This window comes from Salvelinus alpinus, chromosome 12, assembly GCF_045679555.1.
Source record: "Salvelinus alpinus chromosome 12, SLU_Salpinus.1, whole genome shotgun sequence".
NCBI lineage: Eukaryota > Metazoa > Chordata > Actinopteri > Salmoniformes > Salmonidae > Salvelinus > Salvelinus alpinus.
In genome coordinates this window covers 33,253,654-33,374,492 of record NC_092097.1, presented here as the reverse complement: position 1 = coordinate 33,374,492, position 120,839 = coordinate 33,253,654, and the positions used below count along the sequence as shown (strand labels likewise).

The 120,839-nt window shown below is 43.2% G+C and overlaps 1 protein-coding gene across 5 annotated transcripts; it reads right to left on the bottom strand.

Moving 5' to 3' along the window:
* Window positions 1–4,075: 4,075 nt before the first annotated feature.
* LOC139535924 (nck-associated protein 5-like) lies at window positions 4,076–119,435 on the bottom strand. 5 transcript variants are annotated; one of them, XM_071335889.1, is made up of 16 exons: window positions 119,214–119,435; window positions 94,463–94,659; window positions 59,077–59,146; window positions 48,970–49,008; window positions 48,819–48,840; window positions 38,866–39,000; window positions 26,437–26,505; window positions 26,214–26,252; window positions 25,951–26,070; window positions 21,047–21,151; window positions 12,352–15,608; window positions 11,926–12,094; window positions 11,736–11,814; window positions 11,346–11,633; window positions 10,953–11,086; window positions 4,076–7,296 (listed from the first exon to the last, which is right to left on the bottom strand). In XM_071335889.1, the coding sequence occupies exons 6-16, from the start codon at window positions 38,992–38,994 to the stop codon at window positions 7,051–7,053; spliced, it is 4,635 nt and encodes a 1,544-aa protein (XP_071191990.1). In that variant the 5' UTR covers window positions 38,995–39,000; window positions 48,819–48,840; window positions 48,970–49,008; window positions 59,077–59,146; window positions 94,463–94,659; window positions 119,214–119,435; the 3' UTR covers window positions 4,076–7,050. The 5 variants fall into 5 exon arrangements, with proteins under 5 accessions (XP_071191990.1, XP_071191987.1, XP_071191988.1 ...); XM_071335886.1 differs by having other exon boundaries at window positions 48,819–49,008; XM_071335887.1 differs by having other exon boundaries at window positions 11,926–12,067; window positions 48,819–49,008.
* Window positions 119,436–120,839: the final 1,404 nt, after the last annotated feature.

Below are 120,839 nucleotides of genomic sequence, written 5' to 3'. Positions count from 1 at the left end.
TACAATAGCTGTAGAATCAGCAGAGGCATTAAGGGCAGTTAGAGGGACATACATTAGGTTACTTACATTGTGTCTACCAATGCCCCTGGTATAATCTACATTTGCTAAAGCATTATGATGACTCAGCGACACAATAGTAGGGATTAACTGAGCTGGGCTTGGGTCATCGATAAGTCATTGTCTCAACGCAGCCTTAATGCTGTGAAAGGATCCAGGAACCCAAATGATTTGGGTGGATGCCATCTTCCTTATAAAACGTGTTTTGTTTCCAAAAGGTATAGAAATTGTCAACAAAAGTTACACCCATTTAGCTGCAATAATCATGTAGCCAGTTGTGAAGAGAAAGAATCCTGCTAAAGCGTTCAATACCACGATTCAGAGAGGGCACAAGGCCAGATATGATGGGTCTTTTATTAGTGTCTAGCAGAGTCAGTCAACTCTTTGATATCCAGTTTCAACTGTTCAGAGCGGCCCTTCATAATGTCATTAAAACCCACATAGACTACAATAGAATCAATGTCCATGTCCTGGCGCAGTACATTCGGGAGCAGCTTAGTAATGTCATTTACTCCAGCTCCGGGATAGGACATTGTTTTTGCACTAGGAGCAGTCACATTTCTTACCATGGAGCTGCCCAAAATCATGGCAGGCGAGAAGGACAAGGAAATCCGCCCACTCCAACTCTTCACAGGATGGTGCAGGTCTCCGACAGATGGAGAAGCCCCGCTCAATCCAGAGAAGGGAGGGAAGGTTGCCGACGTAGACTTCAAAATCGTAGGGGAAGGAGTACGAGTAGGCACAGCGGCCGCAGACACAGGTACACGCAGCGACAAAGGTTCAGGAAGATCAGGCTCCAGGGCGGCGAAACTATTAGTTGTTTATATCCGCTCCGGGCCTCTCGTTGGGAGTGTAGACTGCTTTGCGGGAGGCCACTGTCTTTGGCTTCCACTGTCTACGTAGGCTGGCAACCTGCGTGATCAAGGAAGCCACCTCAAGCCTCTAATCCTCGGCAAGCAAACAATTGCCGCATTGGAACTCTGTGATCCAGTTTGTCCCGAAACAAAGCGTAGTAGATACAGCTCCTACAGCGCTGGAACCGTTCATTTACTTCTCCAGACGAAGAGGGCTCCATTGGAAAACTAATCTAGGAAACACTTTGTTGGCTTAATGGCAAACATTAGCTGCTTAGCTAGGCTAGCAGCTCTTTCAAGCAGATTTGAACCTGTCAGTTAAGCGGGATTCCGGGACAAGAAATAGCAGTCCTAGCTGGTAAAAGCTAACCGCGTTGCAGAATCCATGCAAAAACAAGTAATGTATTTATGTTTAACAAAGATTGGTTATATTTTAGTTAAAATAACAAACCAAGTGTTTCCAGCATACAGTGTTCAGCTGCAGTTCAGGATTTGTCAAAGGTTTCTTCCCAAAATAATTTGTGATTCGGCCTTGCGCGCGGACTAGCCTATAGCCTGGGTTCTGTTCACTGTGAGAAGGAGAGTGCGAAGATAAGAAGGATCTGAGTTTAACTTTGGTAGCTGGCTACTACTATAATTGATTTGATTAAAAACAATATGTTTCTTGCCCATTATGTAATTATCAGTTATTGACTTCACGTTGTGGTGTTGAAACTTGAAGCAGCAGCTGCGGCACAATCAATCAGAAATGGACAGCTCCTTTCAATCATCTTCATTTGAATTAGACTTTACTAACAACAAAAGGGCTTTGTGTTGGAGCCTATTTCTACTATTTAAGAAATAAGAGGTTGGCCTACCTGTTTGACAGACAAAATTAGGCTATTAGCTACTATAGCCATGGATTTGTCGGTCAATTCCTCCACCCACCATGCACTCTTTAAAAAGCCTACATCTGTCAGTGAAGGGCTGTTTAAACCAAGATTGGAATTGAGGGGGTATGAGAAGGCCTAACTTTAATTAAAGAAAATGGCAAAAAGCACAGACCTACCCCTTGTTATTTCAAGATTTTGAAGAAAATAAAACGAACAGCGCTTTGGTCCACGATGCTTTATGCTAGAAACAAGCTGTAAAACATCCAGGAAAGACGTGACTGCAGAGGCTGAGCTACAACCTTCTATAGCCGAAGGAGACAAAAAATAGACTTTGCTCGGGAAGTAATCTAATTCTGTCACGATCAATTGATTAAGCTATTCACTTTCTGTACAATAGATGTTTAAACCCAGACAGCTTTTAGGGAAACACCTTCTCTTGTTGGGTTAAACCACAGAAGAAGAGTAGCCAGCAATTAAAGCTTAAAATTTTCTGCAATCGGTAGGCCTACTCTGACTAGGGTGGAAAGTTAGGCCTATTTTTGAAAGTTCCATGCTCAGACTTCTAATGACGTCTCAGATTAAATGATTTGCAAACAGGGAGTTTCGTTGCAGTCAAGACACACTGATTTGGCATTGGAGAAATATGATAAGATGAACACATAGGCCTAATTTGTGTGATATTAAAAAAGATTCTGCTAATATGTAAAATTGCATTGAAATGTTTCTCTGACCTGCAAATATGCTACTACGATAGATTCATGCAACATTTTTACTATAAAGGAGATCTTTCCACCCCTACTCTTGTCCACGGTGATCTGCGAACCCACAATCTTCTGGCCCGTAGCCTTGTGCGCTATCAATATTCCTGCGTTACCATGTAATGCTTACAGGAACAGTTTCTAAAACTGCATATCTAAGGCTCTGGTCTGTCCAAGAAGTGAGGGTAAACATGTCTACTATCCACGTGGTTTTAAGTATTATGTTTTTTCAAGCATTCAGGGAGGGTTTGGGTCAAATATATTATGTTGAAGGAGACCCATCCATTTTCATTTCAGAGAGGTCCGATTTTGTCCATGTAACCCTTATATAAATAACGTTCACTCCCTTAGCTTCATGTCCACATCCCAGTTTAAACCTAAATTGGGTTGCAAAGCTACCAGTAATTTACCAAATGTATCAAATATTCTGTAATTTTGGTAATAAATAAAAAATGTTGTATTATTAATTACTTGTAATTTTGGTAATCTATGTCAATCTATGATAATTTTGGTAATTTAAACTTGAATAATTTATGTGTCCATATTGTCCATGAGTGTCTGGTGAATAGACCATATGGTTCAAGAGAAAATAGCTTAATTAATGAAAAAAAAGCATCTAATCAACAATGGCATTCTTTTCTATTAACTCTGCAACTATTCCAACGATTGACTTTTCTCACAATTGCCATTAGTTTGGAGCGAAAACATTTACAAAGATATTGACAGTCCTAATAAATAACTGTAAAAAAGTATATCAAGGACATTTCATTCTGAAACACTCATTAAAACACCACTGGTATTCACAAAGTTGATGGTTTGTATTTAGGATAATGTAAAATCATCTTATTTGATTATTTAATATATTTTACATGGGATAAGGCCACACATTAGACACCTGTGATTATCTGAAGTACCCCAAAAGACCACTAGATGTCATCTGATAAAATACAATAAAAAGTAAAAAAATTAAAATGGTAGTTTACCTGTAAAATGTCCAGTAATATACCCTCCCTCTGAAAGAAACCCTAGCTTCATGTCTACACCCGGTTCAACACAAACCCTAGCCTTAACACAACCCTAGCTTCACGTCCACAACCTGGTTTAACACAAACTCTAGCCTCAACCCTAATTTGGCATAACCCTAACTCTAATCCAGAGTATTGCATTTGCAGACTACTGAAACAGCAAGAGAGTCTTGTTTGTTTCAAAATCATAGCATGCTCTGATGTTTCATCGATATTGCGAGCTTTTAGAAAGAGGCGTTCAATCAAGAGCCTTGAATGAATAAATTAAGAATGGCAAGCGAGCTCAGAGAGATTTTTATTTGTTGGGTTCTTGCATTTTTTTTTTGAGACATAAATTAACAATCATCATAATTTTGTTTTTACAACCTTGATAAAATAGATTACGGTTTATGGCTTTATTTAAGTTCTAGTGTGAATGGTATATACATAACTTGAAATACTATTTACAAAATCAATCAAAGTAATAAAATGAGAATACCCCAGGAAACAGAACACCAAACACAGACCTCTCATGGGAAAAAAATAACTTTAATTAAATAAGAGTATAGTACAAAAATAATGGGTATCAGAATAAAAACGTCTATAACAACAATGTCAACGACATCAATAACAAAAAGTTCATTGATTATGATTTGCCCTCAAAAATAAATAAATAAATACAACAAATAGATCGAGCTGCAACAACCTCTTTGAATGAAGTGAGATAAATGAGTCCATAAAGCAAACATATTAAGTAAAGATTTCACCTCGACGCCACTCCATCCTGGTCAGCATTGCTATAGTTAAGGTGTATGGTGTTGCTAAGACCCATGTTTGACTGACAGAGAGGGAGTCCATAAAGGCTTCCCTGCAGATAGATGACGTGTGTTATCATGGTGTTAACATGTAGCTACCTATGGATCTCCCAGTTACTTCCAATGGAATCTGGTGGAATGAAAAATGCTACCATCTGAAGTACTGTAGTTGGTTAGTTATTATTTAGTTGTATATGTTTTGGCCGCAATGTAGAACACAGTAATCCAAGACAAAATGATTGTGTGTTAAATATGTCCCATGGAAACATTTTTATTATGAGATGATTGTTAAAGATTATGGGCTTCGTGTCACACACTTGTTTTCATTTAGCCATGATTCAGATGGGGTCGAAAGGGTGGAATGGCAGCAGATATTCTGGAAGACAACCTCTTCAACTGAAATCTATCTGTTCTCACAGAGAAGTGTATATACAGTAACAGTCAGATATCCATTTCCATGGTATAACACAGTAGTTCTTTTGTTAACCCCGGGGGGGGGGGGCTGAAGGACAAGCAATGTTCAAAGTGGGATTATGAAAAAATGTAAACTCGAGAAAAGTCTAATCCATGTCAGTTTGGAAAGATCACATGCTTCTGAAAGCACAGAGTTTGGAAGCACAAGGATGTCTTATCCCTGAAGAAGTTTGTGGGGAGTTATGAAGCGGATGGAACTACTTATGAGGACATAATCAAGTACATGGGCTGGGAGGGAGGGAGGAGTCCATGTCCTTCTTAGTGTCTCTTGGTGCTGTTCTGAAGTGGGCGTTTAAACAAGGGGTGCATTCCAAATGGAAGCACATTTCCTATATAGCGCACTACTTTTAACCAGAGTAGTGCACTTTAGGAAATACATTTAAATACAGCACTTCTCCATTAGGATAAACTCTGATTTTTACGAATGCTAAATGTGTTTAGAAACAATACTCTTCCTCCTGCAACAAATATCTGTAAGCCTACCAAAACACTTGTGTGTACATCATGGTGTAGCATCTGCAGTACAGCAATGGTGATGGAACAATGATCCGTCTTTAACATTCCTATAGCACAGACATTTTGTCTTTCTTAATTGTACAACAGTAAATTGATTGAATGCGTGTCTGTCTGTGCCTGTTAAAGGCAAACATTGGCCCATATTGCAGAAGTAAGCAACTACTCTATGTTCAGTGGGGCTGGATCGTTACTTCTTCACAAGGAAGGCCTACATCCATCTTTTTGCTTTAGTGGAGCGTTTTAGACAAAGTAGAGTTATCGGTTCAATCGTTTCTGGCAGGAACCTGTGCCAAACAAGATTTTTGGAAGGGTGCGTTATAGAGCAGTGGACTAAACAGCCGACAATGCGCCTTTTAAAGGCATTTTCCCCAGACATTCACATAGATCGCATTCATGGTAAACACCGTGCATGTCAGGTTAAGCACAAATTACCTTTAAAAAGTCTGTTAAAGTACGCTGTTCTTTAACGCGTCTTGAATTGAATCCTGGCTCATGTATACCAACTCAGTTTATAGTATATAAAAGGTGGATGGATCGTGTTACTTATTTACTCTTTCAGCTTGTCAAACTATTTTGAGTATTAAATAGCAGCTCAGTTTAGAACTTCATTGTTAATGGCGCAGTCACAGGCTGCCTATATAATGCTGTTATAATGGCATTATTCCTGACAAATGTTTCACTATGTAAAACAGTCTGACAATGGATCAAACACATGTAAAACATTTGACTCTTGGTTGAGATTCTTCGCATTTCATTGTCCATAACACATACACTACTAGGTAATGTCTGGTCATAAGTGTAATATAATGGCTGTTGTCATGATCTGCCACTATCTGTTACGTCACACGTGTTACAGTAGGTTGTGAAACAGTACACTATATGGCAGCTTCAGAGAAAGTGTGAAGTTCTTTTCTCCTGTCAGATGCTCATTGACATGGTCATAGCTAATGTGGAGACCCTGCATTAAGTCTCACTCACATACACACATCCTTCCATTCATACCCACACTTTTTTATTTAACATAAAATTACATGATATATAACATGTAACAAAGCACAACAGTTAAAAAAAGAACATAACTGAAAACAGGGAAGTCTATTATAGTCGATCCCCACATTGCGACATATTTAGTGGGCAGTAAAATGTGGTTGTTTTCTGGCATTAATGGCTGGCCAGTTTTCCATGACTGAAACATGTCCACATCCAGGACAGACTTGAAAAACCCCTGATACCAGCCACTTCTTGGGGCCGACTTCAGGAGCCTGGTTAAATTATTTAACAACAATTCTTCAGATTATCCAGACCATGGTGATCGTGTGGCTGTCTCGAACGAGGTGCTATTTTCCCATGTATCTCATCAGTGTGTACATTTGAGTTGAGCTGGTCTGTCATCAGATGCTTGTTGTTTGGAGAACAACAGTGCCCAATTCTCAGTCTAGTTCCACAAATGGTGTGTGTGTGTGTGAACATCAGTCAACCTGAGGGTGAGTTTTCCAGCAGTACTAATCAAATCTCAGCAAAGTAGACAGGGTCAGCAGAGAGAGCGGTGTGTGTGGAAGAGGGAAGGAGGTACTTCAACTTGGTCTGCCTTATGGGCTGGGCCACCATCACAAGGAGGGATGGACGTGCATCATTAACCGTAGTTTAAAGGGTGTCGGTTGGTCTATCTCTCCCTCTGCTCCCCCATCTGTCCCTGGGTCCTAGCCCTGGCTGCCACAGGAGGACAGGCTGTCGTAGAGGGAGTCACTGAGGGATTCAGGCGTCTCTCTCAGGGACTGGAGGTCCTCTGGTCTCTCCTTCACCAGCTCCAGCCCTCCGTCCTTCCCCACCTCCGAGGCGCTGGGCGTCCGCCCCTTACCCCGCCGGCTGAGCCCTGTCTGGAGTGGCAGGGGGAGGCTGCCTGGGTCAGTGGCCAGGGGGCGCTGGGGGGCACACTGTTTCAAACTCTTGGGGGAGAGGAAAGGTGGGCACATGAAGAAGGGGGAGGGTGGAGGGGAACAGGGGAGGATATGGATGGTAGGGAGGGACAGGGGGACAGAATTATGCTATAGTTAGTTATTTTAGGACAACGTGAGATTTAACAGGTTCTAGGGCAACACGTGCACCGTTGCATTAATATCTGTGACTTCAAGAAATGCTTTTGTCATGTGAAGGAAAATGTTATGTTTGTGCTTTCCTAAAAACCAATTTGACTGGGTTCATGCAAGTGATTGATTGATCATGCCTGGGAGAAATCCTCACTATCAGTATAATGCAATTTGGCAGTATGCCCAGAACATTGTTTTGAGAACCGAAAGGGGTGTCTCTGTTTCAAGGTCTCAGCTTGGAGAGAAGAAGCCTCGTATTGGGGTATTGGTTGGTCACATGCATGAACCAAATGTTAATGAATAATAAATGATGAATGATAAATAAGCTAAATCATGCAAATATAACTTGTCTGTGTAAGCAGTATAAGAGAACTAACGGGAGTGCCCCAGGGGAGCTTCTGACAGACGTGTACTACTTGGTGCATTAACTTTGTTGGAACCTCTCCAGCTTTCTGATAATAAAGAATGATTCATTTAATATTGACTTCAGGTGTCCCTGGTGGTAATTTCTGCGACAGTCAGTAACCATGCTTCCATTCAACCATTTTTATGCGAGTAAAGTACCTGTCGGATAAAAAAAACTCACGACAGGCCTAATGGAAACAGACGTTGTTGGTAAACTTTCCTAAATGTCAACAAAACTATACTGAACAAAATATAAATGGAACATGCATCAATTTCAACAATTTTACTGAGTTACAGTTCATATAAGGAATTCAGTCAACTCCTCAGTTTCATCAGCTGTCCGGGTGGCTGTGCTCATGTGGAGGTCCATGGTTACAAGTGGTCTGCGGTTTTGAGGCAGATTGAACGTAATGCCAAATTCTCTAATACAACGTTGGAGGCGGCTTACAGTAGAGAAATTAACATTAAATTCTCTGGCAACAGCTCTGGTGGACATTCCTGCAGTCAACATACCAATTGCATGCTCCTTCAAAACTTGAGACATCTGTGGCATTGTGTTGTGTGACAAACTACACATTTTAGAGTGGCCTTTTATTGTTCCCAGCACAAGGTGCATGTGTGTAATGATCATGCTGTTATATCAGCTTCTTGTTATGCCACACCTGTCAGGTGGATGGATTATCTTGGCAAAGGAGAAATGCTCACTAACAGGGATGTAAACAAATTTGTGCACAAAATTTGAGAAATGTTTTTTGTGCGTATGGAACATTTCTAGGATATTTTATTCCACCTCATGAAACATGGGACCTACACTTTACATGTTGCGTTTATATTTTTGTTCAGTATAAATACATTTAACAAGGGTGGATCATTTTTTTGTCTGTGAAATAGATAATGTGACAAATGGTAGTGAAAACAGATTTTTTGGGATAGAATATTGTTGATTTTGCAAATGTTGATATAACAACCATCATATCGTGAGTAATTTGCAGTCATGCAATGCTTTTTTGTGTGGTCCTCTCACTACGACATGGAAAAGCATGCACAGTTTATTAGGCTACGGATTAAATAAGTTCTGATGAATTTCACAGGGTGGTGAATGTGCATGGGGATAAGTTTGATGTTCGAAGGTCTTAACCCTTTACACTCGTTAGAATTGGTCTATATGGATAGGGCTAAATTGAAATGTTTCTTATAGAAGAAATATGAAATGCATAACCATGTTAGCAATTGAAAGGGACAGTTTGGAGATAATGGGAAAATTATTAGATCAAAGGTAAGAATACAACAGTTCACTTGTCAAGACTGAATCCAAACATTACACTATTGATTTTATATTAATTTTACTTTTACTGTACTTTGCCCCATTTGTTTATAAATACTCTTGATACATTCAGTAGCATGATAAGACTATTCCTGGAAAATGTGGGTTAGGTCCAACATAAGACAAAAAATGTCAAGGGTTTGAGTGAGAGGACTAACTGGCGTCTCCAAGTGGCCACACCTCTCCAAAGTGTGCAATTTCAATGCACTTTTATGACTCAAAGAAGTCTTCAACTATAAAAGGTACTTTTTATTTTAGCTCTCCTAGTGGTGCCGTTAAGGATCTAGAGCAAGCACACTTAATTTTGAAGACAACCCTGCATCCCCGCCATCACACAATTACTGTTGTTGTTTACCCAATCCAGAAACAGTCCATTATAAATAGCAATCTGGGTCAGGTGAGCATGATTTGAAAGGTTGTTCTATTTCCAACATGACTAGCGAAGTTATAAAACATGATCTTACAGTGTTAGGCTTCACAAGGCAGTTCAGAGAAACAGATGGTAATGTTGGTGGGCATAGAAAGGAGTCATGAGTGCATTCAGGTTCGTGTGCTGCAGCAGATTCTCTTCCACAATAAACACATTAGCTCATTGTGTTCAGAACAACCCAGGGTATGACGCCATGTCATCTTGTAACTGTACATCAGACATAGTGATCAGAAACATTTGACACTGTATAAGTATAGGAGTTTTATGATTTGGAAGTGCACATTTGGACTCACGGGTCTTTGGCTTGCTTGTATGTATCTTTCAAAATACATTGAGTCATCTTAATTAACATTTCCCGCACACAGACATTTTTGTGTTGTTGCAAAAGTTGCCCAATTACCGGGAGGGATGGGGGCAACTTGTTGTCGCTCGCGGTGCTCAAGTTCACAACTGCTGCCAGGAAAAACCCATACAGCGCTGTGAAGTGCAGAGCCAGAGCTCTGATGTCATGTATAGCATGTTACTGTACAGCCACCACATTCCAATTTAGGTGCTTATTAGTGCCCAAATCTGCCATTGTAAAGGGTTAATTTGTATGCTGGTGACATGATGATCAGTGCTTAGCTGCTAATTGACTAATTAAAATGATCTAGCTTTTATTCATAATCTCATCATGTACCCTCTACACTGTATCAATGAGCTGTTTGCTAGAGTACCTGTGCCAAGTGGGCACATCTGCTGTTTTCGCAGGACTTTTTAAACACATAAATAAACTGAAGTTATTCGGTAAATTAAAAGTTATACAAGTTATACTTAAGTGCACTACGTCATTACGCACAGCTCTTCATTCGTAACAAGCCAGTTTGATGGAAACACTGCTGCTGTTAAAATGCACATATTTCTTTGTGCACTCTTTCCCCTCAATAAACTTAATTTCTCAAAAAAAGGGAGAACTTGGCGTTAAAAGCTGTGGACTTTCTGTGCATTTCAGTTCCAGTCTGGCATTAACGCAGCCCATTCAAAGGGAGAGAGTCAAAAACAAGTTAGTCAAAACCCCTTCTCCCTCTCGTTTTCACAGCAACGCCCCCATACCCGAGAAAAGGCAGGAGGAGCTCTCACTCACTCACAATGCTAATGGGACTCTGGTGCTGACAAGGGATGACAACTGACAGGCGACAGTGATCAAGGCCCTAGCTGTCTTTCTATCAGCCTTATCTCTTAAAATATGAATAAAGAGTGATACTTTCATCATTTGCACTTAGATGAAAAAGATGTTACATGTCAGCACAGAGTAAATGGATGTGGTCTTCTTCGAAAGTTCTCATTAGAATGGAGATGACTCTCTGACTCACTCACCCTTCTGGATGGGGTCCCCAGGTCTCCCTGCACATCCAGGTAAACATCAGTGGCTCCCGCAGAGCCTTTCAGATTGGGAAAGGTCCAGTTCTTGGTGAGGGGATTTTGCATATGAGCTCCGTAGGCATCTATATCTACATAAGAGCAAATGAAATTCAAAATGGAAAAAAAGAGTACCTCAGGTGTTTTGTTGAAGGTTTAAGCTTGTGTGTATAGTTGGTTCAGTTTTAATGAGCCTCAAAATATTGGTTTTGCAGGATTTATCATTATATTAAAACAACTGAAAATATGAACTTTCGCCATATTTAAACAATTTGTTTGTAAAATGTCAGCATTGAAATGGTCTACATGGGAACACAACAAGTCCTATGGTAATACAAAGTCCAAGCTTACCCTCGTGGATTGTACTGGACAGGTGCATGTTGGTACCTTTTCCCTCCAGCCCTGAGTCATACAGGACAAACGGGTTGACTTCATCCAGAGATGACAGCTCTTTCTCCAGTGTATGGGCTTTACGCGGAACCTTCATCATGGCCCCATGTTTCCCCTGTGAGCAAGAAAACCCTTGCTCTCCCTGTGGCTTCCCCTTAGGGATGCTCTTCCCTGCCATGCTACTGGCGTAGTCTGGCATGTGGAACGTGCCAATGCCACTGTCGAGGGTGCGCATGGAGGCCCCAGAACCTAATCAGTAAGGAAGGAACAATCAAGTAAGACTAGAGTCAGAGCTACTCAAGGAAAATAGACGACTGGCATTATTATGACTCAGCATCATGCTACTTTCACCTGTAAAATGCTGAGAACTAATGGACTCTGCCAAGCTCTCTTCTGATGTGACCTCATCCTTGCCGATCATAACTGAACCCTGAAACAGCAAGGGTCAATGACAATCATATATTTCACTGACACTACATGTGTAGTTTATTAATCTTTCTATAGTGTATCAGAGGAATACGACAGAGAGAGAAGAGTTTACCTGGGCCATCTCGTCCCTGCTCTTGGTGTGGCTGATCCCGTTCCTCTGGTGACTGAAGTTGGGTCGCGACCTCTTAGAGTCAAAGGAGAGGCGTCTGTGTGTCATTCCAAAGGTGGTAGGTATAGCTCCCCTTTCTTCCACCCTGTTTCCAGAACAAGACGTCGAGGGACTTAAGAAGGAAGACGTTACAACAAACTCATAGGGGAACTAGCTTTTGACTTAAACTCCATTTACAAATCAAATTTGATCAGATATAAAATCATACGAGAAAGAGTTTACCCTCTGGCCAAGTTTTATAATTATCTTATGATCACAAATTTAGTACACTGACAGCCCCAGTCTAATATATCCTACACAGGGTTTGGATGTATGTAATTAATTCTCAGGTAAATGATGAGGTTATTTAGGAATACATATCATTATTACCTGTTGAGGAGCTGCTGCATGAAGTTCTCTGCGGTCATTCCTCTGTACATGAGTGACAGTTGGCCCTGGGTCTGGTCCATCACCACCTCACAAGAGTGGCCTCTGCCAGAGAGGTCCATCCCGACCCTGTTCACATATGCCCGCTCCTCTTCCAGCGCCTTCCGCAGGTCCTCTGCCTTCTCCATCAGCTTGGAGATGTTCAGGCTCTCCACCACCTTCTGGGGACCACCTGTCTTAGGGTCCTTAGCCCCTCCGCCAGAGGCAGACGATGACGAAAGAGATGAGGATATGTTGATCTTGAACTTGGACACTTCCGGTTTGCGGTTGAGGGCGGGGAGCTTGCTCTTTCTCAGGCCGAACCAGCTGGCGATGCCATTGGAGGCCTTCTGCTTTGGCTCGGCCACCTGGCCCCGGTCCTGCTCCTGCAGCTTCAGCATGTTTTCCTTGATGCCACGCATTACCTTCTGCTCAATGGCAGACTGGAGCACGGGTGGGCCAGACGAGTACGGCTTTTTGTCCTCTTTTGCGATAGCTTCAGTAGATGGCCGTGGTGGCAGAGGGGGAGGCGGGAAGCTCTCTGCATGGCCAAAGGTCTTCTTCTTGCCGTCCGGGAGCTTGGTTTTGTCTTCCGGCCGATGTGGGTTTCTGTGAGCCAGGGCACGGTCCTCAGGAATGGGTTTGACCCCTCTGGGATAAGAGGAAGCTTGACCTACCTTTGAAGGGGACTTTGACGGGACTTTAGTGGGGCTGTTTTGTGGGCTGGGGGCAGTTTTACTGTGGTGGCTCTGGGTGATGGGGCATTTCCCATAGCTGCGAATCACTGGAGGAGTCTCTGTGTTGGAGGATGATGTGCCCATCTTGATCTTTGGACCCTCTGCTTTTGCTAAATATATCCTGGGAGAAAACGGTGTCTCCTGCTCGCCTTTGGGTATCAATGATGGGGTGGCTGAGGATTTGGTGCCCGATTCATGTATTGGACCTATCACCCTAGTGTGACTGCCGAGGCTGGTTTTGGGGTAGGGCTTCCCTTCCAGGGAATCAGTGGATTTCTGATTTCTGTGCTGCTCTGCTCCAGTTCTCTCACCTTGCCTTTCAGCGGTCTTGCTTTTCTCAATATTGTTGGTGGGGGGTTTACCTAGGTTACTTTGTGCATCCTTCTTGTCCACGGACTGTGCACCTACTGGCAGATCTTCTGTGCTCTTCATTTTCCCCAAAGCAGCCAGGCGCTCTTTGAAGGGCTGGTGACTGGACTCACTCTGGGGAGTCTTGCCCTGCACCAGTCTCTTGGGGTCACCTCGCCTGGCTGAACACTGGGTTGGCTGGGCAGGTTCACAGTTCTGTTGGCTGGGCTCCAGAGCTGCACGGTGCTCCTGATGCCTGTCTCTCATGCTGGAGTAGCTGGGGTGACTACTGTGTGCTTTTTTTTTACTGACGGCGGAGGAGGACGAGGAGGGGAGGCTGAAGTGTTGGTTTGGCTTGTGCCAGACGGGGCTTTCTGAGTCAGTGTCCTGGTCAGAGAAGTCCTGGTCAGCCGTCCCTGGGGACGAGTCAGGGTGCTGTGAAGACGGGGGGCTGAGGAGGTTCTCATCTTGCTGACACTGCTTCTCTACAGGACCCTCGGGTTGGGGGTAAGGGAGGTATTGGGACGTCTTAAGATCCTCCAGGAACTGGGGCGTCCCATCTGAGGGGCAGACATTCTCATATTGTGGTACCTTCTGAGAGCCCCTTTGTGCATGAGAGGAGGGGGGTGCCTTTGTGCTGACGCTGGGTTTGGGCACAAAGTGGCTGCTGAAAGCAATCTCCTTGGCCATGGGAGGGGTGTCCACAATGTCCTCTGATTTGGGTGGGGAGGTGGGGGCGGAGTGCGTGGCAGGGTAGGGGTCTGTTTTGGAGGAGGATGAGGATGGCTGCTTCTCCCTCTCTGTGGTGGTGGCTTTGCGGGTCAGGATGGGAGAGTGGTACACCTCATAGTTGTTGTTGTTCCTGCAGGGGATCTTGGAGCTGCGGGTGAGCTGGGGACTTAGACGGAGGGGGTTGCCTGGTTGTGCCTGGTTGATCCCCGGAGGGATCTTCAGGAACTTGAGCAGCCGGGACGGGGAGGAGATAGGGGAGGGCTTGACTTCACTCAGACCTGAGGAGGGAGAGGTGGGGCTGAGTGCAAGCTTGCTCTTCCCAGAGGGAGGCAGGGCCTGAGCTGAGCTGTTCCTCTCAGGCACTAGGGCTGGAGAGTAAGATTCCACCGCCACCTTCTTGGAGACAGACGTTTCATTGGAGAAGTAGAGCCCGTTGCAGATCTGATCACTCACTTCCTGCTCCTTGAGATATCCTGGTTCAGTCTCAACATGGTCTGTGTGTGAGGTAGAAGAGTGCAGGCTGTTGTTCACATTGTGTGCCGCTGCCTCTACTTCCAGGTAGCAGCACTCTTCCGGACTGTCCTCGTTCTGGCTCTGCGACGTTGCCATGACAGCCTTTATGTGCTTTATATCCTCACTGTGAGAGGGCTGTACCTTGCCGGACGGCTGCTTGTCTGTGTGTTTTTGTAACTTCCTGGGCTCCTGCCCTAGCATCCCGTTGAGGTTGGCTTGGATTAGCAAGGAGAGGAAAGGATCAGAAGAACCCAGACCTTCTGGAGTGCGCTCTAGAAAGTCCAAAGCTGTTTTGTGCATGTAGCACTGGTTTGTGCTGTCAGCAGAGAGGAGGTGGGAAAGAGCCGCTGCCTGGGGAGGGCTTGTGCTCTGTGCCAATGCCCCCTGGTCCTCTGCACAGGCCTGCCTGTTAAGGATCTCCACTCTGGCCTGGTGTGAGGCACCGTGGCCCTGGGCACACTTCAGCAGGCTGTCCAGGCTGCTCTTCTGGGAGAGTATGTGGCAGGACTGACAGCCCCCGTGTTGTTGTTGCTGATGCTGGGCATGGTCCTCTTGGAGAGCCCCTTCTCCATTGGCATAATCGTGAATGTCTGAGTCAGAGCTGGAGTGGCGGCAGCGTGACGATGGGTGTGCCACCGAGCGCTGTGGGGCAGGTAACGCCTCAGAGGACATCAGGGATATCTGGTCTCTCTCCATGGAGACCAGCGCCTGGCCCAGGTCATGGTGGGGGGACAGGCAGGAGGAGGGGTGGAACTTGAGTGGGTCTGACTCCTCCAGCTTGCGCAGGACCTCTAGGATGTGTGCTTTCTTCTTGAAAAACGGAGACAGGGCCTCCATGGAGGTGGCCCGGGCCGATGCGGCTGACCCGTTCTGTGTGCGGTCCCCATTGCTCTGCATAAACAAGGATATCAGGATGGAACTTTGCTACATCTTCATCAAACAACAAACTAAGAACAACACTTCACGTTAAGTACAGTTGCAATCTGAAGAAGTGCACAATGCCTCCAACATATAACACATTGCATGCACAGTGCACCAGGAGTTATATGCATTGATTTCATGCGGACACTCGATTGTGGAGGTTCCTTTTTACTCTGTTTTTTCTTGGATAAGTAATTACTTTTTGAGAGGGCCTGCAACTCATGTTTCAAGTGAATGTACTTGATTCAAGTTAACAGTCCAAGTCACCAATGACTGTCACAGCAACAGAGGACATCCTGAGAATTCTGAGCACCCTAGTCCTGACAGGGGGAGGAATAAATGAACGACAGATTGGGAAGGAGAGAAGAGTGGATAGGCGACAAAAGCTACTTTGGTTACACATGGCCTGCCAACCTTAGGAAGCTGTCTTTATCTTTAATTAAAATGCAATTCTGTAATCAGTGAGAAAATGTATTCTGCTCTCTTCCGCCCTCCTCATTACCTCTTCCTGAAAGGTAGCAATTAGAGGTCGACACAGGAGTGAAAATTATTTCCCCCCCGTACTATCCTAATCCCGCAACAGTACCCTAACCATGGAACTTTACAGTCCCGCCCTGATAAAAATCGCTCCCATCCTGTGCAGAAATCAGAAATAACTTCTTCCATTAGCTGCTTGGCTGTCTTCACTCTGAGTGTGAGTAGCCACCCAGCTAGCACATAACATTCAGAGAACCATATGTTTCTTAGAGCTTGGTGAAAGTGTGGTTGTCATATGGTTATTCTACATACAACCTTCCCACAACTTTCTGGGAATGGTGCAAGATAGTGGCTTTGGAACATTCAGCACATTTAATGAACCTTACAAAAAAAAAAAAATATACTTTATTTTCTTGTCATTTCATTACTTTAACAGAACGATTCCTAAAAGCATGGTTACATTTCATTCACATTTAGGTAATGCTCTATGAACATTCTCTAACTGGTTTGGCATTGGGAATGTTCTCAAATTTTTCCAAGAATGTTAACAAACAACGTTCTTCTGTGGGAATTTCAGTACTTCGAGAACATTAAGAAAATGTTCCATAAAAACCACAAGAAAACCTTTAACGTTCAGAGAATGTTCTAAGAATGTTATTTAAAAACATATACATTCCATTCTCAGCATCAACAAAACTCCATCCTCTATCTTGTTAAGTGTGTTGGCTGTGCCCACTAATTGGAAACACCTGATCTTAATGAGTGCTTGTTTCCTTTGAAATGGTATTGGTAAAAAAAACATGGCGCAGAGGACTAATTCCATGGATAGAGAACAGAAGATTACTTTTTCACATTGGGTGTTGCATATATTTGTTTATTAAATAAATGAAAAAAAGTATCACATTTTTGTGTTATTTGATCACTCAGGTTCCCTTTATCTAACATTAGATTTTGGTTGAAGATCTGATAACATTCAGTGTCAAAAATATATATATGAAAAAAAGAAAATCAGAAAGGGGACAAATGCTTTTTCAGGGCACTGTATATACAATCTGGATGGGAGCTGCACCTGGATCAGTGGAGCTAGGGGGAGTTGGGAGCAGTGCAGAGCTTAGCTGAGGATGTGGGGAGCTGAACTGTATTGGATTCAGTCAGTCAATAAATGTATCTACCCATGGTTCATTAAGACCAGAGACAAGGGGCTTCTGCATTACATTAGCTGGTTATCCAAAGCTCTGGAGAGAAGAAATAGCATTTGGATTGAGATAAAGCTAAATAACACTTTTTCAGCTCCCATTATCCCTGTGAGAGCCTTTATATTCTAAAGCAGCATTTCAACCGTGGACTTTGCAGGTTAGTGTTAATGGGTTCACTAAAGGTGTAAATGTTATCATTAACCTAAAATCTCCCCCTCACTACATTCTTGTGTAACACCCCAGGGATATATGAAGGGTATACAAAATGCAATCTGAAGACTATGGGATGATGGCTAGGTTGCTTTGAGACTTGGGGCCAGAGAGAAACCAAGGAGGTCTGATGGAAATAAAGGGAGCGAAAGAAAGGAGTGCATAGGTTGAGTGTTTGTTCAGAGGGAAACAAAAATCTATATTCAATTTGACACCTCTGTCCCTGCCTGACAATGAAAAACCAATCAGTTTCCCTCAGTGTTGAAATGACTGGTTCTCCCCCTTTCCTTTCTTCCACTTGTTTCTCAGTCATTTGTCAGCAGGAGTCTAGTGCTGCTCATCGGGCAGTGATTACAGCAGCCTATTTTGAGAACATTAGAGGGGCTCGTGAGAGCCGTTGGGGGTACTTAGGTGAGCGTAGGGGAAAAACAGGTGGAACTTTCACAGCAGAAAATTGAATGGTGGCGCTAGAACATTGAGCAAGCCAAGCCCCTTTAAATTATATTGATTTGTGGTTCAATTGATACTGGGAATGGGAATTCCGGACTTGGGTGACTGGGGGACCTCCTTGGAACATACGAGTATGAAAATCAACATTGTGATTACTAACAGCAGGGGTCCAAAGCTGGTGAAGCAGAGGTAAACCAAATATGACTTTGCTGAGCTGCATAAGGTGGCACAGAGGGCTGACTGACATTGTGACAGTCTCCTATGTGATAGTGGAATGGGGTTTACGATTGGCTTTGAGATCTGGGTTAAGGGTCACAGTCATAGAGATCCTATAATTCATATACTTATAAGTCGCTCTGGATAAGAGCGTCTGCTAAATGACTTAAATGTAAATGTAAATATACAGTGGGGAGAACAAGTATTTGAGACACTGCCGATTTTGCAGGTTTTCCTACTTACAAAGCATGTAGAGGTCTGTAATTTCTATCATAGGTACACTTCAACTGTGAGAGACGGAATCTAAAACAAAAATCCTGAAAATCACATTGTATGATTTTTAAGTAATTAATTTGCATTTTATTGCATGACATAAGTATTTGATACATCAGAAAAGCATAACTTAATATTTGGTACAGAAACCTTTGTTTGCAATTACAGAGATCATACGTTTCCTGTAGTTCTTGACTAGGTTTGCACACACTGCAGCAGGGATTTTGGCCCACTCCTCCATACAGACCTTCTCCAGATCCTTCAGGTTTCGGGGCTGTCGCTGGGCAATACGGACTTTCAGCTCCCTCCAAAGATGTTCTATTGGGTTCAGGTCTGGAGACTGGCTAGGCCACTCCAGGACCTTGAGATGCTTCTTACGGAGCCACTCCTTAGTTGCCCTGGCTGTGTGTTTCGGGTCGTTGTCATGCTGGAAGACCCAGCCACGGCCCATCTTCAATGCTCTTACTGAGGGAAGGAGGTTGTTGGCCAAGATCTCGCGATACATGGCCCCATCCTTCCTCCCCTCCATACGGTGCAGTCGTCCTGTCCCCTTTGCAGAAAAGCATCCCCAAAGAATGATGTTTCCACCTCCATGCTTCACGGTTGGGATGGTGTTCTTGGGGTTGTACTCATCCTTCTTCTTCCAAACACGGCGAGTGGAGTTTAGACCAAAAAGCTCTATTTTTGTCTCATCAGACCACATGACCTTCTCCCATTCCTCCTCTGGATCATCCAGATGGTCATTGGCAAACTTCAGACGGGCCTGGACATGCGCTGGCTTGAGCAGGGGGACCTTGCGTGCGCTGCAGGATTTTAATCCATGACGGCGTAGTGTGTTACTAATGGTTTTCTTTGAGACTGTGGTCCCAGCTCTCTTCAGGTCATTGACCAGGTCCTGCCGTGTAATTCTGGGCTGATCCCTCACCTTCCGCATGATCATTGATGCCCCACGAGGTGAGATCTTGCATGGAGCCCCAGACCGAGGGTGATTGACCGTCATCTTGAACTTCTTCCATTTTCTAATAATTGCGCCAACAGTTATTGCCTTCTCACCAAGCTGCTTGCCTATTGTCCTGTAGCCCATCCCAGCCTTGTGCAGGTCTACAATTTTATACATTTACATTACATTTAAGTCATTTAGCAGACGCTCTTATCCAGAGCGACTTACAAATTGGTGCATTCACCTTATGATATCCAGTGGAACAACCACTTTACAATAGTGCATCTAACTCTTTTAAGGGGGGGGGGGGGTTAGAAGGATTACTTTATCCTATCCTAGGTATTCCTTAAAGAGGTGGGGTTTCAGGTGTCTCCGGAAGGTGGTGATTGACTCCGCTGACCTGGCGTCGTGAGGGAGTTTGTTCCACCATTGGGGTGCCAGAGCAGCGAACAGTTTTGACTGGGCTGAGCGGGAACTGTACTTCCTCAGAGGTAGGGAGGCGAGCAGGCCAGAGGTGGATGAACGCAGTGCCCTTGTTTGGGTGTAGGGCCTGATCAGAGCCTGAAGGTACGGGGGTGCCGTTCCCCTCACAGCTCCGTAGGCAAGCACCATGGTCTTGTAGCGGATGCGAGCTTCAACTGGAAGCCAGTGGAGAGAGCGGAGGAGCGGGGTGACGTGAGAGAACTTGGGAAAGTTGAACACCAGACGGGCTGCGGCGTTCTGGATGAGTTGTAGGGGTTTAATGGCACAGGCAGGGAGCCCAGCCAACAGCGAGTTGCAGTAATTTATCCCTGATGTCCTTACACAGCTCTCTGGTCTTGGCCATTGTGGAGAGGTCTCTTTGATTGAGTGTGTGGACAGGTGTCTTTTATACAGGTAACAAGTTCAAACAGGTGCAGTTAATACAGGTAATGAGTGGAGAACAGGAGGGCTTCTTAAAGAAAAACTAACAGGTCTGTGAGAGCCGGAATTCTTACTGGTTGGTAGGTGATCAAATACTTATGTCATGCAATAAAATGGCAGTGTAAAATCGGCAGTGTATCAAATACTTGTTCTCCCCACTGTATGTGTTATACACTGAGTATACAAATACACTGAGTATACAAAACATTAAGAACTGACCAGAACTGACCAGGTGAATCCAGGTGAAAGCCATGATCCCTTATTGATGTCACTTGTTAAATCCACTTCAATCAGTGTAGAGGAAGGGGAGCACAGGTTAAAGAAAGATTTGTAAGCCTTGACAATTGAGACATGGATTGTGTATGTGTGCCATTCAGATGGTGTTTTAAAAATATTTAAGTGCCTTTGATCAAAGTATGGTAATAGGTGCCAGGTGCACCGGTTTGTGACAAGAACTGTAATGCTGCTGGGTTTTTCACACTCAACAGTTTCCCGTGTGGATCAAGAATGGTCCACTACCCAAAGGACATCCAGCCAACTTGACCCAACTGTGGGAAGCGTTGGAGCCAACATGGGCCAGCATCCCTGTGGGGGGTGCAACTCAATATTAGGAAGGTGTTCTTGTTCCTAATGTTTGGTATACTCAGTGTATATATATATCCTACATATATACATTTGTAATTCAATGATCACAGTGAAGTTTTAGTTGGGGGTTAAGGTTTGTGTGTGGGCTAGCTGCTCACCTTGAGTCCCCCCTGGTTTTTGGACACCAGCAATTTGTCACTGTCCATGGTCAGGGGCTCTGTGCTGGGCTCTGTGCTGTGCTCTGAGACAGACACCAACTGCAACTGTAACGGGAGAGAACAGAGAAAGAAGAATGTCAGTAACGGCACCATATCGACTATTGTCATTCTTTGCACCCTCTCCTGATTTCCTTTAACCTGCTTCCTAATAGACAGAGAAAATGGCATTACCGGAGCGGGCCAGCCTCTTTTCATTCCTATCCTAGCGCTGAGTAATTAAATTGCTTCGGCATTGAGATGGCATCAGGTTTTCTTATAATATTCATCACAAAGAAAGGTGATGGCGGGGGAAGAGGCATTCACTCCGCATGTGAGGGGAGAAGGTTTTTTCCCCTCACAGGTAAGAGAGGCAAAGAAAGCGACTGAAGAATACAGAAAAATGGAGGCATTGGGAAGAAGGGGGTTGGGGGAGTTGGGGACAGTTTCCATTTACAGTAATAGAATGTGCCACTTTGCCCTCCTGTGAATTACAAGGCTATTTATTTTAGATGAAATGCTGTATTGATATTTCTGCAGCAGATGGCTTCTCTCTCTCTCCTGTCCCCTCTACCGTGGAGTGGGTGAAATACTAATAGAAGAGAGAGAGGGAGTTGGTGTAAACAAACAGAGGTGAAAAAAAGAGAGGGAAGGAAAGGGATAGAGATGTGGTGCGGGAGAGAGACGTGCCAAGTGTCATACACTTCAAAGAAGAAGAAAAATGATGACCAAGGTCACTGAACATCTTTATCAAAGACAAGATGATCTCTGCATCTGTTCTTTTGAAGCCAAATTCACGGAAACTTCAGAGTCGTTGTATAGTCATCTTTAAGCTCCCGAGTGGCGCAGCGGTCTAAGGCACTGCATCTCAGTTCTAGAGGCATCACTACAGACCCTGGTTCGGTCCCTGGCTGTATAACAACCGCCCGTGATAGGGAGTCCAATAGGGCGGGGTACAATTGGTCCAGCGTCGTCTGGGTTAGGGGAGGGTTTGGCCGAGGTAGGCCATCATTGTAAAATAAGAATTTGTTATTAATTGACTTGCCAAGTTAAATAAAAATCTCAGCAGGGGATTCTAAAACCCTGTAGCGGGTTTGTCCTTGGTTTATTTCAACAAGGCCAAAATGGACAGAGTAAGAGCTCCAAGGAGCTTTCAGGCTCTAAGCTCTAGTCTATTTTACAATTGATATTAGATATCAGTTTAGGTTAATAAATCCAAAGAACACCAAGGCATCATAGTCCTCGCTGTAATATTTCAATCTCACATCTGACTATATCAACACAGAAGAGATCACTACACGCTATGGAGGATATGCGATAGAATTCTAAAACTAGCCTTCACATTACAGTTCCACATTTCACCTTGACAACAACCACCTAAGCAACAACAGTAATGAGATCAGCAGGACAGAGATGCGGGAGAACTTCTCATCTCCCTACCAAATGAAAGCAGATTACCTCAGAAACACCGTTCTTATTAAGTAGTAAACAGAAACAGGATGACACATAGGACATACTTTGATCGTGGTCTGAATATAATCATAATGAACAGGAGACAAGCAAGGCAGAAAAGAGGTTCTCCCTCTCCCCCAGTGGTTTAGATAAGCATATCACACACACACAGGCAAAAATGAGTCTCTCCAATTTGATGGGATAGACATTATTTTCTCTGTGGGCATTCTGATGTGAGGAATGATAGAAAAAAACATTCATATCCAAATTCTCATTAACAGCCCAAAATGATCCGAGAGCCAACGGACAGACTTAAATCCCTTCTTTGGTCACACTTTCAACACCAGTCTGTCAGTACTAATTTTTATTTATTATATTTTTATTTCACATTTATTTAACCAGGTAGGCTAGTTGAGAACAAGTTCTCATTTAAAACTGCGACCTGGCCAAGATAAAGCAAAGCAGTGCGTCAAAAAAAACATACAGTCAATAGTACAAAAGAAAAAGTCTATATACAGTTGAAGTCGGAGGTTTACATACACCTTAGCCAAATACATTTAAACTCAGTTTTTCACAATTCCTGACATTTAATCCTAATAAAAATTCCCTGCCTTAGGTCAGTTAGGATCACCACTATATTTGAAGAATGTGAAATGTCAGAATAATAGCAGAGAGAACTATTTATTTAATATTTGATTTATTTCATCACATTCCCAGTGGGTCAGAAGTTTACATACACTCAATTAGTATTTGGTAGCATTGGCTTTAAATTGTTTAACTTGGGTCAAACGTGTCGGGTAAGCTTCCACAAGCTTCCCACAATAAGTTGGGTGAATTTTGGCCCATTCCTTCCGACAGAGCTGGTGTAACTGAGTCAGGTTTGTAGGCCTCCTTGCACGCACACGCTTTTTCAGTCCTGCCCACAAATTGTCTATAGGATTGAGGTCAATCAATCAATCGTATTTATAATGCCCTTCTTACATCAGCTGATGTTACAAAGTGCTGTACAGAAACTCAGCCTAAAATCCCCAAACAGCAAGCAATGCAGGTGTAGAAGCACGGTGGCTAGGAAAAACTCCCTAGAAAAGGCCAGAACCTAGGAAGAAACCTAGAGAGGAACCAGGCTATGAGGTCAGGCTATGAGTCAATACCTTGACTTTGTTGTCCTTAAGCCATTTTGCCACAACTTTGGAAGTATGCTTGGGGTCATTGTCCATTTGGAAGACCAATTTTCGACCAAGCTTTAACTTCCTGACTGATGTCTTGAGATGTTGCTTCAATATATCCACATAATTGTCTTTCCTCATGATGCCATCTATTTTGTGAAGTGCACCAGTCCCTCTTGCAGCAAAGCACCCCCACAACATGATGCTGCCACCCCCGTGCTTCACGTTTGGGATGGTGTTCTTTGGCTTGCAAGCCTGCCCCTTTATCCTCCAAACATAACGATGGTCGTTATGGACAAACAGTTCTATTTTTGTTTCATCAGACCAGAGAACATTTCTCCAAAAAGTACAATCTTTGTCCCCATGTGCAGTTGCAAACCGTAGTCTAGCTTTTTATTGGCGGTTTTGGAGCAGTGGCTTCTTCCTTGCTGAGCGGCCTTTCTGGTTATGTCGATATAGGACTCGTTTTACTGTGGATATAGATACTTTTGTACCCGTTTCCTCCATCTTCACAAGGTCCTTTGTTGTTGTTCTGGGATTGATTTGCACTTTTCGCACCAATGTACATTCATCTCTAGGAGACAGAACGCGTCTCCTTCCTGAGCGGTATGACGGCTGCGTGGTCCCATCGTGTTTATACTTGCGTACTATTGTTTGTACAGATGAAAGTGGTACCTTCAGGCATTTTGAAATTGCTCCCAAGGATGAACCAGACTTGTGGAGGTCTACAATTTTTTTTTCTGAGGTCTTGACTGATTTCTTTTGATTTTCCCATGATGTCAAGCAAAGAGGCACTGAGCTTGAAGGTAGGCCTTGAAATACATCCATAGGTACACCTCCAATTGACTCAAATGATGTCAATTAGCCTACTCCGATGCATCTAAAGCCATGACATAATTTTCTGGAATTTTCTAAGCTGTTTAAAGGCACAGTCAGCTTAGTGTATGTAAACTTCTGACACACTGGAATTGTGGTACAGTGAATTGTAAGTGAAATAATCTGTCTGTAAACAATTGTTGGAAAAATGACGTGTGTCATGCACAAAGTAGATGTCCTAACCGACTTGCCAAAACTATAGTTTGTTAACAAGACATTTGTGGAGTGGTTGAAAAACGAGTTTTAATGAATCCAACCTTTAAGCACCTGCGAAATAGGAAGCCGATTCTAGATTTAATTTTGGATTGGAGATGCTTAATGTGAGTCTGAAAGGAGAGTTTACAGTCTAACCAGACACCTAGGTATTTGTAGTTGTCCACATATTCTAAGTCAGAACCGTCCAGAGTAGTGATGCTAGGCAGGCAGGCGGGTGTGGGCAGCGATCGGTTGAAGAGCATGCATTTAGTTTTACTTGCATTTAAGAGCAGTTGGAGGCCACGGAAGGAGAGTTGTATGGCATTGAAGCTCGTCTGGAGGTTAGTTAACACAGTGTCCAAAGAAGGGCCAGAAGTATACAGAATGGTGTCGTCTGCGTAGAGGTGGATCAGAGAATCACCAGCAGCAAGAGTGACATCATTCATACATACATAGAAAAGAGTCGGCCCGAGAATTGAACCCTGTGGCACCTCCATAGAGACTGCCAGAGGTCCGGACAACAGGCCTTCCAATTTGACACACTGAACTCTGAGAAGTAGTTGGTGAACCAGGCGAGGCAGTCATTTGAGAAACCAAGGCTGTTGAGTCTGCCGATAAGAATGTGGTGATTGACAGAGTCGAAAGCCTTGGCCAGGTCGATGAATACAGCTGCACACTATTGTCTCTTATCGATGGCGGTTATGATATTGTTTAGGACCTTGAGCATGGCTGAGGTGCACCCATGACCAGCTCGGAAACTAGATTGCGTAGCGGAGAAGGTACGGTGGGATTCGAAATGGTCGGTGATCTGTTTGTTAACTTGGCTTACGAAAACCTTAGAAAGGCAGGGTAGGATAGATATAGGTCTGTAGCAGTTTGGGTCTAGAGTGTCTCCCCCTTTGAAGAGGGGGATGACCGCAGCAGCTTTCCAATCTTTGGGGATCTCAGACGATACAAAAGAGAGATAGGCTAGTAATAGGGGTTGCAACAATTTCGGCGGATAATTAACTCATGCCTAATTATCCTTTATCTTGTCAAATTCATTACAGTTTTGCAAAAACTAAGTAACTGAAACAAAATGAAAAGCAACTTGTTCATTTATGCGTAATTTCTAAATCTTCACAGAGGAATCAATTTCATGAACACACACACACACAGAACACATCGCACATTCTGTACCTGTTGCAGATGGCTGGCCTGGGGGTGTAGTTTCTGGGCAAAGAGCTCAGTCAGGGTTTTGTTCTGTCTCTCCAGGTCAAACACACGCATCTTCAGCTTAATACACTCCTCCCGCAGGTCCTAGAACAAACACACACACAAAACAAATATTTACACACGCACGAACACACACACTAAACTCGTTGTGTAAAATAACTGCTCATTAACTTGTTAGACTTTTGAGTCTGAATGTCATCGATTCGTCTTCATGAACTATGTCTTACCTTTTGATTCAGAAGGGCCTGTACCACGTGGTTGGCCACCTGAAAAAGATAGAATTAAAGGTTCATCTTTACTACAGTCTTTGGTCACAAATGGAGAATGATTTTGGAGTCTTAAGAGTAGTAAACTTAGCAGTGTATAAAAGCTGAGAACTTATGTAGTGGTTACAGAGACAGACAAAACAGTGTGACACTGTCAGGACGACCTTTTCTATATGAAACTCACCTCATCCAGACACCTTTCATATGCTTCTCTCTGGCTTTCATTCGCAAGGGCCAGGGCTGAATTCTCAGCCTACAAAGGAGAGAGAAAGGACAGAGACATTAGAGAAAAGAGAGAGAGAGACCAATTACATACATCTATCGAAAGCATAAATTTGACAACAAAGATCAACCTCGGGAGATTCATCCCCACCCGTCTCATATGATCACAGTGCATTTCAATGTCTACACATAGAAGAGCAAGCTTCTTTGTGGCCGAGAATGAACAAATCAGTTGATTTCACAATCGTCCCCATGGAGAATTTGACAATGCGAACGAATAAACGAAAGAGCAAAAGATTAGGTAGATCTCCAAAGGGGTTTGATACATCTGAACAAGGACCGTTTATAAAAAATATAGATATATATCCTTGCTGTAATAGGTGTAAACTGGTGAACTCATTAAAAAGAGAATCCTGCCAATGTCTTATTCGCTATGATCAAAGGCGGGAACGTGTCACCACGGCAACTATGAAATCAAAGGTATGATGGGGGACTGAAACAAAGGGGAGGAGAGATCGATTCTGAAAGAACAAAATAGGAGGGAAACAGAGACAAGACGGAGAGAGTTAGTAGAAGGAATGAGAAAGAACAACATGCTGATTGGGAATAAATTGGGAGTGAGGCAATAGAGGGAGAGAAGGTGCGAAAGAACAAAACATGTCTTCATAGAAATAGAGGCACCTAAGCCACCAGTGATTGCACATCAAAACAGCAGTCACACATTTAACGCTCCCTCTACAGTGCGTCACAGAAGCTGTGATGGGCCCAAGTGTTCAATGATCAGGGAATGGTGGATGGTGAGGGGAAAAGGTGGACAGGAGACCAAATTATTTTGGCACTATCGATTCCCATCGCAACAGAGCAGAGAAAACTGAGTTTTCGATTTGCTTGTCTACGAGGTTTCGAAGTAGAATAGGAATCAAACAGTCTAGCTTGAGGCTCAATGACTGTCGCTTAGTCAGAAATCATTGCATTCTCCAGTGGAGGGTATGTGTGTGTGTGTAAGACAGAAAGAGGGAGAGTGTATGGGCAAGTCAAGCCAGTTCAGTTCAGATCAGTTGCAACATTGTTTCTAAGATTTTCAGTTTTGGACTGTGGATAGCCTACCTCCTAAAGAGATAAACATGCAGAGGTGGAAAAAGTACTGAATTGTCATACTTGAGTAAAAGTAAAGATACCTCAAAGTATCAAGGCCAGGTGTCCCCAGTCCACCTGGCCTTGCTGCTGTTCCAGTTTCAACTGTTCTGCCTGCGGCTATGGAACCCTGACCTGTCCACCGGATGTGCTACCTGTCCCAGACCTGCTGTTTTCAACTCTCTAGAGACCGCAGGAGCGGTAGAGATACTCTTAATGATCGGCTATGAAAAGCCAACTGACATTTACTCCTGATTATTATTTGACCATGCTGGTCATTTATGAACATTTGAACATCTTGGCCATGTTCTGTTATAATCTCCACCCGGCACAGCCAGAAGAGGACTGGCCACCCCTCATAGCCTGGTTCCTCTCTATGTTTCTTCCTAGGTTTTGGCCTTTCTAGGGAGTTTTTCCTAGCCGCCGTGCTTCTACACCTGCATTGCTTGCTGTTTGGGGTTTTAGGCTGGGTTTCTGTACAGCACTTCGAGATATTAGCTGATGTACGAAGGGCTATATAAAATAAACTTGATTTGATTTGAAAGTACAAATGCAAGTCACCTAGTAAAATATTACTTGAGTAAAAGTCTAAAAGTAGTTGGTTTTAATTATACTTAATTATCAAAAGTAAAGTATAAATCATTTAAAATTCCTTATATTAAGAAAAACAGATGTCACAATTCTCTTTTTTATTTTATTTTAATTTACGGCTATCCAGGGGCATGCTCCAACACTCAGACATAATTTACAAATTAAGCATTTGTGTTTAGTGAGTCCGCCAGATCAGAGGCAGTAGGGATGACCAAGGAGGTTCTCTTGATAACAGCGTGAATTGGACCATTTTCCTGTCCTGCTAAGCATTTCGGTGTCAGGGAAAATGTATAGAGTAAAAAGTACATCATTGTCTTTAGGAGTGAAGTAAAAGTTGTCAAAAATATAAAAATGTACAGATTCCCCCAAAACATACTTCAGTTGTACTTTAAAGTATTTTTATTTAAGTACTTTACACCACTGTAAACAAGATACTTTATTGCCATGCTATATATCCCAGTCTCACCTCATACAACTAACATTCACCCACATTCATTTAATGTATACCACAGGAGGTTGGTGGCACCTTAATTGGTGAGGACGGGCTTGTGGTAATGGCTGGAGCGGAATCAGTGGAATGGTATCAAATACATCAAACACATGATTTCGTTTGATGCCATTTCATTTGCTCCGTTCCAGCAATTATTATGAGTCGTCCTCCCTCAGCAGCCTCCACTGACATATAGAGGATTTACATTCACAAATGTGCCAAGCAGCTAGAATAGCATCACCACAATTCATAAATATCAACAATCCATAAAGTCCGGGATCCCTAGAGCAGCCATAGGGAGGGGGTGGGGGGACTAGTGAATGGAGTTCAAGGTTCTGACTGCTGCGGGGGGGGGGGGGGGGGGGGGTTTAAAAACATTCCGTTTTGGTGGTCAGTGACCTGCAGCACCTACCAGGTCATTGTATAATCTTATTGAGATTTGGTTCTGCCTCTGATTTGAGCGTGGTGGGGCCCTCAGTGAGCAGAACAAGATGATCACAATGAATATATTTACAGAGAGATTACCCAGAGACACTCCAGCACAGGGAGGAGACGCAGCAGTAATTACAGCCTGATTCACACATCAATACGCAGCTGCGCTAAGGGTGAAGGTGTTTGAATACAGTAGGGACAGGGAGAGTGTGTGACATTTTGTGAAGGTTTCATCTTCGTAGAGTGTGTGTATGGAATTGACTTTGTGTGTGTGTTCATGTATGTGTGTGATCCTAATGTCACGTGTGAAACTCAATCTGTCACTCAACTATCCAATCTGAGAGCAATACGTGTATTACGTTTCAATAGTGTCCTCTATACAAAGTGTGGGCTGGCAAAGGCAGAGGACCTTGGCCTGAATCTGCAACATAAGTGCTGTAAGGCCTCAGCCAAGGGAATTTAACCACAGTAACATTAAGAGCCCTCTCCATCACAGTGGCATGATTATAAACACTAAACACTTTTCAAACAGGTGCTCTGAGAAAAGTGTTTTAAAGCACTTTCTTTCCCACCTCTCATTCTGCCACTAGGGCTCAGGAGATGATGGCCGGGAGAGCTGGGAGACTAAAAGTTTTCACAACACCTGAAAAAGTGCCGCAAGGGTCCATTGTGCTGAGTTCGGAGATTTAACACAGGCTCTAATAGAATAGCCTTTTAGATTGCTTTATAAAGCAAAGGCCTAAGAGAAGCTGCAGGTTACTCAGTCGCGTGACATCTGTAGTACATAATTTGAGCCGGATCCTGCCGGAACAGGATCCGGCACCTCAGTTTTGTTTTGGACTGTTTCATTCCGAAACCTATTTGGCTGGATCCGGTAGCTCTCGTGGCATGAAAAAGAATTGTCACTATTTGCAATGTAAAAATTTGAATAAACGGGATCAAAGTTAATTCGAGTTGCCTCTTCGTTAATTCTATTCAGAGACCTACTAAATCAGCACCACCCTCTGAAGGTTCTGAGCCTGCCAGGGTTGGACTTACGAGGCCAAAGCCCCCTGATGGGTGAGCATAATATTTCGAAATAATTTCATACCCCTTTTTCTCCCCAATTTGGTTGTTACAGTCTTGTCCCATTGCTGCAACTCCCGTACGGACTCGGGAGAGTCAAAGGTTGCGAGCCATGCGTCTTCCGAAACACGACCCTGCCAAGCCACACTGCTTCTTGACACACTGCTCGCTTAACCCGAAAGCCAGCCGCAACAACGTGTCGGAGGAAACACCGTCCAACTGGCGACCGTGTCAGCGTGCATGCGCCCGGCCAGCCACAGGAGTCGTTACAGCGCAATGGGACATGGACATCTCGACCAGCCAAATCCTCCCCTAACCCGGACGACACTGGGCCAATTGTGTGCCGCCTCATGGGTCTCCCGGTCGCAGCCGGCTGTGACACAGCCTGGGAATGAACCCAGATCTGTAGTGATGCCTCTAGCACTGCGATGCAGTGCCTTAGACCGCAGCGCCACTCGAGAGGCCCGGGTGAGCATAATATACAAGGAATTTCTCAAAGCTGCTAATGAGAACCTTGACAACCTTGTACCTAGATGGTGGGGATTCCGGTGGGGTGACCCCACCCAGGTAGTGGCAGTGCTGGCAACACTAGCTGCAGTAACCCATGGGGAGGGGGGTCACACTCGGACAAATCAGAGAGGGTGCAAATTGTGGCCCTGGTGGCACCAAATAATAAAAGGTCTGACTGCAGAGATGCTTGGGAAAATGGTCACAACGGAGGACCAGCGTGTGTGTGTTTCAGGGGAAGGGGGTGTATCTGAGCTCCATCAGCTAGGACTTGACATTGGTTTATCAAATCTGTCCATTCTTGCTCAATTTTGCATGCCTTCTCAAACAGCTAGAACTGTATATGCATTTGCACATCAAGTCCTTTCTTGAGTTGGGCTCAGGGATGGAACAACTGTTGAACATCTGAGCTTGTGGGGGAAGGGTGGGAAGTGTGTGTGTGTGTGTGTGTGTGTGTGTGTGTGTGTGTGTGTGTGTGTGTGTGTGTGTGTGTGTGTGTGTGTGTGTGTGTGTGTGTGGTGTCCCATATCTGTTGCTATGGGGTAATTATGTTACGGACAATATAGGATGAATCACAATAATTGTTTGCTAAAATAATAATTACTTGCCAAAAAAGGTACATTTTGTAATGGAAATCCTGGTTATAGGTAACAATCCTTCACATGAACTTGCTAACATTATAACACATATTATTTGTTAATTGTGGAAATTAAGATACCCAATAATTTTATATATATATATTACAGTGGGGAGAACAAGTATTTGATACACTGCCAATTTTGCAGGTTTTCCTACTTAAAGCATGTGGAGGTCTGTAATTTTTATCATAAGTACACTTCAACTGTGAGAGACGGAATCTAAACCAGAAATCCAGAAAGTCACATTGTATGATTTTTAAGTAATTAATTTGCATTTTATTGCATGACATACGTATTTGATACATCAGAAAAGCAGTACTTAATATTTGGTACAGAAACCTTTGTTTGCAATTACAGAGATCATACGTTTCCTGTAGTTCTTGACCAGGTTTGCACACACTGCAGCAGGGATTTTGGCCCACTCCCACTCCACTCCTCCATACAGACCTTCTCCAGATGCTTCTTACGGAGCCACTCCTTAGTTGCCCTGGCTGTGTGTTTCGGGTCATTGTCATGCTGGAAGACCCAGCCACGACCCATCTTCAATGCTCTTACTGAGGGAAGGAGGTTGTTGGCCAAGATCTCGCGATACATGGCCCCATCCATCCTCCCCTCAATACGGTGCAGTCGTCCTGTCCCCTTTGCCGAAAAGCATCCCCAAAGAATGATGTTTCCACCTCCATGCTTCACGGTTGGGATGGTGTTCTTGGGGTTGTACTCATCCTTCTTCCTCCAAACACGGCGAGTGGCGTTTAGACCAAAAAGCTCTATTTTTGTCTCATCAGACCACATGACCTTCTCCCATTCCTCCTCTGGATCACCCAGATGGTCAGTGGCAAACTTCAGACGGGCCTGGACATGCGCTGGCTTGAGCAGGGGGACCTTGCGTGCGCTGCAGGATTTTAATCCATGACGGCGTAGTGTGTTACTAATGGTTTTCTTTGAGACTGTGGTCCCAGGTCATTGACCAGGTCCTGCCGTGTAATTCTGGGCTGATCCCTCACCTTCCTCATGATCATTGATGCCCCACGAGGTGAGGTCTTGCATGGAGCCCCAGACCGAGGGTGATTGACCGTCATCTTGAACTTCTTCCATTTTCTAATAATTGCGCCAACAGTTGTTGCCTTCTCACCAAGCTGCTTGCCTATTGTCCTGTAGCCCATCCCAGCCTTATGCAGGTCTACAATTTTATCCCTGATGTCCTTACACAGCTCTCTGGTCTTGGCCATTGTGGAGAGGTTGGAGTCTGTTTGATTGAGTGTGTGGACAGGTGTCTTTTATACAGGTAACAAGTTCAAACAGGTGCAGTTAATACAGGTAATGAGTGGAGAACAGGAGGGCTTCTTAAAGAAAAACTAACAGGCCTGTGAGAGCCGGAATTCTTACTGGTTGGTAGGTGATCAAATACTTATGTCATGCAAATAAATGCAGATTAATTACTTAAAAATCATACAATGTGATTTTCTGGATTTTTGTTTTAGATTCCGTCTCACAGTTGAAGTGTACCTATGATAAAAATTAGACCTCTACATGCTTTGTAAGTAGGAAAACCTGCAAAATCGGCAGTGTATCAAATACTTGTTCTCCCCAATGTATGTATGTGTATATATATACACTGCTCAAAAAAATAAAGGGAACACTTAAACAACACAATGTAACTCCAAGTCAATCACACTTCTGTGAAATCAAACTGTCCACTTAGGAAGCAACACTGATTGACAATAAATTTCACATGCTGTTGTGCAAATGGAATAGACAACAGGTGGAAATTATAGGCAATTAGCAAGACACCCCCAATAAAGGAGTGGTTCTGCAGGTGGTGACCACAGACCACTTCTCAGTTCCTATGCTTCCTGGCTGATGTTTTGGTCACTTTTGAATGCTGGCGGTGCTTTCACTCTAGTGGTAGCATGAGACGGAGTCTACAACCCACACAAGTGGCTCAGGTAGTGCAGCTCATCCAGGATGGCACATCAATGCGAGCTGTGGCAAGAAGGTTTGCTGTGTCTGTCAGCGTAGTGTCCAGAGCATGGAGGCGCTACCAGGAGACAGGCCAGTGCATCAGGAGACGTGGAGGAGGCCGTAGGAGGGCAACAACTCAGCAGCAGGACCGCTACCTCCACCTTTGTGCAAGGAGGAGCACTGCCAGAGCCCTGTAAAATGACCTCCAGCAGGCCACAAATGTGCATGTGTCTGCTCAAACGGTCAGAAACAGACTCCATGAGGTTGGTTTGAGGGCCCGACATCCACAGGTGGGGGTTGTGCTTACAGCACAACACCGTGCAGGACGTTTGGCATTTGCCAGAGAACACCAAGATTGGCAAATTCGCCACTGGCGCCCTGTGCTCTTCACAGATGAAAGCAGGTTCACACTGAGCACGTGACAGAGTCTGGAGACGCCGTGGAGAACGTTCTGCTGCCTGCAACATCCTCCAGCATGACCGGTTTGGCGGTGTGTCAGTCATGGTGTGGGGTGGCATTTCTTTGGGGGGCCGCACAGCCCTCCATGTGCTCGCCAGAGGTAGCCTGACTGCCATTAGGTACCGAGATGAGATCTTCAGACCCCTTGTGAGACCATATGCTGGTGCGGTTGGCCCTGGGTTCCTCCTAATGCAAGACAATGCTAGACCTCATGTGGCTGGAGTGTGTCAGCAGTTCCTGCAAGAGGAAGGCATTGATGCTATGGACTGGCCCGCCTGTTCCCCAGACCTGAATCCAATTGAGCACATCTGGGACATCATGTCTCGCTCCATCCACCAAAGCCACGTTGCACCACAGACTGTCCAGGAGTTGGCGGATGTTTTAGTCCAGGTCTGGGAGGAGATCCCTCAGGAGACCATCCGCCACCTCTTCAGGAGCATGCCCAGGCGTTGTAGGGAGGTCATACAGGCACGTGGAGGCCACACACACTACTGAGCCTCATTTTGACTTGTTTTAAGGACATTACATCAAAGTTGGATCAGCCTGTAGTGTGGTTTTCCACTTTAATTTTGAGTGTGACTCCAAATCCAGACCTCCATGGGTTGATAAATTTGATTTCCATTGATAATTTTTGTGTGATTTTGTTGTCAGCACATTCAACTACAGTGGGGAGAACAAGTATTTGATACACTGCCGATTTTGCAGGTTTTCCTACTTACAAAGCATGTAGAGGTCTGTAATTTTTATCATAGGTACACTTCAACTGTGAGAGACGGAATCTAAAACAAAAATCCAGAAAATCACATTGTATGATTTTTAAATAATTAATTTGCATTTTATTGCATGACATAAGTATTTGATACATCAGAAAAGCAGAACTTAATATTTGGTACAGAAACCTTTGTTTGCAATTACAGAGATCATACGTTTCCTGTAGTTCTTGACTAGGTTTGCACACACTGCAGCAGGGATTTTGGCCCACTCCTCCCTACAGATCTTCTCCAGATCCTTCAGGTTTCGGGGCTGTCGCTGGGCAATACGGACTTTCAGCTCCCTCCAAAGATTTTCTATTGGGTTCAGGTCTGGAGACTGGCTAGGCCACTCCAGGACCTTGAGATGCTTCTTACGGAGCCACTCCTTAGTTGCCATGGCTGTGTGCTTCGTGTCGTTGTCATGCTGGAAGACCCAGCCACGACCCATCTTCAATGCTCTTACTGAGGGAAGGAGGTTGTTGGCCAAGATCTCGCGATACATGGCCCCATCCATCCTCCCCTCAATACGGTGCAGTCGTCCTGTCCCCTTTGCAGAAAAGCATCCCCAAAGAATGATGTTTCCACCTCCATGCTTCACGGTTGGGATGGTGTTCTTGGGGTTGTACTCATACTTCTTCTTCCTCCAAACACGGCGAGTGGAGTTAGACCAAAAAGCTCTATTTTTGTCTCATCAGACCACATGACCTTCTCCCATTCCTCCTCTGGATCATCCAGATGGTCATTGGCAAACTTCAGACAGGCCTGGACATGCACTGGCTTAAGCAGGGGGACCTTGCGTGCGCTGCAGGATTTTAATCCATGACGGCGTAGTGTGTTACTAATGGTTTTCTTTGAGACTGTGGTCCCAGCTCTCTTCAGGTCATTGACCAGGTCCTGCCGTGTAGTTCTGGGCTGATCCCTCACCTTCCTCATGATCATTGATGCCCCACGACGTGAAATCTTGCATGGAGCCCCAGACCGAGGGTGATTGACCGTCATCTTGAACTTCTTCCATTTTCTAATAATTGCGCCAACAGTTGTTTCCTTCTCACCAAGCTGCTTGCCTATTGTCCTGTAGCCCATCCCAGCCTTGTGCAGGTCTACAATTTTATCCCTGATGTCCTTACACAGCTCTCTGGTCTTGGCCATTGTGGAGAGGTTGGAATCTGTTTGATTGTGTGTGGACAGGTGTCTTTTATACAGGTAACGAGTTCAAACAGGTGCAGTTAATACAGGTAATGAGTGGAGAACAGGAGGGCTTCTTAAAGAAAAACTAACAGGTCTGTGAGAGCCGGAATTCTTACTGGTTGGTAGGTGATCAAATACTTATGTCATGCAATAAAATGCAAATTAATTATTTAAAAATCATACAATGTGATTTTCTGGATTTTTGTTTTAGATTCCGTCTCTCACAGTTGAAGTGTACCTATGATAAAAATTACAGACCTCTACATGCTTTGTAAGTAGGAAAACCTGCAAAATCGGCAGTGTATCAAATACTTGTTCTCCCCACTGTATGTAAAGAAAAAAGTATTTAACAAGAATATTTCATTCATTCAGATCTAGGATGTGTTATTTTAGTGTTCCCTTTATTTTTTTGAGCAGTGTATATATATATATATATATATATATATATATATACACACACATACCACCCTTTGCCTTGATAACAACTTTGTACACTCTTGGCATTCTCTCAACCAGCTTCATGAGGTAACCACTTTTTGGGTTACTACATGATTCCATATGTGTCATTTCATAGTTTTGATGTCTTCACTATTATTCTACAATGTAGAAAATAGTACAAATAAAGAAAAACCCTGGAATGAGTTGGTGTTTCCAAACTTTTGACTGGTACTGTATATATTTACCCCAAAATATATGGGGGATTGGAAATTATGCAGACAATTACATTGATGGAAGCTACTATCTATCTGAATACAAAATCTATCTGCAATATTACGCTTTTGTCAGGAGCGCATCAGCCATCACCAGCGAATGAGCTGCACATCATTGGGTGAGTCAGTGAAACTGGAAAACATTTTTAGGACTATAATTTCCTCCTCAGATTGTAGCCTACAATATGTGTCTCCACACAGCTAGGCCTAGGCCATTGATGGATTCAAGTCAAAGGTCGTTTTTATTGATCTCAGATTCTCAGTTTGTCAGTGTCAAAGTAGCCTGTCATTTCGATCACTTGTGCGGTATTATGGTGCTTTCAAGACAACTGGGAACTCTGAAAAAAATGAGGTTGAATCATGACGTCAGTGATCTTCAGGTCGGAAAGTCTGATCTCTAGAAAGAGGCCAAAGTTCCCCACTTGGAATTCCGAGTTGGATGACCATTAAAAAAACGAATTTTCCCAGTCAGAGCTAGTTCTCAATTTCCCAGTTGTCTTGAATGCACTGAAGTCGGCGATTTCCCAGCTTCGACTTCCCAGTTGTTTTTAACATGGCATTAAAAAAACATTATACTAAAGTCTCCAGTAATGTAAAATGATGTAGAATTGCACGAAATGTGTTTATAAAAAGGCCTAAAATTTCCCAGACCCTAGGCCACACATTTTTTCCCCATGTGTGCAACTTCTGTAAGTGCCTCTACTCTACTGTTCTATGTCACTACGCAAATGTGATGATTTGCATGCAATGTTTTATTATAAAGGTGATTTCTATTTTTTCATGCTTTCCGGTACCTCAGAACTCCCCAGTTTACCCCCCTCTCGCGATCACTTCTTCTTCCGGCACCTCCCGATTTACAAATTAAGCACTGGATATCTGTCTCGGTACTAAGCTGAAAGGAGAGTGGACGCAAGTCATACGAAGTGGCCCCTGACTCGCCAAACATCCCTTCCAAAATACCCTAATCACCAGAAGAAACAAACATTTTTAATTAGTAAAATGTAATGAGGGATCCTTGACTGACAAAACCATTCAAATTCAATACCATTATTCAGCATATAAATGACATATTCACTTGCCATGATAGATTCTCAAAACCACTTCTTTCACAGGAGGAGGGAGACACCTGGTGGACTATGATACAGTCAGATGCATAGCCCTGAAATCATGGTCTGTATGTATCAAGTCTCAGAGAGTAGGACTGCTGATCTAGGAGGTCCTCCCAGTCCATGTATTCTTATTCATTATGATCGAAAAGGCAAAACTGATCCTAAATCAGCACTCCTACACTGAGACACTTGATTCAGGTTCACATCTATCAAATTGGCATCAATTTTGAAATAGTGAAATACAAATACTAACATTAATAATAAAGTACTAGTGTTGATATTAATAGTAAATAGTATAATGGCTGCTCCATCCCTAGGATGAATCAAATACTTTAATTATTTGATTGAGTTTGGTTGTTTGGACTGAAGCAGGTGATCGTTTTGACAGGTGCAGCTATCAGTCAAAACAACCAACTGCATCAATCAAATGTTGCAAACGGTTATTCGTTTTCATTGATTGCTTTGTCTGATGCAGCTCTCAGTCTCCAGGGTGTTTTCTCAACTGGATTAGCTCAACTCCTGCGTCCTCCGTCCTCTCTTGCCTCCTTTTGAAAAATATCAAAGGTAATCGAGGAGAGGCGGCAAGGAAGGAACATGGACGAAAATGAGACTCCTCCACTTGCAGATCATTCAAAAGTACTGGGTGCTGTAATATTGAGTGACTGTTTTAAGCATCGTTATTATTCTGGACCAATTCAGGAACAATCCAAGTTCACCAGACTGTATGCCAATGTGTTGAATGAATTTTCACTCAGGCAAATTACTTTTACAGGGGTGGATCCCAAAATAAATGTGTAAAGTGATAAAAACAAAAAGGAAGTTAGCTGTGCAAGACATTTTATAGATAAAACAATAAGTAGCATATTGTTTTTAAATGTATGCATGCTATTCTCCTCCGACAAAACAAAAGCTGATTCAAAGGGGGTATGGCAGATTTCAAAACTCTTCAGTGAAGGACTCCGGTAGGATGCACATGACTATCCTTGATGAAAAGTGGCCATCGAGGAGGGGAAGACACTCTTCCGTTCGCCTAATTTACACTCTCCTCGACCACTTATCGGTTTCTGGGTCACGAAGAAGATAGGATGGAAGACGGACTTTTGCCCAAATGAGAAAATGCGTGTACCCAGAGGGTCAACAGCTCCAGGGGTCAAGACTTGAGCTCTTTCTTAATTCATCCTCTTCTTGTCTCCTTCTCAAAACCCATTGAAGAAGGTCAGAGGGGAGGGACCTTGAACCTTCTCCTCCAATAACAGTTGAGAAGGAGGTGAGGAGACAGGGTGCGAGGAATCAAAGAAAGACAAAATGAGATATAGCCTAGACGAGCCCTAAATTCCCCCTCCCTGGGCCTCACCTCCAGCTCCTTGAGCCTCTCCAGGAGCTCCCTGCTGCTCTCTGGCTCTTCCAGGTAAGACTCCACATTGCCTTCATCTGACTCAAAGGCTTCATCACACTCCCTCAGCTCTGGCTCCTCAGACTCCATCACCACCTGCGGTGCAGAAAGGACGTTAAGAATACGGTTAGTGATGGGGTAGGGCAGTGGTTCCCAAACTTTTTATAGTCCCATACCCCTCCAAATATTCAACCTCCAGCTGCATAGCCCCTCTAGCACTAGGGTCAGCGCACTCTCAAATGTTGTTTTTTGCCATCATTGTAAGCCTGCCACACACAATCACACACTATACGATACATTTATTAAACATCAGTACGAGTGAGTTTGTCACAACCCGGCTCCTGGGAAGTGACAAAGAGCTCTTATAGGACCAGGGCACAAATAATAATATAATAATCAATACTTTTGCTCTTTATTTAACCATCTTACATATAAAACCTTATTTGTTCATCGAAAATGGTGAATACCTCACCACAGGTTAATGAGAAGGGTGTGCTTGAAAGGATGCACATAACTCTGCAATGTTGGGTTGTATTGGAGAGAGTATCAGTCTTCAATCATTTTCCACACACAGTCTGTGCCTGTATTTAGTTTTGCTAGTGAGGGCCGAGAATCCACTCACATAGGTACGTGGTTGCAAAAGACATCAGTGTCTTAACAGCACAATTTGCCAAGGCAGGATACTCTCTGAGCGCAGCCCAATCCAGAAAATCTGGCAATGGCTTCTGATTAAATACAATTTTCACAGAACCGCTTGTTGCAATTTCAATGAGGCTCTCTTGTTCAGACATCAGTAAGAGGACTGGTGGCAGGGCATGAAAGGGATAACGAATCCAGTTGTTTGTGTCATCCGTTTCGGGAAAGTACACGTGTAATTGCGCACCCAACTCACTCAGGTGCTTCGCTATATCACATTTAACATTGTCCGTAAGCATGAGTTAATTTGCACACAAAAATATATTTCAATGATGGAAAGACCTGTGTGTTGTCCAGACAGAGAAGAGCGCCAACTTCTTAATCATAGCCTCAATTTTGTCCAGCACATTGAATATAGTTATGGAGAGTCCCTGTAATCCTAGATTCAGAAAGAATATCACCCAGATAGGCCAGTCGTGTGAGAAACGGTCAGACAAGTGAAAATTATGGTCAGTAAAATAAACTTTAAGCCGTCTCCCAATTTAAAAAAAAACGTGTCAATGCTTTGCCTCTTGATAACCAGCACACTTCTGTATGTTGTAAAAGCGTTACATGGTCGCTGCCCATATCATTGCATAGTGCAGAAAATACACGAGAGTTCAGGGGCCTTGCTTTAACAAAGTGTCCAAAACGTCTTTCAAGCTGGCAGGCATTCCCTTGGCAGCAAGAGCTTCTCAGTAGATGCTGCAGTGTACCCAAGTTGCGTCAAGAGCAACTGCCTGCACTCGCGTTACCACTCCACTATGTCTCCCTGTCCTGGCTATTGCGGCATCAGTACAGAACATGAGCAGCAGCTACGTTTAGCTTCATTCGGGGCCGTTAGTGGAATTCCCGCGAGAGAGTAACGGTTCATTTTATTTATTTAACCTTTATTTAACTAGGCAAGTCAGTTAAAATTAAAACTTCAGGCTAGGGTCCTTCTTTCTCAATTTCCACCTGACTGTTGTGCCCAAAGCTAACTGCCTGTTGCTTAGGCCCTGAAGCCAGGATATGCATATAATTGGTACCATTGGAAATAAATAATTTTGAAGTTTGTAGAAATGTTAAAATAATGTAGGAGACTATAACACAATAGATATGGTAGGAGAAAATCCAAAGAAAAACCAACCAGAATCTTTTTTTTTTTTGAGAGCCCATGCTCTTACAATGGAAGGTATAGGGAAATAATTAAATTTAGCTCCCAGTATGCAATTCCATTGGCTTCCACAGGGTGTCAGCACTATGTTCAAGGTTTCAGGCTGGTTTCTTCCAAAACGAGTAAGAATAATTTGTTTTAGTACTGGGACACACTATTGGAAATTCGTGTTTGGGCGCCCGAGGAAGACAAGACGCACCTGCTAATATCGGTTTCCTATTGAACATACTTCTTTCCGTATTAAATATTATAGTTTGATTACATTTTAGGGTATCTGAGGAGTCAATAGAAACTTATTTTGACTTGTTTTAACAAAGTTTAGCGGTAGATTTTTGGATTCCTTTCTCTGCATGTTGAACGAGTGGATTATTCAAAATGATGGCGCCAACTAAACTGACTTTTAGGGATATAAAGAAGGATTTTATCTAACAAAACGACACTACATGTTATAGCTGGGACCATTTGGATGACAAATCAGAGGAAGATTTTCAAAAAGTAAGTGAATATTTAATCGCTATTTGTGAATTTATGAAACCTGTGCCGGTGGGAAAATATTTTGATGTGGGGCGCCGTCCTCAAACAATCTCATGGCATGCTTTCGCTGTAATGGCTACTGTAAATCGAACAGTTCAGTTAGATTAACAAGAATTTAAGCTTTCAACCGATATAAGACAATTGTATGTACCTACATGTTTAATATCCATAATTCTTATGATTATTTATTTGAATTGTGCGCCCTCCAGTTTCACCGGAAGTTGTCCCGCTAGTGGGACGCCTAGCCCTAAGAAGTTTTTTAAGAACAAATTCTTATTCACAATGACGACCTAACAAAAGCCAAAAGACCTCCTGCGGGGACGGGGATTCACAAAATAAATAAATATAGGACAAAACACACATCACGACAAGAGAGACAACACTACATAAAGATTGACCTAAGACAACAACATAGCAAGGCAGCAACACATGACAACACAGCATGGTAGCAACACAACATGAAAACAACATGGTAACCGGAACACAACATTGTACCATGTTTTGTGCCGCTACCAACATTATTGGGCACAGACAACAGCACAATGGGCACACAGACAACAGCACAAAGGGCATGAAGGTAGAGACATCAATACATCACACAAAGCAGCCACAACTGTCAGTAAGAGTGTCCATGATTGAGTCTTTGAATGAAGAGATTGAGATAAAACCATCCAGTTTGAGTGTTTGTTGCAGCTCGTTCCAGTCGCTAGCTGCAGCGAACTGAAAAGATGACCCCCCAGGGATGTGTGTGCTTTGGGGACCTTTAACAGAATGTGACTGGATGTTAATTATTTGGTCTCGGCTACCTGTATTTGACATTGTGTTGTTATTTGGCTGAACACTAGGTGGTTTCATTTTATTTTGGCAGTGTAATGAGGCTACTCAGGCGAGAAAAAAACCTCACCCAAATGTATAGCCCCGTTGGAAAATATTAATGAACTGTTTGAAAATGTGAAAAAAAAATATATATATACAGTATATTAAAAAAAAAATTAATCACATTTTTATTTGAGAGTTCCAAATTAAGAGTTCCAAATTAAGCAGCAGCAGCTGAAAAGATGAGCTCCTACAAATATTGAAATTTAAATGTTTTTTTAGAGTAAAGTACATCGAAAAAAAATCAAAAGAAAACTGCAAACTGAATAGGAGACCAAACAAGCAGCAAACAAAGAAGAAAGGCTTTTGAAAAAGTAACAATTTTTCATAAAATTATACCGTTTTCTTAGCTAGCTAAGTTGTTTACCTGTTGCTAGGCAGTTGCTAGGGACATTCCTGAAAGAAGCTAGCTAGCTAACAAGGAGTGTCTAGTTGGCAGAAGAGAAGAAGGGACAAAGAAGGGACAAAGTGGGACAAAATAAGGACAGAAGAAAAGGGAAAGGGGACATTAAGGTGAAGCAGTCCTCTAAAGACACAAAAGACAATAATACAAGAAACAACACTTCTATTGCCTCTCCCTCTACGATACGCACTTCCGGTTTGGTTTGGAGCGAGTAGTTGCATTCCGCTTTGCTCCACAGGTAGTATTACAGGTAGTATTACATTTCATTTCATTACAGTACAACAGTTTGATTTGTTTGATCTTAGCTGGCTACATAGCCGTCTTTGTATCCAAGATAATTGTGTAGTCTAGAGTAATTGTCGAGGTTACCTAGCCAGTTAGAGGTTACCTAGCCAGCTACACTTTCAAACAAAGTCAACAACGCAGCCACTGCTAGCTAGCCTATTTCACCAGCCAGCAGTACTATATCATTTTAGTCAATAAGATTTTTTGCAACGTAAGCTTAACTTTCTGAACATTCGAGACGTGTAGTCCACTTGTCATTCCAATCTCCTTTGCATTAGCGTAGCCTCTTCTGTAGCCTGTCAACTATGTGTCTGTCTATCCCTGTTCTCTCCTCTCTGCACAGACCATACAAACGCTTCACACCGCGTGGCCGCTGCTACTCTAACCTGGTGGTCCCAGCGCGCACGACCCACGTGGAGTTCCAGGTCTCAGGCAGCCTCTGGAACTGCCGATCTGCGGCCAACAAGGCAGAGTTCATCTCAGCCTATGCTTCCCTCCAGTCCCTCGACTTCTTGGCACTGACGGAAACATGGATTACCACTGATAACACTGCTACTCCTACTGCTCTCTCCTCGTCTGCCCACGTGTTCTCGCACACCCCGAGAGCTTCTGGTCAGCGGGGTGGTGGCACTGGGATCCTCATCTCTCCCAAGTGGACATTCTCTCTTTCTCCCCTGACCCATCTGTCTATCGCCTCCTTTGAATTCCATGCTGTCACAGTTACCAGCCCTTTCAAGCTTAACATCCTTATCATTTATCGCCCTCCAGGTTCCCTTGGAGAGTTCATCAATGAGCTTGACGCCCTGATAAGTTCCTTTCCTGAGGATGGCTCACCTCTCACAGTTCTGGGTGACTTTAACCTCCCCACGTCTACCTTTGACTCATTCCTCTCTGCCTCCTTCTTTCCACTCCTCTCCTCTTTTGACCTCACCCTCTCACCTTCCCCCCCTACTCACAAGGCAGGCAATACGCTTGACCTCATCTTTACTAGATGCTGTTCTTCCACTAATCTCATTGCAACTCCCCTCCAAGTCTCCGACCACTACCTTGTATCCTTTTCCCTCTCGCTCTCATCCAACACTTCCCACACTGCCCCTACTCGGATGGTATCGCGCCGTCCCAACCTTCGCTCTCTCTCCCCCGCTACTCTCTCCTCTTCCATCCTATCATCTCTTCCCTCTGCTCAAACCTTCTCCAACCTATCTCCTGATTCTGCCTCCTCAACCCTCCTCTCCTCCCTTTCTGCATCCTTTGACTCTCTATGTCCCCTATCCTCCAGGCCGGCTCGGTCCTCCCCTCCTGCTCCGTGGCTCGACGACTCATTGCGAGCTCACAGAACAGGGCTCCGGGCAGCCGAGCGGAAATGGAGGAAAACTCGCCTCCCTGCGGACCTGGCATCCTTTCACTCCCTCCTCTCTACATTCTCCTCTTCTGTCTCTGCTGCTAAAGCCAATTTCTACCACTCTAAATTCCAAGCATCTGCCTCTAACCCTAGGAAGCTCTTTGCCACCTTCTCCTCCCTCCTGAATCCTCCTCCCCCTCCTCCCCCCTCCTCCCTCTCTGCTGATGACTTTGTCAACCATTTTGAAAAGAAGGTCGACGACATCCGATCCTCGTTTGCTAAGTCAAACGACACCGCTGGTTCTGCTCACACTGCCCTACCCTGTGCTTTGACCTCTTTCTCCCCTCTCTCTCCAGATGAAATCTCGCGTCTTGTGACGGCCGGCCGCCCAACAACCTGCCCGCTTGACCCTATCCCCTCCTCTCTTCTCCAGACCATTTCCGGAGACCTTCTCCCTTACCTCACCTCGCTCATCAACTCATCCTTGACCGCTGGCTACGTCCCTTCCGTCTTCAAGAGAGCGAGAGTTGCACCCCTTCTGAAAAAACCTACACTCGATCCCTCCGATGTCAACAACTACAGACCAGTATCCCTTCTTTCTTTTCTCTCCAAAACTCTTGAACGTGCCGTCCTTGGCCAGCTCTCCTGCTATCTCTCTCAGAATGACCTTCTTGATCCAAATCAGTCAGGTTTCAAGACTAGTCATTCAACTGAGACTGCTCTTCTCTGTGTCACGGAGGCGCTCCGCACTGCTAAAGCTAACTCTCTCTCCTCTGCTCTCATCCTTCTAGACCTATCGGCTGCCTTTGATACTGTGAACCATCAGATCCTCCTCTCCACCCTCTCCGAGCTGGGCATCTCCGGCGCGGCCCACGCTTGGATTGCGTCCTACCTGACAGGTCGCTCCTACCAGGTGGCGTGGCGAGAATCTGTCTCCGCACCACGTGCTCTCACCACTGGTGTCCCCCAGGGCTCTGTTCTAGGCCCTCTCCTATTCTCGCTATACACCAAGTCACTTGGCTCTGTCATATCCTCACATGGTCTCTCCTATCATTGCTATGCAGACGACACACAATTAATCTTCTCCTTTCCCCCCTCTGATAACCAGGTGGTGAATCGCATCTCTGCATGTCTGGCAGACATATCAGTGTGGATGACGGATCACCACCTCAAGCTGAACCTCGGCAAGACGGAGCTGCTCTTCCTCCCGGGGAAGGACTGCCCGTTCCATGATCTCGCCATCACGGTTGACAACTCCATTGTGTCCTCCTCCCAGAGTGCTAAGAACCTTGGCGTGATCCTGGACAACACCCTGTCGTTCTCAACTAACATCAAGGCGGTGACCCGTTCCTGTAGGTTCATGCTCTACAACATTCGCAGAGTACGACCCTGCCTCACGCAGGAAGCGGCGCAGGTCCTAATCCAGGCACTTGTCATCTCCCGTCTGGATTACTGCAACTCGCTGTTGGCTGGGCTCCCTGCCTGTGCCATTAAACCCCTACAACTCATCCAGAACGCCGCAGCCCGTCTGGTGTTCAACTTTCCCAAGTTCTCTCACGTCACCCCGCTCCTCCGCTCTCTCCACTGGCTTCCAGTTGAAGCTCGCATCCGCTACAAGACCATGGTGCTTGCCTACGGAGCTGTGAGGGGAACGGCACCCCCGTACCTTCAGGCTCTGATCAGGCCCTACACCCAAACAAGGGCACTGCGTTCATCCACCTCTGGCCTGCTCGCCTCCCTACCTCTGAGGAAGTACAGTTCCCGCTCAGCCCAGTCAAAACTGTTCGCTGCTCTGGCACCCCAATGGTGGAACAAACTCCCTCACGACGCCAGGTCAGCGGAGTCAATCACCACCTTCCGGAGACACCTGAAACCCCACCTCTTTAAGGAATACCTAGGATAGGATAAAGTAATCCTTCTAACCCCCCCCCCCCCTTAAAAGAGTTAGATGCACTATTGTAAAGTGGTTGTTCCACTGGATATCATAAGGTGAATGCACCAATTTGTAAGTCGCTCTGGATAAGAGCGTCTGCTAAATGACTTAAATGTAAATGTAAATTTGGCGTACCCCTGACAGCATTGCGCGTACCCCTTCACCCTACCCCAGTTTGGGAATGCCTGGTATAGGGTGAAGTTGCTCCTAGAAGCTGATCCTGGGTAAATTTAGCATTTTCCAGCTAAAGGGTTAATGGGGCAATCAGCTGTTGAAAAAAAGAACAAAGCGTACTGCCTGACATTGTTTTTCTATGGACTGACCATCCATGATATAAAAATAGTTTTAACCATATTTTGAGGCCATGTAGTGTTTGTTTACATTTACTTTGTTTACAAACATTGGAGTAAAACAAGCTTGTATTTCGAGTTCTGATGGGGTACGACAGTTGAACTAAGATCATGAAGCATTTATAAGTTACATTCTTCAAGAATCAATGGATGCATATAATTAAATTATATGTCCAAAAATGGATTAACAACTGCTGATTGCCCCTTTAAGGTTAGCATTGGGAGAGGGGACCTATAACCTAGGGGAAACGTCAACCCGAAGCTTAGTATTGGGGACATGGTCTGGAACACTTACCATAGTAAGAGAGAGAGGTTGGGGACACGGTTGGTAATAATGTCACTGCACACAATAACAACATCTCATGGGGATTTGTCATGGTTTTACACTCTTTCCAGGGTGATAATTAAAGAGGCTTTTATATTTTCAACTACATTTCACCTTTCCACTCACTCTGCTTTTGGTAACGGTGACTGTTTTCAATAGTGATAGTGACAATGAAAAGAGGAATAACTGAGATTTAAATGAAGAACGTGGAGGCTGAATTATAAAAAGCTTTACGTATCTATTTTAACACCCCTGAGCACACGTATGGTGATCACATGAATGAAGCAGGGGATGGTCGTCTAGATATTACAGTTTATTTTGCTCTCCAGGTCGACCATGGCTGAGAGAGAGGCGCCGAGACTCATGGCTTGTTGCATCAGAAGCTCTGTAGTTTTACAAAGTTGCCAGACTCAGCCTCGTACGAACCATCCTGATCTCACAAGCTTACATTCTGTTGTTTCGCTACACAGATCTGTAACAAAACAGAATGTAAGCTCTCGAGATCAGGATGGTTCGTACGAGGCTAAGACAGTTTCCATCAAAGGCATCAGAATCCTTTATCTCTAAGCCATCGATCACTATCCATGTAAAGGTGAGGTCTCATGTAACATAACCATTGATAAGGAAAACAATAAAGGTATTCAGTAGAGAGAACATTAACAGGGCTTCAGTTAGGGATATGTAATGAATGTCTAATGGGAATTATAAAAACAATAAACCTAAAAACACATACAAACAAATAATATATGTATTTTAATGGAATAGAGGAAGACTGTCCTTTTGATTCCCTAACTCTACCTAGAGTCTAGTCCTAGCTCTAAATTTAGGCCCTAATTTGATGTAAAAAAATAGAACATTTGTCTTTTCTTGGTTGATGCTAAGCGAGTTCCTTGGGACATCCATACCCTTAACCCTAACCTTAACCCCTACCCCAGCCCTAACCTAACAGTTTTAAATTTCAACTTCAATGGGGTGACGTCAGAGTACCAAGGATCTCACTTAGACTTTTCCGTCTTTTCTCCTCCCCAGTCTTGTGCTTTAGTGGGAAGGCCCGCTCCATCAGGACATAAACCAATCGCTCTATTGTATCCAGATGATGGGCGGTAAACTAAAGCATATTCCACCCTTATCTAACCTCTTTCTCTGCCCATCCAAAATGACCTATTCAGTACTGGCAGAAAGATCTGAAGAGTGAAGTATGTGGGGTAGACAGCCCTCTTCTGTTCTGTATGGGATTTACATTCGTGATGGCAAAGCCTTATTTCAAATGGCTTTCTTACGAAATGAGTCCCTTTTGCGTCCCTTTGATATTTTGAGTAGAAATTGTGCACCAATATTGAATTTTAAAAGCCCGTTATATTTAATGAAGTACCCTTTAATATCTACACTCTAAAAAGAAAAAGGTTCCTCGAGTATCCTTTAGGGGTTCTTCAAATTGAAACTGTAGGGGAACCCTTAAGTTCTTCCGAGAACCCTTTAAAAAGGGTTCTTCATAGAACCCCTTTTAATGGATCCTCAAAGAACCTTTTGTGATTCATTTTTGAACTACCCCCCCGTCCCCTATTATTATTATTAATAATAATACATATAACAATGACACAATATTTTAGTTGTCAGTGTTTATTATGATTTTAGTGGCAAAGCAGAATAAAAATATCTAAATATGAGTTAAACTCCCAGCAGAGCCCCAAGTATAATGGGTATATCCTCTGGCGTGTTGATGTTCTCCGTATCCATAGCCAGAATGATTTTGCAGTGCATGGTGATTGAACAGGTTTCCTGTTAAATTCAGGCGTAGGAAGGGTAATGTCTGGGAAATCCCCCCCAAAAAGTCATTATATAGATGATTAACAAAAGATGCACGACAGAATTCATCACTTTTTGTGGTGAATGTGAATTTAAAAAAACTTTTGATAATGGTTTTCATACACATACCTTGTCCATAATGTAGAGGCCTATGGGATATTCATTAAAGAGGTAAGGGAGGAGGATGGTAAATGTGATCTGCATTACATACCAATACCTACTTACATACCTTTTTATGCCTCCTCGTATACCTGCAGATACAGACACAAAAGGTGAGCAGTTCAGGCATCTGCACGCAATACAGCTAGCCTTCAACATATTCTTATAGCCGACATATTCTTATAGCCTTCAACATGTTCTCATAGCCTACATATTCTTACCTCTTTGTTGATTGATATCCATTGAATTGTGTCCATTGTCTGTTTTAGAAAGATTGTCACAAATATAAAAAGATAGATGGTATCATCATAAAACAATATAAATATAGGTCATACAAGGGACAAACCTTACCTTAAACTGAGGATATTTTTCAGTTAAGTGCCTGCACCTGCTGTCCTTTCAAATCGAATTTGTTTCAGTTGAGCAGTTAAGGAGGTTCCTCGACTGAGGTTCCTCGATGAACCCCACCTATGGGGTTCTTGGAAGAACCTTTTGGATGCCATTTTCAGTGTCAAGAACCCTAAGGTTCTTCGAAGAACTTAGAAGAACCCTTGTTGAACCCCACATTTTTTTGAGTGTACAACATAGAAAATCAAATAAATCATGAAACAGACTTGCTAACTTGCTTCCATTCCCCCTTTCACAAGGTTGATTTATGGCTGATTTAAAGGCCCAGTGCAGTCAAAATGCATTTTTTTCTACATTTTGTATCATATAGTATTTCTGTGTTTTGTATCATATTGTACAACAGCTGATGAAACACACATTGTAAAAGTGTATGTGTTATTTTCCAATAGTTGCTGCTTGAAAATACAATCTACACATGAGCTTCTAATCAGCAGGTTCGCATGGGTGGTAGTTTTGGCTTTCCATGGTGACATCACCATGCGGTAAATTGGTTAATAGACCAATACAATTTTTTTGTTCCAAGCCTTTCTGCCAATAATAGGTATTTTGTAGTTTTCCCCTCCCCACTCAGACCACTCCTAGCAAATTTCTTGTTTGAGAAATAGGTTTGTCCATTTTCATTTAAATCTATTACAGTAAGGTACTTAATTGTTACCCAGAAATGATTTGATATTGAATTAAAAATGGCTGCATTGGGCCTTTAAAATTAAATCAACCTGTCAACTCATACTTTATTTGGCACTTACTTTAGTCATTTTTTAAATTTAACCTCTTGAGATGGAAAATTACAATGTTAAAATTATGTGAAGATTTATTTTTTCCCCCCACCAAATTACACTACCCAAAAGGCACTGATTTTGTGGAACGACCTAACATGACTTGTGGGTGTTGCAATACAAAGCCATATTTATGCCGATAATATGTTAGAACAAGTCACAAAAAGCTTAATAATGATGGAGAACACATGAGACTCATAAAAAAAGGTATGGGGTACCAGAGAGAAGTAAAGAGAAATTCTCTCAGATGAAGAGTGCACGAGGTGCCGCTTTGAAGCACACTTCAGAGAGACTGTTCGGGTCGGTTCAAGGCAAGAGTTCTTCCTTTGCATGACTGCCAGGGTAGCGACAGCCAGCAGTAATTGTTGGTTTATTGTCCAGTGCAGCTGTTTAGAGCTGAGGTAACGGAGTCTTTGAACAGGGGATTCATGTAAGGAAGGATCAAAGAAAACAGGAGGCTGCATGCCAGAGTCTGAAGATGCACTATTATAAGGAGTAGGGTGCCATCTAGGCCAAACATATAAAGTATTCTCAGGGACATGTGATTTGTGCCACATGCCGGCTTGGATCAATACACTGATGGCGCTGCAGCCTCCTCCTCTCCCATGTATCCCTCTTTCTAAGAATCCAAAATAAACAGGGCAGTTGTATATCCAGACTTGGGTAGGTAGGGGCTTATTTTCACCAAGCCACATAAAAAGGTAAAAAAGGTAACACTGACATTTTATAAATTAGTAATATATTCCATTTGCATGCATACATTTGTTACATATGGGTGATCCCGGGAATCAAACCCACTATCCTGGTTTTGCAAGAGCCATGCTCTACTAACTGAGCTACAGTTCCTTCCCCTTTTCCCATCCTTTTCCTAACCGTCCTTCACCTTTCCCATCTGTCTTTCCCCTTTTCCTATCTTTCCGCAGATCAGTGCTCTGTTCCCTTCTTATTTTGTGATGGATGTCTGACTGACTTGAGAGAGCTTAGGTTTTGGGTTTTGATTCAGCTAAGAATATAAATCGATATGGCCGGTGTGGTTCAGCGATTAGTGCCGTGGACCCCAGCAAACATGTATTGTATATCCTACCAGAGTAGTCATGGATTCAAATCAGACCCACTGCCCTTCTAACTCTCAATCTCTCCTGTCTCCTCGCCACTGTCCTATCTTAATAAAACCCACAATTAAAAAAAAATGAAATATATATATATAGAAGAGAAGAATAACTCAAATAGACTTAGATTCAGTCAAATAGACTCATGGTGGTGAACATGTGCACGTCAGTGGAGGCTCCTCATATGAGGAATGGGAGGACCATCCTCCTCAGTGATAAACAAAAAAAATAGTAAAACAGTTAAAGTTATCCTTTTTAGATAAAACTATACTAAATATAATCATGTCACCAAATAATTGATTAAAACATAATATTTTGCAATGAAGGTCTACAGTAGGCTCAACATCACTCTGTAGGGTAGCACCATAGGTACATTGACTTCAATACAAAACCTAGGAGGCACATGGTTCTCATCCCCTTCCATAGACTTACACAGTAATTATGAGCTCTTGCAGCATGAACTGATATGTCCACCCAATCAAAGGATCAGAGCATGAATCTAGTACTGAAAGCATAAGATACAGCTAGCCAGCACTGCAGTGCATAACATGTGGTGAGTAGTTGACTCAGAGAGAAAGACAATAGTTGAACAGTTAAATGAATTTCTTCCAAAATGGAGAAGCAAGATAGTCCAAAAAAAATCACTTTCAGTTTCACTTGGCTAGCAAATGCAGCTATCTAGTTTAGCCTACTCAAACACCCTGCTCAGACAGAGGGATGCTATGTTAGCTAGCTGGCTATGACTATCCAACACGACTTGGAAGAGTTCCAGTGTTAAGGGAAGCTTTTGGTTTTACTAATTTATTGCCACCGTGGCCCGTGGGTTTAGGTGCAAAACGGCTTACTGACTGTACACTAACAATACTGCATTATTGTAGCAGGTTCACTAACGCGTTAGTTTTATTAGGTATGTTGACTATGACGTTACTTTAGCTAATATGATGGCAATGATATTAGGCTAATCTGGCTAATCTGAAGATGGTGCTGGCTAAAGCTAAAACTGGCGAGTGTAGAGAGTATAGAGATATTGTTATATCCAACGATGTTAGGATGAAACAGTCAGAGGTCACCAAGCGCAACATAGCTTCAGCGCGTAAATCAGCTAGAAAGATGTGTCGGCATCGAGTAAAATCACTCCCCCTCCCAGTTAGGGGGAGTGATGAGCTCTACAGCAGAGTCTCACAACTCAATCGCTGGTTGAAAACTGTTTTCTGCCCCTCCCAAAAGATAGAATTTGTAGATAATTGTCCCTCTTTCTGGGACTCACCCACAAACAGGACCAAGCCTGGCCTGCTGAGGAGTGACGGACTCCATCCTAGCTGGAGGGGTGCTCTCATCTTATCTACCAACATAGACAGGGCTTTAACTCCTCTAGCTCCACAATGAAATAGGGTGCAGGCCAGGCAGCAGGCTGTTAGCCAGCCTGCCAGCTTAGTGGAGTCTGCCACTAGCACAGTCAGTGTAGTCAGCTCAGCTATCCCCATTGAGACTGTCTGTGCCTCGACCTAGGTTGGGCAAAACTAAACATGGCGGTGTTCGCCTTAGCAATCTCACTAGGATAAAGACCTCCTCCATTCCTGCCATTATTGAAAGAGATCGTGATACCTCACATCTCAAAATAGGGCTACTTAATGTTAGATCCCTCAAAGGCAGTTATAGTCAATGAACTAATAACTGATCATAATCTTGATGTGATTGGCCTGACTGAAACATGGCTTAAGCCTGATGAATTTACTGTGTTAAATGAGGCCTCACCTCCTGGTTACACTAGTGACCATATCCCCCGTGCATCCCGCAAAGGCGGAGGTGTTGTTAACATTTACGATGGCAAATTTCAATTTACACAAAAAAATGACGTTTTCGTCTTTTGAGCTTCTAGTCATGAAATCTATGCAGCCTACTCAATCCCTTTTTATAGCTATTGTTTACAGGCCTCCTGGGCCATATACAGCGTTCCTCACTGAGTTCCTATTGGACCTTGTAGTCATAGCAGATAATATTCTAATTTTTGGTGATTTTAATATTCACATGGAAAAGTCCACAGACCCACTCCAAAAGGCTTTCGGAGCCATCATCGACTCAGTGGGTTTTGTCCAACATGTCTCTGGACCTACTCACTGCCACAGTCATACTCTGGACCTAGTTTTGTCACATGGAATAAATGTTGTAGATCTTAATGTTTTTCCTCATAATCCTGGACTATCGGACCACCATTTTATTACGTTTGCAATCGCAACAAATAATCTGCTCAGACCACAACCAAGGAGCATCAAAAGTCGTGCTATAAATTCGCAGACAACAGAAAGATTCCTTGATGCCCTTCCAGACTCCTTCTGCCTACCCAAGCACGTCAGAGGACAAAAATCAGTTAACTACCTAACTGAGGAACTCAATTTAACATTGCGCAATAACCTAGATGCAGTTGCACCCCTAAAAACATGTCATAAGAAACTAGCTCCCTGGTATACATAAAATACCCGAGCTCTGAAGCAAGCTTCCGGACAATTGGAACGGAAATGGCGCCACACCAAACTGGAAGTCTCCCGACTAGCTTGGAAAGACAGTACCGTGCAGTATCGAAGAGCCCTCACTGCTGCTCGATCATCCTATTTTTCCAACTCAATTGAGGAAAATAAGAATAATCCTAAATGTATTTTTGATACTGTCGCAAAGCTAACTAAAACGCAGCATTCCCCAAGTGAGGATGGCTTTCTCTTCAGCAGTAATAAATTCATGAACTTCTTTGAGGAAAAGATCATGATCATTAGAAAGCAAATTACAGACTCTTCTTTAAATCTGCGTATTCCTCCAAAGCTCAGCTGTCCTGAGTCTGCACAACTCTGCCAGGACCTAGGATCAAGAGAGACACTTAAGTGTTTTAGTACTATATCCCTTGACACAATGATGAAAATAATCATGGCCTCTAAACCTTCAAGCTGCATACTGGACCCTATTCCAACTAAACTACTTATAGAGCAGCTTCATGTGCTTGGCCCTCCTATGTTGAACATAATAAACGGCTCTCTATCCACCGGATGTGTACCAAACTCACTAAAAGTAGCAGTAAGAAAGCCTCTCTTGAAAAAGCCAAACCTTGACCCAGAAAATATATAAAACTGAAAATCGGCCTATATCGAATCTTCCATTCCTCTCAAAAATTTTAGAAAAAGCTGTTGCACAGCAACTCACTGCCTTCCTGAAGACAAACAATGTATACGAAATGCTTCAGTCTGGTTTTAGACCCCATCATAGCACTGAGACTGCACTTGTGAAGGTGGTAAATTACCTTTTAATGGCGTCAAACCGAGGCTCTGCATCTGTCCTCGTGCTACTAGACCTTAGTGCTGCCTTTGATACCATCGATCACCACATTCTTTTGGAGAGATTGGAAACCCAAATTGGTCTACACGGACAAGTTCTGGCCTGGTTTAGATCTTATCTGTCGGAAAGATATCAGTTTGTCTCTGTGAATGGTTTGTCCTCTGACAAATCAACTGTACATTTCGGTGTTCCTCAAGGTTCCGTTTTAGGACCACTATTGTTTTCACTTGTTCTAGGTCCCAAGAAACAAAGAGATCTTCTGTTGAATCTGACAATCAATCTTGATGGTTGTAAAGTCATCTCAAATAAAAACTGTGAAGGACCTCGGCGTTACTCTGATCTCTCTTTTGACGAACATATCAAGACTGTTTCAAGGACAGCTTTTTTCCATCTACGTAACATTGCAAAAATCTGAAATCTTCTGTCCAAAAATTATGCAGAAAAATGTATCCATGCTTTTGTTACTTCTAGGTTAGACTACTGCAATGCTCTACTTTCCGGCTACCCGGATAAAGCACTAAATAAACTTCAGTTAGTGCTAAATTACGGCTGCTAGAATCCTGACTAGAACCCAAACATTTGATCCTATTACTCCAGTGCTAGCCTCCCTACACTGGCTTCCTGTTAAGGCAAGGGCTGATTTCAAGGTTTTACTGTTAACCTACAAAGCGTTACATGGGCTTGCTCCTACCCATCTTTCCGAGTTGGTCCTGCCGTACATACCTACCCGTACGCTACGGTCACAAGACGCAGGCCTCCTAATTGTCCCTAGAATTTCTAAGCAAACAGCTGGAGGCAGGGCTTTCTCCTATAGATCTTCATTTTTATGGAATGGTCTGCCTACCCATGTGAGAGACGCAGACGCAGACTCGGTCTCAACCTTTAACTTCTTTGGGCTGCAGGGGCAGTATTGAGTAGCTTGGATGAAAGGTGCCCATTTCAAACGGCCTCGTACTCAATTCTTGCTCGTACAATATGCATATTATTATTACTATTGGATAGAAAACACTCTCTAGTTTCTAAAACCGTTTGAATTATATCTGTGAGTAAAACAGAACTCATTTTGCAGCAAACTTCCTGACAGGAAGTGGAAAATCTGAAATCGATGCTCTGTTCCAGGGCATCCCTATTCATTTGCTTGATATGTATTAGTATACATGCACTTCATACGCCTTCCACTAGATGTCAATAGGCAGTGAGAGAAGAAATGGAGTGTATAGCTTGATCTGAGGTTGAATAAGAGCTCTTGGCATGACGTGACACCAATTTCCTGTTTTCTGGAAGGCGCGAGAAGGAACCGGGGATTGCCTTCTGAAAAGCTGTCGTTATAGACGGCTACTATCTCCGGCTTTGATTTTATTTGATAAATGTGACAATATCATCGTAAAGTATGTTTTTTCAATATAGTTTTATCATATTATTGAAAATTTTTCGGGAGGTTAGGCGTGTTGCGTTCTCTGCGTTTGTTCAGGAAGGAGAGCTTCGCGCCACTTGGCTAGTGTGCTTGCTAATTCAAGAGGGAAAAATGCCATTCTAAAACCAAACAACGATTGTTCCCGACAAAGGACCCCTTGTACAACATTCTGATGGAAGATCATCAAAAGTAGGACCCATTTATGATGTTATTTCATATATCTGTCGAACATGTGTACTATTAGTTTGCGCCCAGATTTTGGGCGCTCTCTCGCCATAACGTAAGCTGCATGTCGTAATGAAGTTATTTTTAGAATTCTAACACGGCGATTGCATTAAGAACTAAGCTATCTTTAATTTGCTGTCCAACATGTATTTTTTAGTAACGTTTATGAATAGTTATTTGATTAGATTAGGTGCCTCTCCAAGATTTCTCCGGACATTGTTATTGCATTTTGCCTAGTATTCACATTGTTTAACCACGATTTGTGCCGCTAAATATGCACATTTTCGAACAAACAATATATGTATTGTGTAATATGATGTTATAGGACTGTCATCTGATGAATTTTGAGAAGGTTAGTGAAAAAATTAATATCTTTTGCTGGTTTATTCGTTATCGCTACTGTTGGCTTGAATCAATGCTGTTGTGTTTTTGGCTATTGTGGTAAGCTAATATAATGCTATATTGTGTTTGCTGTAAAACACTTAAAGAATCGGAAATATTGGCTGGATTCACAAGATGTTTGTCTTTAATTTGCTGTACACCATGTATTTTTCATAAATGTTTTATGATGAGTATTTAGGTATTTCAATTTGGTCTCTGTAATTGTTCTAGCTGCTTCGGTGCTATTTCCGATTGTAGCTGCAATGTAAAACTATGATTTATACCTCAAATATGCAAATTTTTCGACACAAAACATAGATTTATTGTATAACTTGTTATAAGACTGTCATCTGATGAAGTTGTTTCTTGGTTAGTTTGGTTGGTTCTTGGTTAGTTAGGTTGGTTTTGTGAAGGCTACCTGTGCTGTGAAAAATGTCTGTGCTTTTTTGTATTTGGTGGTGAGCTAACATAAATATACGTGGTGTTTTCGCTGTAAAACATATTAAAAATCGGACATGTTGGCTGGATTCACAAGATGTGTATCTTTCATTTGCTGTATTGGACTTGTTAATGTGTGAAAGTTAAATATTTCTAAAAAATATCTTTTGAATTTCGTGCCCTGCACTTGGACGGGCTGTTTGTCATAAGTGTACCGGCACCGCCCTGCAGCCATAACGCCCTTGCTGTCTCTGCCTGGCCTCTAACCCTATTACAGGGGCTGAGTCACTGGCTTACTGGTGCTCTTTCATGCCGTCCCTAGATGCGGTGCATCACTTGAGTGGTTTGAGTCACTGACGTGATCTTCCTGTCTGGGTTGGCGCCCCCCCCTTGGGTTGTGCCGTGGCGGAGATCTTTGTGGGCTATACTTGGCCTTGTCTCAGGATGGTAAGTTGGTGGTTGAAGTTTTCCCTCTAGTGGTGTGGGGGCTGTGCCTTGGCAAAGTGGGTGGGGTTATATCGTCCCTGTTTGGCCCTGTCCGGGGGTATCATCGGATGGGGCCACAGTGTCTCCTGACCCCTCCTGTCTCAGCCTCCAGTATTTATGCTGCATTAGTTTATGTGTCGGGGGGCTAGGGTCAGTTTGTTATATCTGGAGTACTTGTCTTATCCGATGTCCTGTGTGAATTTAAGTATGCTCTCTCTAATTCTCTTTCTTTCTCTCTCTCTCGGAGGACCTGAGCCCTAGGACCATGCCTCAGGACGACCTGACATGATGACTCCTTGCTGTCCCCAGTCCACCTGGCCGTGCTGCTGCTCCAGTTTCAACTGTTCTGCCTGCGGCTATGGAACCCTGACCTGTTCACCGGACGTGCTACCTGTCCCAGACCTGCTGTTTTCAACTCTCTAGAGACCGCAGGAGCGGTAGAGATACTCTTAATGATCGGCTATGAAAAGCCAACTGACATTTACTCCTGAGGTGCTGCACCCTCGACAACTACTGTGATTATTATTATTTGACCATGCTGGTCATTTATGAACATATGAACATCTTGGCCATGTTCTGTTATAATCTCCACCCGGCACAGCCAGAAGAGGACTGGCCACCCCTCATAGCCTGGTTCCTCTCTAGGTTTCTTCCTAGGTTTTGGCCTTTCTATGGAGTTTTTCCTAGCCACCGTGCTTTTACACCTGCATTGCTTGCTGTTTGGGGTTTTAGGCTGGGTTTCTGTACAGCACTTTGAGATATCAGCTGATGTACGAAGGGCTATATAAATACATTTGATTTGATGATGTAGGCTGTGTGTAGCAGTTATGATATGGTTTGGAAAGTTTTTTTTGCCTGGTCACATAGAGCTGATGTGTTGTGCATTGACGTCCACACAGGACGAAGGGAAAAGATGAGGAGGAGAGTGCATAGTTGCGAGAAGGAATACAATGTGGCTGTTATGAAAGTGAACTGTGTTTATGCGTGATCAGGGGTGTATTCATTCCCACCGATTCTGTTGAAAAATGTTTCTTAAACTGAAACAAATGGGGATAAACATACCTGAATTTGTCCAATAGAAACTCTCGCTTGCAACTGTTGGACTATGATTACACCCTATATTAGCTAGATGCAGGCAAGATTGTGCAAGGCGGTATTGTCCATGTGTCGATCACCTCAAATTTTTCTAGACCTGTGCGCACCTACGTTGTAAACTTTCATTTATAGGCTAGGTTGTAGCAACCTCATGATGGGTATAGGGAAAATGTAATAGCCTAAACCTATCGCTGTTACATTTAACTGGGTGAATGGAATATGAATGACATTCAACCAATATGCTGTAATAGAAATAAGGCCATGCTCATTAAAAAAAATTATCTTCCTCCCTCATCTTAAACGGCACTGACCGCCACTGGGATAAATATACCTGAATTTGTCTAATAGAAACTCTCGTTTGCAACTGTTGGACTAATGATTACACCCTAGATCAGCTAGATGCAGGCAAGATTGTGTAAGGCATGTAATGAATGTCTCACTGTCTGTGCACCTACGTTGTTTAACTTTAATTCGTAGGCTGTAGCAACCTCATGACGGGTATAGGGAAAATGAAATCTATTAATGTTACATTGAGAGGCGTGAACAGAATATAAATTACATTCATCCAATATGATGTAATAGAAATAAGGCCATGCTCATTAAAAAAAATCCTCCTCCCTAATCCTAAATGGCACCCACCACCACTGGTGTACATGTGTAGGAGGGGGTACCCACCGGTGAGGCTGGCTAAACAATGTGCAGAAAGGTCAGTAATGATACCGTTCAGCCCCGCTCCGCAATTTACCTGAGAAACACACAAAAAGACAAAATGTTAGTCTCACAGTATTCCCAGGGTAAATAATTTAGTTTAACATCTTACCTAAAAGACAAGACACACCAAAACAACATTGTAATTCCCCAAAGGTCAAGCATTGCATTAACTTGTCACAAAAAAGCTAAACCTATTTTCTAGGGCTGATCCCATTTAGTCAACGGGTTGATTGTTTGGTAGATATGCTGTTGGTCGACAGATCTTTTAGTAGAGCAGTGACAAATATATACAAATAGTGGACTAATCCATTGCAGAGGCTGTGGGGATGGCACACCAGTAGTACATTTACCTTTAATTACCATAATTTCTCATCTACGTTTGTTTGGTTACGGTAATTTCTGTTAATGCATTCAATATTTTATTGTTACAGTCTTACCGTTGTCATTGTAGGAGTGGACACGTTTTTTGCAGAGCGCACAACCTAGGCTACACTTGTGAGTAAACAGTTTTGATTTATTTCATTCCATTTACAAGTTGTCAATTTATTAATTGGTCTTTTGTTTGAAGCACTCCTGTCAATCTTGAGTAAGGACGCACCTGATTCTGCATTGAAGTAGGCATAAGCTACCTGGCCTACATGCAAATGTAGACCTATAAATGTGCACGGTTGGGGATCTGATACTATTTCTGATTGTCTTAACTCCCCATCACTGCAGAGCTTCTCAAAGTTATTTTTTCTTCGCCTCAAACAGCAAGTAAACAAAGTCTGTTTTTACATCTATTGAGAATGACAATAGTTTGTCAATGTAGCCCATTTGAAAAATGTTTCCAGCTCTCTCCCTTTTGATAACCACTCAGCATGAAAGGGGAAAAAAATGCATGCTCTGATCTGGTGGAAACGTCAGAAAATAGACCTACCTGATTACATTTTATACCTTGCGAAAATAGCCTACAGCTATTCCTTGTAGACAGTTCCTGAGTAGCCAATGTGGTTTATAGGATTTTTATTTTATTTTTTAAATCAGGATATTTTCTACCTACGGGCTGCAATGTTTTTTTTTAATTATAAATGAAATTAAACTGTTCCACGAAAATGTGCATATGAAACTCATAACTGGCACGTAGATCAGTAGAAATGGTACGATAACTGCACTCCAAATGGAAAAGGTTGCCGACCGCTGGTACAGTTGAAGTCGGAAGTTTACACACATTTAAGTTGGAGTCATTAAAACTTGTTTTTCAACCACTCCACAAATGTCTTGTTAATTAACAAACTATAGTTTTGGCAAGTTGGTTAGGACATCTACTTTGTGCATGACACAAGTAATTTTTCCAACAATTGTTTACAGATTATTTCACTGTATCACAATTCCAGTGGGTCAGAAGTTTACATACATTAAGTTGACTGTGCCTTTAAACAGCTTGGAAAATTCCAGAAAATGTCATGGCTTTAGATAGGCTAATTGACATCATTTGAGTAATTGGAGGTGTACCTGTGGATCTATTTCAAGGCCTACCTTCAAACTCAGTGCCTCTTTGCTTGACATGGGAAAATCAAAATAAATCAGCCAAAACCTCAAAAAATAAATTAAAAGACCTCCACAAGTCTGGTTCATCCTTGGGAGCAATTTCCAAACGCCTGAAGGTTCCACGTTCATCTGTACAAACAATAGAACGCAAGTATAAACAACATGGGACCACACAGCCGTCATACCGCTCAGGAAGGAGACGCGTTCTGTCTCCTAGAGGTAAACATACTTTGGTGCGAAAAGTGCAAATCAATCCCAGAACAACAGCAAAGGACCTTGTGAAGATGCTGGAGGAAACCGGTACAAAAGTATCTATATCAACAACCTGAAAGGCCGCTCAGCAAGGAAGAAGCCACTACTCGAACTGCCATAAAAAAGCCAGACTACGGTTTGCAACTGCACATGGGGACAAAGATTGTACTTTTTGGAGAAATGTCCTCTGGTCTGGTGAAACAAAAATAGAACTGTTTGGCCATAATGACCATCGTTATGTTTGGAGTAAAAAGGAGCAAGCTTGCAAGCCGAAGAACACCATCCCAAACGTGAAGCACGGGGGTGGCAGCATCATGTTGTGGGGGGTGCTTTGCTGCAGGAGGGACTGGTGCACTTCACAAAATAGATGGCATCATGAGGAAAGGAAAATTATGTGGACATATTGAAGCAACATCTCAAGACATCAGTCAGGAAGTTAAAGCTTGGTCACAAATGGGTCTTCCAAATGGAAAATGACCCCAAGCATACTTCCAAAGTTGTGGCAAACTGGCTTAAGGATAACAAAAGTCAAGGTATTGGAGTGGCCATCAAAGTCCTGACCTCAATCCTATAGAACATTTGTGGGCTGAACTGAAAAAGTGTGTGTGTGCAAGGAGGCCTACATACCTGACTCAGTTATACCAGCTCTGTCAGGAGGAATGGGCCAAAATTCACCCAAATTATTGTGGGAAGCTTGTGGAAGGCTACCTGAAATGTTTGACCCAAGTTAAACAATTTAAAGGCAAATGCTACCAACTACTAATTGAGTGTATGTAAACTTCTGACCCACTGGGAATGTGATGAAAGAAATAAAAGCTGAAATAAATAATTCTCTATTATTCAGACATTTCTCATTGTTAAAATAAAGTGGTGATCCTAACTGACCTAAGACAGGGACTTTTTACTCTGATTAAATGTCAGGAATTGTAAAAAACTGAGTTTAAATGTATTTAGCTAAGGTGTATGTAAACTTCCGACTTCAACTGTATAGCCTAACGGCAGAATCTGCAGAAGCCAGCAGCAGCGGGAGGAGAGTCGGGAACAGGTTTTTTCCTTCTGGTTAGGCTATATTGATCTCTGGCTCCCTATTTAGTAATTTGTGTGTCTTAGGCTCAGTAGCCTACATATAGTTGACTTTATTCAAACATAGAAAAATACATGGTCGTCTAAGATTTTCTTTTCAGGGACAGCCCTAATATTTTCACCATCTTCGCAGCCATCCTCGTTGAGTGTTTGCCATAGCATGTGGCATTTAACATGTGAAACAAGACACACCAAAAACAGCGTATCACAGCCAGTCCACGTCATTGACATTTACAGTGCCTTATAAACATACACGACATCCTCTATCCAACCCGGCAGATAAATAACTGAAATCAAGCTACAAACGCGAGACACTATGTGATATTAGGTTCACTTAACTGATCCATCCGTTATGCTGGTCTTCTCTGGCATTTCCAAATCACCAGATAAGTGCTACATCTTTAACCATTTTATCCAGGTTTAGTTTGAGTAACCTTTTCCAAATAAAAACTTTATAGCAATAAAGCTCCTGCCCATTTCCCACTATGTTTTGGTCGGTGGAACAACAGACACACTGCAGAGCGTAAATCACAGCAGGTTTGTATGCGTGAAGCTAATAGTACCGCAGATGGTAAAGCAGGACACCACAATGCATTGTTTCATATTAGCTCGAACCCTGTAAAAGCCATACCTAACTAACTCAAAGCTCAGGGTTTGGACTTTACCTGCAGGGCAAAATTCAAAGTGGGTAGTGAACTAATGGTTATGTGGGGTGGTAAGTTTAAAGATGTGGTTGCGGTCTGAGATCTCATTGGGAGTGGATCAGATGTTTCGGTGTCGGCCCGATGTAATGCACATCGTTCACACGTCAGGAAAGAGGAATTTGTGGCCAGAAAGCATTGCCAAATATGGAAGCTTATGTTACCAGAGTGAAAGCTGATAGACCAGTGTGAAAAGCAAGGACAGAAACAAAGGAAGACAAAAAAATAAATAAAATGCAATGAAAGATGCTTGTGAAGCATTTTTATCCACTCCCCCTCTCCAGGCCGTGTTCCTCTCACAGTCTGTCCCACATCACTTCTGACAGGCAGTTCCCCATCCCAGCCCCCCTGGACTCCCAGACCCCTTCAGGGGCCAATACTTAATCCTGTTAAATCATGTCAACCCTTCCCAGAATTAGATTAGCACTTGAGAGCATCTTCCATATCCACCCAGGGTTTCCCTCTATAGAGAGCACAGACAGGCAGGGCTGCCAGGTGGGATGGAAGTTCACGCCACCAAACAGGTGCTTCAGAGGAGCTCCTCACAACTTGTCTCAGACTCGACATCAGCTGCTGCTGCCTCCCAGACATCACTGTCAATGCCCCCCCCGAAACTAAACAGACTGCAGTGGCATAGAGTACTGTTAAGCAGTCACATGTTAGGGGAATGCCTTTGTTTGGGGCAGAGAAAAGGATAAGATAAGATAAAATAGTTTGATCAGCTCTGGCTGTCTCCCTTCAAACCTAATCGAGATAATCCAACACATCAATATCAAAATAGATGATGCAAAGATGCTAATAACATAATTGAATAGTATTGATATATATATGCAGCAGAATGCTATCTTGCAGTAGATAACCTAATAACGGTGCTCTATCTACAATGGGCTCTACATATATTTAATCTAATCTCTAATCTACAAGGTAAAGTCTACGGTGTGTCTGCATCTGGCAAATACAGACAACAATTACAAGGGTTGGAATATAGCCTAACGTGCCAGTTTTTCCCAACACACACGGCTGTTGAACAAGACTATGTATGGGCTGATTCCAATGCTGTGATCCTGTGAATCACTGCAATGATAATATGCCCTGAGGCGTCAGCTGACAATGCATGGGAATGAGGGCCAGACCTATGTGGTCTGCCTTCACCAGCAGCCTCAGCAACACTGGGCTAGACAGTCTAAATCCACTATGTCACTGTGCACCTGGAGGCTGGTAAGGCAGGCGGGCGGGCAGGAGGTGGGACATTCTTTCAGGATGAGTGTCAGGGAGGGTAATTGTCTGCCAGGAGTTGGCCTCACAGATGGAGGCTCAGTGGGTTTGAAGGTTTTTTGGAGAGAGTCGGTATGTGGAGTCGACACACAAAAAAGAAAGACAGAGGAAGCGAAAGAGTTATACAGAGAGGATGACAGTAGGGCTGGGCGATATATCGAATTCATTCGAATGTATGTTTTTGCGCAATATTCCAAATGCCTGTATCGCAGAATCAAGTTTTTTTGGTATTTTTCGTTTATGTGGGTTTATGTCCGCTTGTTCTCATGTTGTCTTTTTGGTTTCGTCTCGTGCACCTTCTCATTTACACCAGAGATCTATATAATGACGAGATGCTCATGTCTCCACTGGGAGTAGTTGTCCCAAAGCCGGGAAGGTAGGCGACAAGGTTCAAAATAAGCGCATTGGGCATATTTTGGACATATTTAGGCGAGAGTAAAACCTCTCGCTTGGCCTCTTTCTCCCAAGCACCTCCCCTTACCTCTCACAACGACAAAGATGAGCGATTACTTCTTCCTCTCTGACAAACGGTTTCAACTCGCTATTTGCATTTGAGGTTTGGTCCAACAGAAAATCGGTCATATGGACACCGAAACACATGGAAACATTATTTGACTGTTAACTTTTCGAACAATACCCAGTTTGTTTCAACTCCTCAAATTTCGAGAAGACACTACTAAAACGGATGTACAAATGAACGTTCATTCTGGAAAATGTAGTCGCATTACGGTACCACGTATTGCTAGCAGCATTTACGTCAAATAAAGATTGTTATACTAGCTGTTTAGTCTGTTTTATAAATACATTTTCTGTAATGCCTGCTACATTATTATTGGATGTGCATTATGCATGTTTCTATAATAAAAAAATTACAAAAAGGACATTTTTATAAAACAGACCTGAAAGCCAGATCAGTGATTATTGCAACAACAAAAAAAGCAAGTACAACAATTTTGATAAAATAATGAAATTATTAGTGGGTCTTTTGGTTGTGGAAGGCATATATCCAGCCTAGGTATAATTTCACGAGCTCTGAAATTCATTAGATTATTGCTGACTGTTTTAAATGCAGTGTATTTGACCTTTAACTGTTCAACAAAGCTTATTTAAAGAAAATATTGTTTTTAAATGTTGATGTATATCGTGAATTGCCCATAAGTTATAAAAAAAGAAAATGGAGATATGAGTTTTAGGCCATATCGCCCGGCCCTAGATGACAGTGGATAGAAAGGTGGCACGAGAGAAAGAAAGAAAGATGGAGACAGACCTATATAGAGATGGAGAAGGTGGGGGAGGTTGTGGGGGTGGATCGTCTACCCGTCTGAACGCAATCAAAAATAATTCTACCCTTGGGGCATTTCTATGCTCTTGCCAAGAGCCCCCATCCCCCCCAGCCCCCTACCACACCCACCCCGGTTTGGGATCTCTCCTTTCCCCAAAGACTAGGTTAGGGTACGATCACAGAAACGTGAATATTAATCCACACTCACATGCATGATAAGTTCCATTCCACCATAATTAGTTCATCAAAAGAACTCAAATATATGCAAATGTTAATTAATCGAGTGCCGGGTGGGTGGAAAGGGAGGGGGAGTGATCTTAGCTGTGCGTTACAAAAAAAATCTGGTGCTTATAGGGGTTCAAAATAGAGCAGATTAAACAATCAGTCAAACAATAATACATTTGATCCAAGGGCCCTTTGAACATGGCAGGGTAAGAATCTGCACATTCTCCGAAACAAACCACCATTTGTTGAAATTGATTGGTCATGGCAATGGGAGAAACTCGTGGAAAGGGCATAGAAGAACTGAGTCCGTAGGGTACAGCTACAGAGAAAAAGCTATGCAAGCGTTTTAAGAAAACTCTGTGCATCACTACTCCAATAAAAGAGCTGTGCCAGTTTGTTATAAGTCACAGGGTGAACTGCACAGTTTGGATAACATGTACACTAAATCTTTCCCATCGTTAAACAAAATACAGAGACCAACATTAACAAAGAATTACAAGCTTATCAAAGAGCCATCAGACATCAACCCCCCTTCGCAATCATTTTGGCCAACTCAGCAAACAGACAGACAACCCCCACATCCATGTTTCTCAGACCTCAGCCAGACACAGAGTAGACTCACTTAGGATGCAGCACCCTATTCCCTTTATAGTGCACACATTAAGACCAGACCCCTATAGGCCCTGGTCAAAAGTAGTGCAATATATAGGGTCCCATTTGGGACGCATCCTCAAACTAGCCAGCCAAGTCTAAAGCGCCATCATCTTGATCAACTTTACCTCAAACTTCTAAGAGTTTGATCTCCTCTGAGAGTTACAGTCTATCTCTGACTGACTCAGTGCTGTGACATTGCAGTAGTCAGCAAAGTCACCAGACAGAGCGTAGCGGAACAGAACAGAACTTAGGCTGGGCCTGCTGAGGAGCTATAAAATCCCAGCCGGTCATTAAGGAGACAGATAACCTCATACTTCAGACTGGCTTATCAACAGAAACAGCATCTGTCTGCATTTTAGTGGAGGACTCACTGTGTCCTAGAGGAGACATTAAAATACAGGACATTTTAGGGGCTTCGTGAGAGTCTTGTAAATTCACCATTCTCATCATGGTGTTAGGTTTTTACTTTATTTTGAGCCCTTCGGTCTCTGTGAAGGTTGGTTGGCCGTTCGTTGAGGCACATGACAAAGTTAGTTGGCATGAATCAAACTCTGCTGACAACACTCAAAGTCACGGACATGTCATCAAAGTCAAGGTTAGGATGAGATGTCTAGCTCTTTGATCACATCCAAATGCATGGCATATATACCAACACTGGCCAGCCAACTGGCATGAATACCGCATGCTTAGAGGACTCCTGAAACAAGATCAAATACTGTGGACTGGCTCTCACACAAACCCGTTAACAAGAACTCCATGTCTCTTCCTGGTCACTTTGAAGAGACCAGAGCTTGTCCATTAAAATCTCTGTTTTTAATGTGAACCTCTCTCAGTACGAGAAAACAGCAAGCAATACTAGTAAAAATCTGCACACTCAATACTTAGTGAGGACGGAGGAAAACCCAGTGTTCAAAACACTTCATTCTGGAGGAGTTTGAGGCACATACTAACTATATGCGCACAAACACGCACACAACACTACTCTCATTGCTAAGACTTGTGTCAATACACCAGAGTACCATTTCCCCAGGGCTTATTACAGTTAAGCAGTATGGAGGCACCCACAACACTGTTAAAAATCACTGGATTGTTTGTTTAACCAAAGATAAATATTAATATGGAAATATAATATAAAGCTTGACCATGTAAAACAAACAGAATGCTAGAGCAGGACACTTTCACCACAAACTCCAGGTTATTCTGATTCTAGTCAATACTTTATGGTGATGGGGGTGATAATTGGTATAGGACCCTCCTTTTTTTCACTGTTTTGCCCATATTTTCTCTAAGTACAGTGATATCAGAGCTGTACTTATTATAATGTACCATGTGCCTGTAGTGTACGCTAAGCATGCCCAAGCCAACTCTACTCTATAAACAGTTGCTATAAACAGTTGCTCGAAGCTTTGTTGACACTACTTACACACAGTATAATATCACGCTGCTGACTAAGTAGAGCAGCAATATCAAATGTAGCCTGCAGTGCCCCCTTTCCACAGACCCAAAGATGGATTAGTCCCCGAGGGCGTCTGGTTATGACTACGCTAAATTGAGTATTAGGGGCTAGTAGCTGATCCATGCCAATGAGTGACCCCTCATGCCCGCCCCTCTCCACAGCAGCCCAGCTGTTCTGCCTACCATCCTGCTCCCCCTCATCATGTACAGAGATTCTGATCCCCACCCGCCACAAAACCCAGGCAAAAACCTGCCAACCAGCGGATTTGCAGCCCGCTGACAAAATTAGACGCACAGAAAAAACAACAAAGCAAATAAAAGCACTCATGTATACGAGTACAGGGAAACGTTTTTGCTGTATACAAAAATGTTCTAGAAACACAATCTAATAAACACATACACAAATGCACATTAACACAGAAGTACACAATGCCATCCTCTTCCGAAAATACACAATAAAATACTCTCCCACACAAAACATTGCAACCAAAACTGCACGTTAGTGTCTCCCTTCTTCCAGTTCATCGCCCCTCTTCCCCCATCACCTCATAGGTCACTAGATGTTCCAGAGCTCCTGTTCCTCCACTGGGGAATGACTGGGATCAATATGGAATAAACCCTACGTACAGGAATGAGATAATATCCACAGTACAGAATGCCTCTGCCAGGCAGCCACTGCTCCTGTCAGTGTCAGCTGGGCCAGCCTCGTGCTGCAGTGACAGCCTCTCTCCCTCTGTTCTCACCCAGAGAGGAGGAGTAGTAGGAGGAGAGGGGACGTGTGCCGTTTCTAAATCTCTCTGAGGCTCAGTGCTGAGACGTCAGGGCCATCCTAGTGCAGCAGTAGCAATGTTGACCTACTGTGCGTGTCTGCAGTAGCGACGGCTATTGTTCCAGAGACCTAGCTGAGAAAGAGAACACTAGCCAGCGCTAAAGCACATAAGAGCATGCAATAGAGAGAAGAAGTGAGAGAGAGAGCGAGAGAGAGAGACAGGCCCTCCTCCACTCATAGACAAACCCTGCCAACTACAACAGTTGTGGACAAGCCCCTGTGCGCTGCTCCTCCTCCTCTGCTTGAGCCCAGAATTAACTCTAAGTGCTGGCTGGCTGATGGGGAGCAGGGAGGGAGGGAGCAGGTAGGGAAGGGGGAAGTCAAAGAAAGAAAGGGGGTTAGCTATTGACAATTGTATTTGACCTTTATTTAACCAGGTAGGCTAGTTGAGAACAAGTTATCATTTACAACTGCAACCTGGCCAAGATAAAGCAAAGCAGTGCGACAAACAGAGTTACACATGGAATAAACAAACATACAGTCAATAATACAATAGAGAAAGTCTATATACAGTGTCTGCAAATGAGGTAGGATAAGGGAGGTAAGGCAATAAATAGGCCATAGTGGCGAAATGATTACAGTATGGCAAATTAAACACTGGAGTGATAGATGTGCAGAAGATGAGTACGCAGAAGATGAGTGCGCAAGTAGCGGTACTGGGGTGCAAAGGAGCAAAATAAATAACAATATGGGGATGAGGTAGTTGGATGGGCTATTTACAGATTGGCTATGTACAGGTGCAGTGATCTGTGAGCTGCTCTGACAGCTGGTGCTTAAAGCTAGTGAAGGAGATATGAGTCTCCAGCTTCAGTGATTTTTGCAGTTCGTTCCAGTCATTGGCAGCAGAGAACTGTAAGGTAAGGCTGCCGAAGGAGGAATTGGCTTTATAGGTGACCAGTGAAATATACCTGCTGGAGCGCGTGCTGTGGGTGGGTGCTGCCATGGTGACGAGTGAGCTGAGATAAGGCGGGGCTTTACCTAGCAACGACTTATAGATGACCTGGAGCCAGTGGGTTTGGCGACGGATATGAAGCGAGGGCCAGCCAACGAGAGACATAGCCTGGGGAGGGGAGTGTAGTGTACATCCGCCCAGCTCCATCCACACATTTTGAGTTGAGCGGGACAGGGGGCTGCCAGCTAAGAGGATTTCCAGCCCCTGAAAAAGAGAGGCTGCAGTCTAATAAAGTCACGCACAATGACTTGAATGCGGAAGTGGAGCGCTCCTGAATGTGAATCGATAATGTAACATTTCTGTTTTTATTCTGTGAGGAATAAGAGGAATTATAAACTGAGGGGGAGAGGCCACAGAGTGGAGGTTTTCTAAACTCTACAATTGTAGATTAAACTATGTCTTTCATCTATTGAGCAAGCTCCAGGCTACTTTAACCTTAGATCTATTAAAATATGGCTGTGAAATCTAATAACAGTTAAAAATAGATGAGGGGTGAAAGGTGAATAAGCTACCGGCCGCAGAATGTTTTTCCATGGACCATACGCTGAGGGTGCAGAGATGGAATTAGACTGGTGTAGAGACATGTTCTGGTGTAGAGACATGTTTCCTCCACACCAAGACAGGTGGCTACTACACACTTAAGATAAAGATGGTGGCTGGCTGTAGGCTACAACCTGTCACCATCTTTACCTTAGTGTGTATGTGTGTGTGTCTGTCACAGCCACACACCGTCAGCCTGTCAGTGCCTGGAAGAGAACACCCACATCACCACCAGCCCCTTAACATGGAACATGCCTACCAAACCCCCATCACATACCAAACCCCCACCATTATTGCCTAATTACAGATCTGGAATGCTGGTTATTCATTGATGCTATGTGGTCCTGAATCCAGGGCCCACCCTGCTGCTGTCACACCCACATGACTGGCCTTCCTCCCCACAAGGAACTATGTCAAATAGGGAATTTACATCTATACTACAGAACTCAATGTTTGGAATGTCTACCTTTCACATAAACGGTCATACCACACGGACAAACCACCCCCATACACGCTCATATAATGATATTACATTTCTTTTAAAGACAATTTATTCTACTGTGACCCTATTTTGGCCCTGCTGTCTGGTTGGAATCTTTGCATTGATTTACAGTCTATGGGGCATGTTGGGATTAGAAAAGGGAGGAAAAGTAATGTCTTCGAGCATGGCTGTTCTTAGACTACCCTCTATCCATCTCCTTCCTTGTGGTGGAAAATAATCAAATCAAATTGTATTTGTCACATGCGCCGAATACAACAGGTACCTTACCGTGAAATGCTTACTTACAAGCCCTTAACCAACAATGCAGTAAAAAAACAAAAACATTTATAAATAAAAAAGTAACAATAAAAAAAACTATGAGGCTATAAATGTGAGTAAATGTGTGCGGGTACAGGTTAGTCGAGGTCATTTGTACATGTAGGTAGGGGTAAAGTGACTATGCATAGATAATAAACAACGAGTAGCAGCAGTGTAAAAACAAAGACTAGGGTCAATGCAAATAGTCCGGGTAGCCATTTGATTAATTGTTCAGCAGTCTTATGGCTTGGGGACCTAGACTTGGTGCTCCGGTACCCCTTGCCGTGCGTGTGGTAGCAGAGAGATCAGTCTATGACTTGGATGACTGGAGCCTTTGACAATTTTTTGGGCCTTTCTCTGATACCGCCTAGTATTATTATATAGGTCCTGGATGGCAGGAAGCTTGGCCCCAGTGATGTACTGGGCCGTACGCACTATCCTCTGTAGTGCTCTCGATGGTGCAGCTGTATAACTTTTTGAGAATCTGGGGACCGATGACAAATCTTTTCAGTCTCCTGAGGGGTAAAAGGCATTGTCGTGCCCTCTTCACGACTTTCTTGGTGTGTGGAATTCTGTACATAACCTCCTCCAGTGACTAAAGCACCTCTCAGGGTGAGACAGAGGACTCTGGGGGAGAGGAAGAGGGTGGTCAGATGGGGAATGTTTTACGTTGTGTGTGCTGTAGTTAAAAGAAGCAGCCTAGTATACGTTTATAAACTCAAAAGGTTCTCTGTTCTTGAAGAGTTGAAACAGTGCATGTTTTGTCTCCCCTACTGTATATGGTTGGCGTGTGACTAGCGTTGTCATAATGCTCAAAGGTCCTCGCTGTCGACTGTGCATTGTGGTTCGTCTCTCACTACCCCAGGGCAAATGGTTGACAGTTCGAGTAGACAGTACACACCACAGAGAGACTTAGACACACCCGAGCTATTTTTGAACTTTTCCTGGCAGAAAACAATATCTGATATATAAATACATTAATGTACACAAAAAAATATGTTTTAAGCAAAATCTCATTTTTCAGACACAAGTGCAAACTTCACACTATCATTTCAGAGGACCACCTATTGAGATGTGCCTTTTGTTAAGTAAATAAGGTGATAAATCAGCTGAAGATTAGACTGGAGTAGGACCTGAGATGCAGTGCCTTAGACCGCTGTGCCACTCTGGATGCCCTTAGTGAATAGCCTCTTAATGGAAAATACACATTTAGCCATGTAAAGCTAAAGGGTTCCTAGCCTGAGCGGTGGATAAAACGGTGTGGCTCTAAAACATACAGGTTGCGTGTCAAATAGCACCCTATTCTCTTTATAGTGCACTACATTTGACAGGGTTAACAGTATTGCACTATATATGGGATGCATTCACAGTGTGGCTCTGGGTCTTATACAGCCAACTACAGTGACTAGCATAAGCTCCATTACCCATACACTTGTTCAGACACAACCCATGAGTCAGACAAGCCCACGCTAACACTATCATTACTGAAGCGTTCAGCCACATTAACCAGCCGCCATCGACGGCATTTCTATAGCTTACCACGTACGAGGCATTCATCATGGAAATCGACAATTAAATATATTTCTGCCTATATCAGCAAATTTCCCCCAAAACGGGTGACTCATCAGTTCTTAGAATGAACATCAGTAACAATAACACACAACTGTAACAATAACACACAACTGCTTCATTACGTTACTGAAAAAAACACATCTGTCTGCAAATTTTGTTTCATCATAATATTTGTATAGCACTAAACGTGTGTGCATTTGTGTGATAAAACTGTGCAAAGTGTAATCGTTACACTTCTCTCATACTACAGTATAGCTCCCTTTGGCATCCCTTTACTACTACTACTGACCGGAGAACAGTTTGTCTTTGCTTGGGGGGGGGGTACCGATTTTGTCTGTCTCCCAGTCAAGGGGGTGGGATTCCCCTCCAGCACATCATCCCTGGGGGATTATCAAGCCAGTCATCTGATAAATAAGACAAGACACAGTGACTCCCCTCTGCCAGATGGTGAAGCGTGATTCATCACTCCAGAGAACGCATTTCCACTGCTCCAGAGTTCAATGGCGGTGAGTTATACACCACTCCAGCCGACACTTGGCATTGTACATGGTGATCTTAGGCTTGTGTGCGGCTGCTCAGCCATTGAAACCCATTTCATAAACTCCCAGAAAACAGTTAGTGGTGACGTTGCTTCCAGAGGCAGTTTAGAACGCGCTAGTGAGCGTTGCAACCGAGGACACTCGGCGGTCCCATTCTGTGAGCATGTGTTGCTCCTAGACGTTTCCGCTTCACAATAACAGCACTTACAGTTGAACGGGGAAGCTCTAGCAGGGCAGAAATTTGACAAACTGACTTGTTGGAAAAGTGGCATCCTATGACAGTGCCACTTTGAAAGTCACTGAGCTCTTCAGTAAGGCCATTCTACTGCCAATGTTCCTATGGAGATTGCATGGCTGTGTGCTCAATTTTATACACCTGTCAGCAACAGATAGCTGAATCCACAAATTTTAATGGGTGTCCACATACTTTTGCATATATAGTGTACCTTACAAGACAAGTATTTCAATGTGAACACCCACAGTCAGTCTCCCTGTTCAGCCTTGTCTGCCCTGGTGTAATGAAGACCCTCCAGGGACCAACAAGGACACAGACACTGGTGACAAAATCAATGCGGTTTTACAGCTCCCCTCAATTAGAGATCTACCATCTGAATTATACATTGGCCCTCTTCCTGCATCTCACAGAGGAACAGGACAGGGTGTTTCAAGCTGAACAGCCTAAAGCTAGATTTTCACTAACTAATTCACACAGAGACAGTACTTAGTTGTTGCACATCCGGTAGATGTACATCATTGGCCGCTCCTCAGAGGAGGAATATCCTCAGTGAATTTCCTTTTTTACATTTTTATATCAACAACAAACAAAACAAAAATGGTAAAACATTTAAAAGTGACCCTTTTTAGACCAAAATCTACTAAATACACTACAGGTCAGAAGTTTTATTATACCTACTCATTCAAGGGTTTCCTTTATTTTTACTATGTTCTACATTGTAGAATAATAGTGAAGACATCAAAACTATGAAACAACACATGGAATCATGTATTAACCAAAAGTGTTAAACAAAATATATTTTATATTTCAGATTCTTCAAAGTAGCCACCCTTTGCCTTGATGACAGCTTTGTACACTTGGCATTCTCTCAACCAGCTTCACGAGGAATGCTTTTCCAACAGTCTTGAAGGAGTTCCCACATATGCTGAGCACTTGTTGGCTGCTTTTCCTTCACTCTGCAGCCCGACTCATCCCAAACAATCTCAATTGGGTTGAGGTCGGGTGATTGTGGAGGCCAGGTCATCTGATGCAGCAATCCATCACACTCCTTGGTCAAATAGCCCTTAGAGCCTGGACGTGTGTTGGGTCATTGTCCTGTTGAAAAACAAATGATAGTCCCACTAAGCGCAAACCAGATGGGATGGCATATTACTACAGAATGCTGTGGTAGCCATGCTGGTTAAATGTGCCTTGAATTCTAAATAAATCACAGTGTCACCAGCAAAGCACCCCCACACCACCTTCTCCATGCTTCACGGTGGGAACCACAAATGCGGAGATCAACCGGTCACCTACTCTGCATCTCACAAAGACACGGCGGTGCGAACCAAAAATCTCAAATTTGGATTCATCAGACCAAAGGATCGATTTCCACCAGTCTAATGTCCATTGCTCATGTTTCTTGGCCCAAGCAAGTCTCTTCTTATTGGTGTCCTTTAATAGTGGTTTCTTTGCAGCAATTCAATGATGAAGGCCTAATTCATGCAGTCTCCTCTGAACAGTTGATATTGAGAGGTGTCTGTTACTTGAACACTGTGAAGCATTTATTTGGGCTGCAATCTGAGGAGCAGTTAACTCTAATGAACTTTTCCCCTGCAGCAGAGGTAACTCTGGAGCTTCCTTTCCTGTGGCGGTCCTCACAAGAGCCAGTTTCATCATAGCGCTTGATGCTTTTTGCGCCTGCACTTGAAAAAACCTTAAAAAGTTCTTGACATTTTTCGGATTGACTGACTATGTCTTAAAGTAATGATGGACTGTCATTTCTCTTTGCTTATTTGTTCTGTTCTTGCCATAATATGGACTTGGTCTTTTACCAAATAGGGCTATCTTCTGCATTCCGCCCCTACCTTGTCACAACACAAATGATTGGCTCAAATGCATTAAGGAAAGACATTCCACAAATTAACAAGGCACACCTGTTAATTGAAATGCTTTTCAGGTGACTACCTCATGAAGCTGGTTGAGAGAATGCCAAGAGTGTGCAAAGCTGTCAAAGCAAAGGGTGGCTACGTTGAAGAATCTGTGTTGTGTTATTTCATAGTTTTGATGTCTCCACTATTATTCTACAATGTAGAAAATAGTCAAAATAAAGAAAATCCCTTGAATGAGTAGGTGTGTCCAAACTTTTGACTGGTACTGTATGTACATCTACCTGAACACTACAGTAGGAGAAACCCCCGATCTTGGGTCTTGTTCATTCAAACCCCCTAACCATCAGCGACACTACTCCTCCAGAGTTGCAAAAGTTCACATTTGGATTCATGTACTCAAACCGTTTACAGTGTGAAACCTAATAGCTTATTAATCAATAAAAGCATTAATTTAACCATGCTCTCGCTGCCAAGGCAGCAGCAACTCATCCTGGGGTCCAAACAAGATTAAGGCGATTATATAAAAAATAAAACAGTACATCACACAACACACTACTGTACAATATATCTACAATAAAATCCATTATACAGCAATATAACAATATTACAATGTAGGTGTGTGTAGAGTGCATGCGTTAGATTGTGTGTGCTTATGCTTGTGTGTGCGCATGTGCGTCTCTTCACAGTCAATTCTGTTCAATAAGGTGTAGTTTGATCTGTATTTAAATCTGACTTTACTGCTTGCATGGGATACTTGATGTGGAAGAGAGGAGTTCCATGTAGTCATGGCTCTATGTAGTACTGTGCGTTTCCCATCGTCTGTTCTGGACTTGTGAACTGTGAAGAGACCTCTGCTGAGGGGTATGCATGGGTGTCTGAGCTGTGTGCTAGGCGTTTGAAAAGACAGCTCGGTGCGTTCAGTATTTCAATACCTCTTACAAAGACAGGTAGTGATGTAGTCAATCTCTCCTCTACTTTGAGCCAGGACAGATTGACATGCATGTTATTAATATGTTAGCTTAAGGGCCAGCGGTGCTGCTCTGGGCCAACTGTAATCTGCCTCTGTTCTTCTTTGTGCCACTTGACCAGGACTAGGCAGTAGTCCAGGTGTGAAAACTAGGGCCTGTAGGACTTGGTTTGTTGATAGCGATGTCAAGAAGAGCAGTGCTTTGTTACAGACAGACCTCTCCCCATCTTAGCATCAATATGTTTTGACCATAAAAGTTTACAATCCAAGGTTACGACCAAGCAGTTTAGTCTCCACAACTTGCTCAAATTCCACATTCATTACAAGATTTAGTGAATGATTTGTCCAAATACAATGCTTTAGGTTTTTGAAATATTTAGGACTAGCTTATTTCTTTCCACCCATTCTAAAACTGACTACAGCTCTTTGTTACGTGTTGCAGTGATTTCACTTGCTATGGTAGCTGGCATGTATAGTGTTGAATCATCAGCATACATAAACACACAGGTTTTACTCCGTGCCAAAGGCAGGTGATTGGTAAAGATAGAAAAAAGTAAAAGGGGCCAAGACAGCTGTCCTGGGGAATGCCAGACTACCTGGGTTATGTTAGAAGCACTTCCATTAAAGCCAGACTCAGTAAGTGCAAAATAAAATAATGCATTTTCAAATTTGGTTTATATCTCTCAGTCAGAAGATGGTGCCAACAGACATGGCAGCTCTGCTTCAAACTCCTAAGAAACTTTGCAGTATTACTTTTTTTTTGTTATTTGTTACTTACATTATTAGCCCAGAATGTTTTTTGTGTTAGTACATACATCCGGAAATAACTTTTGGATATCAGAGCAGCAGTAACTCACCAGCATTACATCCAGGAATACGACTTTCCCGAATTGGATCCTGTGTTTGTACACCCCAGGGCAATTTAACTTATCCCAGAGGCTGCGCTCCTAGATGCTGCCGGCGGAGAAGAGGTATTCGGAGTGGAATTCTAGTCCGACTCAGGAGGCAAGCACACCATCTACCACTTCCAAGTACATTACTCGCTAATGTTTGGTCTCTGGACAATAAAGTAGACAAGCTCAGGGCGAGGATCTCCTTCCAGAGAGACATCAGGGACTGTAACAATCTGTTTCACGGAATCATGGCTCTCTCCGGATATACTGTCCCCGTCCATACAGCCAGCTGGGTTCTCAATACATCGTGCAGACAGGAATAAAGAACTCTCCGGGAAGAAGAAAGGAGGTGGTGTATGTTTCATGATGAACTACTCATGGTGTGATTGTGACAACGTTCACCGACCTAGAATACATCAAATGCGGACCGTAATACCTCCCAAAATAATTATTTTTGGTTATAAATCACAGCCGTGTACAGCCGTGTAACCCCCCTCAAGCCGATACCACGACAGCTACACTAGACTTTGTGCAAACTGAAAATCACAAATCCTGAGGCTGCATTTATTGTAGCTGGGGATAAAGCAAATTTGAGGAAGATGCTACCAAAGTTCTATCAGCATATTGACTGTAGTAATCGCGCTGCTAAATGCTCAAAAGGTCTATTCAATGCTTTTCTGACCAATTTGAATCCATGCTTTCTTTTGATTAATCCATGATTGTTTTGATCACGCGGACTGGGATATTTTCCAGATAGCCTCTGAGAATAACATTGACATATACACAGACACGGTGACTGAGTTCATCAGGAAGTGTATAGGCGATGTTGTTCCCACTGGGACTATTAAAACCTACCCAAACCTTTGCCCGCTTTGAGGATAACACAGTGCCCACCAAGGCAACACGCTCCCAAGGACTGTGGGCTCTCATTCTCCATGGCCAACGTGAGTAAGACATTTAAGCGTGTTAACCCTCACAAGGTTGTCGGCCCAGACGGCATCCCTAGCCGCGTCCTCAGAGCATGCGCAGACCAGCTGGCTGGAGTCTTTACGGACATATTCAATTTCTCCCTATCCCAGTCTGCTGTCTCAAATTGCTTCAAGATGTCCACCATTGTTGCTGTCCCCAAGAAAACAAAATGTAACTGAACTCAATGACTATCGCCCCGTAGCACTCACTTCTGTCATTTTGAAGTGCTTTGAGAGGCTAGTTAAGGATAATATCACATCTACCTTACACCCTAGACCCACTTCAATTTGCATACCACCCCAATAGATCCACAGACGATGCAATCCCCATCGCACTGCCCTATCCCATGTTGGCAAGAGGAATACCTATGTAAGAATGCTTTTCATTGACTATAGCTCAGCTATCAACACCATAGTACCTTCCAAGCTCATCATTAAGCTTGGGGCCCTTGGTCTGAACCCCACCCTGTGCAACTGGGTCCTGGACTTCCTGACGGGCCGCCCCCAGGTGGAGAAGGTATCAAAATTACCTCCACTTCGCTGATCCTCAACTCAGCCCCCTCCTGTACTCCCTGTTCACCCATGACTGCGTGGCAACACAGGCCTCCAACTCAATCATTAAGTTTGCAGACGACATAACAGTAGTAGGCCTGATTACCAACAATGACGAGACAGCCTACAGGGAGGAGGTGAGGGCCCTGGCGGAGTGGTGCCAGTAAAATAACCTCTCCCTCAACATCACCAAAACGAAGGAGCTGATCGTGAACTTCAGGAAACAGCAGAGGGCGCACGCCTCTATCCACATCGACGGGACCGCAGTGGAGAAGGTGAAACGCTTCAAGTTTGTACACATCACTTGCAATCTGAAATGGTCCACCCACACAGACAGTTTGGTGAACAAGGAGCAACAGCGTATACAATCACCACCTGGTACGGCAACTGCACCACCCACAAACGCAGGGCTCTCCAGAGGGTGGTGCGGTCTGCTCAACGCATCACCGGGGGCACACTGCCTGCCCTCCAGAACACCTACAGCCCCCGACGTCACAGGAAGGCCAAAAAGATCATCAAGGACATCAACCACCCAAGCCACTGCCTGTTCACCCCGCTACCATTCAGAAGGCGAGGTCAGTACAGGTGCATCAAAGCTGGGACCGAGAGACTGAAAAACTGCTTCTATCTCAAGGCCATCAGACTGTTCAATAGCCATCACTACCCGGCTACAACCTGGTTACTCAACCCTGCACCTTAGAGGCTGCTGCCCTATATACACACACACAGACATGGAAATCACTGGTCACTTTAATAATGGAACACTAGTCACTTTAATAATGTCTACATACTGTACCGCTTAACTCATTTCATATGTACAGTTGAAGTCGGAAGTTTACATATACCTTAGCCAAATACATTTAAACTCAGTTTTTCACAATTCCTGACATTTAATCCTAGTAAAAATTCCCTGTCTTAGGTCAGTTAGGATCACCACTTTATTTTAAGAATGTGAAATGTCAAAATAATAATAAGAGGATTTCATTCAGCTTTTATTTCTTTCATCACATTCCCAGTGGGTCAGACGTTTACATACACTCAATTAGTATTTGGTAGCATTGCCTTGAAATTGTTTAACTTGGGTCAAACGTTTCGGGTAGCCTTCCACAAGCTTCCCACAATAAGTTGGGTGAATTTTGGCCCATTCCTCCTGACAGCTGGTGTAACTGAGTCAGGTTTGTAGGCCTCCTTGCTCGCACACGCTTTTTCAGTTCTGCCCACACATTTTCTATAGGATTGAGGTCAGGGCTTTGTGATGGCCACTCCAATACCTTGACTTTGTTGTCCTTAAGCCAGTTTGCCACAACTTTGGAAGTATGCTTGGGGTCATTGTCCATTTGGAAGACCCATTTGTGACCATGCTTTCACTTCCTGACTGATGTCTTGAGATGTTACTTCAATATATATCCACATAATAGATGGCATCATGAGGAAAGGAAAATTATGTGAAGTGCACCAGTGCCTCATGCAGCAAAGCACCCCCACAACATGATGCTGCCACCCCCGTGCTTTACGCTTGGGATGCTGTTCTTTGGCTTGCAAGCATCCCCCTTTTTCCTCCAAACATAACGATGGTCATTATGGCCAAACAGTTCTATTTTGTTTCATCAGACCAGAGGATATTTCTCCAAAAAGTACAATCTTTGTCCCCATGTGCAGTTGCAAATTGTAGTCTGGCTTTTTTATGGCGGTTTTGGAACACTGGCTTCTTCCTTGCTGAGCGGCCTTTCAGGTTATGTCGATATAGGACTCGTTTTACTGTGGATATAGATACTTTTGTACCTGTTTTCTCCAGCATCTTCACAAGGTCCTTTTGCTGTTGTTCTGGGATTGATTTGCACACCAAAGTACGTTCATCTCTAGGAAACAGAACGAGTCTTCTTCCTGAGCGGTATGACGGCTGCGTGGTCCCATGGTGTTTATACTTGCGTACTATTGTTTGTACAGATGAACGTGGTACCTTCAGGCGTTTGGAAATTGCTCCCAAGGATGAACCAGACTTGGAGGTCAACAATTTTTTTTCTGAGGTCTTGGCTGATTTCTTTTGATTTTCCCATGATGTCACGCAAAGAAGCACTGAGTTTGAAGGTATGCCTTGAAATACATCCACAGGTACACCTCCAATTGACTAAAATTATGTCAATTAGCCTATCAGAAGCTTCTAAAGCCACAACATCATTTTCTGGAATTTTCCAAGCTGTTTAAAAGGCACAGTCAACTTAGTGTATGTAAACTTCTGACCCACTGGAATTGTGATAGATTATTGCACTGTGTCTATAAACAATTGTTGGAAATATTACTTGTGTCATGCAAAGTAGATGCCCTAACCGAGTTCCCAAACGATATTTTGTTAGCAAGAAATTTGTGGAGTGGTTGAAAAACGAGTTTTAAATGACTCCAACCTAAGTGTATGTAAACTTCCGACTTCAACTGTATGTCCTGTATTCTATTCTACTGTATTTTAGTCAATGCCACATTTCTCATCCTAATATTTATATGTTTCTTAATTCCATTATTTTACTTTAGATTTGTGTGTATTGTTGTGAATTGTTAGATACTACTGCACTGTTGGAGCTAGGAACACAACCATTTCCCTACACCCGCAATAACATCTGCTAAATATGTGGATGTGACCAATAAAATTTGAAGTATTCATTTTACTTATTCAGCGCTTTGATGCCACAGCACTGGAAATACTGGTGCTTTTTTCAATTTTCCCCTCTTCAGGTGTTTACATTTTGCAGCTGATTTCTCAGTCAGGCGACTTGAATGCGTAGGGCTCGAGTGTAGCCAAGATGTAAACATCACTCCTCGTGTGAGAGAGGTTACAACTCAACTGTCACTGCCGTAGTTCCATTTAGCCTTGCATTCATTCATTCCAGTCAGATTATAACCAAAGACACTGGTAAGAGTACTTTTTGGAATAAAACAATCAATTATTTATGTTATTAACAATTATATTTTACACTTTGTTCTGTTCTGGAAAATAGCTTGTTTCTGCTGTTAGGTTCTAAATTAACCTAGTAAAACTCAAGAAGATTAGTAAAGCTTAAACCAAACCATTGGGTCAATACAGCTGCATCAGACAAAAGACATTCACACAAGCAATGATATTTAACCCTTTGTCCTATGCGGAGTCTACTCCTACACATCTGAAAAGCCAATGCATCTGTTGCTAGACAAAACCTTAGTGATACCTGTCCTTCCTCACATCATCTGACCTGACCTCTTCCCCAAAGTGCTCACTCCTCTTATCAGTGCTGCCACATGCAATCGTTTTCCTGCACTCAGCACATTCCAAGCTTAATTGCACCCCCGATATACCTTCCTCCTACAGATAACCATTAACTTCTGGTGTAGACCCTCTCTAGCCCATTGCACTCAATATTTCAATAGGATACCTGATAATTAACCCTATTTAAAGTTTTAGGAGTCAGAACCCAGAATCCATCACTGCCAACCTGTTCTGCATTTTCTGTAGTGTTTAGCTGTGTTCTGCCTGTTGGCTAGACAAGGCAACTACTAGTAGCCAGCTAGCTAGCAAGCAATCTAACAGTTAGCCAATTTTAGGCTTGTCGTAATAAAACAATGCTTGTTTTCATTTAATGTATTCCCGAAACCTTTTGAATATATTTGTCTTAGCAAATTAGTCTTCCTTCCACAACATAAATATCCAAAGAGCTAACGTCAGAGATGTCAGATCACATCACGTAATATAGCTAATATCTAATGACCATATTAATTTATCAATATTTGTAGCTAAGTTAGATAGAACTAGCTATGACTGATAGCTAGCTATGAAATATTTAAAGCAAATAATATTACCATCTACTTATTGCTATTATTTTTTGTTGTACTTTTTACCCCCTTTTCTCCCCAATTTCGAGATATCCAATTGGTAGTTACAGTATTGTTCCATCGCTGCAACTCCCGTATGGACTCAGGAGGTGAAGGTCGAGAGCCATGCGTCCTCCGAAAGATGACCCCGCCAAGCCGCACTGCTTCTTGACACACTGCTCGCTGTGCCGCACCAATGTGTCGTTAGACACACCGTACAGCTGGCAACCGAAGTCAGTGTGCATAAGTGCAAAATGATTTATTTATTACACAAATAGTTAAATGTTTATATGAAACAAAATTATAGAACAAATCATTTGAAGGTGTGTAACTAGATTTATTTAGACATAAGACAACATTCATGAGTGAAAGTATAAGGTACACTACATGACCAAAAGTATGTGGACATCTGCTCGTCAAACGTCTCATTCCAAAATCATTGGCATTAATATGGAGTTGGTCCACCCTTTGCTGCTATAACAGCCTCCACTATTCTGGGAAGGCTTTCCACTAGATGTTGGAACATTCGTGAGGTCGGGCGATTAGGCCTGGCTCTCAGTCGGCGTTCCAATTTATCTCAAAGGTGTTCGATTGGAGGGATGTTATCGCTACATTAGTGCTCAGGGCTCTGTCCAGACCAGTCAAGTTCTTCCACATCAATCTCAACAAATCATTTCTGCATGGACCTCGCTTTGTGCACAGGGGCATTGTCATGCTGAAAAAGTAAAGTGCCTTCCCCAAATTTTTGCCACAAAGTTGGAAGCACAGAATTGTCTACAATGTCATTGTATAATGTAGCGATAACATTTCCCTTCACTGGAACTAAGGGGCCTAGCACAAACCATGAAAAACAGCCCCAGACCATTGTTCCTCCTCTACAAACAACTTTACAGTTGCCACTATGCATTTGGGCAGCTAGTTCTCCTGACTTCAGCCAAACCCAGATTTGTCCGTCGGACTGCCAGATGGCGAAGTGTGATTCATCACTCCAGAGAATGAGTCCAATGGCGGCAAGCTTTACACCACTCCAGCCGACGCTTGGCATTGCACATGGTGATCTTAGGCTTGTGTGCGCCTGCTCGGCCATTGAAACCTATTTTATGAAGCTCCCGACTAACAGTCCTTGTGCTTACGTTGCTTCCAGAGGCAGTTTGGAACTCGGTAGTGAGTGTTGCAATCAAGGTCAGGCGATGTTTATGTGTTTACGCACTCGGCGGTCCCGTTCTGTGAGCTTGAGTGGCCTACCACTTCGCGGCTGAGCCATTGTTGCTCCTAGACAATTCCGCTTCACAATAACAGCACTTACAGTTGACCAGGGAAGCTCTAGCAGGGCAGAAATTTGACGAACTGACTTGTTGGAAAGGTGGCATCCTATGACAATGCCATGTTGAAAGTCACTGAGCTCTTCAGTAAGGCCATTCTACTGCCAATGTTTGCTATGTAGATTGCATGGCTGTGTGCTTGATTTTATACACTTGGCTGAAATAGCCAAATCCACTAATTTGATGGAGTGTCCACATACTTTCGTGTATATATAGTGTATATTTACAGGTGGATTTTTTAAAATAAAAGTTATTTAACCTTTATTTAACTAGGCAAGTCAGCTAAGAAGAAATTCTTATTTACAATGACGGCCTACCCGGCCAAACCCTCCCCTAACCCGGTCAACGCTGGGCCAATTGTGCGCCGCCATATGGGACTCCCGATCACGGCCGGTTGTGATACAGGCCGGGATCAAACCTGGGTCTGTAGTGATGCCTCTAGCACTGCCTTAGACTGCTGCACCACTCGGGAGGCCTTGTAGAGGGGACTGTACAATACATTTTCAATAACATGAAGTTATGTACAATTGCTATTTATAAGCAAATAAGGTCTATTTAATTGAGTAGAGGGGCCTGTACAATAACACAATGGTGGTTATTTGTGATTATTATTTACAAGAAACTATAGCAACGAATTGTTAGCTATTGGTATTCAGTGTGTATGTGTGCTTATGCGTGTGTGTGTGTGCGCATGCGGACATAAGGGTTTCCATTCATTGTAGCTGTTCAGATCCTAGGGAGAGGGAGGAAAAGACACATCTAGAAACACTCTGTTTGACCCTACTTTTTTAAAACACTATTTTTTTATCTTATCACTCATACTTAGCCCTCGGCTGACGTGCCTGAACCAGCTCCTGGATGTGTGGTGGTGGAATGTCAGGGAGAAGGCTAAGATTCCTTGGGTCACTGGCTACATGAGGGATGATCCTTGGCATTCCTACGTTGGATGCCAACCTCTGTCTGACCACACCTGCTTGCAGTTCAGGGAATTAACTGTAGGGTTTTGGAGTCTTCTTCGCAAACACTGTCTATATTTTCTGTAGTAGCTGAGGTTATAGAACACAGAACAGCAAAAGAAGAGTAATTAGTATAACAATATTAAGATACATGCAGTAAAATGTCCTGCTGCACTGAACAAGTATGGGCAGGTTCTGACCGGAGATGTACATAATAGTCTGCATGTACATAAAAGGCCAGTGCCCAGAACACCAGGGAAACAGGAATCACTCACATCTTGTTGCCAGCTTTGTTCCTCAGAGCAGACCTCTCTCAATGTTGATTGTAGTCCAATGCTGCCAGGCGTGTCCTGGCCTCATATGGGTGGTGTGAAGGCAAACCTCTTGCTGGCATATCAGAATGTGATTCTGGAATTCCTCCAGCTCTGCAGTTAGCCTTGTGTGTTGTCTCAAACATATAAAAATATATGACACATTTACAGTACTTAAAAGCCAGGTATTTGGGGATATATCTTTAAGTAGGTCTGCAATGTACTTTAAACATATTTTTTTAAAGCATGGTTTTGAGACCTACCTTACACAAAAAGGAGGGATGTAGTCAGAGCTGTCCACCTCCGATGTCACTTCCTCATCCTCTTCTGATGGGATCCACTATCAACTGATGTCACATCCTCTTCCATTTCCTCTTCTGATGTCCTCTATCCAATCAATACTACAAGAAATAGCAGAATAATGAAAAGGGTGCATGAGTTGATAATCACATACAGTTCTAATAGCAATTAAAACAGGCCTGTCCTCCCTTTAGACCATTTGTTACAGATTGAAATACTGTAGTTGTAGGAGACAATTCGGAGTATCAAAAAAGTTACAAATCTACAAAATGAAATGTACTTTCACACTGCTTACAATATAGTTTATACTGATTCTGATCCATGCTGATGATACTGGCAGTGTCTGTGTCACCAATACTTATTTGGGTCATACTTACAGTGCATTCGGAATGTATTCAGACCCCTTCACTTTACCACATTTTGTTACGTTACAGCCTTATTCTAAAATTGATTAAATTGTTTCCCCCCCTCAATCTACACACAATAACACATGACAAAGCAAAAAAACACAAAATTATTTTGCAAATGTATAAAAATAATATCACATTTACATAACTATTCAGACCCTTTACTCAGTACTTTGTTGAAGCACCTTTGGCAGCAATTACAGCCTCGAGTGTTCTTGGGTATGACACTACAAGCTTGGCACATCTGTATTTGGAGAGTTTCTCCCATTCTTCTCTGCAGATCCCCTCAAGCTCTGTCAGGTTGGACAGGGAGCGTTGCTGCACAGCTATTTTCAGGTCTCTCCAGAGATGTTCGTTCGGGTTCAAGTCCGGGCCATTCAATGACATTCAAAGACTTGTTCCAAAGCCACTCCTGCGTTGTCTTGGTTGTGTGCTTAGGGTCGTTGTCCTGTTGTAAGGTGAACCTTCGCCCCAGTCTGAGGTCCTGAGCAGGTTTTCATCAAGGATCACTGTACTTTTCTCCATTCATCTTTCCCTTGATCCTGACTAGTCTCCAAGTCCCTGCAGCTGAAAAACATCCCCCAGCATGACGCTGCCACCACGCTTCACTGTAGGGATGGTATTGGCCAGGTGATGAGCAGTGCCTGGTTTCCTCTAGACGTGATGCTTGGCATTCAGGCCAAAGAGTTCAATCTTGGTTTCATCAGACCAGAGAATCTTGTGGAGTGCTAGAGAGATGGTTGTGCTTCTGGAAAGTTCTCCCATTTCCATAGAGGAACTCTGGAGCTCTGTCAGAGTGACCATCAGGTTCTTGGTCACCTCACTGACCAAGGCCCTTCTCCCTTGATTGCTCAGTCTGTCCGGGCGGCTAGCTATTGGAAGAGTCTTGGGGGTTCCAAACTTCTTCCATTTAAGTGAGGCCACTGTGTTCAATGCTGCGAGAAAAATGTGGTACCCTTCCCCAGATCTGTGCCGACCCAATCCTGTCTCGGAGCTCTACAGACAATTACTTCCACCTCATGGCTTGGTTTTTGCTCTGACATGCACTGTCAACTGTGGGACCTTACATAGACAGATGTGTTCCTTTCCAAATCATGTCCAATCAATCTAATTTACCACAGGTGGACTCCAATCAAGTTGTAGAAACATCTAAAGGATGATCAATGGAAACAGGATACACCCAAGCTCAATTTCGAGGCTCATAGCAAAGGGTCTGAATACGTATGCAAATAAGCTATTTTATTTTTAAACATATTTGCAAACATTTCAAAAAACCTGTTTTCGCTATGTCATCATGGGGTATTCTGTGTAGATTGATTTTTTTTTAATACATTGTAAAGGCTAATGTAACAAAATGTGGAACAAGTAAAGGGGTCTGAACACTTTTTCCGAATGCACTGTATGTGAAAAAGAATGACAGTAATCAGTATCCCAAATTGTATCATATGCGAACAGAATATACATGTTTGAATGAAATGTTCATATTTTGCACGTTTTCTAAATTACATTCAAGATACCTTACATGTCATGTATGGATACGAATATATCAGGATTTTCTTTTAGAAAGTCATGCCCACTGTAAAATAATATGACACTCGAGTAGGTTAAAACTGCATTCAAGTAAAACATTTTGGGGCTAATATTAGTTCGAAGTCATGCTATCTTACCTGGCTAACAGTCGAGCTTGACGCAATTCCAATGTGCTAGACAGAGCATGCACTTCAACTGCTCCATCTTTGGCAGGGGTGGATGGACCTCTTACTCCCTTCTGGTAACTATGAGGAAAATACTAAAGGTATTGCCGCTGCAATATCAACCACATTCTCGAAATTACAGACACTATTTGACAAACTTTCCTGGCCTTGTAAATGAGTTGCTCAATTTTGACATAACGTTAGCTAGCTAGCTAGGCTGGGCAGTAATGTTACACATCACACAAACGGTAACAAATTGACAGTTGGTGTAATAAGCGGTGGTTTCATTGTAGCTAGCTAGCAAAGAATAACAGTGCAGAGCACGTCACTTTGTACTGGTAGCTAACAACTTTGTAACCATTTACAACTACTTTGTTTCAAAAGTGTCACTGTTAGAAGTAGACGTTACATAAATAGTTAGCTTAATTAGGTTATTTTGCCGGCTAGTCATTGACGAACACATCAGCTAACGTTAGCTACAAGGAAGAAAGTGGGTGTATCTGTCAATGTCAAGCATAACTGCCCAGCAGAAATGCATTGCGTCTAGGATGTATCACCGATATTTACTCTTGACCTCCCAATATCTTGTTGTTTTTGGTTAGGGTTTTTTCTCTTCGGTTGATAGTAACACTCAATCTTGGGTAGCCGGGCGTTTGTCTGCCATTTGATCAGTTCACTACTAAGAAAATTGCAGCATTGTACCAGGGAGCTGTCTTGTCGCAAGAACAATGATTCAGATATGTCTTGCAATAAAAAAATACTAAAGGAATGCGTCTGACGCAAACGCATTCCTTTTTTTTTTTTTTTACCCTAAACATAAATAATTAATATAAACAAACTGACGTAGCAGATTTCAAACTGACACGGAGTCTTGCTTTAAAGAACACCCTCTGTGCTGGTAGACAGGTAACTCTCAAAGACCGATGGGAAGTAAGGCTTGTGTTTCCGGGGACGCATGGCTCTCGACCTTCACCTCTCCCAGTTTTTGATAAATGGCCCGAGGAGGTCCAGACGTTTCTTTCGCCTCGAGTGGTTTATTAGACCTCTCTAAGACCGATGGGAAGTAAGGCTCGATTGATGGTTAAAATCTGAACTCCAGTTTTGATATAGTACTGAGTACTCACATTGTAATCTACATGTGTTTTTTTAATTGAGCTGTCCTCTTGGCCAGGTCAAAGTGGTCTTTTGACCTCAATGCGACTTCCTGGATAAATAATAATACAAAATCAGGATTCTAAATATATTTTCCTATCTAAGCAAATTTAGTATCAGCTGTTCTTCTGAGTTTCTGGTGCACAGGTTGTCTCGGTCATGACAAGTACATGACTACATGCCCCTGTGTAGCTATTTTTCATACATTTATTCATTTAGCGGATGTTCTTACAGTCAACCATCCAGAATAAGATTTACTTATTTAGGTAAGTATTAGCTAATTTCAAGAGAGAATGATAGTGGATACATGCCAAAAGGTTTTGCATTAGACTCTTAAACAAACACACATTTTGAGGACCACCCCCAGAGAGGGACATTTTGGGTGTCCTTCACTCTGCCTGTTTTGAAGACGTGCTTTATTAAAAATCTCTTGCTTTTGTGGTAATTATATCTGTATCAATTAGGTGCCCAAACCAGCCAGCACCATGCTGTTTAAATTTTGGCCAATTCAGTCAGTTGGATTCCAGTTTGGTTATTTTGAGAAAGAGAGGGAGGTGGGGGGGGGGGGGGGGACTCAAATCCCTGCCTAGGGAGGGAGTATGAATGAATAAATAAATTAAAATATGAGGGGCTCCATTAACACCCCACACATCAAAGGGAAGGGGGAAGCTGGAAGGGGAGCACTGTACATACTGTGTGTATGCGTTGCGTGTCCACACACACTTTCAAGTTTTTATTAGTCATATGTACGGGATACACATAGTATACGCCATCCAACGAAATGCTTACTTGCAGGTTCCTTCTCAACAATGCAACAATAAGAAATAATAAAACATAACAGGAACAAAGTAAATGTCTCAGTAAAATAGAACAAACATTTTAGCATAATACAGGAAGGCACAATTTATGGTCCAATATTTACACACGTTTTGGTGAAGACGGAATTGGGGGGCACGTGTGTAAATTGTGTGTGGGGGCAGTGCCTGACACCGAAACTAACTGGAACACACCAGGGTGGGGGTGGGTTATGGGGTGAGGAAAATTACTGTACTGCATGTGGGGGGTAAAGTGTGTGACACCAGGGCCAGCGGGACAACAGTAGAGTAGAGTGAATTCTGACCCGGGGGCAACGGGAGCGAAATGACAGTTCACTAACTGTATAAACCTCAGGATATGATACACCACAGATGACACACACATTCATCAGCACTGTCTGTGTATCTCTGTCAACAAACAAACACTGTCACACATATGACTCCGGGCATTTAGGAACTGTCAGTTTAAGTCTGTCACTAGTCCTCTTACATCATAGCAGAATGAATGACTGATCGTGACCTAGATTAATCACCTAATAGTTTTATATCAGGTTTACTCTACATTAACCTGCTCTTCTCCACTCCATTCGCAGGAGTCAAATAGATAAAGTAGCCGATACAGACAGAGCAAGCATATTGACATTTGAAATGGCAACCATTTTCCTTAAAAGAGGGACAGCTAAAGTGAGAACAGGACGAGTTTGGATGGTGAATGATGGCACGCCTGAAGACCAACAGTGAGCTTGATTTAGGTCAACAGACTACCTCATCTGTGTGAAGTGTAATGTAATCAAACATCTCACAATAACTCACGAGGAAGCAGCGGAACAATGAGGTGTGAATGTATAAATGTCAGAGGGCTAGTGTCATGCGTAATAGACACAAACACATGGAATTCAAGCAGACAGTGTGAAAGCACACCTGACCCCTCTCTCTGTCATCTTAGACAGGTCCAACGCAGCCGTTTTAAGTAAGTTTAAGTAAGTACCTTACTGTTATTGTTTTTATTTAAAATTGTCAAAAATAAACAAAAATAGCTTCTTAGCAAAGAGCAATTTCCCCAAGCAAGAATTTAGCTAGTACTGTCTGGGAGTGGTCTGAATGGGGAATGGAAAACTGAAAACTATCTGTTATTGGCAGAGAGGTTTGGAACGCTCTTATTGGTCTATTAACAAATTTACGGCCTGGTGTTGCCACTAGGTAGGCCAAAACCATCCCACAAAAACAAACTTAAATTTTGTGCGGTTTTGTCAAACAGCTCTTAATCCCACCACAGTGTCCGATTTCAAAAAGGCTTTACGACAAAAGAATACCATGCGATTATGTTAGGTCAGCACATAGTCACAGAAAAACACAGCCATTTTTCCAGCCAAAGAGAGGAGTCACAAAAAGCAGAAAGAGATAAATTGAATCACTAACCTTTGATGATCTTCATCAGATGACACTCATAGGACTTCATGTTACACAATACATGTATGTTTTGTTCGAATAAAGTTCATATTTATATCCAAAAATCTCAGTTTACATTGGCGCGTTACATTCAGTAATGTTTTGCTTCCAAAACATCTGGTGATTTTGCAGAGAGCCACATCAATTTACAGAAATACTCATAATAAACATTGATAAAAGATACAAGTGTTGTATCTATAATAATTCCAATGCATGGAATTATAGATAAACTTCTCCTTAATGCAACAGCTGTGTCAGATTTCAAAAAAGCATACCATGCAATAATCTGAGTACGGAGCTCAGAGCCCAAACCAGCCAAAATAAATATCTGCCATGGAGTCAACATAAGTCAGAAATAGCATTATAAATATTCACTTACCTTTGATGATCTTCACTTACCTTTGATGATCTTCATCAGAATGCACTCCCAGGAATCCCAGTTCCACAATAAATGTTTGATTTGTTCCATAAAGTCCATAATTTATGCCCAAATTCCTTCTTTTGTTAGGGTGTTTAGTAAACAAATCGAAACTCACGAGGCACGGGCAAGTCCAGCGGAAATGTCGGACGAAAAACCCAAAAAGTTATATTACTGGTCGTAGAAACAAATCAAACGATGTATAGAATCAATCATTATGATGTTTTTATCATAAATGTTCAATAATGTCCCACCCGGAGAATTCATTTGTCTGTAGAAAAGCAATGGAACGAGAGGTAACTTTCTCATGACCGCGCGTCATGAGACCGTGGCTGCTGGCAGACCTCTGACTCATTCCCCTCTCATTCAGCCCCCCTTCACAGTAGAAGCCTGAAACAACATTCTAAAGACTGTTGACATCTAGTGGAAGCCTTAGGAAGTACAAGATGACACATATCCCACTGTATATTCAATAGGGGCTGAGTTGAAAACCTACCAACCTCAGATTTCCCATTCCTGGTTGGATTTCTTCTCAGGTTTTTGCCTGCCATATGAGTTCTGTTACACTCACAGACATCATCCAAACAGTTTTAGAAACTTCAGAGTGTTTTCTATCCAATACTACTAATAAAATGCATATATTAGCATCTGGGACTGCGTAGGAGGCAGTTTACTCTGGGCACGCTTTTCATCCAAACGTGAAAATGCTGCCCCCTATCCATAAGAAGTTAAGACACTAGCAGCTTACAGATGGTAGGCAAGACAGCTGGCTATGGCAGAACGCTGACATTCCTAAGAGCCCGGATCTCAATCCCACTGAGCACGTCGGGGCCTGTTGGATCGGAGGGTGAGGGCTATGGCCATTCCCCCCAGAAATGTCCAGGAACTTGCAGGTGCCTTGATGGAAAAGTGGGGTAACATCTCACAGCAACAACTGGAAAATCTGGTGCACTCCATGAGGAGATGCAGCTGGTGGCCACTGCAGCTGGTGGCCACACCAGATACTGGCTGTTACTTTTGATTTTGACCCCCCCTTTGTTCAGGGACACATTATTCAATTTCTGTTTGTCACATGTCTGAGGAACTTGTTCAGTTTGTGTCTCAGTTGTTGAATCTTATGTTCATACAAATATTTACAAATGTTAAGTTTGCTGAAAATAAACACAGTTGACAGTGAGAGGACATTTCTTTTTTTGCTGAATATATATATATATATCCCACAGGGACGGGCATTATGTTGAATCCCAGCACAGTTTCACATACAGTAGACACCCTCTAATGGGATATGGATGTGAAAATAATAACAATGTCACGGAGGTCTGATAACAAGCAAGTTTTTCCTTCATTTGTCTTTTACGGTAATATTTTGAGCGTATCATCTTTGCCTAGGGTGAGAGAACTTATATTAGACTACCAACAGACTGAACTAGATCTAACCGATGTCTACAGAAACCAACTTGACAAAGTGTGGTAGTCAAGTCAAAGCGTATTGAATTCATATCACATTAGGTCACCTAGCCTACATTTTTCTTTTCCTAATCTCGCTGACTTTGAAGATGGTTAATAGGGTGACCAGATGTCCCCGATTTCCAGGGACAGTCCTTGATTTTTGTGGCCCGTCCCCTGCTAGAGGTGTCCCAATTAGCCCTTAGAAATAAAAAAAATTACTCTGTCGTTAAACTGAGTCTGATATTTCAATAACCAAAACACTGTATCCAATCAGATTTTTTTAAATATTGCCTGTCCCTGTACCAAACTTGTTTGCCCCCGCAGCTTTGCCGCATACCTTGAATGTTCAGGCAAACGTGGGATCAGTGATACATTGTAACCACTGCATGAACCATGCCCAGAAAGTGTTTCATGCAACATCATAGGCTACCAAACTTGACATTTACTAGATAGGCTAAAAGAAGTAATCAATTTCTATGTTATGATGACTAAAAGTAGGCTATTTGAAAGGACTATAGCGAAAATGTGTTAACTATTTCCCAGATTTTAATTTCCAAAATCAGGTCACCATGGTGTAAAGAAATATTAATCATCCACCCCTTCTCTCTCTCTCTCCATTGGAATGTGTGCCATCCTGGGGGGCTAGCAGTTGTTAGCGGGCATGTGTGGCTGCAAGTGCCAGCTCTGTTTGTGCACCTGGTCAGAAATGTTATCCCTAAAAAACGACAGACATTTTTCAAAATATCCCTTTACACCCGTTACTGCTGTTAGGGAAGACGGATAGTAGACTCTGTCCAGTAGTTATACCTCTTTTCCAAAACTGCGACAAAAACATTGTTAAAATAATTTGGTGATACAGTAAAACCTCTGTTGAATAAAAACCAAGAACTCAACATGATATCCAAGAATGGATTGAAAATATATTAATGAACCATAGACAAATGGACAGCCGAGTGGATCAGAATCCTGCACAGAGATGTATATGAAATCAAAGGGAAATGAAAAAGTAATTTTACCACGGCGGCAGAAATAGACCGTCCCGCTGATGAAACAGCATTTCCCCAACCAGACAGCCTCCTTCGCATGCATTTAAATAATCTCTCAGCAGATTACAACCGCAGCAGAATAGTGCCATTTGGCATCAATAGTGTCCATTAATTAACATGGGAGAGAGTAAACTGCCCAGAGCAATAATATACTCCTTAAAGACGAGAGAAGAGAAAGAAAAGAGCAAATAAAAGACAAAGAGGGAGCAAAAAACTGCATACTTTTGAAGAATACTTGAATAATTAATCAAGGAGAATCTCAAATGGAAAATAATTAAATCAACAGATGGTCTCTCTATTACTCCTGTTTCGTTCCCTTCTCCACTCCCAAGCTCTATCCTTCACTCAATCTTGGCTTTGCGTGTGTCCAGAGAAGCCCCTTGCTTTGCCCCACACTCTTCTTCCCGTGCAACAGACTGACCCTGGAACCCTGGACAGATGTTCAGGCCAGCCTCAATGGAGACAATGGAGGGGCTCAGTGGCCAGTAAATCTCCCAGATCAACACGAGCTTGGAGGGTCTAATCCAGCTAATCTTATAGCATTGTGACACTCAACTCTCAGGCATGGCCCACTGTTGCAACCGACACCAATGGAAAGTCATTAGCTGGACACACTTAAGGTTACGGCACAGACGTCAGGCTAGCTAATTCTAATGGTCAACATCAGCTAGCTAGGAAAAGCTCCTTCTCAATATTAGCTGGAAAATGCTCCCATTGCACTCTTTCTAAACCCCAATTTCAACAAACAAAGGATTTGATCAAATCACTTTATGCCATTTGAACAAATAACTTGTCCTCATATTGACCACTTTCTCTATTGGGAGCAATGACATGTACCGCTAAGTGAATGTCGACATTAACCAATAGGAGCATGTGTGCAACATCGCGACAACTACACTAAAAGCAACGTCAAAAAGGTTATCCCCAGTAATACACTTGTTATTAACAGTTAATTTCCACCATTTACACAGAGTGGAAGCATTGCAGATAGCAGTGACACACATCAATTAGTCCACTCACCTCAGAGCTGCTCGCTGTCTATTGTGTGCCCTAAGGGGCCAGAGACCTCGGAGCCTCAGGAATAAGAGTGTGGTTCCTGTCTCCGAGGGCCAATCCCATGCTCTATCCCACTCCCAGCCACTGGCTCACTGATGTTCCAATATCACATCATAACGCGTTGAATCACCAGGGATGAGGGAAGATGGAGGGTGTGAATCCTGTTGACAAAGAGAGCTAGATGAGTCACTCTATGGCCTATTTATGAAGAATGCGCATGTCCCATAAAGTGAGGCAGTAGGCAGCCTGCTGCCATCAGAATTGATAAATGTAGCATATTCAACGCTGACAATAATTTATTGGTACGGAAGTTACCAATACCTCAGGCTCTGATGATTACAGTTAAATAGGAATGTCTATGTAAATAAATTACAATCACTGCCAAGAACCACTGCACAAGGATGTAGAAATGCCATCTTTAATTTGCAAACCTCTGTTTTGAATGTTTCTCTGAATATTCATTTTCCTTTCCTTTGTGCTTTCTTAGTCAAAGTGACATAGCCTGGAGCATTATTAGTTCAGATGATTTAATTCAACACCACATACTGCTCAGCTGATCAATATCTTCTATACAGTTCCCATTTAAGGAAAGTCAATACAATACAACAGTTACGTATACCGTCAGTCAGCTTATCGGAAGACATGACCAGTACACTTCGCCTCAGCCTGACACACTCAAGTCAACTGAGTGTGAGCCTGCTAGATTTAGACTATTGCGGGGGAGGAAACCACAACATCCAATGGTTGCCTTTCAAACAAAGCTCATGTATCTCTACCAGTAGCTAATGGGTCTTCTGCTTTCACTCCTCATCAAATCAACCAAAGGTGACACCGTCGTCCGTCTCTGATCAAAAGCGCATAATTTAAAAACAAAAAAAAGGACCAAAAGCGTCACTTTGGTCATGACAAGTCAAGACCTTTGACGAGGAACCCAACTTCGAGACACCAGGAGCTAGCTGGCTGTGGTCTTCTGGTTGACACGTGGCGCCACTGTGTCCAGCCAAACCCTGAGAGGAAGAGACCAAAAAAAGACGTGGTCCCAGTTAGCAACCTTCACACCCTCCACGTCTGGTTTTCCATTTAGCCCAAAGACTTCATTAAGCTCTTGAACATTGCTTTGCCTCACTCCACACGTTTCCTGTGAGAATCCACATCCTGAAGAAATATCACCGTGCAAACCAGTTGCGGAACTTTAAACGCCCTGTGGGCTGTGTAACTGGCAAAAGAGATGATGATAATAAACTGTTTTGACTGCTTCTCTACTGTTGTAAAAAATACAAAACATGATTGTGAATAGTCTCGCTATCAAGCACCAGTTTTTCCATCTGGTAAACCAATGTGAGTCTCACTCTGCCTCTTTCTCCATCCCACTGCCACCAACGCAAGTCTTCCCTGTAGGCATTGAATGCATGATCAAGTACCCAAGCATCTTCTATGACCTATATTTCTGCAGCAACACCAGAGACTTGTCAAGTTGTCACTGATCCCCACTCTTTACCATTTGGTATTTTAATTAAGCAATGCTTTCCTGACAGTTTCTGCCACTCTCCCAAGGCTAATACAAGATACCATATGACTTTTTGACTGTCACCTACATTAAATTAGAGCATCTGCGTTATGATTATGACCAAATGTAATACATTACATGCACTCCATATACATTGAGTATACCAAATATTAGGAACATCTTCCTAATATTGAGTTGGGTGGTGGACCATTCTTGATACACACGGAAAACGGTTGAGCGTGAAAACCCAGCAGCGCTGCAGTTCTTGACACAAACCGGTGCACCTGGCACCTACTACCATACCTCGTTCAAAAGGCACTTAAATATTTTGTATTGCCCATTCACCCTCTGAATGACACACATATACAATCCATGTCTCAATTGTCTCAAGGCTTAAAAATCCTTCTTTAACCTGTCTCCTCCCCTTCATCTACACTGGTTGAAGTAGATTTAACAAGTGGCATCAATAAGGGATCATAGCTTTCCCCTGGATTCACCTGTTCGGTCTATGTCATGGGAAGAGCAGGTGTTCTTACTGTTTTATACACACATATGCATTCAAGAAAGAGATGGTCCGAGAGAGCCAAAGGTGAAAGAGTGAAGGAGTGAATGAGTCAGGGTAGGGCCCAAGAAATTGTGAGGGAGAAGTACCTTGACAGAGGGACAGAAAGCTGGGCACATCTGCATGGAAGACTTTGTGACTTGGCATTGAGTGTGCTTCAATACCCTTTAATCTGGTTGAGGAAGCCCCCACCGAAACACACACCACACGCACACACATTGATGCTCACGCTCACACACACACTGCCCGTCCAAAGGTTTCGAAACCCTGTCCTGTTTGATACACACATTCTGTCCTATCCATCTAGGCATCAAAAGGTCATATGACAGAAAGGTGGGGTCATGTCATGTGGTTTCTGCAGTGTTTAGCCCACAGGCTGTGAAGTGTGAAAGTGTACACGTGAAGGTAAGTCACAATCCTGCAACTCGCATTAAAAGGTGTAGTGGAGCAGGCAATGTGTGCGTGCACCAAGTCAATTAGATCAAATCGGTTGTTTCTGAGCAAGCAGTCATATCAAGGCTAAAATACTGTGGGGCTCAACGGTCGGTCACACATCCCAAAAACCGCTTACCTTAGTGTAACACAGCTATTGTTCCTAACCGCAATAGCCTAAAACTCTATTCGATTCACAAGGTTTTAGACTACTAATATACAATCTTACATTTCCCAATATCTGTTTATATAACATTTGTGTTTAGTCAGCAAACTGCTTTTATGAACTGTGCTTAGGAAATGTATTGAAAAAGGCATTTTTGCTTTTACTGTACCTGCTTTTCCAATGTTTAAGCTTTTTTCCTTATTCATGCCGCAAAATGTGCAAATATGCCAAAACGGCTACTTTTTGTCAGTTGAAGACTTGTACTGTGATATCAGAGGTGATCTTAATGAGTTCTAAGTGTGGTTTATACGACTACCAATGATTTATCATTTGTATATGCCACCAAATATAGAACCAAAAGAAACAAAGGGATTTTCTCCCTGAAATGAGTGTATATCTGAGAGAACTCCCCATAATGCACTGCTCTCCCACCCCACCCTTCCTTCCACCCGTTAGGTCATGGCACACACCTATACAAACATTCCCTTCGCTTGTACACTGTTGACCAGGATGATTGAGGCAGGAGAGGGGTGGAGGAGGGAGGGAGAAACAGTGCTTTCCTCACATCTGCAAGTAATAATCTATACTGTGTGAATGCTTGTGGGCTGGATTAGCAGGCCTGTTGTTTTAAAAGCACAGTAACCCCCTTTTGCAGAGAGACACTGGTATTAACGTTGGGGTAGGCGGGGGAGAAACCAGAGGCTGGTAATCTTCTTATGGGAATGCTTTGGCCTTGATTACCAGACCACTGTGCTCTGACAGACAACCCTTCCCTTTTCATTCTGCCACAGACAGAAACAGACATTACATACATCACAATGAGTGGAGGCCATAGAGTCACAATTTCTGTAAGCATTGAAATATGATAGAAGGGGAAAAAAAATTGAAAAGCATGCTACGACTTATGGCAGTTGGCAGATATGGATCTGGCATAAAAATATTTCTGTTCTACATTGATTAGATCAGCAGGGGTTTACGTTTGGTTGGAATTAAAGGCTGAAAAGGTTCAATATAAAATGCTTAGTTTGACAAGACCTACAAGACAGTTGCAATGAAAATGTCACAATGTGAACAGGAAAAAACAAAAAGGCAGACGATAATCAAGATTGGTCAAAAACTGAGTGCCACACTGCTTTTATTTCCTAAAGACGTAGACGTTAACATTGTATGTGAATTAGTAGAGATGTCTCAAGAAGATTTGGCAACTCATTCCTGTGTGTGTGTGTGTGTGTGTGTTCTTCCCCTAGTGATTCCAGTCTTCTACACCCAGCTCTTGGTAGTAATTACCTAACATTTCTACACCCCAACCCCCCCCCAAAAAATATACCAAACAAAACCTCTGCTGCTGATGAGCCATAGCAATCATAGTTAGAGAAAAGGGGTAAGGAGAGAGAATGAGATGGGAAGAGAAGAGAAAAGATGAGAAAGCCTAGAGGGACAGAAGGTCGGGTTCAAAACGGTGTCTCATGCGTCGACAACCTACTCTTTCCACCGTTTCCATAGGACATAGGTATATATCTTCTGCCAGGACTGCCCAAAAACCCCACATACAGAACGCTGAAACAGTTCAAGCATCCCAATGTCACTCTATAGCAGGAGTCGCCAACAGGTCGGTTGCGAGCTACCAGTAGCTCGCAGCCCACCTATGAGGATTTTGCAAAACAATTCTGAAAATACATGTCATTTTCACGTGGTCCACCGCAAACTGTCATAAACAAATCTCACAAGTATCAGACACCGCAAGCTACCAGCTACTATCTAATAAACAGAACATTATCCCACCCCTGGTTAGCCACAAACCTAAGACAATATCTGCCAATTAATTTCCCGTAATATTGCCCCCGTCAGTCTGTGTGGTGCGCACGTTTGTCTATCACTCAGTGTGTAGCCAGTTGATGTGATAACTGTCTTGTGGGTTGACATTCCTCACTTGCTACTGTAGATTATCCTCAACAGGGGGCCCCTCAGGGGTGTGTGCTCAGTCCCCTCATGTACTCCCTGTCCACTCATGACTGCATGGACAGGCATGACTCCAACACCATCATTAAGTTTGCCGATGACACAACAGTGGAAGGCCTGATCACCGACGAGACAGCCTATAGGGAGGAGGTCAGAGACCTGGCCGTGTGGTGCCAAGACAACAACCTCTCCCTAACGTGATCAAGATAAAGGAGATGATTGTGGACTACAGGAAAGAGGCCCGAGCACGCCCCCACTCTCATCGACAGGCAGTCCTGGCAGAAAATATTTTCCTATGTCCTATGGAAATGGTGGAAAGTGGAACAGGTTGAGAGTTTTAAGTTCATTGATGTCCACATCACCAACAAACTAACATGGTCCAAGCACACCAAGACGGTTGTGAATTGGGGACAACACCTATTCCCCCTTTGTAGATTTGGCATGGGTCCTCAAATCCTCAAATGGTTTTACAGCTGCACCATCGAGAGCATCCTGACGGGTTGCATCACTGCCTGGTATGGCAACTGCTCGGCCTCCGACCGCAAGGCGGATGCTCTAGTCGGCTGGCCCTCGCTACATATTCGTCGCCAGACACACTGGCTCCAGGTCATCTATAAGTCTATGCTAGGTAAAGCTCCGCCTTATCTCAGCTCACTGGTCACAATAACAACACCCACCCGTAGCACGCGCTCCAGCAGGTATATCTCACTGGTCATCCCCAAAGCCAACACCTGATTTGGCCGCCTTTCCTTCCAGTTCTCTGCTGCCAACAACGGGAACGAATTGCAAAAATCGCTGAAGCTGGAGACTTATATTTCCCTCACTAACTTTAAACATCAGCTATCTGAGCAGCTGTACATAGTCCACACAATCTACCTACCTCATCCCCATATTGTTTATATTTACTTTTTTGATCTTTTGCACACCAATATTTCTACTTGCACATCACCATCTGCTCATCTATCACTCCAGTGTTAATTTGCTAAATTGTAATTACTTCGCTACTATGGCCTATTTATTGCCTTACCTCCTCACGCCATTCGCACACACTGTATATAGACCTTTTTTTATTATGTTATTGACTGTACACTTGTTTATTCCATGTGTAACTCTGTGTTGTTTGTGTCGCACTGCCTTGCTTTATCTTGGCCAAGTCGCAGTTGTAAATGAGAACTTGTTCTCAACTAGCCTACCTGGTTAAATAAAGGTGAAATAAAAAAGGCACTACAGAGGGTAGGGCGTATGGCCCAGTACATCACCGGGGCCAAGCTTCCTGCCATCCAAGACCTCTACACCAGGCAGTGTCAGAGGAAGGCCCTAAAAATTGCCAAAGACTCCAGCCACCCTAGTCATAGACTGTTCTCTCTGCTACCGCAGGGCAAGCGATACCGGAGCGCCACGTCTAGGTCCAAGAGGCTCCTAAATAGCTTCTACCCCCATGCCATAAGACTCCTGAACAGCTAATCAAATGGCTCCCCAGACTATTTGCATTGCCCCCCCCCCCCAGAACGCTGCTGCTACTCTCTGTTATTATCTATGCATAATCACTTTAATAACTCTACCTACATATTACCTCGACACCGGTGACCCCACACATGGACTCTGTACCGGTACCCCTTGTATATAGCCCCGCTATTGCTTTTTGGTATTTTCTGAAAACTAAACTGCATTGTTGGTTAAGGGCTTGTAAGTAAGCATTTCACTGTTGTATTCGGTGCATGTGACAAATACAATTTGATATTAACAATTAAAAAAGGGCCAGATGAGCAACTAAAGGGGAATTACTACATTTGTTAGTTTTATATCAAGCCTAACAAAAGTGTTTCTTCTGATGTGATTTAAGCATTTACATAGGCTCAGAAAATCCAGTTTCGTTGTTTCTCTATGAACAGTTGTAATTTTGAGTGTAAAATTAATAACAAATAAAAACCAGATGGTGACACAATTTAGGTGACTTTGGGAAAAAATAAAGACAGAATTTGGGAGAATATGTTTTGGGGGTTGATTTTTGAAGGCCCCCCTTAGAGTTGTTAATTAACCATTATTTTACCAGGTATCTTGACAGAAAACAGTGTTCAAGAGAAAGTAGTGCACTAAGGACCTGGGGAAGAGTTGCAGAGGAAAGAAGAAGAATGTGCCCATTTGAAAGCTAGAAGAAAATGGAGTAGCTCACAACAGGTTTAATTTTTATTTTATGTAGCTCTCATGCTAGAAAAGGTTGGAGACCCCTGCTCGATACTATTCTCTTTTGGTGCAGGAGTTGCCTGTTGAGAACTCATCTCATTTGAATCCCTTATAGAAAAGTTAAAGATATGCCGGTTGACTGCCATCTAGCCATGTTAGTGATATCAATCCACTAAGATCTTTGTAATTACTTCGAGATTTGGGTATATGACCCCGTTATATACCCCAGCCCAGACCTGCAGTGGCAACAAAGCTGTAATCTTGCATCCTCCATATGTAGCATCTAACAACACAAGGCTTTTTAGAGCCAAACAGCTAAATATTTAAACGTGCATCCTTGCCACCCGCCATAGCAAAGTGAATGTGAAAATCGACAAGTAGCAGCTTCTTTAAAACACACAAATCGAAATAAAATCTGCTATGACATTTTCTGCCTTTCATACCGGTGAACAAATCAGTGGGGGTTAGGTTGTAGCGAACACCCCCCTCCCTCATCCCTGCCTCTTTGTGAAAATTAAGAATGGTGGCTAGAAGCCGTCCTCTTCTGTATGTGGAACACCCCTCAGACCAACCACATTGATCAGGCACATATATTTCACACACACACACGTGTTTACATATCAGCTTGACTCCTCAAACAATCCCTGGCCTCTTGGGTATGGCTTTGCATCATTTTGGGATAAGGCTCTCTAAATGTTCTATTTTTTCCCCCTGACTGTAGCATATCGAGGACCGAGTCAGAGGCACAAAGAGGCTGTGATTTTCATACTGTCACCATCTTTATTCATCTGAGCCATTTCTGCCAGTGTATATTCTCATGTCACCTGTGAGCTCCTGTTCAATTCTTTTTTAGGGATGGCTCTGCAGAGAACGGGGTATTTTACACTGCAGACAAGCACAGTATCGGGAGGAGGGTAACTAAGGAGGGGACATGGGCAAAATGGAATTAAATCTAAAATGGTGTCATCTCCATACCAATGTAAAAAATCTCCAGTGGGTTCCTTGTGCCAGGGTTAATTAGTTAAAATACTCTGACTCTGCCATTGTCAGTGCATTCCAAACAGCATTACAAACTGCTTTGCCCACCAATCTGTTGGCAGGATTAATCAAACCAGTGCCATTCTAGACAAGCAGAAGATATAAGTTCTGTCCTAAATGTCACCCATTTGGGCCTTGCTAAAAAGTAGTGCACTACATTGGGAATGGGGTGCCATTTGGGACACACATACTGTAAATGTTGAGATGTAATGGGATTGACCACTGGGTTTATTTAAAAAGGTCGCTGAAGGTCAAACCATCTGAAGCCAAGAGGCCTGTATGGACATTGTGTCACCTAAACCAAGGATTCCCAAACATTTTCACTCAGGCCCCCCTGCCAGCATTGGGGAACATCACACCACCCCCCACCCTGCGTGCACCAAGTCTATGTCTATGTGCACAAGTACTGTTCATTATACAAATTGTTCACACCCCTGTTGTTGGCACAGAGAACATTTCGCAGTTAAAGCAAATTCTTGCATTTCTATACATTTTGCCATGTCTAATGTGCATTCATGTGATATTTAAGTGATTAAGACATTACAAAAAAAATCTATGGACTAAAAGAATCGAGCTAAAAACAGATTACATGGGCTAGTTGATCTAGCTATAAATAGCTCTAAGGTATGCAAAACTGGTTATGCACTAGCCAATTTTGAAATTGCACATTCTACTATTACAACTTTCAAGAGTAAGTAAAAAAAATACAGTACTAGTCAAAAGTTTGGCAGCAGCCACTCAATGTTAGTGATGGCTGTTTAACAGTCTGATGGCCTTGAGATAGAAGCTGTTTTTCAGTCTCTCGGTCCCAGCTTTGCTGCACCTGTACTGACCTCACCTTCTGGATGATAGCGGGGTGAACAGGCAGTGGCTTGGGTGGTTGTTGTCCTTGATAATCTTTTTGGCCTTCCTGTGACATCTAGTGCTGTAGGTCTCCTGGAGGGCAGGTAGTTTGCCCCTGGTGATGCGTTGTGCAGACCTCACTACCCTCTGGAGAGCCTTACGGTTGTGGGCAGAGCAGTTGCCGTACCAGGTGGTGATAAAGCCTTACAGGATGCTCTCGATTGTGCATCTGTAAAAGTTTGAGGGTTTTTGGTGACAAGCCAAATTTCTTCAGCCTCCTGAGGTTGAAGAGGCGCTGTTGCACCTTCTTTACCACGCTGTCTGCATGGGTGGACCATTTCAGTTTGTCCGTAATGTGTACGCCGAGGAACTTAACTTTCCACCTTCTCCATTACTGTCCCGTCGATGTGGATGGGGGGGTGCTCCCTCTGCTGTTTCCTGAAGTCCACGATCATCTCCTTTGTTTTGTTGACGTTGAGTGTGAGGTTATTTTCCTGACACCACACTCCGAGGGCCCTCACCTCCTCCCTGTAGGCCGTCTCGTCGTTGTTGGTAATCAAGCTTACCACTCTAGTGTCGTCTGCCAACTTGATGATTGAGTTGGAGGCGTGCATGGCCACGCAGTCGTGGGTGAACAGGGAGTACAGGAGAGGGCTGAGAACGCACCCTTGTGGGGCCCCAGTGTTGAGGATCAGCGGCGTGGAGATGTTGTTTTCTACCCTCACCACCTGGGGGCGTCCCGTCAGAAAGTCGAGGACCCAGTTGCACAGGGCGGGGTTGAGACCCAGGGTCTCGAGCTTAATGACGAGGGTACTATGGTGTTAAATGCTGAGCTGTAGTCGATGAACAGCATTCTTACATAGGTATTCCTCTTGTCCAGATGGGTTAGGGCAGTGTGCAGTGTGGTTGCGATTGCGTCGTCTGTGGACCTATTGGGGCGGTATGCAAATTGGAGTGGGTCTAGGGCAGACATGGGCAAACTACGGCCCGCGGGCCACATACGGCCCGTTAGGCTTTTTAATCCGGCCCGCCGAACTTGTCCAAATTATAGTAAAAACCTCCTTTTTTTCCCCTTTCCCTGCAATGCCCACGTTTCCCCAATAGATGGCGCACTCAAAACACATTGACCGTTGTTGGAGTGGCGCGTATTTCTCTTTATTTCACTTTAATTTTCACTTCGTTTCACGTCACCATTAAGCGAGAATTGCCACAACAAAACTAACTCCAGACTTTGATGCACTGGCAAAAAAGGGAGACCAACAACACTGTTCCCACTGAAATGGTGAGTTTTTCTGCTGTGTTATGAAAAAATGCATATGGAAAGTTTGGAAGTGCGTCTTTTAATTAAGAGCAATGCGCATTTACGCACAGCAGCGGTACAGTAGCTTTATTAACACGCCGCACATCGCTCTTAATTTAAATTTAAATTTTCAGCTGCAGGTAGGATATTTAATACAGCCTATGTCTGTGTGCTTGGCAACGATACACGTGTACTGTTTGCGCGTGAAGGCGAGGGCGTCCGTGGCGAGTTTGTAGAGCGCGCGGTCAGGACAATCCATCCATGATTTTGCGGAGTTTAACACAAGTAGATATTATTGAGCTTGAGTATTTCGTTGTGTAATAATATGTTTTGAATGTTGAAAGTGATTCCATTTTTCAATAAATGTTGATTTCTTTAACTTTGCACCTTCGATTGAAACTTATTAAAAACAGACGCAATCTTGATAAATCACAGTGCGTATGTTATTTTAATCTATTTACATTTCCTCATCCCGGTATCTGCGAAATAGTATGTAAATGCCATATCTTGCATATTCCTTGAGACAAATTTATTAACTGATAAGGGCTATTTTTCACATTTGAAAGACAGTTAATAAATTGGGTTGTAGTGTTCTTACTGTGCTATGAGGTTTGCACACACTACATTTAATGCTTTAGTATATCCGGCCCAAACACTCCCTCCAAATGCTCCTGGCCCGGCCCCTCTGTCAAATTTTAGAACCCATTGTGGCCCGCGAGTCAAAAAGTTTGCCCACCCCTGGTCTAGGGTGTCAGGTAGGGTGGAGGTGATGTGATCCTTGACTAGTCTCTCAAAGCACTTCGTGATGACGGAAGTGAGTGCTACGGGGCGATAGTCGTTTAGCTCAGACGGCTATGGATGCCGTCTGGGCCGGTAGCCTTGCGAGGGTTAACACGTTTAAATGTTTTACCCACGTTGGCTGCGGTGAAGGAGAGCCTGCAGGTTTTGGTAGCTGGCCGTGTCGGTGGCACTGTATTGTCCTCAAAGCGAGCAAAGAAGTTGTTTAGTTTGTCTGGGAGCAAGACATCGGGGTCCGCGACGGGGCTGGTTTTCTTCTGTAGTCCGTGATTGACTGTAGACCCTGCCACATACCTCTCGTGTCTGAATCGTTCAATTGCGACTACTTTGTCTCTATACTGACGCTTAGCTTGTTTGATTGCCTTGCGGAGGGAATAGCTACACTGTTTGTATTCGGTCATGTTTCCGGTCGCCTTGCCCTGATTGAAAGCAGTGGTTCGCGCTTTCAGTTTTGCGCGAATGCTGCCATCAATCCACGGTTTCTGGTTGGGGAAGGTTTTAAGTCGCCGTGGGTACAACATCACCGATGCACTTGCTAAAAAACTTGCTCACTGAATCAGCGTATACATCAATGTTGTTCAACTCTATCCAGAACATATCCCAGTTCACGTGATCGAAGCAATCTTGAAGCGTGGAATCAGATTGGTCGGACCAGCGTTGAACAGACCTGAGCACAGGCGTTTCCTGTTTTAGTTTCTGTCTATAGGCTGGGAGCAACAAAATGGAGTCAAGGGTTTTTCTTTATTTGTACTATTTTCTACATTGTAGAATAATAATGAAGACATCAAAACAAAGAAATTACACATACTGTATGGAATAATGTAGTAACCAAAAAAGTGTTGAATCAAAATATATTTTAGGTTTCTGATTCTTTAAAGTAGCCACCCTTTGCCTTGATGACAGCTTTGCAAACTCCTGGCATTCTCTCAAACAGCTTCATGAGGAATGCTTTTCCAACAGTCTTGAAGGAGTTACCACATGCTGAGCACTTGTTGGCTGCTTTTCCGTCACTCTGTGGTCCAACTCATCCCAAACCATCGCAGTTTGGTTGAGGTCGGGTGACTGTGGAGGCCAGGTCATCTGATGCAGCACTCCATCGCTCTCTTTGGTCAAATAGCCCTTACACAGCCTGGAGGTGTGTTTTGGGTCATTGTCCTGTTGAGCGCAAACCGGATGGGATGGAGTATTGCTGCAGAATGCTGTGGTAGCCATGCTGTTTAAGTGTGCCTTGAATTCTAAATAAAATCACAGACAGTCACCAGCAAAGCACCCCCACACCTCCTACATGCTTCACGGTGGGAACCACACATGCAGAGATCGTCCGTTCACCTACTCTGCGTCTCACAAAGACACGGCGGTTGGAACCAAAAATCTCAAATTTGGATTAACCAGACCAAAGGTCAGATTTCCACCGGTCGAATGTCCATTGATCATGTTTCTTGGCCTAAGCAAGTCTCATCTTATTGGTGTCCTTTAGTAGTGGTTTCTTTGTAGCAATTCGACCATGAAGGCCTGATTCACACTGGCCTCCACAGTCACCCGACCTCAAAATTCACACGAAATTTTGTCTTAAAGTCTTAAAGTAATGATGGACTGTCATTCCTCTTTGCTTATTTGAGCTGTTCTTGCCATAATATGACTTGGTCTTTTACCAAATAGGGCTATCTTTTGCATTCCACCCCTACCTTGTCACAACACAACTGATTGGCTCAAACGCATTAAGGAAATTAATTCCACAAATTAACTTTTAACAAGGCACACCTGTTAATTGACATGCATTCCAGGTGACTACCTCATGAAGCTGGTTGAGAGAATGCCAAGAGTTTGCAAAGCTGTCAAGGCAAAGGGTGGCTACGTTGAAGAATCTCAAGTATATTTTGATTTGTTTAACACTTTTGTTGGTCACTACATGATTCCATGTGTGTTATTTCATAGTTTTGATGTCTTCACTATTATTCTACAATGTAGAAAATAGTACAAATTATAGTACAAATTGCAGCCACAGTTTGGGAATCACTGACCTAAACTAGAGGTTACTTGGTTTTGTCATTGTGACATTCCTCGTAAGAATGTGTGTCGGCACGTCGCCAACTGATCCAGAGGACACAGAGATCGTATAGATCCTCGATGTGCAGCCTAACAAACAGGGAATAGGGTGCCATTTGGGACGCATTTCCTATGTAGTGGACTACTTTTAAATGTAGCCTATAGGGCTCTGGTCAAAAGCAGTGTACTATATAAGGAATAAGGTGCCATATTGGGAGGCAAACAGGCTCCTCGCATAGAGAAACAAAACTGATCAAAAGGCTCTTTATGACCACATCTACTGCACAATTAGTCATGATGAATATCAAAGGATGATGTGCTAAAAGGTGTCAACACAGACACACACACACAGTGCCTTCTGCACATCAACAACAAACCCTGTCTATAAATAACTCTGGTCCCTTTGCGTTTCACACAGCCTTATGTAACAGCACAGCAGTTCCAGGGTGAGAAAGACACACACTAATAATAAAAGAAGAGCAGAGAAAGAATGAAATATACATTAGTTATGTGTAATCTGACATGATAGAGCTGGGCACAGAGCCTTTGAAATATACTATACAATAGTTGTGTAAACTGGCATGTGATGGAGCTGGGCAGAGAGAGACTTGAATTATACTATATTATACTTTCCCAAACCAGAAACCGTGGATTGATGGCAGCATTCGCGTGAAACTGAAAGCGCGAACCACTGCTTTTAACCAGGGCAAGCTGACCGGAAACATGACCGAATACAAACAGTGTAGCTATTCCCTCCGCAAGGCAATCAAACTAGCTAAGTCCCAGTATAGAGACAAAGTAGAGTCGCAATTCAACAGCTCAGACACAAGAGGTATGTGGCAGGGTCTACAGTCAATCACGGATTACAAAAAGAAAACCAGCCCCGTCGCGGACCAGGATGTCTTGCTCCCAGACAGACTATAACTTTTTTGCTCGCTTTGAGGACAATACAGTGCCACTGACACGGCCCGCTACCAAAACCTGCGGGCTCTCCTTCACTGCAGCCGAGGTGAGTAAAACATTTAAACGTGTTAACCCTCGCAAGGCTGCAGGCCCAGACGGCATTCCCAGCCGCGTCCTCAGAGCATGCGCAGACCAGCTGGCTGGTGTGTTTAAGGACATATTCAATCAATCCTTATCCCAGTCTGCTGTTCCCACATGCTTCAAGAGGGCCACCATTGTTCCTGTTCCCAAGAAAGCTAAGGTAACTGAGCTAAACGACTACCGCCCCGTAGCACTCACTTCGTCATCATGAAGTGCTTTGAGAGACTAGTCAAGGACCATATCACCTCCACCCTACACCCTAGACCCACTCCAATAGGTCCACAGACGACGCAATCGCAACCACACTGCACACTGCCCTAACCCATCTGGACAAGAGGAATACCTATGTGAGAATGCTGTTCATCGACTAAAGCTCAGCATTTAACACCATAGTACCCTCCAAACTCGTCATCAAGCTCGAGACACTGGGTCTCGACCCCGCCCTGTGCAACTGGGTCCTGGACTTCCTGACGGGCCGCCCCCAGGTGGTGAGGGTAGGTAACAACATCTCCACCCCGCTGATCCTCAACACTGGGGCCCCACAAGGGTGCGTTCTGAGCCCTCTCCTGTACTCCCTGTTCACCCACGACTGCGTGGCCATGCACGCCTCCAACTCAAATCATCAAGTTTGCGGATGACACTACAGTGGTAGGCTTGATTACCAACAACGACGAGACGGCCTACAGGGAGGAGGTGAGGGCCCTCGGAGTGTGGTGTCAGGAAAATAACCTCACACTCAACGTCAACAAAACAAAGGAGATGATTGTGGACTTCAGGAAACAGCAGAGGGAGCACCCCCCTATCCACATCGACGGGACAGTAGTGGAGAAGGTGGAAAGTTAAGTTCCTCGGTGTCCACATCACGGACAAACTGATTTGGTCCACCCACACAGACAGCGTTGTGAAGAAGGCGCAGCAGCGCCTCTTCAACCTCAGGAGGCTGAAGAAATTCGGCTTGTCACCAAAAGCACACAAACTTCTACAGATGCACAATCGAGAGCATCCTGTCGGGCTGTATCACCGCCTGGTACGGCAACTGCTCCGCCCACAACCGTAAGGCTCTCCAGAGGGTAGTGAGGTCTGCACAACGCATCACCAGGGGCAAACTACCTGCCCTCCAGGACACCTACACCACCCGATGTCACAGGAAGGCCATAAAGATCATCAAGGACAACAACCACCCGAGCCACTGCCTGTTCACCCCGCTATCATCCAGAAGGCGAGGTCAGTACAGGTGCATCAAAGCAGGGACCGAGAGACAGCTTCTATCTCAAGGCCATCAGACTGTTAAACAGCCACCACTAACATTTAGTGGCCGCTGCCAACATACTGACTCAACTCCAGCCACTTTAATAATGGGAATTGATGGAAATTATGTAAAAATGTATCACTAGCCACTTTAAACAATGCCACTTAATATAATGTTTACATACCCTACATTACTCATCTCATATGTATAGACTGTACACTATACCATCTACTGCATCTTGCCTATGCCGTTCTGTACCATCACTCATTCATATATCTTTATGTACATATTCTTTATCCCTTTACACTTGTGTGTATAAGGTAGTAGTTGTGGAATTGTTAGGTTAGATTACTTGTTGGTTATTACTGCATTGTCGGAACTAGAAGCACAAGCATTTCGCTACACTCGCATTAACATCTGCTAACCATGTGTATGCGACAAATAAAATTATTTGAATTACGTCCCAAATGGCTCCCTATTCTCTATATATAGTGCACTACTTTTGACCAGGACCCATATGGATCTATGTAGGGAATATTGTACCATTTAGGAGGCAAACAGTGTTGTAATCAGAGGCCTTGGTCTTTCATATCACCTCCCTGCTAGTTGACCACAGGAAACCACTATCTGGGGACAAAGCAGAGCACAACTCCATTGCCTTGCCACCCTCCAATAATGCAGCTTCCACATTCCAGACGTGAGATCAAATGGATGAAGCCAGTGGATGTGCTGATTGATTTCATATGAAATATCCAACAGGCCATAGTCACCGAGAACACGCGTTCAAGGAAATGTGCAGAGCAGATGTGGCGATATTGCATGTGATGTTTCATGGAATGGCTCATTCAACATGGCTGCTGGATAATGAGGATGATTTATTGAGTCACGGCCAAACAAAGCACATTCCTATAAAGTCAGACATATAGTCTGTTACATTACCAAGCATGCTGTAAGCCAAATTCATATTGCTGCTCACATTCACTACAAATCCTGACAAGAGAGATGATTCAGTGTGCAAAGTGCCCCGGCAGACAGACATGCAGTGCACTTGGAACTTTTAATAAGACCCCATTCTTTATTGCAACTTACTTACAAAATCTGTAACCAATGTTTTGAATGATAACGCCCACTGTGGTTAAATCAAGCTCTGCTATCCCACATGCATAGGATGGAGTGATGACATTAAATTTTGCCGTGGATTTTCTCAAGCTAGCACAGGAGGCTCAAAGTTCGATCTGTTTACAGCTAGCCTATGGGGAACATTTCTCTCAACACAGCTGACCTCATTATTGTGATCACCATGTCGACGGAGAGAGCATCCCAAACGGCACCCTGTTCCCTACATAGTGAGGATGTGTGCGTCCCAAATGGCACCCTATTCCCTACATAGTGCACTACTTGAGATCAGTTGTTTAAAGGTAGTGCACTATGTAGGGAATAGGGTGCCATTTGGGGGACACCTATAACAGTTTGGAATTTCTGGAATACATATTCATACACTGGAATAGAGAACCCTTTCAAAACACAGTCTACAGGTCGACATTATCACGTGCCTTCAGTATGAGAAGAAAATCAAGCATTGGTTTGAATAAACCTCTTGAACAACAACGAAAAGTCCACTCACTCCATCCATCCCACCCAGGCCATTGAACACGCGGCAGGGAGGGCTGTTTCTGCTGTCATCGAGGGGCAGAACCCTTAAGCAGGATTAGAAAAGAGTTGCAGATAAGGGAGAGGAGGAGAGAATATAGAAACCAATTTCACTATGGAGAACCAGTTGTGATGGGCATGTGAAAATTCATAGAATATACACTGAATGTTCAAAACATTAGGAACAGCCACTCTTTCCATGACAGACTGACCAGATGAATACAGGTGAAAGCTATGATCCCTTATTGAGCCACTTCAAATCAGTGTAGATGAAGGCGAGGAGACCGGTGAAAGAAGGATTTTTAAGCCTTGAGACATGGCTTATGTATGTGTGCCGTGCAGAGGGTTATGGGCAAGACAAAATATGTAAGTGCCTTTGAACAGGGAATGGTATTAGGTGCCAGGGGCACAGGTTTAAAAGTGTGTAAAGAACTGCAACACTGCTGGGTTTCTCACACGCAACAGTTTGCCGTGTGGATCAAGAATGGTGCACCACCCAAAGGACGTCCAGCCAACTTGACAACTGTGGGAAGCATTGGAGTCAACATGGGCCAGCATCCCTGTGAAACGCTTTTGACACTGTGTAGAATCCATGCATTGACGAATTGAGGCTGTTCTGAGGGCAAGAAAGGGGGTGCATCTCAACTCAGTATATATAGAGTATTTATGCTTGTGTGTTAATAAAATAGGGCTGTGACGGTCATGGAATTATTTGTCAGGCAAATGTGCACCTTCACCGTTTATAGCCAGTGTTGCCAACTATTTTTCAGTGAGAATCGCTATTGGCTCCTTGATTTGTCGATAGAAGAAATCACTAGATGACGTCTTGCCGTTGCCGCGTTGACGACGCTTGCTGAGGTACAACTGCGAGAGCCTCATGTGAAGCAACCTGTTCTCACAAGTTTACATTCTGCTTCGCAAGATCGGGATGGTTCGTAAGAGGCTACAACGGCGGTCCTCGACATAGCATTTTCACCCCCTCTCGCTTCTCTGCCTAAATGTTATAAAAATGATAGAAATCCTCAGTGTCAAAACTCCTCAAAGGTAACCTGAAAAGTAGCCGAATTTGTCGCTAACCTCTTACCAATAAGTCGCTGGAGGGGTCTGAAAGCTCGCTAAATATAGCGACAAACCCTAGCAACTGCAGTAAAAAAAAGTAATCAAGCAGTGGTCATGCAGTTGCACACATTACGCTTGCTAGCCTAGCATGGATTTCAACTTTGTTTTTCATCACTTTGTCTCGGATTCACATTCATTTATAAATGTCCACACACCAAGAATGACATTTGGTAGTTCATTCAGTAGAGATGGTGGCTTTTGGCATTGTTTTTGCAACTTTACAAACCAAATAAAATGTATAGCCAGAGCACTATGCATAGGGTAGTATAGCTGACTAAACTCCACTTGAAGGAAGTTTAATTAATTCCAACGGAGTGGAGGAGAGGCGTTGTGGAATTCAGCTCAGACTACATCAATTCGGCCAAGATCAATACTTTCAAAAAATAATATTATGAAACGCTAACCTTGTACCTTGGTTTGCTGAAATCCATACTTTATCAATAAATGTTAATCAAATACAACCACCGAATGTTTGCTCATTAATGTTGCTCTAAGATGGCAACTCAGCGCAAATGCATGTGCCAATTGAATCGCAACAAGGAAACAGTCAGTGGTTGTACAGTATTTGAATAACGTTATTAGAAAAAATATGGATTTCAGCAACCAAAGAAAGGCATGCAACTACAGAGGACAAACATAGGTACAAGGTTAGCTTTTCATAATAAAAACTTTTTTTAAATTGATTTTGGGAAAAATCGATGTAGTCAGGGCTGAATTCCAAAGCCTGGTCTCTGCTCCACTCCATTAGTTTAGTTCATCAGAAACGTCCTTCACTGTGGAGTTTAGTCAGCTAAAAGGTAGTAAAGATAAAGATCATGTTACAGCATCAACAAAACTGTCATGTCTACTCCCGCTCTCCGGCACGAGACTTCGCCGGTCTACTAACCACCAGTCCTGGCAACCCATCATTACGCACTCCTGCGCCTCAGTCACACCTGGACTTCATCACTTCCCTGATTACTCCCCCTTTATCCAGCACTCCATTGTATTCAACCCTCAGGTAGTATTGGTTATGTTTCATTGTCAGGCGTTGCTCTTGTTTCGTATCGTCTTATGTTCGTTAATATAAAAAAAACTCCCTAACTGCACCTGCTTCCTGACTCCCTACGTCGATGTTACAAAAGTGAGCACATTTAAGGACAGAGCGCACATTGGAGGGAGGAGATGGAGACAGTTTGATGGATTAAGGTACAAAAACAATTTGTTAATTTACACTACTGTTGGTTATATTGATACATTATTATATTTTTAAGTAAATATATTGGAATGATTGACGGTTATTTTAATCACGGCCTTCATCCATAATCATCGGTAAGGCTACACGGTTATACAATTACAGAGCCAACCCTAAATAAGAACCCTTGCATTCAATAATGGGAACACGAGAGTCACGTGGGACCGCCGAAAGAGATGGCATCACGTTAGAGCTCCTAATACCCACATGTAAATACTGAAATTCAACGGCATACACTTTCATGTATCTTAATATACTGACCTGAAGTACAGTTTAATATAAAGAATTTACATTTTGAAATATCTCGCTAAAGTGGTGTTATTGGAACGTCAACACACGCTAAACTTCTTTCTGCCTAACACACGGTATTCACAGAAGGCCACATCGGCTAACAAACAGCAAATCCTCCCGAATCCCCCCAACAAGACATGGACAAACACGTAAACCCAGAGAAATCTGAAGGATCTATTTGAGAAAATGGGACAGATGAACACGATTTTGTTGGATGTTGCATCCCATGTCTCCACGATAAAAACAACTACCAAGGTAAAGGAAAAAGTTGATGTGATACAAGAGGATGGATGGGGCAGAAGGACGGCTTTCGACAGTCGAGGATGCCATCTCTCATTTGGAGAAGGGTAATGAGAATCATGAGAAAAAGCTGGATATATTGTGGAATCGTGTCGAAGAATTTGAGTACAGAAGTAGGAGAAATACGGTGAGATTGGTTAATCTGAAAGAGGGGAGTGAGGCTGGCGGTGGACTAATCTTGTGTGTGTAGAAAATCGCCGCAGAAGAATTTTATGACAGGCACAAATTAGAAATTGAACAAACCCATCGCAGTTTAACCATGCCAGACGAGAATAGGCCCCAGAGAACAGTTCTCATCCGCTTCCTACAATCTACAGCCCGGGACAAGGTACTGATAGCGGCAAAATAAAAGGGTGGCGTTCAGTGGGAAGGCTGCCGGATGCCTTTTTTCCCCAGACCTGTCCAACGAACTGGCAATGAAGAGGAAGAAGTTTGCAACGGTGAAGAACTACACGAGAAGAATGTCAGGCACACACACGCACTCCCAGCGACCCTGCTTTTTTCTTGGAAGGGAAAGAAAATGATTTTTCAAGGACAATGTGGAGGCAGAGAGATTCTTGCTAGAGCAGGGTGTTTAGCCTAGATAAAGACGAGACAAGGTAAAAACTGAACTGCTGTGTAGTTCTGCTGTTCACTATACAAATTAAGGTAGCCTATGTGTTTGCGGGACTCTGGGGAGTGTTGCCAATTTAGCCTTGGCTCTCAAGCACCTCAAGGACCATAAGTCATTTTGAGTTGAGACTGTAGGTTCTTCTGCAGCAGCAAAGACAGTTCTGTGATGATTGAATCATCGAGAAACAACGTTACGTTCCTAGGTGTGATTTATTTTATGTTTATTTTACACAGTTTTATTGTACTGCTCGAGTATATACACTGCTCAAAAAAATAAAGGGAACACTAAAATAACACATCCTAGATCTGAATGAATGAAATATTCTTATTAAATACTTTTTTCTTTACATAGTTGAATGTGCTGACAACAAAATCACACAAAAATGATCAATGGAAATCAAATTTATCAACCCATGGAGGTCTGGATTTGGAGTCACACTCAAAATTAAAGTGGAAAACCACACTGCAGGCTGATCCAACTTTGATGTAATGTCCTTAAAACAAGTCAATATGAGGCTCAGTAGTGTGTGTGGCCTCCACGTGCCTGTATGACCTCCCTACAACGCCTGGGCATGCTCCTGAAGAGGTGGCGGATGGTCTCCTGAGGGATCTCCTCCCAGACCTGGACTAAAACATCCGCCAACTCCTGGACAGTCTGTGGTGCAACGTGGCTTTGGTGGATGGAGCGAGACATGTTGTCCCAGATGTGCTCAATTGGATTCAGGTCTGGGGAACGGGCGGGCCAGTCCATAGCATCAATGCCTTCCTCTTGCAGGAACTGCTGACACACTCCAGCCACATGAGGTCTAGCATTGTCTTGCATTAGGAGGAACCCAGGGCCAACCGCACCAGCATATGGTCTCACAAGGGGTCTGAGGATCTCATCTCGGTACCTAATGGCAGTCAGGCTACCTCTGGCGAGCACATGGAGGGCTGTGCGGCCCCCCAAAGAAATGCCACCCCACAGCATGACTGACCCACCGCCAAACCGGTCATGCTGGAGGATGTTGCAGGCAGCAGAACGTTCTCCACGGCGTCTCCAGACTCTGTCACATGTGCTCAGTGTGAACCTGCTTTCATCTGTGAAGAGCACAGGGCGCCAGTGGCGAATTTGCCAATCTTTGTGTTCTCTGGCAAATGCCAAACGTCCTGCACGGTGTTGGGCTGTAAGCACAACCCCCACCTGTGGACGTCGGGCCCTCATACCACCCTCATGGAGTCTGTTTCTGACCGTTTGAGCAGACACATGCACATTTGTGGCCTGCTGGAGGTCATTTTGCAGGACTCTGGCAGTGCTCCTCCTTGCACAAAGGCGGAGGTAGCGGTCCTGCTGCTGGGTTGTTGCCCTCCTACGGCCTCCTCCACGTCTCCTGATGTACTGGCCTGTCTCCTGGTAGCGCCTCCATGCTCTGGACACTACGCTGACAGACACAGCAAACCTTCTTGCCACAGCTCGCATTGATGTGCCATCCTGGATGAGCTGCACTACCTGAGCCACTTGTGTGGGTTGTAGACTCCGTCTCATGCTACCACTAGAGTGAAAGCACCGCCAGCATTCAAAAGTGACCAAAACATCAGCCAGGAAGCATAGGAACTGAGAAGTGGTCTGTGGTCACCACCTGCAGAACCACTCCTTTATTGGGGGTGTCTTGCTAATTGCCTATAATTTCCACCTGTTGTCTATTCCATTTGCACAACAGCATGTGAAATTTATTGTCAATCAGTGTTGCTTCCTAAGTGGACAGTTTGATTTCACAGAAGTGTGATTGACTTGGAGTTACATTGTGTTGTTTAAGTGTTCCCTTTATTTTTTTGAGCAGTGTATTTTTAAACCTGCATATTTAGTTAATATTGCCTGCTAACATGAATTTCTTTTAACTAGGGAAATTGTGTCACTTCTCTTGCGTTCTGTGCAAGCAGAGTCAGGGTATATGCAGCAGTTTGGGCCGCCTGGCTCGTTGCGAACTGTGTGAAGACCATTTCTTCCTAACAAAGACCGTAATTGATTTGCCAGAATTGTACATAATTATGACACAACATTGAAGGTTGTGCAATGTAACAGCAATATTTAGACTTAGGGATGCCACCCATTCGATAAAATATGGAACAGTTCCGTATTTCACTGAAAGAATAAACGTTTTGTTTTCGAAATGATCGTTTCCGGATTTGACCATATTAATGACCTAAGGCTCGTATTTGTGTGTGTTATTATATTATAATTAAGTCTATGATTTGATAGAGCAGTCTGACTGAGCGGTGGTAGGCAGCAGCATGCTCGAAAGCATTCATTCAAACAGCACTTTCCTGCATTTGCCAGCAGCTCTTCGCTGTGCTTCAAGCATTGCACTGTTTATGACTTCAAGCCTATCAACTCCCGAGATTAGGCTGGCAATACTAAAGTACCTATTAGAACATCCAATAGTCAAAGGTATATGAAATACAAATGTTATAGAGAGAAATAGTCCTATAATAACTACAACCTAAAACTTCTTACCTGGGAATATTGAAGACTCGTGTTAAAAGGAACCACCAACTTTCATATGTTCTGAGCAAGGAACTTAAACGTTAGCTTTTTTACATGGCACATATTGCACTTTTACCTTCTCCAACACTTTGTTTTTGCATTATTTAAACCAAATTGAACATGTTTTATTATTTATTTGAGACAATATATATCAATAAAATCTATTTAAAGTTAAAATAAGTGTTCATTCAGTATTGTTGTAATTGTCATTATTACAAATATATATAAAAATCTACCGATTAATCGCTTTCTGCTTTTTTTGATCATCCACTAATCGTTATCGGCGTTGAAAAATCATAATCGTTCGACCTCTACCATAGAAAGGTGAGCATTTGCCCACTGAAGTCGGTTATGACGCCAAAATGCAGTCAGGTCAAGACCCTGGTGAGGACAATAAGCACGCAGATGAGCTTCCCCGAGACGGTTTCTGACGTTTGTGCAGAAATTCTTCAGGTTGTCCAAACCCACAGTTTCATCAGCTGTCCGGGTGGCTGGTCTCAGATGATCCCGCAGGTGAAGAAGCCAGTTGTAGAGGTCCTGAGCAGGCGTGGTTACAGCTGATCTGCGGTTGTGAGGCAGGTTGGACGTACTGCCAAATCCTCTAAAATGACGTTGGGAGGCGGCTTATGGTAGAGAAATTAATACAAAATTCTCTGGCAACAGCTCTGGTGGACATTCCTGCAGTCAGGATGTCAATTGCACGCTCCTTAACTTGTCATCTGTGGCATTGTGTGACAAAACCAAACATTGTGTACTTTTGTCCCCAGCACAAGGTGCACCTGTGTAATGATCATGACATTTAATCAGCTTCTTGATATGCCACACCTGTCAGGTGGATGGATTATCTTGGCAAAGGAGAAATGCTCACTAACAGGGATGTAAACAAATTTGTGCACAAAAATTTGAGAGAAATAAGCTTTGAACATATGGAACATTTCTGGGATCTTTTATTTCAGCTCATGAAACATGGGACCAACACTTCACATGTTGCATTGATATTTTTGTTCAGTGTAAGAATGTAGCTGTGTAAGTAAAGGCAGATACACTTATAAAATGTGGCATGCCTTAGAGTACTAACTATAGAGAGAATCAAGGCTAGTAGTTTGAGCAGATGTTGTGCCCTATATATATACAGTATATTATTTTTTACCTTTATTTAACTAGGCAAGTCAGTTAAGAACAAATTCTCATTTACAATGACAGCCTAGGAAAAGTGGGGTAACTGCCTTGTTCAGGGGCAGAACGACAGATTTTTACCTTGTCAGCTCCGGATTCGATTTGTAGCAACCTTTCGGTTACTGGCCCAACGCTCTAACCACTAGGCTAACAGCCACCCATGTAGTCCTTCATGTTATGTAGCCTCAGAAAATGATCAAGTTTGTATCATGTTCCAAAATGTTATCAAAACTGACATTGCACTTACATGCACTTAGGCTATAGCAAATGCTACATGTTCAGGTATTTAATAGGCCTTTTGTTATTGAAACAAATCTTAGGTGATGTTCATTGCATAGCAAGATTTAATTTGGGATAATATCGTGATGACCGTCTGGGCGCGATAATTCGTGTTCGTTGACTAACCGATTTCATGCTCACGTTTAAATTAATGCAGCGCCATGAACGTCACATATGAACAGTTAACGGTTCATTGTGTTTACATATTGCCACCACGTACGACAGGCACCGCCAAGTACATGGGAGTATCGGTAGCCTACTACAAACCTGTTTGCACACCATTGTTTGCAACGTTCTTCATTACATTAAATACTCAGTCTAAGGTTTGTCCCACGACCCTACTCGCAAGTATTTTTCTAAACAGCACATCGGTACACCGTGGTGAAAATAACATTCACTTACCTAGAAAAATGGTGCATAGGGAGAGACACTGACAGTAATGCAGCACCAACGTTAAATAGGGCACGTCTTAAAATACACATTTAAGTCAAGAGAGAATCCGTATTGCTTTAAAAAATAAGCTGCATTCATTATTTTCCTCGGACGGAGCAAGCTTGAAAAAAGTCAGTCCGAGATCTTTCCGCATTTGGAAGCAGTCGTCAGGAAATGTGATGTCATGGCTTTATATTGCTCTCGCCTCCGAGTCGCGGCGCTCTCATTGGGGCAGCCAATGTCCGTGTGGTCCTTATCTTATTTTGAAAACTAACCAAAACTAACCATCTTAGTCCATTTAAAAAATATATATTTCCAGTACATCCCGTGGCAATATTATGTTGTTATACTAAATTCATGACTACTATCATATAGTATATGTACACTCTATTACAGCCTACTATAAAGCATACTAGCCTATACTATACTATTCTGTCCCCTTTGAGATGATATCCAAGTGGGGTAAATGCTAAGAAAGTCCTGTGCTCCAGTCATTGTGGTTTATTTCCCACCATGTAATTATCTGTTTTACCAGGTAATTTCCTGTGTCTAACCTCCAGACATACACTAGCGTTCAAAAGTTTTGGGTCACTCAGAAATGTCCTAATTTTTTAAAGAAAATCACATAGGCGTACAGAGGCCCATTATCAGCAACCATCACTCCTGTGTTCCAATGGCACGTTGTGTTAGCTAATCCAAGTTTATCACTTTAAAAGGCTAATTGATCATTAGAAAACCCTTTTGCAATTATATTAGCACAACTGAAAACGGTGGTGCTGATTAAAGAAGCAATAAAACCTGCCTTCTTTAGACTAGTTGAGTATCTGGAGCATCAGCATTTGTGGGTTCGATTACAGGCTCAAAATGGCAAAAACAAAGAACTTTCTTCTGAAACTCGTCAGTCTATTCTTGTTCTGAGAAATGAAGGCTATTCCATGCGAGAAATTGCCAAGAAACTGAAGATCTCGTACAACGCTGTGTACTACGCCCTTCACAGAACTGTGCAAACTGTCTCTAACCAGAATAGAAAGAGGAGTGGGAGGCCCCGGTGCACAACTGAGCAAGAGGACAAGTACATTAGAGTGTCTAGTTTGAGAAACAGACGCCTCACAAGTCCTCAACTGGCAGCTTCATTAAATAGTACCCGCAAAACACCAGCAAAGAAAAAGCCATATCTCAGACTGGCCAATAAAAAGAAAAGATTAAGATGGGCAAAAGAACAGACACTGGACAGAGGTACTCTGCCTAGAAGGCCAGCATCCCGGAGTCACATCTTCACTGTTGACGTTGAGACTGGTGTTTTGCGGGTACTACTAGCTGTGCTAACATAATTCCAAAAGGGATTTTAATGATCAATTAGCTGTTTTAAAATGATAAACTTGGATTAGCAAACACAATGTGCCATTGGAACACAGGAGTGATGGTTGCTGATAATGGGCCTCTGCACGCCTATGTAGATACTCCATAAAAAATCAGCCGTTTCCAGCTACAATAGTCAATTACAACATTAACAATGTCTACACTGTATTTCTGATACATTTTATGTTATTTTAATAGACAGAAAATTAGCTTTTCTTTCAAAAACAAGGACATTTC

What these genes read in the sequence shown, in the direction of transcription:
- LOC139535924 (XM_071335886.1), bottom strand. Translation starts at nt 48,878, where the DNA reads ATGCCTGAACTGCTCACCTTTTGTGTCTGTATCTGCAGGTATACGAGG. An exon ending in ATGAAAGGTGTCTGGATGAG is followed by an intron (nt 26,253 to 26,436) that starts GTGAGTTTCATA and finishes TATCTTTTTCAG; the next exon opens with GTGGCCAACCACGTGGTACA. An exon ending in GTCCAGTACAATCCACGAGG is followed by an intron (nt 11,087 to 11,345) that starts GTAAGCTTGGAC and finishes GCTCTTATGTAG; the next exon opens with ATATAGATGCCTACGGAGCT.